Source organism: Mesocricetus auratus, unplaced genomic scaffold (genome assembly GCF_017639785.1).
Source record: "Mesocricetus auratus isolate SY011 unplaced genomic scaffold, BCM_Maur_2.0 Super-Scaffold_100006, whole genome shotgun sequence".
Classification (NCBI taxonomy): Eukaryota; Metazoa; Chordata; class Mammalia; order Rodentia; family Cricetidae; genus Mesocricetus; species Mesocricetus auratus.
The window spans coordinates 67,835,018-67,971,077 of NW_024429190.1; the positions used below are offsets into that span (position 1 = coordinate 67,835,018).

At 39.7% G+C, this 136,060-nt stretch overlaps 3 protein-coding genes and 1 long non-coding RNA gene across 7 annotated transcripts; 3 read left to right on the forward strand and 1 right to left on the reverse strand.

Annotated features, from left to right (window-relative positions):
• The first annotated feature begins 2,411 nt into the window (after positions 1-2,411).
• Positions 2,412-4,519, forward strand: LOC101834882 (C-X-C motif chemokine 2). Its single transcript, XM_040747388.1, has 4 exons — positions 2,412-2,654; positions 2,742-2,865; positions 2,981-3,064; positions 3,811-4,519. The coding sequence occupies exons 1-4, from the start codon at positions 2,573-2,575 to the stop codon at positions 3,824-3,826; spliced, it is 306 nt and encodes a 101-aa protein (XP_040603322.1). The 5' UTR covers positions 2,412-2,572; the 3' UTR covers positions 3,827-4,519.
• Positions 4,520-13,571: 9,052 nt separating this feature from the next.
• Positions 13,572-107,534, forward strand: Mthfd2l (methylenetetrahydrofolate dehydrogenase (NADP+ dependent) 2 like). Of its 4 annotated transcripts, none has more exons than XM_040747389.1 (8): positions 13,575-13,912; positions 33,075-33,259; positions 33,820-33,942; positions 38,748-38,900; positions 39,931-40,038; positions 57,895-57,987; positions 82,059-82,184; positions 106,263-107,534. In XM_040747389.1, the coding sequence occupies exons 1-8, from the start codon at positions 13,797-13,799 to the stop codon at positions 106,373-106,375; spliced, it is 1,017 nt and encodes a 338-aa protein (XP_040603323.1). In that variant the 5' UTR covers positions 13,575-13,796; the 3' UTR covers positions 106,376-107,534. The 4 variants fall into 4 exon arrangements, with proteins under 4 accessions (XP_040603325.1, XP_040603324.1, XP_040603323.1 ...); XM_040747392.1 differs by lacking the exon at positions 13,575-13,912 and adding an exon at positions 29,529-32,152; XM_040747391.1 differs by lacking the exon at positions 82,059-82,184 and having other exon boundaries at positions 13,572-13,912.
• On the reverse strand, positions 95,665-113,230 carry LOC121140875. The gene is made up of 3 exons (XR_005877821.1): positions 113,171-113,230; positions 97,577-97,644; positions 95,665-96,741 (listed from the first exon to the last, which is right to left on the reverse strand). It is a non-coding gene; the product is annotated as an uncharacterized LOC121140875 (long non-coding RNA).
• Epgn (epithelial mitogen) lies at positions 112,718-120,604 on the forward strand. The gene is made up of 5 exons (XM_040747393.1): positions 112,718-112,775; positions 113,200-113,292; positions 115,939-116,059; positions 117,166-117,318; positions 119,382-120,604. The coding sequence occupies exons 1-5, from the start codon at positions 112,733-112,735 to the stop codon at positions 119,434-119,436; spliced, it is 465 nt and encodes a 154-aa protein (XP_040603327.1). The 5' UTR covers positions 112,718-112,732; the 3' UTR covers positions 119,437-120,604.
• The last annotated feature ends 15,456 nt before the right edge of the window (positions 120,605-136,060 follow it).

Sequence of the window (136,060 nt, forward strand, 5' to 3'; positions counted from 1 at the left end):
TTTTAATACACAGCTACTGGTATATATTTAGCAATTACTTTCTGAAAATTTTTTGTGCTTTGACAACTACTGTAGGAGCCTTGTGCTTGATTCTCTCTGGGTGTTCATTTATGTAGTATATCAGATTGCAGCTGGAATCCTTACAGCAGATATTTTCTATTTTCTGACATCATCGCAAAGAGACAAATGGGCTGAACAGCATCCTGCTAATACTGAAGGCAAATATTTCAGTTATTAAAACCAGAAAAAGTGCTCAAATTAGGTTGACAGAGTCTGTGAGCTTTATCTAGGAAAATAAACACCAAATGAAATGCCTGGGACTAAAATGCTTTCTTAAAACTCCACATTCCACTGGCTTTAATTGTATTCACTCTTACCATGAGTAAGATGAAAAAAATTTAAAAAAAAACAGAGACTACACCAATCTATCAGTTTTTAGCATTAAGAGAGTTAGCTTTGAGCCATGAGATATAAACATTAAGAAACAAAAACCTCCTTAGTCTTATGAATCACTTATCTCAGGACACAAATAATTCTTTATAATGTTTTCTAATAATTGAGATGACCGTATTTACTTTCATTCACAGTTTGTAGTTTTAATTACTAAAACTAACTACGTTAGATAATAAGCTTATCCTAAATTCTTTCTTCTTGGGGAAGAGTCTCACTATGCAAACCTGGGTGGTCTGGGACTCACAGAAATCCAACTACCTCTGTCTCCCAGGTGCCGGGATTAAATTATTCCTGCCCTAAATTATTTCCTAAGAGGAAGATCAATAATGAAAAATTGTGTTTTCAAAAATTCTTTTTTTCTTTGTATATAAGGATTTTATTCCTAGGTGAGTCTTGTTTTAGTAATATGGAGGCTAAAGCAATTTTTGTTTTTACTTACAATTTTAGCATTTAATATACATTGCTGTTTCATACAAATGCTAGCATTCATTCATCTTAACATTTTGAGGTAGGTACCACCACCCGTGTGCGTTTTGGAGACATGAAACTACAGCATCAACAGCAGGTAGGGTTTCATGTCCCTGTAACTAGTGGCACAAGAGTTTCTCTGACAGCTCTGGTTATCCAGCTGTCTCTCCATGCTCTCTACACACCCCTCTGCAAGAGATCCACAAGGCTCTCAGAGAGCTGTTCCCGGACCCACACCCAAACCTTCTAAAACTCAGTGAGATAACCAGCTAGTGAATGACAAAGGCTAGAGCTGAGAGTTTACAACAGCTTACCACCACCTCCAGTGAAAGCAAGATAGGATTCTCTGGAGGAGAAATCAAATCACTGGAACAAGAAAGCCCTAAAATGTGGGGAAGAAACGGGGGCTGCCGAGATGGCTCCATGCTTAAAAGCACTGGCTGTTCTTCTGGAGGATCTGGGTTCAATTCCCAGCACCCACATGGCAGCTCACACCTGTTTGTACTGTAACTCCAGCACCAGGGCTTCTGACGCCCCCCGCACAGGCATATATACAGGCAAAACACCAATGAACATAAAATAAAAATAACTTTAAAAAGAAACTATAGGGGGAAAAAAAGGGATTTGTGTCCGTAAAGCAAGCAAGCAAACAACAAAAGAGAATGAGATTGTAATCTGACACTTAGATATTTCACAGGTGCAGTATTTTTGCTACATGAATGTGAGAAGGACTCTCCTCCCCTATGTGTCAGCACTGACTTTGGTGACTTCCCTGTCTACCTGGAAGCCCTCACAGCAGCAGTAGCTCTTCAATGCTGCTTCAAGAGACCACCAGGTCTTTATTTCCTGAATTCATGAAAATCTCTTACAACGGGATGTGGTGCTCACGGGTACACTCGAGCCTCGGAAGTTCCAGAATTTCACAGAGGAAGTTTCACAGAGATTACAACACTCCGTCCTAGGTTAAACATGATTTAAGCTTTTGACACATCTTTTTCCCCAACCCCTGTGGAAGGATATGACACAAAATGTGATTTATTCGTGCTTGTTACACATCAGGAACAAACTACTCTTTATGTACAGCCCGAGATGACTATATTTCGACAGTGTACTCAAGCAGATGTAAATAAATCTTCATTTATTCTAGAAGTACCGATAAGTATGCAACAAACAGAGAAACAACCTTCTACCTCCACCCCACACACCTTACTTAATTCCTCCAGTCCTAAGTTTCCCCAAACTATTGTGTCTCCACCGATGACATCACTCCTCTGAGAAGTCACTGGGTGACCACTGTCCTCTAGCCGGTGGTCACTCCAGCGCAAAGGTCACTTCCTTCCTCTTGAGGGTTTGAGGAAGGACATCCCAGGGTCCCCCAGTGAAGGGCAGGGCACTAGGATGAGGCAGGCAGCACGCGCTCGCGCGCGCGCGCGCGTGTCCCCAGCCAACTCAGCTCAGGGGCGGGGCACTGTCCTTCGTCCTGATGCGGAGACCCTGAGCTCCGGGAATTTCCCCAGCGCGGGGGCTCGGGCTTTTCCAGCCACCATGCATAAAAGAGGTGGACCGGGCCCCAGAACCCCAGATCGCACCTCAGTGCCTCCAGCCGGCTCCTGCACTCTAGACTCTAGCTACACTTCTTCTGATCAGCGCCATGGCTCCAGCCACCCGTTCACTCCTCCGTGCCTCTCTGCTGGTGCTGCTGCTGTTGCTGGCCACCAGCCACCAGGCTACAGGTGGGACCCGCGGCTGCCTTCCCCCGGAGGAGCCTCAGGTGGACGCTACCGCCCACAGCCCTGCTGACCCAGTGTCTTTTCCCACAGGGGCAGTTGTGGCCACTGAGCTGCGCTGTCAGTGCCTGAAGACTGTATCCAGGATTGATTTCAAGACCATCCAGAGCTTGAAGGTGACGCCCCCAGGACCCCACTGCACCCAGACAGAAGTCATGTGAGTGTCTTTCCGGGCACCTCTGTCACTGCCAGAGTCTCCCAGACCCTCCTGCTGCCCCATGCTCACCCGGTGGGACCTTGTACCTTATAAAGATCCCCCTTTCTCTCTGCAGTGCCATTCTCAAGGATGGTCAAGAAGTTTGTCTCGATCCTGAAGCCCCCTTGGTTCGGAGGATCATCCAAAAGATACTGAACAAGTGAGTCGTGAGTTGTGCTTACACTTAACTGGAGTCTTGGTCAGAGTACTGGTGTGTGAGTCCTGAACATTCTATCAAGGGAAAATCAGTGTTAACCACAGACAGAAACCGGATTATTACTTTCATAGTTGACTTTGCCTTGTGATCATCAATTCACTCGGATGGCAGAAAGATATGACTTGCTTCTTCCATCTACACACTCAAAAGCCCTACTCAAATGGAGAGTCGCTATGTGTGTCCCCAAGAACACAACAGAATTGACTAGCCTTAAGTCTATTAAGATACAGTACTTATCCCTGCCCTTCCCATGTCTTTGGGCTGTAAAGTGTAACTCCTGGTTTGGGTCCAGATGCACCCCTGAGGCTTCTTGAGGAAGAACAGAGGTTTAGCAGTGGAGCCACTTGAAATTCAAGTGCAGGCTCTCCCTCTTTTCCTGTCTGAATTAAACAGACAATAACGGGTGCTAGTCATGTTTATTCTACAGCTTAAGGGAAGCCGAATCTTTACCTTTTTATTCTTCATATCATTTGGACTGCTAAAACTAGTGCAATTGGAAGCCCCAACTTTACTATCATAATTTTAAAGCATCCAGAATGTTGATTGCTAGATAGTGCATCCATGCCGTAGGTAACAAGTCCCTGGTGGGAGGCTACAGAATAAAACAAGGTCCAGATGAAGGTGAAAGAAGAGAGCTCTGTAGTCAGTCTTTCCAATACCTACTAACAGCACGTATTTTCTCATTACAGAGGCAATGCTAACTAACCTGGAAAGAATTGGAGTGTGGGTTGTTGTACTTCAAGGAGAAGAATCAAAGAGAAAAGAAACAAACAGCACTCTGGAAGCCTGGATTGTTCCTGATATGTTTTTACTGTCTGAAAGTTTAACTATTTATTTATCTATTTATTTATTTATTTTCCAATTCTCAGATATTGTTATGCTTATTGTGATATTTAAAGAGATAAGTGTGTTTGGCAATTCACTGTAATATATTAAAAAGGTCATTTTAATATGCTAAATCAAGGTTATTTTAGTTATATAGTTGGAAGGTGATGAACTTTGAGATCAATTCATTCATTACTTTCTAAGGGCGTGAGCCAAGCACCAGCTGAATCATGCCTCTAGTATGATACAGACGGGGGACAAAGTGGCAGGGAGAGGAAGGGGAGGAGGGAGGCACAGACATATGCAGTCAGATCAAGTTTTGTAAGTACTGAGTAGAATAGAACGGCTGTTATTTATTTTTCAGTGTTTTCACACTACGTGGACAGCACTTGTTGTCTTTTTAATAACTGTAATGTTGTGAATATCCCTTGGACATTTTATGTCTTCTTTGTAAGGCACAGTGCCTTGGCCAGCAATTATTTGGTCATGCTTTCTTATGTCTTGAAGTAGGAACATTTATTTATTTGTGTACTTTTACAAATAAAAAGAAAATAAAATTTTAAATTAAAACAATTCCATGCTTAGGTTTGTTTTATACATCTCAATCTTCTGTTCCTCCATTGTACCCAAGGCTTCAGGAATGCATAACAAACCATTGCTCCTACTGGGACAGTTACTAGCTGAACCCTAACCCCAACCCTAACCCTAACCCTAACCCTAACCCTAGCCTTAACCCTAACCCTAACCCTAACCCTAACCCTAACCCTCTATGTGTGAGCTATCAGAACAATGGAATCCAGAATAAATCTCAGGAGCTATATTCTATTTTCATGTACTTAAACTGAATTACTAAAAATGAATTATGAGTTCCAATTCTGCTTTGTCCTGTTAAATGACTCAGTTATGCCATATTAACATACTTTGTCTGCATCAACAAAACAAGTGCTTTATATGAAAAATTAATACATTTATGATCATCATGCTACTTAATAGTCTCAAAAATCAAAGCATCTAATTTACCTAACAAGAAGAAATTCTACTGAGTTATCAAAAGAGATGAATTTAGTCTGGTACAAGTGTTCTGACCTGAGTCTGAATTTCCTGCCCACACATAAAAGTTGGACATAGTGTTGACTTCTGCCCTCCATATGCACTCACACACATGTGTGTACACAGCCCCACAAAACAAACATACATACTATATACACATACTTGCATACATTCACATAAAACACACACAGAACGCACATAGTACACACATACACACACACACACATACAGACACACACTTCATTATTACAGTATCTTTTAAATTGACTGCAAATATCATTGGAGCCTATAAAATTGCATAGTTCCTCCTCCAGACAAGGTCATGACTTTATTAAGAGTTTTATTGCATCTTATACTTCCTTTCTCTCCTGAACAAAACAAACTGGAAAAGCATCTACTTCCTTATTGGGTGATGTCTAGTATCTTTTTCCTTCCCTTTTCAATAAAGAAGTGCAAGACAATAAATCACTCTAGAGAATGTGGTGCCTTCATCCATCAGAACTGCCCACAGAGTTTGCAAATATTCTCTGTTGTCTGCCTTGACACAGTTCGTCCTTTTACTTGGTCTATTGAAATACTTATAAAAGACAAAGCCTAGCTGGAGAGAGTTCTTGTTCCCTTTGTTTTGAGAAATGGTCCCCTGGATACCCAGATTGGCCCCAACTCTTGATCCTACTATCTCAGCTTCCCAAAGGCTGGGCTTACAGGTTTGAGTTACCATACCCAGAAATGGTTTTTGGCTTTCAGTGTAACAGAAACTGCAAGATTCTAATGGAGGGCATTCAGATTAGTTCCCACTCACAAAAATCTATGTAAGTGTGAAAAACTTTAATTACTTAGAAAACCTGACGGCAAAGATCTGGACTTCTCTTACTAGGAGTGGTGGTGGTAATATTCCCACATGTCAATCTAGACTGTTTGGTAACTGCAATTATTATACTCAACTGAGGTCTCATGTCTAACTATCATATTTATAAAGTCTTGCTGAACTGAAGCCGTTTTGTTCTTGCTGTGTTTGAGACAGAGTCTCTCTATAGAGGACTGTCTGGCCCTCAGAGGTCTACCTGCCTCTGCCTGAAGCGGTTGTTTTATACTTACATAGGTTGTTATCATGATGATACTAAAAACCTCAGATATGCCCTACAGCATTCCATAGTTTTCCTTCACTAAATGTATACTGATTACCATATTAGGAAATAACTAGACTTCTGTGAATTCTCCATGGTGATTTCTCACAGTGATGAGCTATTAGATCAATACTGAGGCCTGTTACCTTGATTTTAAATATTCATTTGTATCAGGCAATATGGGTGTCATTAGCTTCACTAAGAGTTTTGCTACCCTTATCTCACAAAGTCCATACTTGTGAGAGTGAGTTGTAGTGTCAGTATACAGAAGCATCTTTTGTTTTTCTTTTTCTACCAAGTTTATTGAAAATGTCCTGTTGACAGTTGAAAGTTCTTACTGTAGCTGCAATGAAAGAAAAGACGAGGAAACACCAGGCTATAACAAGACTGCTGGTAGTGTTTTCTGAACAGGAATACTTGTAAACTTCACCTGGATAGGAATAGGGGAGTCTATAGAAAAATGGAGAAAAGTGTCTGATAGGGGAACATTAGCAAGGTGTGAGTTAGGATGCACAGATTTAGTCTGAAGGTGACTGACCGTCCCTAATGCATTAGTTATCTTATTATTTATATTCATAAAAACCTAACAAAAGCAACTTGGATTTTATTCTGCCTTTCAGTTCAAGGGGGCAATGTCATGGCAGCAGGAGCTTCAGGTAGCAGCTCATATATTATCCACAGCCAGGCGTCAGAGAGTGGTTAATAGTGCTAGTCCACTCACCTGCTCCTTTCCCCAACCCCTTTTGTTACTGTGTTCCCGCCCGGTTCCACAGCAGCCTCAGAGCCCTCCAATAACACAGGAGACACTATATTAATTATAATGCTGTTGTTCAATGTCTAGGCTTCTTATTGGCTAGCTCTGACTTAATTTCTAACCCATTTCTATCAATGTAAGTATTTCTGTGTGTTCTTATCTTATTGGAGAAACTGTTCAGGCCTCTTACTCCATTGCGGTCTATATCCTGTCTTCCTCTGGCTATATTTCTCAGAATCTTCCTCCTATCCTAGACACACTTATTGTGCCATCCTATTGGCCATAGTGTTTTATTCATCAACCAATAAGATAAGCATATACAAAAGATCATTCTCCATCACCTCCTCTTTTTTCCTAAATAAAAAGAAGGGTTTCCACTATAACATAGCAAAATTATATACATATATGTTTATGTATATATATATATTTATCAAGTAAGAACTATAGTTAACAATATTTAGTTCATTAACATTTAGCAAGATTTAAAGAAAATATTCCATCATCTATCCAATCTTTGTGAGTCTAAAGTCTTATATGTAACTTATCTTTAATACTAACTAAGGAAAACTATAACCATAACTATCTGTCTTCAACTCCATCAAAGACCATAGAAGAATAGTATATAAACTCTAGAAATGACAGAGAACTCCCTTCCTGGTCAGTCACCCGAAGTTCTTCTGTAATGTTTCATCTTTGGAGCATAGACCATAGTGTGTCTGGCAGACTCCTCAGTAAATAAGGAAACTTTAAACTGTCTGCCTGTATTGGCAGTTTGTCAGTCACTTTTCTCTGTGTCCTATAGGATGTCTGGCATACTCTTTTGTGAAGTAGGAACCCTGTAGCAATGTCCATCTAGTTTCAGCAGTCACTTTCCTGTGGTTCCTGCATGTCCATTTTATAAAACATGAAGTCAAACAGTCCAGACAAGAGCACTTTCTTGCCCAAATGACTAGTCTTGTCATATTGGAAGTGAACTCCATAATGAGTTTCTTGATGTCCATTTTCCCTTCTGACACAGTTGGTGTTGCCAGGAGCAGTTGTGTCTCACTGTCAAGAAAAATCCTAAACCATTTTAAATGGCATATTCAGTAGGTCTTTGAAAGGTTTGAAGAATGCCTGTCCAATTGAAATATATCTCTATATATCTAGAAAACATAACTAACCTAGCTAGCTATAAGTTTTGACTATTATAGGTAACTATCTATAATTTGTACTTAATTATACATTACATTTTAAAATGAGCTATACAAACATAATACCTAAACAAGAGGAGAAATATACATATCACAAAATTGAACGAATGAAAATCAATTCCAATGTGAAGTATTCATTTCTATACCATAACCCTCTTTTAGCTTTAGAAAGAGATTGGTTGTGATAATTAACCATTTATAACCAACCCCATTAAATGAAAACAAAAAATAAACTATATTTGGGAATTTGGGGGTAAAGACCATTCCCCATCACCCTTTAATATATTGTTCTTATGGAATGTTGCTGCCCACGCTGAGGGTGGGTTTCTCTGCTCCGTCAAGCCTTTCTGTAAAACACTCTCATAGATACAACAGGAAGCATGTTTCCATGGTAATTCTAATTTCCATTAAATTACATTTAATAAGCCCATGCATACAAAAAGCAATAAGGTTAGGTGGATAATTTTACAGATTATTTCTAAATCTGTCATGCATATGAACAGAGAATATGTGAAAGATACAGTATGTTTTGTCAGATTTTCTGTTTTGTTATTTTATTTATTTATATTTTCCTACTCATTTATTTCTGTGTTTGTTTCTGCGTGTGGGCATGGAGTGCATGCCGAGCTCAGAGGACAGCTTTCAGGAGTCAGTTTTCTCCTTCTATGTGCATCCCTGGGATCAAATTCAGGTCATCAGACTGGCTTTAAGTTCCTTTACCTGCTGAGCCATCTCAATACCCCATTTACAAACTCTGTAGTTGCATAATATTATGGATGAAATATAAAATACAGATTACAGGAAAATCTACTTTTACATTTATAACACTAAAGATTCCATAAAACATTTATGTTTATGAACGCATATTATTATATTCATGCACATACATAATATATATACTGTTCTCGAAATAATGACAACACACACAACCATACACATTCCCAGCACCAAGTTCCAGAACTTTACCAGGGTTCCCATTTCACTCTGTACCCTCCCAAGGCTCAGCCACCTCTCTCCCCTCTGTCACAATTCATTCACCTCAGCTCTCTCTTGAATTTAGTATTGTCTTATCATCTTATCATTGGATTTTCAAATGCTTCTCTAGTTTTATGTAAATTTAGACAAATGAGATGATAATTATGATAATGATTCCATCCAACACTCAAGGCTGACTCATTTTGCAGAACTTCACATCAACACTTACTTGATTCTCCAAGGGCTAGAAATTTGAGTTGCTTTTAATTTTCCTACTATAAATAGTGCAAAATTTGAAATCTCAGTACTAGTTTCCAGCTAGACATATTATAGATACCCAAGACTATACATAAATATAAAAATACAGAAATGGAATTACTGGCTATTAGGTGCTGATTATTAACTTATCTCCAAGTTTAGTAAGTCATAACAAAAAATATTTTCAAAATGGTTGCGATTTATTTGGCTAAAGGAATTCCATGAACGTTACTCGTCTGCCACCTGCTGGCCATTATCTGACTCAGCATTGTCAGACTGCTGGCCACGTGACTGCATAGTAGGAGTTAGTGGTCTCTGCTTAAGTTTTGCTTATTACAAATGGATTTTAGACATAGATATAGGGAGAACCAGCCTAAAATCCCATGGCCAGAGAGTCTGGGAAATAGAACCTTCATTCAGTGGCTGATGGAAGAAGAGGCAGACTTCCACGGCTAAGCACTGAGCTGAACTCAAGAAATCCAGTGACAGAGAGGGAGGACTGATGATCAAAGGCATTAAGACTGGGCTGGTTTAACCCCCAGAAACAGCTGACCTGACAAGGGGTAGCTCTTGAATCCCAGACTGATGCCTGGGAATCCAGATGGGACTGATCAAGACTCCCTGACTGGGGGTGTCAGTGAGGAGGCCTAGGTAATCTATTGAACCTTGGGCAGTAGATCAGTATTTATCCCAGGTATACAAATGGACTTTGGACTCCCATCCAACAATGAGAGATTCACTCTCAACCTGAACTCTTGGGGAAGATTCTAGGCCCTGCCCTGGATGAAATGACAGACTATGGACACCCCCATGGAGTGCCTTACCCTCCCTGGGGAAATGAGAGAATATTGGGGGGGTTGGTGGAAGGGCGCAGGAGGAGGGGAGGGAAACGGAGAGGGACCTGGAATTGACATGTGAAGAAACCTTGTTTCTAATTTAAATTTAAATTTAAAAATAAAAATATATATATATATATAAACAAATGCAGTTTGTAACAAGGATATGCCAATATGGTTTTACATCACTATGGAAACTTTGAGTACGACAATTTAGAATTAGATTATACCTAATTTATAGGGTAACTTGAAGAGAAATAGTTGGCAAATCTTTAACATAGCAAATCATCTTATAGTCTGCATATAGCCTGTGGGCATAGCAAGCACTACAGATAACAAGTACCAAGGATAACAACTGAGCATACAAGAAGTGTGGATAACAAGCAGGGTGAATAACTAGTACTTGGGATAAAAAGTTAAAAGTAATGCGGATGGCAAGAACTGTGGATAACAAGTACTGTCGTAACATGTAGTGGGTAACAAGTATTGGGGATAACAAGGAATCTAGACTACGATTGCAGAAAGCAAGAGCTGTGGATAACAAGTACTGTGGATAATAAGCAATGCAGATAACAAGTACTGTTATTAACATACACTAGGGATGGTAAGTGCTATGGATAACAAGAACTGAGGACCAACCAGTACTGTGGATAACAAGTAAGTTCATAACACGTACTGAGGATAACAAGAACTGTGGATAACAAGTACTGCGGATAATAAGTAATGTTCATAACACGTACTGAGGATAACAAGAACTGTGGATAACAAGTATTTGGGTTAAATAGTAATGCACATAACAAGAACTGTGGATAACAAGTACTTGGGTTAAAAAGTAATGCAGATAACAAGAACTGTGGATGTTGGACACAGCTTTTCACTGTTATACCTTGGTTTTGCTTCTATCTGATTGCAATTATGTCTTGCCTTTTCCTGTATAACTTAATATGCTTTTAAATTTATTTTACAGGAGCCCTTTGAATTAGAGAGACTTTCAATATATTAGGGTGGCTTTGAGTTTTTAAAGTGTTTGAACTTGTAAGGACTGTAGGAATTTTAAAAGTTGAAATGTTTTGTATTATCATGTTAACAAGACATTTTGGAGACAACAGGAAAGTCAGCATTGCACTGATCCAAACACACCACCAAGTAGACAACTATAGATCATGAACAGAACAGAAAGAATCTCAACAACACTCTTGCAAACAGAATTCAGTAGCTCACTCTAAAAAACAAGCAAAAACAAAAAATATGCATCATGATCAAGTTGGTGTCATCCTAGGGATACAAGGATGATTTGACATATTTAGATCAGTAGAATAATTCAGCCCATGAATAGAATGAAGGACAGAGGTCACAGGGGCATCTTCATAGAGGCAGAAGAGGCATGTGGCAAAATTCAACATCCCTTCCTGATGGAAGCGCTAAAGAAACTGGTTACAGAAAGATAATACCTCAATACAATGAAGGCTACTCACACAGACATGTGGCAAACAGCATTTTGAATGAGAAAAAACTGAACAAGACTCTCATCATCATTATTCTATATAACATCTCAATGTTTAGCTAGAGCAATAAGGCAAGAGGGATGAAACAAAAGGCATAAACACAGGGAAGGAAGATGTCAAGCTGTCCCGTGTGCAGATTATGTGTCCTGTACTTAGAAGACCAAGTCTCCACTAAGAGACTTATTCCTCACAATACTTTCAGCAAATCACTGGGACACAGAAATAAGTGGTCCTTTAAAAAAAAGCAACGACAAAAAAACTTTTTATAATTTTTATTTTAAAAAGAATTTCACTTGAGTTCTGTATTTACATCATTTCCATCCTCTTTAGTTATAATCACACACACATATGTATAAACACAGCCTGTGGAATCTATTTGGTGTTGCTTGTATGTGTATGTGCTTAGACCTGACTGCTTGGGCAGCAGCCTTTTAAAATGCACCAATAACAAACCTGTTGAAGGAGAAGCAGAACAATCCCACTTGCAGTGCCCTAAAGATAATAAAATGCTTAAGAATAAACATAATGGGAGAGGAGGAAGGTCTCTACAATGAACATATAAACCTCAAAAAAAAAACAAAGAAAAAGAAATTGAAGAAGAGAGAAGGCAGAAGGACACCCCCATGCTCATGTATCAAAAAAACTTACTAAAATGGCCATTTTATGCAGCTCCTGTCAAGATTCAAATGGTAGCCATTATATACTTAGTAGGAACAGTCTCAAACTACATGTGAAAGTGTAAACTGCTCTGAAGTGCTAAAACAACCCTGAACAAAAAAGCAGCAATGCCAGAGGTAGCACAACGCCCGATTTTAGATTTTACTGCATAGTCATTGTAACAAAATCAACATTGTACTCACACACACATAATATATATATATATATATACACACACACATACATATATATATTAGGACAGACGGTCCAGAAATAAGCCCACAAAGCGTCAGTCAGCTAATTCTTGACAAAATGTGCTAGAAATACATGGGAGAAAAAGACAACATCTATAACAAACAATGCTTGGGAAATTGGATATCCACGTGTTGAAGAATAAGCCTACATACTTAGCTCTTTGTGAAAAAAAATCAACTCAAAATGGATCAAAGACCTAATGTAGAAAAACAAAGTTGGGTAGAGATAGTCAAGTGTTTGCTGTGCCAACATGGGGACCTGAGTTCAGATTCCAGGACCCATTTAAAGCTGGGGATGGTGATGTGTTTAGTTCTTTGGATATTTTGGGTGCAAGGTTACAACAAATATTTTGCGAACAACCCACCCCACTCCACCTGCTTTCTCCTTGGCTTTTCGTTCTCTTAAGAGATTTCTTTTTTCCCACAGCAGCAATTTAAAAATTTTGTACAGGTTTTGATGTTATGATCATCGATGCCAAGATTTTCTTCTATGTTTTCTTCTGGGTGCTTCTTTGTGTCTATTGACTTTTACCAGCCGGATGATGTCCCGGTGTTTTTGACAGGATTTTTACAGAGCAAGCTCTCTGACATCTTGGACTTTAGATAACAAATCCCCAAAGTAGGCCGACAGCAGCTCTGAAAGACAATGTACTCACAGCTGCAGCTTGACCTTGGGTGAAATACTTTCTGTTAGCTCTGTGGCCAGTTTGACCTGGATTGGTCTTTTTCTGGCTTTAGTTTTTGCCTGCTCGCTACAAACTCACTTTGCTTCAAAGACACAACAAACTCTAGGAGTACAAAGGATCTTCTAGAAATGTCAAGGACACCGCAGTTGCAGAAACCCCAAGGTCATCTGCATTTCTTTTTCTCTCCTTGAGTGTCTTTCTCAAAGCATCCTAAGGCCACCCAAGGAGCAAAAAGTAAAGACCTGAAACAACTTTTCCTGCTCCAAGTCGCGTCCCAGGTAACCATGGAGACCATGGGCCTGATCTGGACCTCGGGGACAGGGGGGCTTGGAGCCTGCCGTGAATGGCTACAGCCTTCCCTGCGCTCCCCTGGCGACAGCACAGGGGTCTGAGCCTAGTCGCCTGCCACCCAGTGGCCACCAGCAGCGCCTCCGCGTCCTCCGGGCTCCTCCCTGCCCTGCACCCCGGAACCCTGCTGAGGGCCCCGGGCGTGCGTGTTACAGGCCGGGCGGGCAGAGCTGGAGGCGGCAGGACCCTCGGAGAGGGCGGCGAGGCATGGCGATGCGGGCCCGCGGCTTCTTGCTGCTCCGGGGCGGCCTGGGCCGAGGACTTGCGAGGGCTCCGGGGGTGGCCGAGCGCGCGTGGCGGGGCTTCGGGAGCAGCAGCGTGCGGTAGGAGCTGCGGGTAGGGGCCACGGGTGGGGAGGAGCGCGCGTGGGAACGGAGCGCCGGGGCCTGCGGAGGCCGGAGCTGGTTCGGCGTGGAGAGCCTAGGCGTGTGGGGCTGGGCCGGCACACCCCGGCCGGGACTCGTGTGTGGCCGGGCTTGCACCGGGGCCGGGACTCTTGCATGACCGGGGCTCCTGCTCCGGCCCCGGTACTGCGGGTCTTGCTGCAGCCAAGGGGCCACAATGTAAGGACCTCAGGGAAAGGGGTCTGGAGCTTGGGTAGCTCGCCTGGACCTTGGCTTTGTTCAGGTGTCTATTGTGCCAGCAAGTGTAGGCGTTGTGTAGACAGTTAACGAGCGTTTCAGTTTCTGTATTCCTTTGTCACCAGCTTGGCTGAAGTCCTTTCCCACACCTAAATGTCTTAATGGTTTCACGGAATTGCATGTTAAGGCTGGCCTCTCAGGCTTTCTCTGTCTGGGTCTTAACAGCCTTCCTCATGTTGTCAGTCCATTGCTTTCCTTGATTCCTTTGGGTCTGGTTGCTGGCAAGGACAATGGAAAGACGCGGTGGTACCCAGGAACAAGCCGCCCTGCCTCATCTTCTTCCCTTGTCTGTTGGAGAATCGAACCAATGGAACAACAGTTCATAGTGTCTTGCTCAGGGCCTGTGAGTTAAGAAAAACTCATTTGTAAACTTTCAGGGATTCTAGTGATATACTTTCACTATGTTGTCTGGAGACTTGCTTGTCCTTTTAGATTCACTTTGTGTCCCCAAGGTCCAGCCTAACACTTGGAGGGAAGTAAGCGATGATGGTGTTTTTGTTTTGTTTTGTTTTTTAAACTCCCATCATATATATTTGGGGCTTAGTTTTGACTAAAGTATTTCCTGTAGTTTTTTTTTTCCTTCGGAGATGGCTTACATTGACTAGGTCTAAACAAAGATATGTGAAAATGACAGCAGTTCGGAATTCTATTGTTGTACCCTGTAATAGGGTTGGATTTTGCTGTTAAGCTTGACAGTGCCAGCTTGCACTCTCCCTAGGAAGAAAGGATTCTGTTTGCATTACAAAATTGACGGGGTTATCTACTAAGGACATTCTATTTAAATTGCGGTCCTTGGAATTTTAAGTTTGTAGCGCTTCCCTATACTAAGGATAATCTTTTTGTAAGTGTACAAGGTGATTGATGTCCCCTCCTGAGCCCAATGGCTCTGTCTCCCCATTTGTTCCATGCCCAGTGCCTACTGAATGAGTCACAAACAACAGTCACAACCCCAGTATTTGGTTGCAACCACATACTTTGTACACAAAAACACACAGGCATCATCCATCGACTTATGAAGATTTTCCATCTTGTAACTTGGTGGGAGGCCTCGGGTTTGAACTCTGATATCACACACACACACACACACACACACACACACACACACACACACACACACACAGAAGACCTTTAATAGCCTTCTTATTAAAAGTAGCCAATATAGTGGATTTTGGAAGACCATTTTTAAAAATTTGATAACAGATGTTACGTTATCACTTCTTTTTTCATTGTTTGACATATATTACAATTAACATGAAAAGAAACCCTATTTATAATGGTTTTATTTTTAAGATAGCACTAATCAAGTGAGAATAACGTAGTATTTTTTGTCATTTCTCTTGGCACTGAATGCCATACCTGTGGGTGAGATTGGCTGTAAGGATGAGAGACACCAGGCTACTGGTGTCTCTCAGGTGGGGAGGAATTCCGACAGTGTGTTGATGCTCATTGGTGTCTCTTTTCTCTTCTAGGACCAGCAGAGAGAAGAGACTCCATCTTCCAGAGGTCGCCACTGTCTGCCTCCCCACTCAGTCATCTTCTTAGTGACACCTTCTTTGTCTGGTCCCTCATAGTGACTGTCACAAATTCACAGCCTTCCTATTGACATGAAATTTGAACCATAGTATATATTTTATTGAAAATTATCCTTGAGTTTGAAAACTCTCTAAATATATTAACTATTTTAAATTAACAAATTTATCACACTTTTGAGCCATTACAGCCTTAAATGAAAAACATTTTTTTATAATTCTTGTCTAAGTAGATGCATATAATAATGAAACATAACTAAATAGTCTTTACATGGAGGGCTGCTTTAGTAAGCCACATTTCAAGAAATGATACTTGGTAGAATTTGGAAGGTATATGCTCTCATAATATTTTTTACCATTTATCTTGCAACAATTTTCCTTTAAAATTCATCATGCATAAATGGAATTTTATTTCTGTTTATGCATGAAAAATTGGAGCTTAATAATTGAGGGAAATTAATGTCAATTTATACATCTTTCTATTTTTGAAGCTCCTTCAGTTGTAAAATGAACAACTTACATGGTCAAAAAGTTAGAAAAGCTTAAATTATTTCCTCTTTGTGTCACTGTGTGACTTGACAAATCAGAATGCCTAAGTTTGAGGCCAGTGCCTTTCACTGCCTCGCCCCTGGTGCGGGAATGTCACAAACCTTGCACATTACCTAGTACCAGGTTCAAAGCGGACTTGCAGATAACCCACAGCACAGGTAGTTCTCCACAGCTGGGTTCGTTCTTTCTCTGTGGCCCACTCCTTTCCAGTAGCTCAATCAGCTGTTTCTCAAGCCCTGGATTTAGTAAATTATCTTTTTGCTCTCCCTACAAATGCCTTGTTTAGCATCTATAAATTTTTGGACACAGCTTCTCATATGGCCTCACCTTTCTTTATGTTCACTGATGATTTTTTGGAGTTAATAAAATACATTAGTTTATTTTATTTAAATATGTTTGAATGGGTAGTCTGATGATTTAAAAAATTGGTTTTAGTAGTAACAATGCTCACGTCTTCAGAGTCTCCCTTCTAGTACCTTCCCAGGATTTCCTTTTCTTGCAGAGAGTTATTGTTTGGTAAATCCTCCTTGAAGCCTAAAAGACATAGACTCCAATTAGGATTATTATGAAAGCTGATTTTATATAGATCGATTTCAGTCAAGAAAGAGCTAGTCATAAAGGCTACCAATGAAGTTTCTCAAAATCATGCTATTCTTGGCAAACATGACCTGTGTTTCCCGTTGAATTTAGTTATCTGGCCACACTTTTGTTTTCTAAGCTATTATGTCATTTTACATTTGGAAGTTATAGATATGCATTTCACCATTTTGGGTCTCCTATTTAAACTTTTATCTTTTCAATTATGCCCCAGCTGTCCAAAGACAGTGTACTAATAATGTAAGAGCTTCACAATCCAGTTTTCCGATTAACACTGATAAATCATAGGCCTGTCTCTTTAAAACACTGGTCAATTTAAGAGGCCAAATCCTACAGCCTGAAGAAACCAGGCCACACCTCCTGCAACCCTGTGGGACCATTAAGAAGGCTTGCTGTACTGTGTTTTCTTAGCTCCCAATTTCTGGTCCAGACTGGTGCCTGGTTTCTCCATGCTCCTTATGGTGTAAGCTGCCCTAGATAAAACCACACGGTGTGGGACTTCCTGCCGCCCCTGAAAGGGTATGAGATTTGGATACTCTCTCCTTTTTTTTTTTTTGAGAGTTTTCTCTAAAGGCTGTTTGTATGATAGTCCTCCTCCCTATCATACTGTCCAGAAGGCTTGTCTCTCTTGATTTTTTTTTATCCCTTCTAGGTTGTGAAGGGAAGCCTCTTCTTCCCTTTAAGGCCCCATTTGTGTTGTCTCTGATGCACTAAAGTGTCTTGTCTGTGTGCTTGTGTGTGTGTATGCATATCATATATATATGCATTCATGTATGTATATGTCTTGTCTGCGTGCTTGTGTGTGTATGCATATCATATATATGCATTCATGTATTTATATGTGCTTTTTCTAACGTGATATTTGTTTGTGGCCTTGGAAATGCTATGCAGGTACAATAACCAGAGAACTACAACCTCTGCTTATGAAATATACCTATTTCTCTGAGACAGGTCTCACAATGTTGCCCTGTCTGACCTGAAACTGGCAGATATGTGCCTGTCTCTGCTTCTTGAATACCTTGTTCAGCCTAGACACAGGGGTATGGAGGTGGAGAGGTGTCTTGGTCCTGCCTCAATGAGGTGATGGGACAGACTTAGTAGACTTTCTAGGGGAGGCCTTCACCCTCTCTGAGGAGCAGATGGGAGATTGGGAGGCCACCAAGGAAGTGGGGAAGAGTGGGAGGAGAGGAGGGAGGGGGAACTGGGATTGGAATGTAAAAAATAAATTAATGAAAAAAGCAAAAAAAAAGAGTATTAAAATTAAAGTCATGAACCACTATGCCTGGTCAAAATATATGTTCTTAAGCTCTAAGTACAACCAGGTTTATACCTGTTTTCTCTGATTTCCTTAGTGGAGATATCTGAATGTAGGATCCCATAGATAGAATTGAGCGAATTGATAAACCTGGAAGGGAGGTCACTAACTCTGACCAATTCTGCATTTCTTTTCCTTGGCAACAAACGAAACTCATATTCTCATCAGTCAGTATGTGTGAGGTTACTAATACACAGAAACAGTTTAACATCACAATTGAGAAGATACCACCAAATCATCTATAATCATTACTTTGATATTCTGGTACTTACCCCTTATGCCATCTCAATAAGACTGGCTTCCCCTCATAAATGTATACATACATGATAGACCTGGCTTTATTTTTTATTGATTTGCAAACATGTGGTTTTTGGTACAGTTGCTTCAAGGTTTGAGTAAAGTACTTAAGGTTGGAAATGACATAGATCTGGGGAGTACCAGCCTACAATCCCATGGCCAGAGAGTCTGGGAAACAGAAACTTCATTCAGTGGCTGATGGAAGAAGAGGCAGACTCCCATGGCTAAGCACTGAGCTGAACTCAAGAAATACAGTGACAGAGAGGGAGGACTGATGACCAAAGGCCTTAAGACTGGGCTGGTTTAACCCCCAGAAACAGCTGACCTGACAAGGGTTAGCTCTTGAATCCCAGTCTGATGCCTGGGAATCCAGCATGGGACTGATCAAGACCCCCTGAATGTGGGTGTCAGTGAGGAGGCCTAGGTAATCTATTGAGCCTTGGGTAGTAGATCAGTATTTGTCCCAGGTATACAAATGGACTTTGGACTCCCATCCAACAATGAGAGATGCACTCTCACCCTGAACTCTTGGGGGAGGGTCCAGGCCCTGTTCTGGATGCAATGACAGACTATGGACACCCACATGGAGGGCTTCACCCTCCCTGGGGAAATGAGGGGATATTGGGGGGGGTTGGTGGGAGGCCACGGGAGGAGGGGAGGGAAACGGAGAGGGACCTGGAATTGACATATGAAGCAACCTTGTTTCTAATTTAAATTTAAAAATAAAAAATATATCTTTAAAAAAGTCTGTAAACTTAACTTTAATTCCTATTTATTTACTTTTAAAATATCCCACAAAATGACCAATGTTACTGCAGGATTAGCATGGTTAGATTTATGAGCTCATAGAAACATGGCTAACTATAGATGCCTCTCCTCATATTGCTTCAGGTTATGTGAATGTGTCTCCAATACTTAAGAGAACTAGGATGTAGAACCATGTTTGTAAAGTCATCTCTTAGTCTTACATGTGAAGTCAAGAGAGGACATTCTTATTATATACATGAGCCAATTCTGTGTCTCTGGAAGCAGTTAAGTAGTTTGCCTAACCTCACGATGGCTGCCAGTGTGAACCAAGCTTACACTCAAGTCTTCTGGTTTCAGTTGAGTAGTTTTTATTGCACAGTGATGCTATAACAAATACTCTGCCTTCTGCAGTGATTTATTGCTTACAAATCAAGTCTTATTTAGTGGCTAGCCCAGCAGCAGGGAAGAGAGGCTGTGGGGAGAGTGACTTCCCTGAGAACTGCTTAAGATATTTCTGCCATTTCAGGAAGAAGCATGCAAATAAGCAGTCACAATGACTACAAAAATTTTGACTGATTGACAAATTCCTGAGAATAAAAAAGATTTTTAAATGATGAAAACTGTACATTTAGGTTATAGTGATTGTCAACCTGTGGAACATGAACCCTTGGAGGTCATAGATCATATATCCTGCATATCAGATATTTATACTACAATTCATTTTTATGAATTTTATTTAAATTAGAAACAGTCTTATTTTACATATCAATTCCAATACCCTCTCCCTCCCATCCTCCCATGCTCCCCACCAATCCCTCCATCCCATCCCCCATTCACTTCCAAGGGAGGGTGAGGCCTTCCATAAGGGATCATCAAAATCTGTCAAGTCGTTTGGGGCAGGGCCTAGGTCCTCCCCTGTGTATCTAGGCTAAGAGAGTATCCCTCTGTGTGACAACTCATAACAGCAAAATTACAGCCATGAAGTAGAAATGCAATAATTTTGTGGTTGGAGGTCATCACAAAAAGAAGAACTGTGTTAAAGGGTTGCAGCATTAGGAAAGTTGGGAACCACTGATATAGAAAATGTGTTGTCTTAGAAACATTATAGAACCTATGAAATAGTATCTTCAGACTATTTTCAGTGATATTTTGAAAGTTTTTATCTTCATAAATTAAAACAATTTATATGTAAATTTTTAGAATATTTGCTTTTAGTGAGACTAAATAATTACTCTTAGTATTTATGACAAATTTGAATCACTTTCCTTTTTAAATTTTTTATTTAAATTGGAAACAGTCTTATTTGTTTTACACGTCAATCCCAGTTCCCTCACCCTCCCCTTCTCCCTGTTCCCCACTGATCCCTATATCCCACCCCCTTTCTGCTCCCCAGGGAGGGTGAGGCCTTCCATGGGGAATCTTCAAAGTCTGTCATATCATTTGGAGCAGGGCCTAGGCCCTCCCCCGTGTGTCTAGACTGAGAGAGTATCTTAATCATGCCTTTTTAAATACTATATTCTTACAAGTTTCAATTTGAACTCTTTTCTTTTGACAAAATGCAACAACTTTAATTTTAAAATTGTTTCCTCTAAGATGGTAAAGCACTGCTAAGCTTAGGATAAAGACTAAATGGAAGAGTCTCAATCTTCATTTCATATTGAAATATAAAGATTGTTGTTTCCATAAATTCACAGGTGACTTCTGCATTGGTCAGGGTTTCTATTGCTGTAAAGAGCATGGCAACTCGTATAAAGGAACACATTTAATTGGAGTGACTTGACTACAGTTTGGAGGTTTATTCCATTATCTTTGTGGCAGGAAGCAAGGCAGCACACAGGCTGACAAGGTGCTAGAGAAGGAGCTGAGAGTTCTTACATCTTGACTCACAGACACAGAAGTGGTCTGAAACACTGGGTGATGTCTTGAGCGTATATGAGACCTCAAAGCCCACCTCCACAGCGACACACTTCCTCCAACAAGGCCACACCTCCTATTAATGCTGCTTCCTTTAGGGGCCATTTCCTTTTAAACTACCACAATGTCTCCACAATACATGCAATAAAATCATCATCAAAGAGGAGGGGGAAGGAAGTAAAGGGAGGGTAAATTTTATTCAGATTATATTGTATGAGAAAGGAATCTATGTTTAGTGAAAGGAAAAAATAAAACCACATAAGTTATTCAATTTTAGAACAACTTAATCATTTTTAGATATAGTAAAATTGTTTTCTCAACTGTATTTTTGTATATTTCAAAGTATAAACCAAATGAAAACTTTGAGCTTACTCATTAAATATTTTTATCATGGATTGGAACATTCAAATTGGGATTACTGAAGTCTCCATTTATCCATAATTCTTCTTTGCATGACTTCAGTTTCCTGAAAATATTCAATGAAAAATTCCAGAAATAAACATGTTTTAAACAGCATGCCATGCTAAATAGTATGACATAATATTGCACCATCTTTCTTTATCCCATTATAGATGGGAACCATCCATTTGTTCAGAGGGCTCATGCTGTTTACACTACCTACATATTATTTGTTTAGAAGCTGCCTCAGTTATAAGTTGTGCTATAGTAGTACTTTTTCCACATACATAGAGAGTTGGGGGGTACTTATGGTTTCAGAATCCAGTGGGAGGATGTACTACTGAGTTACCATAAGCGAAGTAAAACTATAGGAGTTTATCCTTAACACTTTTTTATGCTAGAAGTCTGATAAGAAGTTACAGTGGCATTGTTCACTGGGTTTTGCTAGCAGTCCTGGGCATTCTTTAGGTAACATTTTCATACTCCAATCTTTCCCTCTGTTATCACTTGACTCTCTTCCTCCAGTGTTTCACGTGATATCCTGTGTGTCTATTCTTGAAAGGTCAACAGTTATTGGAATAAGGCTTATCTCTATTCTGAGAAGATATTACATCCTAGACACACACAAAGACATACACAAAAACATTATACTTCCAAATATTGTCACATTCACAGGGCTAGAATTGAGGAATGAACATATTTTTTTCATAAGGGACATAATTATGCATGATATAACTTCAAAATTACTTGCATCTTGAGTTATCATTTAATTAGTTTAGTTATTTGGTTTATCAGGGGTAAGTTTCTGTTTATAGGTTTTTCTTTTATTGCAATTTGCCTTAAAACTTCAAGGCTGAAGGTGCCTTCTCTTTTTGGTCTACTTGCTGATAATATTGACTAACAATTTCTATAATATTTTCAATAAAATGTAACAGTTGTAGATATGATAAACTGATTTTAAAATAATTTTTCAAATCCTTATCATTTCTGAAAATTTGAGGAATTAAAGAAGAGCAATTTTGATAAAATATTTTATATTAGGTGTAATTTTTTATTTTAATTAGAAACAAGCTTGCTTCACATGTCAATCCCATCTCCCTCACCCTCCCATCCTCCCCCATCCCCCACCAAAAATCAAGTGTTCCTAGGTGTGTGGGTTAATATCAGGGTGTTCAATTTGATTCCATTGGTCTACCTGTCTATTTTTGTGCCAATACCAAGCTGTTTTAAGGACTATAGCTCTATAATAGAGCTTGAAGTCAGGGATGGTGATGCCTTCAGAAGTTCCTTTGTTGTACAGGGTGGATTTGGCTATCCTGGGTCTTTTGTTTTTCCACATAAAGTTGAGAATTGTTCTTTCAAAGTCTGTGAAGAATTATGCTGGGATTTTGATGGGGATTGCATTGAATCTGTATACTGCTTTTGGCAACATTGCCATTTTTACTATGTTGATCCTACCAATCCAAGAGCATGGGAGATCTTTCCATGTTCTGGTATCTTCTTTTTTTCTTTCTTTAATGACTCAAAGTTCTTGTGATACAGGTCTTTCACTTGTTTGGTTAGCGTTACCCCAAGGTATGTTATGTTGTTTGGGGCTATTATAAAGGGTGTTGTTTCTCTGATTTCTTTCCTCTGTAGATAGTAGGGATACTGATTTTTTTGAGTTGATCTTGTATCCTGTCACTTTGTTGAAGGTGTTTATCAGTTGTAGCAGTTCCCTAGTAGAGTTTTTTGGGTCACTTATGTAAAATATCATATCATCTGCAAATAGTGAAAGTTTGACTTCTTTTCCAATTTGTATCCCCTTGATATCCTTTTGTTGTCTTATTGCTCTAGCTAGAACTTCAAGTACAATATTGAAGAGGTTTGGAGAGAGGGGACAGCCTTATCTTGTTCCTGATTTTAGAATGGGGTGTTGAAGTATCCCACTATAAGTGTGTGAGGTTTTATGTGTGATTTGAGTTTTAGTAATGTTTCTTTTATGAATGTGGATGTCTTTGTATTTGAGGCATAGATGTTCAGATTTGAGACTTCATTTTGGTGGATTTCTCCTGTGATGCATATGAAATGACCTCCTTTGTCTCTTTTGATTGATTTTAGTTTAAAGTTTAATTTATTAGATATTAGGATTGCTACCGCTGCTTGTTTCTTGGGTCCATTTGATTGGCAGATCTTCTCCCAACCCTTAAATTTGAAGTAACGTCTGTCTTTAAAGCTGAGGTGTGTTTCTTTTATGCAGCACAAGGATGGATTCTGTCTTCGAATCCATTCTGTTAGCCTGTGTGTTTGTATGGGCTTGTTAAGACCGTTAATATTGAGGGATATTAATGACCATTGATTGCTCATTGTTGTTTGTTTTGGAATTGTTGTTGGTGTTGGAATTGTGTGTGAATTTCCACCTCTTTTTCTTTTGACTGTTGGTAAAGTGGGATTATCTTTTGCCTATGTTTTTCTGGTTGTAGTTAACTTCCTTGAGATAGAGTTTTTCTTCTAGACCTTTCTGTAGGGCTGGGTTACTGGATATGTATTGTTTAAATCTGGTTTTGTCATGGAATATCACGTTTTTTCCATCTATAGTTATTGAAAGATTTTCTGGGTATAGTAGTCTGGGCTGGCATCCATGGTCTCTTAGTGTTGGTAAATTATCTATCCAGGACCTTCTGGTTTTCATAGTTTCCATGGAGAAGTCAGGTGTAGTTCTGATAGGTTTGCCTTTATATGTTACTTGGCCTTTTTCCTTTGCTGCTCTTAATATTCTGTCTTTATTCTGTATGCTTGTGGTCTTGATTATTATGTGGCAAGGGGACTTTTTTGTGGTTCACTCTATTTGGTGTTCTGTAAGCCTCCTGTACTTTCAATGGCATGTCTTTCTTAGGTGGGAAAGTTTTCTTCCATGATTTTGCTGAATATATTTTCTATTCCTTTGAGATGGGTTTCTTCACCTTTTTCTATACCTATTCTTCTTAGGTTTTGCCTTTTTATAGTGTCTCATATTTCCTGGATATTTTGTGTTAGGGATTTCTTGGATTTAAGATTTTCTATGGTCGATGAATCTATTTTTCCTAGTGTATTTTCAATGCCTGAGATTCTCTCTCCCATTTCTTGGTTATGCTTATATCTGTAGTACCTGATCATTTGCCCAGCTTTTCTATTTCCAGAATTACCTCAGACTGTGGGTTTTTTTTGTTGTTGTCTCCATTTCAGCTTTCAACCCTTGCACTGTTTGAATTGTTTCTTGCAATTTTTGCTTTGTGTTTTCCTTCATTTCTTGAATTTTTGATTTATTTTTTCTTCCATTTCTTTAAGAGATTTTCTCATATCCTCTTTGAGGGCCTCTATCATTTTCATGAAATTGTTTTTAAGGTCATTATCTTCTGCTTCATCTGTATTGTGATGTTCAGGTCTTGCTGGTGTACAGTCTCTAGACTCTGGTGATGTCATATTGGTTTTTCTTTTGCTGAGTGTGTTTTTATATTGTCTCCTTCCTGTCACTCCTTCCAGTGGGTGCAGAAGGAGTCTCTTCTTGTCCTGGTGGGTAAAGGACCAGGATTCCCTTTTGGTGGGTGTGAGCAAGTCCAATACTCTGGTGGCTCTCCTCTTCCCGTGGATGGAAACTGTCCTAGTACTGGGACCTTGGCAGTCTCAGTGTGAGCTGGACCCTGTCAGAAAGGGATCAGCAGCACTCAGTCCCCCTGCCTAACCTGGTTGTGCTCAGGGCACAGGAAGGTGGGCTGGAAACAGGCGTGAGCTTACCTCACCTGTCCTATGGTTGGAGAAAGGGGCCAGGATGCTGGCAGTTTCTTGGTAGGTTGGCTCCTGCTGGGATGGGAATGGCAGTGCACAGTCTCCAGGCCTCAACTGGTTGTGCACAGGGCACCAGACAGTGTGTTGGCTCCCACTAGGATGGGAACCACAGTGCTGGATATAAATTTTATCACTAGTTTTAAAATGTAATTATAACCATTATGTTTTTATGTACAATATCTGTTAATTGTTACAGATTTACACTTCAGTTGATGGATTATTATAGTTTATTTGCACATAGTTGTTTGCATGTAGTTTATTTATTTTTGTATTCAGTGTAGAATTTTGAGCACTTTCAGTCATGATAAGTTTCTTCAAAGTGCAAGTAGAAATTTATACAAAGGAATGAATCCTGTTTTGGTAGTAATAAAGACCCAAATCCATGGCTCTTAGCTGTGGCATTGAAGAGCTAAGTATAGATTTTCACAAAACAACATTTACAAGCAACTTATAGAATAACCACCTCCCACCAATTTGACAAGTCTTTAGCCAGTCTGAACTAGGAGTAGCTTGAGCATAGGAGACCTCAAAGCCTGCCCCACAGTGATGCACTTCCTCCAACAAGGTCACACCTACTTCAGCAAGGCTACTTCTCCTAATAGTTCTCCCTATGAGCTTATGAGGGCAAATTACATTCAAACTACTAGATTCTACTTCCTGCCCCCCATAAGCTTACAACAGTATAATAATGAAAAATGCATTTAGTCCAACTTCAAAGTCCCCATAATCTATAGCAGTCTCATCAATGATTAAAAGTCCAAATCTTTTCTGAGATTCATGCAATCTCTTGACTGTAATCCACTATAAAAACAAGATAAACAGATCACACACTTATATAATGGCCCAGGCTATATATTACCATTACAAAATGTAAGGAAGGGAGAATAGTGAGGAAATTCTGAACCAAAGTAAAACCAAAACCCAGCTGGGTGAACTCCAATCTCTGCATCTCCATTTCTGATGACAAAATGCTCTTCAGATCTCCAACTCCATTCAGCTTTGTTGACTGCAGCGCATTTCTTTCTCTTGGGCTGATCCCATTCCATATTAGCAACTTTCCTTAGCAGGTATTCAACAACTCTGGCATTTCCAACATCTTGGGCTCTTCTAAGCAATCCAGGCTTAAACTTCACAGCTTTACACAATGACCTCTCTGGGCCTCCATTCAGAACACCCCAGACATATGCCTCACTTAAGCAGATTTCCATAGTCATAGAGGGAGATTCCTTATCTACTTTCTTCTATCTTTGAACCATGTGGCTGAAGCTGTTAAGTTCTGCTTGCTAGGGCTGAAACATGCCCCCATTGTTCAATTATATCTTCACTAGTTTTCTGTTTTCAGTGGTGCCCTTCACTGCCTAAGCATGGCTGTCCTGGAACTTGATCTGTAGACCAGGCAGGCCTCAAATTCAGAGATCTGCCAGACTCTGCTTTACAAATGCTGGGATTAAAGACATGCAGTACCACTCCAGGGTCTTACCTTTTATTTAATTCCTTTTCACAAGTTGGAAACATAGCTGGGTGGACCTTGCCATGAGGTCACCACTCCCTTTATTCCATTTATTAATCTGTTTATCTCTTTGAACACATGGCTTAGCTCCATTCCATTTCCTGGTGTTCCTTTTCTCCTCACATTTTACATTTTGTATTTTTACTTTCTCAACTTGCTTCTTTTCATTATAAATATTCATAATAATAATAATAATAACCATAAAATAGAGTCGATACTAGACTCTTTTGCGATTTCCTCTTCCAGTGAAATTAATCTAAAATTCTTCACTTTAGTCTCAGTAAGACTTTTTGCACAAGGGTAAAATGCAGTCACATTCTTCACCAAAGTGTCACAAGAACAATCTCTAGGCAACATACTAAATTCTTTTCCTCTGAAACATCTTGAACCAGGCCCCCACAGATCATCAAATCATACTTGTCTCCACTGTCTTCCAAGCTCATACTAGTATGGACCATTAAACAGCACTTATTAATGCATTCAACTGCTTTTCTAATTCACAGTCCTAAGGCCCATATTTTTTCAAAAAAAAAAAAAGGCATGGTCAGGACTATCACATCAATACCCCACTTCTGGTACCAACATCTGTCTTAGGGTTACTATTTTAATGAAAAGACACAATGTCCATGGAAAAACATTTGATTGAGGTGGCCTACATTTTCAGAGGTTCAGTCCATTGTCATCATGGTGGAACATGTTAGCATACAGGCAGCCCTGGTGCTGGAGCAGGAGCTGAGAGTTAATATATCTTAACTTTCAGGCAACAGGAAGTGATCTGAACTAGGCATAGCTTGAGCATGGGAGACCTCAAAGCCTGCCCCCAACTGTAACACACTTCCTCCAACAAGACCACAGCTACTTCAACAAGTTCACATCTAATAGTACCATTCCTTATGAACTTATGGGGTCCAATTACATTCAAACTACCTTATACCTACCTTACAATTAAAGTTGGTATGTATAAAATGCTGGTAGTCACACTCTAGGTCAACCCCAGTTGATACAGTCTCCATGCTTATTCTGTATTTCATCCCTGTAACAGAATTCAAAATAGCTTAAGCTCAGCAAGCTACAGAAAAGCACACAAGAAACAAAACTAAGTAGAATCAGAACCTGAAAATAAAAACCAGAAACTTAGCAATGAGAAAACTTTAAAAATACTAATCATAAATTATGAAGTTTGTTAAATGTTACAAAAATAATTCCACAGAAATCTGCAATAGATGATCAAGCAGGAAAAGATGTGGTGAGCTCAAGGACAGGTTATCTGAATTTTCCCTTTGGAGACACAAAAGAAAAAATAAAGAAGAAAATTTATTTTTAACCTTATAAGACTTACAGAATACCTCCAAGTGAGCCAAGATGTAAAATATGGAAATCTGGAGACATAAAACTGAAGGGAACAGAAACCTAAAAGAAATGACAGAAAACTTCCTAAATATGGAAATAAATCCTCTAAGTCCAAAGCTCCACATGTAGGTAGGTATGAGGACAGACTTTCTGAAGTAAAAGAAGAATTTGAAAGCAAGAGAACAACAACTCCATCCAAAGGGTTTCTCCATGAAGCCACCAGTAAGATGTGTCAGAGAGGAAGGACCGAAGCTCTATGCACAACCAGAAAATAGCATGATAGTGGTAAATCCTTACTTATTTACTGTCAGTGCAAATGAATTAACCATTTAATAAAAAGGCATGGAGTGCCTGCATGTATAAAAAGCAAGCTTCATTTCATTCTCTCGTTAAGAGACTTACCTTGATTACAAGGATAACATATGGTCTGCAAGTGAGTAGGAAAAAACATTCCAGGCAGTAGAAACATGGTAGTACATAGACAAAATAGACTTTAAGTAAAAAAAAAACACAAAAATTATTAATGAGACTAAATGCTATTGTGTAATTGTGTTAATTTATCAAAAGATAAAACATATGTATTCAACAATGAATCAGAGATAGAGAACAATCCAATAATGGGGAGGGTGTTCAGTAGTGTTCTTTAAAAATGCATCATTCAAATAGAAAATGAAAGGAAACTGCTTTGGATAGTACTTAAACTAAATTAACCTAATAACATATAGAACATTTATAAAGCACAAAAACTTCACACAGGAGGCAAAAGTTATCGACATTGAAAATTAAAACACAGATGAAAGGGTCTGAAGTAAAGCAATGTGGAAAATCCCTCATGTTCATGGGCCAGTGAGTAATATTCAGATGGCCACACTATCCGCAATTATTTATAGAGTCAACACAGTCCCACTAAAATTCTAAATTTATTTCCACGATCTGAAAATTTAATATTAAAATACATACACTTTCTGCAATTGTCTAGAGCCAACGCAAATTCTGCCAAAATTCTAAAGGCAATTTTCCTGGAAGTAGAAATTTCTAAAATTTAAATAGGACCATAAAAACCTTCCTTGAATAGCCAAAAGCAGCCTTAATCTCAAGAACAAAGATAGGAGTATAAGATTACCTAATTTTGATATATAATACTGATCTTTAGTAATCAAATGTAGTAATGCAATGTAATAATGTAAGTAGATATTTAGATCAATTGATGGAATATAAAATATCAGTCATAAATAACCAATGCAGTCAGTAGATTGCATAGCTTTCTAGAATCTTTGAGATAGAACTAAAGACAATCTAAGGAGAAATCCATAGCTATGAATGCTTGAATTAAAACATTGAGATTACCTCAAATTAATAATCTAATGATGTACCTCAAGAACTTAGAAAAACAACAATCCAAACTCCAAGAGCAATAGATGCCAAGAAATAATAATAAAATGAAAACTGAATGGATGATATATGGAATCCACTGAGAAACCCACAGCCAATCCAACAAAAAGAAGGCAAGAAAGAAGATCCAAAGTAGTAAATCTGGAGATGAAAGAGATTACTATAGATTAAAATAATATCTCAATAATCATTAGGGTGTGTTTTCAAAATTTACATTCCAAACAACTACATAACAAAGAAAAAAATTGATGAATTCCTAGATGTATAACTTACCAAAATTAGATCAAGGAGAAGCAAACATATCAAGCAGAACCATAACAACCTCATTAGATTGAGCAGTAATAAAAAATCAACCAAAGTTCAGGATTCACTGCAGTATTCTATCAAACCTTTAAGGGAGAGCTAATACCAATGCTTTCTTGAACCGTTTAATAAAATAGGGAAAAAACACAGCCAGACTCATCCATGAAGCCAAATTTGCACAAAGACACAACAGCATGAAGAAAGAAATTGTAAATCAATTTTCTTGATGAGAAAAGTCACAAAATTTCTGAATAAAACAAGTAAAATGCATTCAAGAACAGATTAAGATGGCATTAAAAAAAGTTGGTTTCATTCCACAGAAGCAAGTTTGTTTCAATATATGCAAATTAACATATATATAAATAATATTATGTGTAGGACTATATTCATATCTTTAGGAAGGGAAACCACATTGTTACTTTAATTAATGCAGAAAAATTCTTTTATACATTTCAATTTCCCTCCATAATAAAACCTTCAATGAAATGGAGATAGAAGGAACCTATATTAACATAGTGAATGTTACAAAAAGAAACCATGTGTAACATACTGAAAATGGAAGAAACCTTTAGTCTTCAAAAATGTGAGATGAAACAAGAATGTCTACTCTCTCAACTATCACTCAGTATAGTGTTCAGAATTTTAGCTAGGGCAATAATATCAAGAGATAGAAGGAATATAAATAGGGAAGGAAGAAGTCAAATTATTCCTTTTTGCAAATATCATTTTATACTTAAAAGGTTCCCCCAGAAACTATTAGAACTCATAAATAATTCTATCAAACTAATAAAGAACAAAATCAATATTTAAAACAGTATCTTTTCTACATACTAGTAGTGAACTTGAAAAAACAGGAATCAGAAAAACCACATTCATAATAGCTTTTTAAAAATCCTCTAAACAAACTGAACCAAGGAAGTGTAAGAACTCCAAATGAAAAGTTGAAACATTGAGGAAAGAATTTGAAGACATTAAAAGATGGAAAACTCTCCCAGGCTCATGTGTTAGCAAAATTAATGCTGTACAAGCAATTATATTAATCAAAAGAGAAATGTCCTTCAATATCTCAATGACAGTGTTCATTGAACTATAAAACCACCGTAAATCCATATGGAAGCACAAGATCTTGAGAATAGCAAGAGCATTTTTTGTGCAAAAATTTTTTATGCTGGAGTCATCACAATGTTATCTCAAATTATATTACTGAGCCTTAGTAACAAAAAGCATGTAGCACAGGCAGAAAAACAGATACATAGATCAGTTGAGTAAAATAGAAGAACACAAAAACACACTAGTATGACCGTCTAATTTTTTGACAAACGTATCAAAAACAAACAAAAATAAAGGGTACTGGTAAAATTAGAATTCCCTGTGTGGATAAATGAAATGAGGTCCACATTTGTCATCCCACATGGAAAAGCAAGTAAAAAAATAATCAAAGACCTTAGTATGAGTTCAGAAACCTTGAAACTTCTAGAGGAAATCACACATGAAAATTTAAGAGGTCAAAATACAAGATTCCCAGGTCAGTTCCAGCTCAATTCCTCCAAGTCCTGTGTCCTAAGTCAATGATGTCTTCAAAAGTAGTGTCTTAGTTTTAAGTTCTAAGAGACAACGATGGGCAGAAATAGCTTGTATTGTGTTTGAAGTCTCTCAAACTCCCCTGATCAACAATTCCAATGAAGACTCCACATGCCTGGTACTAGGGTTTCTCTTAGATAGTGTATGGCCTTGGGGGACATTATCCCTCCAAGTAGTGTAACTTCATTTAAATTATTTATGTATGCATATACTCACACTTATATATTTTAAAGTAAACAGAAAATAATCAACCTTAATGTTTTTTGTACCCCTTCCTCTCTTTCCCTCTGTTTTGCCTTCCTTTCCACTCCCCAACTAAGAATCCTCCTGTTTTGCCTATGTTCCCCTTCAGAGCAACTCTACCCTACAGTGCCCCTCTTCCACTCACCACGATCCTTTTTTACTTTCCCTGTTTCTGTGGCAGGACACATCACCTAAATAAGGCTTGCACAATGCCAACAAGAGCTGATGTGCCAATGTGGATGGGGAAATCTCATGAGGCCCCCACTTTAGATGAAGTCAATTATTGATGGCTGCTAAGAGAAGGAGAATCAGTCTTCTCCATGGATGAGCCACATGATTGGTTACTCAGTCTCCAGTGGATAGCCCTAAATATGTAACACTAAATATACTCAGTAGGTTCTATTTAATTATGCTTACATTTAAATGTAATAATGATGATTAAAGAAGAGGTCATGAATTTGAGAGAGTAGGGGAGCATGGGAGGAGTTGGAGTGGGAGAGAGAGTGGGGTGGAAATGATGTAAATATAGTGTTTATGTATGGAAATTCTCAAAAAAAACTATGAAAACAGTACTTAAAAACCTGGAGTGTTCCAGAAAGGCCCCAAGAGTGATGATAATAATCCAAAGAGCCGCCAAGTGGAATTCTATGAGATTGAAAAGCTTCTACACAGCCAAGGAAGGAATAACCAGAGTGAAGAGACAGCTTACAGAGTGGGAAAAATGCAACCACACTTCAAATTGAGGACAAATACCTAGAATATATGAAATTATTATTGAATCACCCATAAAATAACATAAGGGAAGTGGAATGGGAGCCTTTGGAGTGTCTTATGAAGGCACTAACCTAATTTACAAAGGCTCTGTCCCTGTGGCCCGATCTGTAGAGGTCACAGGGTTCTTGTGCTCACAGATAGCACTAGGGAAACTGGAAATGTTAAACACAAGGGGCTGTTCCTTAGAAGGAAGAGGTGTATGACCTGCTTTCTTCCCAGAAGGCTGGAAATGGATGTGCTAATAGCCTGGTGACCTCGTCTTTGCCTACATGAATCACTATGTACTGTGTGTGCAGTGCCTATGGAGTGTAGAGGAGCAACTGTTTCTCTGGAAATGGAGTTACAGTCAGTTGTGAGACACCGTGTAGATGCTGGGAACTGAATCTCGTCCTTCCTCTGCAAGAGAAACAGATGCTCTTAACCACTGAGCCATCTTACTAACCTCCACAGTTGTTTTGAACATTCCTATATCATACATTTACTCAGTTGGATGTTCCTTATTGGCTTTTTAATATAATCCTTTGTGTTTGTTTCCCACAGACATGAAGCCATTATCATCTCAGGAACTGAAATGGCCAAACAAATTCAAAAAGAAATCCAGCAAGGTGTGGAATCATGGATTGCTCTCGGGAACAGGAGGCCCCACCTCAGTATCCTTTTAGTGGGAGATAACCCAGCAAGCCACACCTACGTCAGGAAGAAGATAAAAGCTGCTTCCGCTGTCGGTGGGTATGCGTGTGAGCTGTAATTGTTACCAAATGTTTCTGTTATCATATAAAGTTACACAATCATGATTGATAATTATCAAATAACACCATCCAAATAACATGTACTATTGTTATTTTTATGTATTATTCCATTACATAAGCTTATATGACTGTCTTACTGTTTTCAGGTCTCTTATAGGATTATTTCAGTGTGATTTCATATTGTATGGGCAAGGCAGTAGGACGCTTTGCTTTTAATGACCCTGGGTTTATTGTACTTGCTTTAACTGAATCAGACTTCTCTGTTTTCCAGCCTCACTTGGTCTCTTCAAATCTACTAAGAGGGGTTTTCACAAGTCAGTGCAAGCTGTCTCCTGGAGCAATAGCCAAACGATGCCTAGGAATCAGGAGAGAATCCCTGTAGTGACCGAGAAACCCCTCCTCCCGGTGATTAGAACACTGACCATCTAGAAGGGCTTTCCTTCCAGTTGGGCAGGATCAGAGGAGACCAGACACACACTGGAGAAGCCAGCTGCCACAGCAAATTGAAGTGACCTTCTTGCATGGCTTTCTTCCAGGTATCTGCAGTGAACTCATTCTAAAGCCAGAGACTGTTTCTCAGGAGGAGCTTTTGGATGTCACTGATCAACTGAACATGGACCCAAGAGTCAGTGGTATCCTAGTTCAGCTACCCCTTCCAGGTGTGTGACGTGAGTTTATGGCTTGGCCAGGAGAAAGGGCACATCATGGCACTGGAGACAGTCTGTAAAGCACATTCAGAAGTCGACCAGCTGTTTTCTTAGTGCTGTAGTAACAGCTCACAGTTTCTTAAAGATTTATACTTACAAGATGAAAAACTGTGACTGGAAAATTTAGGTGTGGCATGTTAATCTCACAGAAACACACCATAGAATGGTCATTCCAGGGGTTGAGGACTCGGGGGGTGTGTATGAGGTACTGGCCAAAGAATTTAAAACTTTGGTTAGATATGACAAAAAAAAACCCTTCTAGAGACCTATTGCACAACATCATGAGATAGTAACATATTGCCACAAAAGCAGATTTACACAATCTTACCACATAGAAGGAAATATATGATGTTGTCATTAGATTGAGGTAGCCGTTACATAAAATATGCACATGCCACATCATATTACATACTATAAATACATATAATCTTCATAATTAAAAATAATTTAGAGTCATTTTCCAAACCATTATATTTTTCTTTGTCAGAGTTTCTAAGCAATTATATTTATTTTGTCCTAACAAAGACAAATTTGTAGCTACATGTTGCCTTTGTGACCAATGTTTACTTGGTGACTTTTTTACTAGTGACCACTAGATGGCACTTGTTATCTATCTGTACCACAGACAAAATGCTTGAGTTCTCTGAGAATAAGAAACAGGTAAGGGGAACCCCAGCCAATGTAAGGGTGGTCCAAGGGACGGTATTTTTCTATATGTGAAGTCAATTATATGTACAGAAGATACAAGTAGTCAGCACCCACTGAACTAAGTCTTTGTTATATGAAAATTTTGTGCTTAATAATTCAGTTTGAATCCTCATGATAATGCTGCAGGGATGACAGCATCATGATGTGTATTTGGTGACAAGAACACAGAGACACATACCTTTCAAGTAACCAAATCTGGATTTAGGCAGACTGAAACCCAATGCTAATATTTTTTCATTATTTTTTATTACATTTTTTAAGAGAAGAGCTTGCTTCACATGTCAATCCCAGCTCCCTTTCCCTCCACTCCTCCAGCACCCCCTCACCATTTCCCCCAGCCTCCCACCCTATCCCCACTCCCTTCCATATAGGGGATATCCAGAGTCTGTCATTTCACTCAGGGCAGGGTCCAGGCACTCCCCCCGAGAGTCCAGTCTGAGAGAGCATCCCTCTTTGTGTTATGGACACATGATGTCCGTTTGTGATGCCAGGGATAAACACTGATGTACTGCCCAGGACCCCATAGGTTGCCCAGGCCTCCTCACTGACTCTCACACTCAGGGGTTCTTGATCAGTCCCATGCTGGCCTCCAGCTGTCAGTCTGGGGTCCAAGAGCTCCCCCTTGTTCAGGTCAGCTGTTTCTAGCCCATTCTTAGCCCATTTGCTCATCACTCCTCTCTCTCTGTCACTGGGTTCCAGGGATTCAGTTCAGTGTTTAGCTATGGGTGTCTGCCTCTGCTTCCATCAGTCACTGGATGGAGGTTCTAGGATGGCATATAAGGCAGTCGGCAAACTCATTATCAGGAATGGGCATTTAAAGTCGTCTCTCCACTATTGCTTAGCTTGCCAGTTGCTGTCATCCTTGTAGATCGCTGGAGGTCTACTACTGCCAGATCTCTCTTCAAAACTATAATGACTCCCTCTATTATAGCATTTCTCATCCTGTTCTCCCCCCTATTATTAACATAAACCAATGCCAATATTTTAACCATTGTTGATACATTTCCAGGAAATCAGTATAAATTAATGGGTAATGTATATATTTGAAGTGTATGCATTCATGTTATACCTTTTAATATTCAGGGAACATTAGAACAGGTTGGTTTTATAATGAAATTGTCTGGACTTGAGTCTTGGTCCTGACATTCACTAGTAGGTAATAATGGTCACCTCTTAGTCTCAGTGTTTCCATCTGGTGAGTGGTGAAGATGCTGCCTGCTTTAGAAGGGATTTCTAACGTTATATAAAATAATCAGCATAAAGGAGGACTTGACACATAATATTACTTTTTTTTTACTCTGAGGTTGTTTAGCACAGAAAAATAGAGAATGTTTGCTAATGGCTGAGGAACAAACACCCTGCAGTGTTTGTTTTGCTATTTAGAGCACATCCTCAGATAAGCATTCTTCTCTGTCATTCTTTTTCTGTTTGCCACTTTTTTTTCCAGTTTAAATTTAGATAAGAAACAAGGCTGCTTCACAAGTCAGTTCCAGGTCCCTCTCCCTTTCCCTCCCCTCCTCCCGTACCCTCCCGCCAACCTCCCCCCCCCTGTTTTCCCCTCATTCCCCCAGAGAGGGTGAGGCCCTCAATGAGGGTGTCCATAGTCTGTCATTTCATATAGGGCAGGGCATAGATCCTTCCCCAAGAGTTCAGGGTGAGAGTGCACCTCTCATTGTTTGATGGGAGTCCAAAGTCCGTGTGTATACTTGAGATGGGTACTGATCTGCTGCTCAAGGCTCAATAGATTACCTAGGCCTCCTCACTGACACCCGCATTCAGGGGGTCTTGATCAGTCCCATGCTGGATTCCCAGGCTGATGCCTTGGATTCAAGAGTTAACCTTTGTCTGGTCAGCTGTTTCTGGGGGTTAAACCAGCCCAGTCTTAATCCCTTTGATCATCAGTCCTCCCTCTCTGATACTGGCTTTCTTGAGTTCAGCTCAGTACTTAACCGAGGGAGTCTGCCTCTTGTTCGATCAGCCACTAAATGAAGTTTCTGTTTCCCAGACTCTCTGGCCATAGGATTGTAGGCTGGCACTCCCCAGATCTATGTCTAAAATCCATATATGAGAGAGTACATGCCATGTTTCTCTTTTTGTGACTGGGTTACCTCACTCAGGATGGTTTCTTCTAGTGTTAAATTCTGATTTATTTTGTGCGTAGAACTCAATCTGATATTATTTGTCACTGTTAAATCTTTTAGAATTAGGTTTTCAGAAAAGACACCAAAGGAATAGTAGGCATAGGAACCAAAAGGAAATTTAAGACAGGTTGAAACAGGAATAGCGATGGGTTAATAGATAGATTATTTGTGTCATGGTCATAACTTTTGCTTTTTGTGACAGTTTTGTATATACCTAAGTTATGATGAAACAAAGAATTCACTAAAATTTGGGTATTTGGGGGTTGATAGCGAGATTGTGTTGTGAAAGGGCTGGCTCCATTGGTTAAATTCTGTGCAAATGTGACAATCTAATTTGGGTCCCTGTCTCCTATGTAAAAAGCTGGGTGTGATGGTGCTTGCCTGTAACACTAGCACTGGGGAGCAGAGGGAGACCCATGAGCTTAGTCACTGGCTTAATTTCCCAAACCTGCAAACTCCTATGCTCTTATTCATTGAGAATCTAGTTCACAAGGTGAGAAAGTGACAGGGCAAAATACCTAAGTGACAGGGCTTCCACACATATGGACACATACACATGAATACAACACACACACACACAGACAAGCATGCATGCACATAGGCATACACACAATACATTAAAAATGAATATCAACAACAACAAATTATTGTTATAAGCTGTGAATTATGGTTAATTCAATTTAAGATTAATTTAAAAACAATAGAGAAGAACCTTTGTGCTGCAAATAATTTCAACATGATTTCTATGATACCATTCTCACAATCTTATAATCTTATTTATCTACTTTAAAATTTTGTAGGTAGCTTTTTAATGAAGTATAAGACAGGAAAAAAGGCAGACAACTGTCCTGTAAGCAGAATGTATTTTTCACTAGATGGCAGCATTGAGCAAGAACCTTTTACAACTATGTTAGCACTTTGTGGGGCTAGTCACTGAGATGATTTGTTTCTTCCAGGGATTTGTTTGTCTCTGTAGCCACTAATGTCTCTCTCCATTCATGCCTGGGTGGAAGCCAACCTAAGAGGGCGTTTTTCTTGTTCAAGTTCATAGACATATCTTCTTTGAGATGACTTCTCAAAACAAAATAAAACAAAACAAAAGCACACACACAAAAATAACAAAATGACTTCAAATTCAGGAATTTCAAACAAAGTCATTTTCTGCTTTTCTTTCCATCTTTTGCTTTTTCCGTTATCATCTGTTTTCTGAGTGTATTCATCTCAAAATGCAGTTTCATGGTGTATATTTTGTTTTAAAGAGTCTTTTTAAAATGCATATGACCAGCACTAAATGGACTCATCGGGTTGCATTTACATATTTACACTCACACGCACACTCACACTCCAGCTGTGTTTCTCCTTCAGTGCGCTGCAGGCAACTGTGACCCTATTTCCTGAACAATCCTCTCTCCTTTTCACGTGGACTTCTAGGAGTTTGCTTTTTCTTTATGTTGTTAGGGACTTAGCCAGAGACTTTAGCAGACTTCCTGTACCACTGGGTAACCTCCAGTGGCTTCCTCTTTTACCCCATTTAATCTACAGAGTTCAGTTTCTTAACAGAAGCCAATTAATAGAAACATCTTGTGGAGAAAAGTGAGCTCAAACCCCCTAACTCTGCAAGCATGTTGAGGCAAAGACCTCTGCCTACTTGTTGCTGTTTCCTCGGGATTGTAAAACTTCAGAAAATTCACTAGTCTAGTCACTGTAATCCCTTAGTAGCCTATGTTCTTGATGCAGCCAATCACAGCTATCACTCAAAAGAATTTTGGTTTATTATTTTGATGGCATAAAAAGAATGATAATTTTGTCTCTTGGAGCTATCTATTATTTATAGTTCCCCAATTTTCATCCGCCAGGCTTCCACATAAGCAAACATTTTAAAGGAGATCAACTGTATTTACTTTTCAGACCATGTGAATGAAAGAACAATATGCAATGGAATTGCCCCCGAAAAAGATGTAGATGGATTTCATATTATCAATATTGGAAGACTGTGCCTTGATCAGCATTCTCTGATACCCGCCACTGCCAGTGCTGTTTGGGAAATAATAAAAAGAGCAGGTTGGTAACGTGGGTCTGTGGGGAACTAGTACCAGCTGCAGGGGACCTTGCTTGGGTAGAGCTACCTCTGTCTACAAGCAACAAAGATGATGAGCATAAAACTGAAGTCTATAAAAATTCTATAAATTTATGAATGTCGCAGAACAAGGCAGAATAAAAGAAAATGAAATACACCAGGCAACTACAGTTATAGCTTATAGTGAGTGAACCTTTCAAATGTGGCCATCTTTTGATGAGAATCTTTCCCAAGTGTAGAATACTTTCCTACTAAGGTAATGTACCAATCATATAAGAACCATGTCTGTTGACTGAGGTTTTTAATGAAAGCACATAGGCTTCTACTGTGCTAGACGCATTCTGTTCTCACAGGTTGGCAGGTGCATTCATGGAGCTCTGTGGCTTTGCCTGTTGCTGATTTTCTTGTCCCCACCATGGTCACTTCTCTTTAGGAAACATCTTTTCCTTTATAATCTGCTGGTTTCTAACTGATAGACAAACTGTCTAAGAGAAAGCAGATTCTAGAGTCCCACACCTGCTGGTCTGTATGTACTTGGATGGACCTCAGTTCCGGTTTCTTCATTTTACCTGTGAAGAACTGATACCCCCGCAGTGCTGACCGTGAGTGTAACACTTCTTTCTGTGAAGTGTGTGAATATTCCACTTCATTATCCCAGTCTCACTAGAAGGCTGATTGCCATTTGTGCTTAATATTGTATGAACTTCTAGCGCAATTAGCAGTTCATGTATTTTAAGACTGCGCACTTCATGTGAAACTCAGCATTTAAAATGACTTTAATGGCAACTTGAGAATTTTTGTGGTTTTTAAATGAGGACATAATGAGAGAGGAAGTGACAAATCCAAGAAGTGTAAAAGGAAATATTTATAAATAATTCAGCAAGGGCATGCTACAGATAGGGTAGAAAATCCAAATTTAATTAAAAGTATTTAAAGAACATTTCAGTTGCCTTTTCATACGTTTAATTTGCTTCTTCTTGTTAGTCATGCTTTTAAACAAACTATTTTTTTAAGGAATTGAAACATTTGGGAAAAACGTGCTTGTCGCAGGAAGATCCAAGAACGTGGGCATGCCGATCGCCATGCTGCTGCACACGGATGGAGAGCATGAGCGCCCTGGAGGTGAGTGACCTGCAGGGCTCTGAGGTCAGAGGTTCCTTCTTATGCCAAGTAAAGACTCCTGACAGAGTGTGTCACGCTGCACACTTGTGGGTTCGTGCGGCTCATCTCACGATGTGAAAGCCCGGAAAGCACATAAAGGAATTGCTGATGTATTAGTTGCTTTCTGACTGCTGTGATGAAACACATGCCCGAAGCAACCTGTGGAAGAGCTTATTCGGGGCTTACAGTTTCAGAGGGCCAGGGTTCACGATGGTGGAATGGAGGTAGCAGGCGGCTGGAGCTAAGCGCTCTGTAACAGTAAGCAGGCGGTCGAAACAGGCCGAGGATGGCAGGAGGCTTTTGAAACCTCAAAGCCCAGTGGCACACATCTTCCAACAGGACCACACCCCCTAATCATTCCCAAACAGTTCCACCAACTGGAGACTAAGCCTCTCATGGCTGTTCTTTCTCAAACCAATGCTGCTGAAAATGTGGGACCCCTTCGGCCCATTTCTTTTGCTTTCTTTCTTCCTATTTCACTTATGGCTGTAAATACATTTTTTTAATCGAATAGCAATACAAACCTTAAGATAAAAACCGCTAGATAAAAGTTCACTACTTCAGAAAATTCTCAAAAATGTTAGAAGTTGAACATTGAGTTGTAAAATGGTTTAGCACACCACAAGCCATCTGGTTATTTCCCTAATAGGAGTGGACCCTGGGGCTTAGGACTCAAAGCTGATTGTCTGGGTTAGACAACTAAGTATTGCTCTGCAGTAAGAGTGACGACTCACTACGAAAGCCCAGTAAGTTGTGAAGGTGTCTGGGAAACGCACCACATTGTCCAGGTGCCTGCTGGCTCACCACCCTCCTAGGACCTCGGCGTTTTCAGCTGTCCCATAGTTGGGTGCTGAGCAGATCCACAATGAAGACTGGTGACCCGATAGGAGGGACATTTTACAAAGGACAAGGGGCACTGTTCACCGTGTCTGAGCCAATGCTGTGGCAGGGGACAAGATGTTACCCAGACCAAGTTCATGGTTTCAGTAGAAATGGCTGTTGGTCTGTGTGCGCCATGGATGTTCACTGGGACCTTCACTGATCATCTTTTCTAATTACTGCATTTTGCCTTATTTTCTATGCTGTAAGCACAGCATAGAGGGGGGCTACTTTTGTTAAATGCCAACACATGTACACACTCATACATAGATATACAGAGATTTCTACAAATTTATTACCAATCCTGTTGAAGCCCAGCTCCCTGAGTTCAGTTTTGCTTGTTTGCTTTTTAGCAGGTCCTTTTTAGGGTCTTCACTATGATAATATATATGAAGGGATTTTCAAAACACAAAGTCCTTCCATGCTCCTCACTGACCCCCCAACCCACCCCCTACCCACCCACTCCCCAAGGATAGTGAGGCCTTCCACAGGGCATCATCAATGGGAAGATGGGAGTTTGAGGGAATGGGGGGATTGAGATATAAAATAAGATTATTTCTAAAATAAAAAATAAAAAACAAAACAAAACACAAAGTCCTATGGACTTGCCTAAAGCAATGGCCAGACATGGTGGCACACACCTTTAGTCCCATCTCTCAAAGCAGAGGCAGGCAGACCCCCCTAAGTTCAAGGTCAGCTTGGTCTACGTAATGAGTTCTAGGCCAGACAGAGCTACTTAATGAGACACTGTCTCAAAAAAAAAAAAAGATGGGGATGGCTTTTGACTATTATTTTCTGTTCTAAGAGTCTAACTGTCATAAGAAACCAATGCGTGTGTATGGATCAGAGTGAGTCGGACTCAGTGGTGACTCCAGGCACTTGTGAGTGCACCCATCTTCCAAGGCATTAGTCCTGGCTTCACTCTTCCCTTCCAGATCCCTGCTTCACTCTTCCCTTCCAGATCCCTCTTTTGTTTAACCGTTCTCTCAGCTGCAGAATATTGGTTCCTCTGGCCTTCGTGTAGTAGTTTTATGTTAATGCAGGTAAAACAGCAGACATTTTACAAGAATTACTCTTTTTGTGGAAAATTTTGATCAAGAGCAAGTCTTTTATTTTCAACTGTCAGTTTTCTTGTCTCATTAGTGACCCACCAACTGTCATTATGGGCCCCATGTTTTGATGAGCACTGTCTAGCCAGTTTTCAGCAATTTTGGTTGAATTAATTACTGTTACCATTTTAGAGACAAAGCCGGTAAGGCTTTTGAGGGTTTCGAGGAAGTGAAAGCCCCAGGACTGGGAGGTGGGGGTTGAGCATCTGCCATGGTTAGGTGCATTGGTCAAGATACAGACTCATTGCCGATCCTGTGCGCTTCAACAGGCGACTGCCCCTTGTAGACTTTACTTTTCTAGTCTGTAGGAAATGCATAGCATTGGTATCTCTCTTACTTAGCTATTGTGAAAATTCAATGAAGTAGAGGTTTTTACAAAGCACTAGTTACAATGTGTTGGAGATGTTACTGCCTGGCACACAGTAGGTTAAATGAGTTACTACATGTTGCCATCACAGCTGTTGTTGTTTCAATTATTTTTAAGTTAATAATCTGTTACACACCACTTACATGTTTCCAGGAAAGTGCCCTGAGGTTAATAATGATTTTTCCTTGGCTTTAATTTGAAATTTAGTTCCTTTTCCTGTTGAGCTTTATTTTTGCTTTTAAATCATATTTACTTTTGTTTATGAAGGCTTACAAAGCCATGATTAGGTATTTGTTACCATAATACTCTAGCACTGCTTGACAACATGCTTTTTCTTGTAGACTTCAGTGTGTTACATGCTAATTTCGTGTCACATTTCAATTATGAGTTATTGATAAACTACCTTAGAAAATCTGTCCCCTTTTAATGCAGTTTTAGACTATATAATACTATGCTATAAATAATGCCTTACATATTTTAGCATATGTGGTTATTTATAGATACATACATATGTAGTAAAATATCAAAATAAATGCAAATTGATGGTGGTAATGATTTTTAAGGAAAGAATTATGAGGTTAAAACTGATTACTTAGAAAACATTTAAAATTTTCTTCAATAAAATTTCTCCCCCTTAGTGAATACTAAAATGGAATACATGTAGAATGGGTTATAATGTTGCTTACAAACTGGTTGATTAAATTTACCCTTATTATAGTGGCACCTTCCGTTATAATTACTGTGTCTAAAAGGTAACATATTGTACTAAAAATGATATTGAAGGTTTGCCACATGGGTGGTGTCTAATTACATACACATTTAGTACGATCATGGTGACATATATTATTAATATAATGAACTGTGGCAAGCAGCTTACTGAATATTTGGAGTCTGTGGGAAAGTTAATGTTTGGATGTCTTTGCCTGGCAGAGCAGTAATTACATGCATTGTTAACTAATGAAGATAATGAAGGTGGATTAACTGCAAATTCATATCTAAAGAACTTGCTCTAATGACACAATGTTGAGTATTTGGCTCACACTGTGTATTGTTTTGCTAGGAGACACTCAGAGCCTAATAATTCATTTTTTAATCTCAAAGACAAAAATAGTTTCACTAAAAGGCAAAGGCAGCCATACTGTCATTTAGTTTAATGTGTGTTCCCTGCTCACTTTAAGTTTTGATATCAAGAGCATGAAGCTCCATCATGATCTTGACCTCCCTTGCTCATATATTCTCTCCTTCCTCTCTTTGACTGGATACTGTGGTGCTTGGTTATGGATTTCTGTGTCTGGTTCCATCAATTACTGGATGAAGGCTCTATGATGATAGTTTGGGTAGTAGCCAGTCTGAATACAGGGGAAGACCATTTTAGGCATCCTCTCCACTATTGCTAGAAGTCTTATCTGGGGTCATCCTTGAGGATTCTTGGACTATCAGAGGGGCTCTGGCAGTAGGACCACGATATAAATCTGGTACATGAGCTGACTTGTTGGAGCCCATTCCCTATGGTAGGAAGCCATGCTCAGCCTTAATACATGGGACAGGGGCCTGGGCCTGGCCCAACCTATTGTGTCAGACTGTATTGACTCCTCAGGAGAGCCCTTACCAGTGAGGGGGAGTGAACTTGGGGTAGACTGGGAAGGAGTCGAGGTGGGGTGGGAGTGAGAACTGTTTGGAATATAAAATGAAATTTAAAAGAATGAATACAACACACACACACACACACACACACACACACACACACACACACACCAAAGAGCACACATTTTGGATATTTGTAAGAAAAATCTTTTAGTTTACTAGGGGCTTGACACATTCAAGATAGAGAATGTGAGTAAGTAAATCTCTAAGTGCAAAGACTAAACCATTGCCACCTCACCTCAAAGGCTGCACTCCCTAAACCCCAGCATTGCGCAGAAGCAGGGATGGGGCCACAGTCCCTGCAAGGGTTGTGGAGGAGGTCAGCCACCACAGAGGTCCTTACTGGAGAGACTGACTCTCTCCTCCTTGACAGTCTTGGTGGAAGCCAGTGATAAAGGGTACATAGCATGAGAGTATAGGAATTTATCAACATTCAGTGAAAAGCAAACATGCTGCTACTTAGGGCAGCCCAGGTTTGGGTAAAGTGACATCACCAGATAATAGTAAAAAGTTGCTTCTTGTGAAACAGCAATTCCTACAATGTTTAAGGACCATTGTGACTATTGAGATGCTATAGAGCATTCCCTTTTTTCCCAGATATAACTTTTTATTGATTCTTTGTTGATTTCACGTAGTGCATCTCAATCCCACTCATCTTCTTCTTCCTTCCCATCCACCCTCTACCCTTGCAGTTGCTCTGCTCCTAGGATAAAACAAAATAATAATTAAAAGAAAAGACATAAAAAGAAAAGAAAAATCTCGTTGTGGAAGCTGTAGTGTGACACAGTCACACCGCCCTTTAGACTATTCATTGCACTTGAGGTCTCTGGGTTTTGCTACATCATCAATACTGGGCCCTCACTGGGGCTCCTCTTGGATATCCTGTTGTTGTTCTGTGTCAGGGAGATCCTGTAACTTTGTGTCTGAAGGACCAGCCCCTTCTAGTGGAGAGCTGTCCCTGAAATCACTAGAGCCAGAGAACTGGCCCTGCCTCTCACCAGCTGCAGCACAGGGCAGAGTGGCCCCTACACCTTGACCAGGCAGCACAGTAGAGCTATCCTGGTGGTTTAGGTGTGGGCAAGCCAACCTTGAGGACACGGGGTCAGGAGGCTTGCCTCACCCCTTGCTACTTACTACATAGGGTGAGCTAGCCATGACAGTACAGGAGAACTCATCTTGGTGTTGAGAATAAAGGAGAGCTGACAGACTGACCTGCACAGCAACCACCTAGACCAAGAACCAGAGCTATGAATTGGCCATCCCATCATCCATACCATGTAGGGTACGTATGCTTTTGACTTGTAGCAACAGAAGAAACTTCAGATTCATCTTTGGAAGGTGTGTGTTCTCCAAGCACTGACCACATGGCATCCAACATTTACAGTCAGCCTGACCTGCTACTGTGTTTCTTCATTCTTTGAGGTCTCCTTTGTTTGTTTGTTTTTGAGTTTTCAAGACAGGGTTTTTGTGTAGCCCCGGCTGTCCAGGAGCTCACTCTGTAAACTAGACTAGCCTCGAACTCAGAGATCTTCCTGCCTCTGTCTCCAGATTGCTAGGATTAAGAAGCATGCACCACCACTGCCAGGCTTAAGTGGAAATCCACAGACATTTTTGTTAGCCCACTGTGTCAGTTAGGGAACACTTTGTAGTCCCTCACTGAAGGAATCCAGTACATGAACTCAAACAGGGCAGGAACCTGGAGACAGAACTGATGCAGAGGTCATGGAGGGGTACTGCTCACTGACTTGCTCATCATGGCTTGTTCAGTCTGCTTTCTTATAGAGTCCAGGATCATCAGCCCAGGGATGGTACCACCCCACAATGGGCTGGCCCCTCCCAAGAAAATATCCTACAGACTTGCCTACAGCTTGGTCTCATGGAGGTTCCCTCCTTTCAGATAACCCTAGCATGTGTCAAGTTAACATAAAATTAGCCCACATATTCAGTGTCTTCTCATTATGAGAATTTACTCCAGTTTTCAAAACACGTATTTTTGTCAGGCTGAGAACATTGTTTTCTACCTCCAGGAGGCAGTTACGAGTAGTAGATGCTTGAGACAGTGCAATGGGAGGTGAGTGTCATGTGTGATTAACCTCTGCCCTGTAGCAGGTGGGGCCAAGCTCCCTTAGGTTTCAAAGAGCCAAATAGAAACACCTAGGAATGTAGAAGTTATGCGAAACCACATATCATAGGACTGAAACTCTTAGTCCTGTTGGTCCTGAGTAGAGTAGGAAATGTATAGCCTCTGTTGAGGAACCATGGCCAAACTGGGGAGAGGGGATGACAGATATTTGTTTCTGCCAGTATCAAATTTTGTGAACTTCTGCATTATTCTGGCTTTATTAATTTAGAATTCTGAGTTTGGGTAGTTGATGTATTAGAAAAAATCAAATGATGTTTCTTGTCTCACTTTCTCAGTTGACTAATAGGAGTAGTGTTTTAGTGTCAGTGGCATCTAACTTCAGCTAGCTAGTGTCTAGAAAGCATTTAGTTGGGAAATAGGCATTCTTATTGGACAACAGGGATTAGTGTTCCCTGGGGAGTAACATTAAACCAATTTAAATTATAAACAGGACTGGCAAATTGGCTCAGGAGTAAGTCACTTGCTGCCAAGTCAACAACCTGAGTTTGATCCCTAGTGGAAGATGAGAGTCAACTTCTGAAAGTTGTCCTCTGACCGCCACATACATGCTGTGGGACATCCCAAGCCCTACCTGCCCTACCACACAAAGTAAATAAATGTAAATGTTAAAGGTAAAAAAAGAAAACAAAATTAAAAAATAATTCTATCCCCTTCATTTTCTCTTTTATTCATGCCCTGAGAATACCATGTATTACCTGTATGGTTGACACAAAGCCTCTTGTCTCTAATCTCTATGTACCTGTCCCAGTAGGCACTAAAGCACTTCACCCTACCTTCTCAGCCATGTCACCTGTCATCTCTCCACATATTATACTGGGATGTCACAGAACTGCATACCCATTCCCAAAGCACCTTCCCTCATGTTCCTGGAAGTTCTATGTCCTGGTCCCCTTGGCCCGAGATCCGTTGCTGGTCCCCAGAACCAATCCCCTTTCCTTTCCGTGCTTCCCAACCAAGCTTTGTATATCCTGTCATCCCTGTCCTTATTCTCTCTCTCCTTCCCCTTTCCCCCTCCTGCCTCATTCCAAGAAGTAAATATGAACTTCTTTTGGAGGCAAGGCACTTTGAGATAAAGTCTCCTTACATAGCCCTGACTCGTCTTGAATTCTATAGGTAACTTAAGCTGGCTTCAGTCCTTACAGCAATTGTCCTGGCTCAGCCTTTCAAGTCCTGGGATTACAGGCATGTGTCATATGCCCAGCCAAATACAAACTTCTTAATGACAATATTTTAGGCTTTTTTATTTGTAAAATTTAGCATAAGGATTCATAGATAAACCCATTGGACTAGTAAGTATGTTACATATTTTTATGTACCAACCATTAGGCCAACACTATACAAAACAAGGGAACAGAAAGGAATTTAAAATATGAATTTATTATTTATTGAAAGGAAACGTGTATGGAAGGAAGAAAGCAAGAGGGAGAGAAATAGCTAGTTGCTCCACTATAGACCATTTTTTCATATCTAAATTGATAAGCTTTTGTATAAAAGGACAATTTAGAACTCTGCTAGATCCACCTTGTGTTCAATATTGGAGGAATGAGCCTCAGTGATATCAGAGTTCAGTAGGGGGGAATCAGCCTCAACAATACCAGAGTTCAGCTAGGGGGGAATCAGCCTCAACAATATCAGAGTTCAGCTAGGGGGGAATCAGCCTCAACAATATCAGAGTTCAGTAGTGGGGAATCAGCCTCAACAATATCAGAGTTCAGTAGCGGGGGAATCAGCCTCAACAATATCAGAGTTCAGTAGGGTGGGAATCAGCCTCAACAATACCAGAGTTCAGTAGGGGGGAATCAGCCTCAACAATACCAGAGTTCAGTAGGGGGGGGGGATCAGCCTCAACAATATCAGAGGGAGGAGGAAACCTCAGGACACTGTATAAAAGAGGGGACGTTGATGCTGATGTCATTTGCTGAAAGAACCCACTGCTTCTACAATGAAACATCATGGTTCAGTCTCTCTTCTTACAGAGAGACTGAGTTCTTTGTTGGTAAATATGTAAAATACAACGATGAATAAACCAGACATGGTTCTGACCTCCTGAAACTACAAAGAAGTAGAAAAGATAAGCATTAAGCCACAAGAAATAAGTGATTCTATTTATAACCATGCAAAATGCATCAAAGGAGAAGTACAACTTTAGGGAAAACGTTTGGTGTAGGCCAGAATGAATAATTTCTAGATCCAATTATATATGAATGCTATACCTTTGGGAAGACCTACTCCAAATAAGTATTATAATGACGCTTTGAAAACCCAGTGAATATAGTGTATACATGTATCTGTGTTCCCCTCCCCTTTGGCTCTCTCTCTTTCTGTCTGTGTGTCTGGAGACCAGAGATCAACATCAGGAGTCTTCTCTTTGAGTTGTCTTTTGAGACATCATCTCTCAATGAAACTAGAGCTTACTGATTGGCTGGTCAGTGAGCTGCAGGGATCCTCCCATCTCTGCCCCCTCACACCCCAAGTCCTAGGATTACAGGTGTTTGTCATCATGCTTTGCTTTTTTGTGGGTGCTGGGGGTCCAAACTCAGGTCCTCATGCTTATGTGACAGACACTTTACTGTCTGAGTGATTATTTCTTTAGCCTAAGGTCTTATTTACCCACTGAGATGATATTTAAAGTAAAATTTCCATCTTCATTAACACATGACAGTATATTAGACATCATAGAAAGAGAAACAGTGAGGAAAAAGAAAAAGAAGTGCTGGAATTAAAACTGGAGCCAAAGATAAGATTTCTGCTAAAGATAAGGACATCATTAAATCTTCACGAATGTATTTCCACTGTCAAGCAAATTTCTTTTTATTTACCGGAGCTGAGTGTGTATTTTCTGAAGTTGCTTCACTGAATCTAAATATTTACAGCTGAGTCATTAGTTTCTTCTTTAAGACTTGTTAGCAGGAAAAAAGGAATAGTTACCCAAATAAGTAACTGTAAGATAAAAAATAAACACATGTTCTGGAAAAATATTTTTCTAATTCGAAGACACATAATTTCTCATAAGGAGTCTTATAAATGGATGGCTATAGAATGGATTCAGTAGTAAGTGTGACATGCCTTTCAAGTTAAGACAATGCTTATGTTTAATAGGACTGCTTATCTAACCATTTAAGTGCAGATTAAAGCTAACACTCATGCATGTAGCTTTTAATTCTTGTTAGACATTTCTGCTCACTCTGTTTTGAGGTCGTTCCCCTTTCAACTTCTCAACCAGTGTTCTCAAACCCATCTGGATTTGAGCATCAAGGTGCCTTAAAAATAGTTTTCCAATTCCAACCCTCAACAAAATGCAAATGAGAATCTAGGAGCTAGCACAAAACATCTGTATTTTTAGAAACCATAGAGGAATATTTATGGTTGAGCTTGAGAGTGACTTCTCAAAACACAAAATACATAACATCGTTATCCACACCCATCCCCTAGGTCAGTGGTTCTCAACCTTCTTGATAGCGTGACCCTTAAATATAGTTCCTCATGTTGTGGTGACCACCGCCACAACTATAAAACTATTTTCACTGATATTTTATTACTGTAATTTTGCTACTGTTATGAATCATAATGTAAATATCTGATACGCAACCTCTGTGAAAGTGTTGTTTGACCCTGTGTGTACTGGCTGGTTTTGTGTGTCAACTTGACACAATCTAATCATCAGAGAAGAAAGAGCCTCAGTAAAGGAAATGCCTCCATGAGGTCCAACAGTAAGGCATTTTCTCAGTTAGTGATCAATGGAGGAAGACCCAGCCTGGGGTGGGTGGTGCCATCCCTTATAGAGTCCTGTGCTCTATAAGAAAGCAGGCTGAGCAAGCCAGGGGAAGCAAGCCAATAGACAGCACCCCTCTGTGATCCTGCCTTTTTTGAGTTCCTGTTCTGACTTCCTCCAGTGATGAACAGCAATGTGGAAGTGTAAATCAAATAAACCCTTTCTTCCACAACGTGCTCTTTGGTCATGCTTTTTCATCACAGCAATAGAAACCTTATCTAAGACACAGTGACAGGGGCGGTGACCCACAGGCTAAGAACCACTGCCCTAGGAGATCCTTTGCAGCCCCATGGCTCAAAATACCAACTGCACTCTTGACTTTTGTATCCACTCAACAGTTTCACAGGTATGGCTCAGTTTTATTTGTGGACTCTTACTTCCAATTTTATTCCCATTGTCTTACCCATAGCTTGGATTCTAAGTGTCTTCCAATGATACAAGTGATAAAGTTTTCTTCCCAGGGCAGGGTTGGGCATACTGGAGAATAAATAGAGCTTTTAGAAGGCTGGACTTAGTGGGAAGCCTCGGGACTGTTAGTTGCATGTTCGAGAGGAGAGAACTGTGGTACTTTAGTCTCTATTTATTTATTTATTTATTTATTTATTTATTTTTGCTGCTGGCTGCAAGGTAAATGGATGGTTTTGTGCTATCACAGCTTCTGCTGTGATGTTCCACCACATGCCTGAGACAAGGAGACCATCTGATCATGAGCTGAAACTTCTAAATTGAGCCCAAACAATTTTTCTCAAGTGTATTTATAGTAATACAAAATGAATACACTATCTTGGTAAGTGGTACCATGAGTTCACCAGAAGTTCAATCTATCCTTGACTTCTTTCTCACCTATGGCATGTTTAATACACCAGCATGGTGTGTAAAATATTCTTATGATGCTACTGCCTCAACTAATACATTCTAGTAAGACAACTATTACTTCTCATTGGAAATAGTATAGTGTCTATGAATGGATTTCTCTGCATTTCACATAATCTCATCTTCTCCACACAAGGACAACTAAGATGCATAGTTGTTCAGAAAAGTGGGTACCAGGAATAGTACTAAGGTGTTTTCCATTAGGAGTCAGAAGTCTTAGCATCTTTTAATTCCTTTGGTTCATGTTTCTTTTGCTAACATCATGAGGGCTACCAAGTAGCCTGCCAAGAGTCTTGCTGTTGTTTGGTTATCACCAGGGTCAGTTGAGTCTAAATATGACTGTAGTATCTGCTATAACCATTTCTAGACAAAGTTACTTTACAGTATCAAGTTAACTTGATGTCCCTTAAGAAATAGTGATATGACTACAATAATTTTTTAATGAAGATTGAAATTCAGATTTTAGTTTACATCAAACTTCACAGATCGCTAGTGTGTGTGTATATTCATGTGTGTTGGATATCTTTCAATTTCTTGCCAAATCATCAATGCTGATAGAATGGAAAATTTGGACCCTGATTTTCTTTTTATTCTAGTTTAGTTTTTGGTAGGGATTTCAAAAATTCCCCTTTGGAACAAGAGAATACTGGGTGAGTTGCCTAGGTGTAAGGGAACCTTTCTAAATAGAAAACTGGACTAAGAAGTGACTGAATGCTTCATAATCAGTTCTTTTGGACAGATGTAAACAAAAATATTTCTTGAACTAGTAGTGAATAAAAAAAGAAAAAAGAAATGATAAAGGGAAACGTGAGATTTTATTTCAAGTACCTAGGAATAAGGTGGCAGCATTTGCTAAAAATGAGACAGACCACAGGCTGACCAGTTCCTGCTAGTTGTTTCTCCTTTTCAGAAAATTGTTGGATAGCTTCCCTTCAAAAGAAAAGTAGTTAATCAGGAGTTGTACTATATTTGAAATAGACATAGGGGAATGGTCATCCTGGTGGGACTTTCTGCTCAGGAACATGGTTGTCTATCTAGTCCCTCTGTCTAATTTTGTCTTTTGCTATTACTCTAGGGAATTTTATAGCATATTGATTTTACCTTTCCTGGTCATGGTAACTTTTGGGTAACTTTTGATATGCTATTACAATGAGGTCTTCTAACATGTTATTACACACACACACACACACACACACACACACACATTTATTTTTATCAATTCTTGCTTAGATAACTTAATGAATTCTCTCAGTGTTTTATTAGTAAACTGTTGCTATATTTATCAGATACATATGACATTTATGTTCATTAATCTTTGTACTACTGAATTTTTTTCTTTATATAACTTTTAATAAGTTACATCAGTGGTTGATTAATTTTTCTGATTTCTGTTTTATTGATATAGTAACTTATGTCTGTGTATTATACTTTAAGAATTGCTTTATATTTATTTTGTTGGATTTAATATAAACTGTTTTTATTACAAAGGTTAATAGAAAGCCTACATTGTTGTTTTGTATTTCCTATATGATCCAAGAATTCTTTGAAACAGGATTTTTAAAATTTCCATCAGGAGGGCCTTTTCATGTCTGATCTTGTCAGTAATAATGCCTTTACTAAGTTGTGATCAAGGATAATTATTTATAAATTATATAATTATCTACTTTGTTATTAGCAAAAAAATGCTACCCAAAATAATACCACTTAAAAGTGTTGTTTGGGTGTATAAAATACATTATTTATTTTTAGAGTTTAATATATTATAGTAATATAATGTGATTTGTGTTTTCTATATTTGATCTGTCATGACCTGAAAAGGGAGGATTAAATTCAGCGACTACAGTGTATTTCTATTTCTATCATTTGTGACTTCTGCTTTATGAATTACATCTCTCCTTTGCTTGCTACTTGTACATTTATGTTCACTTGAATTCATTTTATTCATTATATCAATTGTATTTGTAACTTGTACATTCATATTCATTTGAGCCACACCTTCTTTCATCTTCCTCTCCCTTCTCCTTTTTTTCTTCCACTTTAAAATAATTTTTGGGAGAGAGTTTTGGTATGTATCCCAGGCTATCCTTAAACTCTTTATGTAGCTTAGAATAATCTCAATTTTGTAATCCCCTTCTCTGTGACCCTAGTGCTGGAATTACAGGCCTAAAACATCACACTTAACTTACTCCTTTGCTTTATTTATTTTTTATTTTTATTTTTTTAATTTAAATTAGATACCAGCTTGCTTCACGTGTCAATCCCAGCTCCCTCTTCCTCTCATCCTCCCCCCACCCCTCTCCCAATCCCCACTCTGATCTCCAGGGAGGGTGATGCCCTCCTTGTGGGATCTCCAGAGTCTATCATTTCATACAGGGCAGGGCCTAGGCCCTCCCCGCAAGAGTCCAGGCTGAGAGAGCATCCCTCATTGTGGGACGGGCACCCAAAGTCCATTTGTATGCCGGGGATAAATACTATCCAAGGCTCCATAGATTACCTAGACCCCTGCACTGACATCCACATTTAGGGGGTCTGGATCAGTCCTGTGCTGTCCATACAGCCATCAGTCTGGGGTCCAAGAGCTCCCCCTTGTTCAGGTCAGCTTTTTCTGTGGGTTAAACCAGCCCAGTCTTGACCCCTTTGCTCATCAGTCCTCCCTTTCTGTCACTGGATTCCAGGAGTTCAGGTCAGTGTTTACCTGTGGGTGTCTGCCTCTGCTTCCATCAGTCACTGGATGGAGGTTCTGTTTCCCAGACTCTTTGGCAGTGGGATTGTATGCTGGCACTCCCCTGATCCATATCTAAAATCCATATATGAGTGAGTACATACCATGTTTCTCTTATAGCCCTGGATATCCTGAAACTCACTGTGTGAGAGGTTGGCCTCAAACTCAGAGATTCTCCTGCATCTGCCTCCCAAATTCTGGGTTTTAAAAGTATGTGCCACCACACCCAGAACACCTCTTTGCTTTCTAATGTGTAGTCTTTGTCCTGTTCATTATTGAATTGCTTCTTACGTTATCCTTTATGGGTGACTGAAAATTTTTTTTTATTTTTTTTCCGTAAATACACATGGTCAGAATTATCAGTGTACTTCCTATTCTGTTTGTGTTTGTTTTAATCTTTCTGTCTATATTTTTTGATATTTAAGATTTTTATTGTCTTAATAATTACAACATAGTAGATTTAATTCTCTATATTTGTGTAGTATCTGATAATGTTATCAAAGAATTGATAGAAAGTTCTCACTCAGAGCCGGGCATTGGTGGCGCACGCCTTTGATCCCAGCACTGGGGAGGCAGAGGCAGGCGGAGCTCTGTGAGTTCGAGATCAGCCTGGACTACCAAGCGAGTTCCAAAGCCACAGAGAAACCCTGTCTCGAAAAACCAAAAAAAAAAAAAAAAAAGAAAGTTCTCACTCAGAAAAAAACAATGGAATCCTGAGATTTGCAGGCAAATGGATGACACTAGAAGAAACCATCCTGAGCGAGGTAACCCAGTCACAAAAAGAGAAACATGGCATGTACTCTCTCATATATGGATTTTAGACATAGATCTGGGGAGTGCCAGCCTACATTCCCATGGCCAGAGAGTCTGGGAAACAGAACTTTCATTCAGTGGTTGATGGAAGCAGAGGCAAACTCCCACAGCTAAGCACTGAGCTAAACTCAAGAAAGCCAGTAACAGAGAGGGAGGACTGATGACCAAAGGGATTAAGACTGGGCTGGTTTAACCCCCAGAAACAGCTGACCTGACAAGGTTTAGCTCTTGAATCCCAGACTGATGCCTGAGAATCCAGCATGGGACTGATCAAGACCCCCTGAATGTGGGTGTCAGTGAAGAGGCCTAGGTAATCTATTGAGCCTTGGGCAGTAGATCAGTACTCATCCCGAGTATATACATGGACTTTGGACTCCCATCCAACAATGTGAGGTGCACTCTCACCCTGAACTCTTGGGGGGAGGGTCTAGGTCCTGCACTGGAGGAAATGACAGATTATGGACACCCCCATGGAGTGCCTCACCCTCCCTGGGGAAATGAGGGGATAATGGGGGGGGCTTGGGAGGAGAACACAGGAGGAGGGGACCTGGAACTGACTTGTGAAGCAACCTTGTTTCTAATCTAAATTTATAGTTAAAAATAAAAGGAAAAAAAAAGAAAGTTCTCACTCCATTTCTGATTTTAGTTTTTGTTTCTTAACTATTATTAATCAATAAAATTCATCTTTCAGAATATTTATATTTTAAAATATACGCCTGTGTTATTCACTAATTAGCTTTTTAAGATGACTTTTTGATTCCCATTATTATGTATGAGCAATCTGCAGACTTGGCCTTCCCTTCCCATTCTGCCTTTGTGTGTTGCATTCTCTCTACATAATCTAAGCAAATAACATTGTCATTTGTCAGCGCCTGAGTCAGACTTTTGCTGCTATAGCAGAATACTGCAGGCTGGTAATCTGTGAATACAGAGGTCATTTCTTTACCACTTTGAAGGGTGAGTGTCACAAGACAAGACAATGCTGCAGAGATCTTCTTTCACTCCCACAGCAGCGTTAATAACGAGGGCTCTCATGCATTGAATAAACACTGCTGGTCCCACCTCTTAATATTGCTGCCGTGGCAGTTGTATTTCAGTGTGACTTAGGAGAGGGTAATCAAGCCATTAGTGTTAGTCCGATCTTCACATGTTTCAAGCTCTTATTTCTGTAATAAAATATGTCACATCTCTCAATTGGCCCTTTTGGCATTTCTGCGAATGGGTTTGGTAAATCAAAGCACAGTCTTAGCAAGTTCTTTTCATTTATGAACAATATTCACTAAGATCATGAATTTTCAAAATCGTTTGCAATTCTCAATCTTAATTTGACTGGCTAGTTGGAAAATTCTTGCATCCCAATTTCTTTTAACTTTTTTTATTACTTTAATTTTAAATAGCTTGCTTCACATGTCAATCCCAGTTCCCTCTCCCTCACCTTCTCCTGCATCTCCCAACATCCCCTCCAGCCTCCCACCCTATCCCCACTTCCTTCCACATAAGGGATATCCAGAGTCTGTCACTTAGCTCAGGGGAAGGTCCAGGCGCTCCCCTAAGAATCCAGGCTGAGAGAGCATCCCTCTTTGTGTTATGGACACACGAAGTCCGTTTGTATGCCAGGGATAAACAATGATCTACTGCCCAGGGACCCATAGGTTCCCCAGTCCTCCTTATACTCAGGGGGTCTGGATCAGTCCCATGCTGGCCTCCCAGCTGTCAGTCTGGAGTCCAAGAGCTCCCCCTTGTTCAGATCAGCTGTCTTTGCTGGTTTCCTAGCCCATTCTTTGCCAATTTGCTCATCGCTCCTCTCTCTCTCTCTGTCACTGGGTTCCTTGGGTTCAGTTCAGTATTTAACTGTGGGTATTTGCCTCTGCTTCCATCAGTCACTGGATGAAGGTTCTAGGATGGCATATAGGGTAGACGTCAAGTTCATTATCAGGAATGGGCATTTAAGGAAGTCTCTCCACTATTGCTTAGCCTGCCAGTTGGTGTCATCCCTTTAGATCACTAGAGGTCTCACTGGTGCCAGATATCTCTCCTAACCAATGAGTCCCTCTATTATGGTATTTCTCATCCTGTTCTCCCCCTATCCTACCCCCCAGCCAACCTTCCTGTTCCCATGACCTGCTCTCTCTTCCTCTTCTCCCCTTCTCTTCTTCCCAGCTCCCACCCCCTCCCCACCTCTCGCTGTGTTCCCAATCTGTTCAGGAGATTTCTCTATTTGGGGTGTACTTGGGGGTGTTGAATATAAAAATCTGAATTTTTGCCTGCTTGTTTATTGTATTTTTTTCAAATCTAGAATCATTACTGAAATGTCTGTCAGTTTTGACCATTACAGGTCAAGTTGGGTGAATTCATGCCCCTTCCCCCTGGCTTTTATTATTTTAAGCTCCAATTAAAAAATATTATAATGTTTGTTCATAATGTTCAGTTTTCCACAACAAATTTTTGTTGCTTTTTGATACATCATTAAATTAGTTAAAACACAATTTACTCTCATTTTTGTCTAATTTTTTCTTATTTCTACCACTTTTGAAATATTTCCCTTAAAACTTTTTGTGTGGTAAAATGTACTGCATTTGGTTCAGAGTTGCACTGATTTGGATACATATACAGAGTCATCATGACTAGACTAGTCACCACTGGAGTCCTAACAGGTTCATCATCTCCCCAAATTACCCTAGACTTGTCCTTTGTGGGGCTGTTTATTCATGCTTCACCCAATCCTTATTTATTACTCATCATCACTGGACAGATTTTTGTAGACTGGTTGTTTGCTGGGGGTTAGGGTGGAGGTGGTGCCTAGCCTTCCACTCCCTTACAGTTCCCCAGTGCCTCCTATTGGGGCCCCTCCTCTGTGTCACTCCTCCCTGTCATACCTTGAGATGACACAGCTCCTTACCTTCCTTCTTACTCTCTAGCCCATTCATGTTTTCCTACAGAAGCTTCCCGCTCTACTCACTTTGATTTTCCTAAACACAGGCCCCACGCTGATTTGCTTTATCTTGTCAATTGAAATGTCCCTTTCCTTTTCTAAATTGATATACCCATGCTTGGAAACAATGGCAGCTGCTCTGCTCCATTAGGAACTGGTTCTTGACATCCCCTCTTGGCACAGTTTCTCACCTGTTCTTCTGCAATACATTGTCCATTTTCAAAACACTTATCTTGTTGCTTTCTGTACTTATTAATATGCCAGTGTACAAACCTAATACTAATGTGTTACCAACCCCCACACAATTTAAAAGGATGCCCATCCAAGGATAGGCAGCTCTTACCCTCATTTTAGCCTCATTTGGTTTTCCACGCATGAAGTTGAAAGGTAGATTTTTTTATTTTGGTTCACCTATAATTTCTTTTTTTTATTTTCAAAGTGATTTAATCATGTCAAAGCAACTTTCCCATTTATGGGTAGCAACAAAACCCACCTCATGTTTAGAACTTTTATACCATTTGGAAAGCACAGTCTCCACTAATGGAGACTCTTCTGCATTGCAGGTGATGCAACAGTGACAATAGCGCACAGATACACGCCCAGAGAACAACTGAAGGTCCACACTCAGCTGGCAGATATTATCATAGTGGCTGCAGGTAAGTCTGCAGTGACTGTTATTTAGTGCAATTCATGGTAGAGTCATTCCTGCCTTAACTTCTGATGCACTGAAAGAACATATGGGACACACACAGGTAAATGTATGACTAACTTCTGTGGACTGAACTTTGTCTCCGTGTAGTCATCATACTGGTCTATGTTAGCATCTGTCACACACCGTATGGGAAACACAGACGACCTTTGCAATGATGGAGGAAGCACAAGAACAAATGTGCACTTTTCCAGTTGCTTGGGCAAGCATAATGGAGCAACATTTATAGAAACAGATCAGTGCTGGTCAGTAATGTCTTGTGGTTTAGGGATAAAAGAAACTGAATTTAACCTTGAAAATTGTGTTGGTGTAAACAGAATGTCTAAGTGAGAAAGAGACAGACCACCGTCCTGCAACCCTGGCCACACCCATGCTAGAGGCATAGGCTTTGGAGTCTTGACTTTAAAGGAAAAGGTAATGGACTAGACCATGTCCCAGTGTGGGCATCTGGTTTGAAAATGAGAGCATTTGCACAAAAGTTGGTCTGTGAAATTCTGTGCAACAAACTAAGGGTGTCTGGTTTTGTAAGAAAGAAGATATATAAAGAAGATAAAAATATACTTTGTGAATAAAAAGGGAAAAGAAGAGTTAAACCCAATTTTACTATAAACAGAGCTCCTAAAAGCCACCCGTTCTTGAGCTGGTCAGCTCCCTGTCACTGTAGTTATTAGGAAGAAATATTTTAGATGAGTGTTCCAGAGAAATATTTGATGATTTTTAGAATAACTCTTGTGATATTTTGAGTGGCATAAGTATTTCATACTCCATTTTACTTAACTTTGTTAAAATAGTTTAACAAACCAAGTATCACACTGTAAAAGCACAAGTAAGCAGAAGTATTTTAAACATATTCTCCATAGAATGTATTACATTCCTTCTGTACATCACACCTTTTAAGACCATTGTAGAGAATGTCCAGGCACTGAGTACATTGTTATGAGTTGTTCTCCCTGAGCATCAGTATCCCTTTAGTTGAGATTAGATTATTTTATATTTTAATAAAAAAGAAAAGCATGAGGAATATAGTCAATATGTATATGTTTACTATAATATGTTTACATTTATTAATTTTAATCAATAGGGTAAATAAGGTAACCTGAATGGTATTTTATATCCTAGAAAAGGCTAGAGTAGAGAGTTCATATGTGTGATTAATTTACTTAGAAACATTGAGAGTCCACTGACTGCATGTCTCTGATTTTATCAGACATGAATACTTTCAGATAGTGAGGGGGAGGGTTGGTTTGGTCACCTAATAATTAATGCACTCGTGTTGTGCAATAAGAGATGTTTCAAATTATAAGGATATAATATTTAATAAAATGATGAAGCCTGCCCATTGTAGAGCTTACTTATATTTTGGGGGGGGGACATCAAAAAGTCCAAACAATCTAAAACAATGTCAGATAAAGATAAGAGTTACAGAAAGAATATGAATGGGATACCACTTTAGATATTGATCACTGAAGATAATTTTCAAGAAATGACCATTCAGTAGAATCTCACTCCTGGTCACTCATGTGCCCACCGGGTCCACCCTACCTTGTCCTGCTTTGTTCCAGGGAGGTTGAGGGATGTCGACAGCCTGACCTGTATGTTTTGGCTAGTGGCTTCTGTCAAGGTTCGGCACTGCAGGAAATCTGAAGGGAAGGGAAAGAAAGCTCAGGCAGGCTATTTATTCTCTCTTGCACCTCCCTTCTGCTGCTCTCCCCTGTGTCTACGGCTCTTGTTGGTAATCCTCACAGCTTGTGCTCTCACTGGGCTGTAGTAGTGTCCCATCCTCCTCCTGCCCCTTCAGGAACGGGAATGCCCGTGCTTTCTCCAGTCTCTAGCAACCCAGGCTCTGATCAGCACCAAACACAGCTCCGTAAGTGTTCCTTTATCACACGATGGTCTGAGGTGGATTTCACAAACTGTGTAAAGTGGAAGAAATATTTAAGGGATCATCTGAGAGAGGAACATTCCTAATAGCAAGAAAAGAAATAGAAAGTCCTTACCAAGAGATGTATGTGGTATGTCTCAAAATGGAGATACTGGGGTACATTACGTACATAATGTATATTAATAGATTATGAAGGATAGTGTAAGAAATGGTGTGGGGAAGGTAGCTAAGGTAACCTTATATGAGATCTTAAAGCTGTGGACTTTGGTATGAGCCAAGGATGGAGAAGAGGGCTCTGAAACCTCCACAACTAAGACTCAGAATGTGGTGAGCAGAGATTTTGAGTGGTCACCTTTCCCACTTAACTTTAGGCAGGATCAAATTTATATTTGAAAGTGTTATTTTTAATGTTAATGACTTGTAAATAGTGAACCGTGTTCCTAAAAGTTTCCATATATTGATTATAATATTGAATGGGTATTTTCCTCTAGTGGAGAAACATTTCTCAACATGTATTTGTAGTCATATTTTGTCTTGTCATCATGACAAGTAGCAACCCTCCTGTGACATGCACTGACAGTCTCTTGTGAATAAAATCTTATGTCGTCACAAGTCATGATGTCCAACACTGTCATCATCCCGGAGTTTCCCCAATGGGTTCCTTTTCAAAGTCCTAGATCAGAATCGGGCTTAAGGTGTTACAAAATGTGGAAGGCAAATAAAGAGGGGTATAAAAGGAAAGAAGTGAGCTTATCCAAGGTTAACAAATCGGGTCAGGGCATAGAAAGGCGCCTGGGTAAGGTCTTGGTTAGTTTCTTCATAAAGCTGTTTCCCTGGGAGGATCCTCTTACCACCAGAGGGCGCCAGTCCTATTTTTCATGATCATAGCAGTTTGGCCATAGGCCACCATGGCCTGAAGACGTTTTGAAGGAAGAGAGTGGGAATGAATCATATTGCTTGTCTTATATTCTGCCTGCTATGCCTCTCACTAGTTGCGAAGACATACCGAGTGCTGGAGTACAGCCCAACATGCGCCCCTGCAGTCATCCAGAAGAAATAAATATTTAGTTGTAGGAATTTTCCAGGAAGAACATTGAGACTTTATAAGAGTTTCCACTTTAGTTATTAATAGGCATCAGGAGAATTTAAGGACAAAGATATTGGTAATTACAGTAATGACAGAAAACAAGAATTTGCACTAAAAAGAGGTCAATGTAAGTACACAATAGTAATGAATTATTACTGAAATAACCACGCCATGCATCCTGTGTGGGAAATCAGCAAATACAATTAGCATTGGATATTAAATAGGTAGAGAGTGATCTAATGGCAGAGGTAGCTAGAACAGGGAGGGCTGGGTCGGTGTCACAACTAGAATATCAGCATATATGGAAGCAGTCCCATCTGGAAGTCATCAGGAACAGGGGGAGGAGTGTGTGATGTGTCAGAAAGATTGATAATATTCTAGAGATGACAGTCAAGAACTTGGTGACGAAATCTGAAAATGGGCTTGCAGAAGAAGAAAAAAAGAAGTCACCGTGTGACGATCCCAATGCATGAGTAATGTTAGCTTATGTTCAAACTGACCTAGTCCATCCAGTCTCCCACAGTATTCATGTTACCGGTCTAACTATATGGCTCTTAACTCTGTATATGTATAAACATATATCCCCAGAATTGAGGTTTGGGATAAGTCAGAATCTTAAATCGGAAAAATCAGAGGCTATTAAACTACGCATTAAGGAGGAGTCACCATTCTGAGCTCATGGAGGAACTCAGTTTCGAGGGCACTGAGAACTTACTTGTAGTTGTCTGACATCTTCATTCTAGTATGGCAGGAATAGGCCTGGTTATTATTATTTCTTCTTCTCTTTCTACTTCTCTTTTACAGCTTGATAGCTATGTGCTTAGAATAGATTTTGGGACTGGACTGGGAAGACAGTTTGGTCAGTAAAATATTTGCTAAGATCTGAATTCACTACACAAAACCAATGTGAAAAAGTCCAGGCGTAATAGAAGTGCTTGTAATTCCATTGCTGGGGAGAAGGAGACAGCCAGGTCCCTGGGTGTTCACTGTCCTTCCAGCCTAGACTGTGTGCTGAATTTTAGGACAAAAAAAAACCCTGTGTCAAAACAGAAAAGTTGGATGGTACTGGAGGAATGACACAAGTTAATATGTTCTCTCTACTCAGGTACATAAAGGTGTATCCTCGGCCCACAACATCAGATGCATAGCAACTGCCAAATGAAAGTGTGATGTGTTGATTTTGAGATTATATCTGAAAAAAGGAGTTCTTCAAAGTGATTTAAATTTATAGGATATGCCTTAAGATCGTAATTCTTAAAGTGTGAAATCTTTATTCTAGTTATTGGGTGACACTATTTTGAGGAACTGCTAATATTTCTAGGTTGCCATTGTATAACAGTTAATAAAGTTCTGGGAATGAAATAAGTTGTTTATGAAGAATCACTGATTGTTTAGAGGGTGTGAAAGGGGAGGGGGAGCTGGAGAAGGGAAAGAAGGGGAACTGAGCTTGGTATGTAAAATTTTTTAAAAATTTAATTAAAAAGTCACTCGTGCTAAACATGGTGAATATGAGTGGTGAAAGGGCTAATTTGAGTACAAATGTTAAGATTAAGGAAATTTTAATTTGAAGACAAAATAGACTATTATAGATTTCTAAAGTATCCTGTTGAATGGAAAGGAGTAGTTGAGGGTAAGACAAAATTATTTTTGTCACCTCAAAAAAGGACAGTTACCTAGAATAAGGCATACATTATAAAAAGACAATAGCAGTCCTTGGATTCTCTTCTATGCCGAGTTCCAAGGAGACTACAGGGTATGCTAAGTATGTGAAAGTCCTTGGAATTATCGTTATTCAGACAGGACAGCAATTTTTGTGGAATTTCCCATAGTCCCTCCTCCACCCATCTGAGTAACTCAGACTGTCTTCAGTGCTGAGTCACAGGAGTGTTCCAGTGTCACAGCACTGAAAATGGCACCTTGTCCTCTAGCCATCCCCTCCAGCAGGGTGATGAACTTCCATAGCACTGACTTTAGCGTATCTATTGCAATGCTTTTAATGGCAGACACCATAGTATAAAATAGGACAGACGGGCCCATCAATGCACTGATTGTAATTTGCATACTCTGGGGTCATGCAAGATGACCAATTCCTTTCAGCACTTGTCCCATCAAATTAACTCTTAGGTATATCCCTTTCAACCATCATCCTAGAATCTCAAAAGATTCTTCTCTCTGGCTTACTTCTCACTCCTTGAAGGAGGTTAGTAATTTTCAAAATGCCTGAACACTGAAATTCCATGGGCTGAGACATGGATACAGTCAGCTCACACACCCTGAGAGTATAGAGTTCACATACAGACCACAGAGGTTTTGAACAACGTGACAATGCCACACTAAACAATTGTTCATCCCATGCCATGTTTCTCATTATCCAGGTTCCACCCTTTAGCTAGACTCTGCTTCTCCATTAGAATTCCTTCCCTCCTTTATCTCATATCTGTCTGTTATCTTTAATGATATATAGGGATGTGCATAGGCCCTGGGAAGGAGGTTAAGCTTTAAATCCTAACTCTTCTATTTATTGATTGCCAACCTTAACATGTCATCCTACCTCTCTGGAACCCACCGTCTTTTCGTATTCAACCAACAGTTTTTGTGGCTCCGCTCCTATGAACATTTATTGTTGTGTGACATTCTGACCAGAATGAGTTAGAATCTCAATGTAAGTTTCCATCTTTATTTTAGTGATGGACAAAGAGGTTGAACAAATGTTATGTATTTATTGCTTATTGATTCTTCTTGAGAACTTTTGTTCAGTTCATTTGCCCTTTTATTGATTGGCCCATTTTCTCTTTCAGTGCTTGATTGTTGAAGTCTATGTGTATTTTAAGTATTAATCCCCTATCACATGAGTAACTATCAAAGATTCACCCCATTGTTCCTTTCTCTGTACAGAAGCTCTTGAATTTAATGTGATGCCATTTGTTATTTCTTGCTGGCATTTCTGGGCGATTGGAGTCCTATTCACAAAGTTGCTGCCAGTGCCTTATACTTTGAAGTGGGTTTTTGTTATGTTGTTTTGTTTGTTTGTTTGTTTTGATATTTAAAACTTTCCATTACTACAATGCAATCTCTGGTAAATTTTGAGTTCATTTTGGATAGGGTGAAAGATAGGAATCTAGTTTTATTCCTCAGGCTGGAGAGACCTCCATGAGCACAGGTTGTCATCTGGTGATCCCAAAAGGAGAGAGATAGTCCCCTAAGAGATGGCAGTGCTGGCAAGCAGCTGGGGTGGAAGAGTGCCTCATTCCTCTGCTTTTGTATATCCAGTTTCCCAGTGCCATGTATAGGAGAAGTCCTCCCTCTCCAACACACACACACTCACACACTCTCATACACAGACACACGCAGAGACATACACAGGCACACAGACACACAGACACAGACACACACACACACACTCCACCAGGGTATATTTTTGAAATATTTGTTGATGATGGGATGAATACAGCTGCATGGGCCATTTCTGGGTACCTTGTAATATGATGTTGGTCTCTGTCTGGCTTTGTGCCATCTATGTTTATTGCTATGACTCCATGGTGTCATTTAAAATTAGTTATTGTGCTACTTCTAGCACTGTTCTTCGTACTGAGGTTTGCTGTAGCCCAGGGAATTTTGTGACAGTGTATGGCTTTAGGATTTTATTTTGTATTTTTGTGATTAAGTTCAAAAGAATCTTACTGAGGATTGCACTATGGATGGCATTCTGTAATGGTCATTTTTGTAGTATTGATCTTGCAGATCATGAGCATGGGAGGTCTTTCCATCTTCCAGTATAGTTTTTTTTCCTTCAGCAGTTTATAATTTTCATTGCAGAAGTCTCCCCCTGTTTGATTGTGTCTAATCTTTTATTTTAGGCTATAATACATGAAATACTTTCCTTGATACCTTTCTCAATATGTTCATTAATGGTATATCGAAAACTGACTTTTTTTTCAGAGGCAGAATTCCTTTAATGACAAAAAAGGAAGGGCAGCAGTCTGTCCATGGAAGTAGAGACTGTGAGCCCTGCACAGCAGACTTGGGGATTTCATATGGCAGAAAGGGGGACTTTGGGGATGGAAAATTCCAAGGGCAGATCTTCTCCCTGCAGTCGCACAGTGGTAGATGCCAGCAGGGGCTGGTGTGTTATCCTCTTATCAGAAGCTCCCTGGATCCTAACAACCCACAGACACTATCCTCGGTTTCCAGGCCACTTGAGGCTTTTAGGCCATTGACCCTTTATTTCCAGAACCTTAGGACAGATAAAAGGTAGGAAATGACATATTTGCTCACTGGTTGCTTACTGTTGAAGGGGAAATGGAGTGGGGAGCTAGTCTCTGTCCTCAGAATCTAAGGAGATATAGGACATGTTGACTTCATATATCAGGAGAGTTTTAACTTGCTTGTTAAATTGCAGTGGATCCTGCAATCATGGAGAAACGTTTGAAAACAGTTTATTAGACAGGGTCTAAAGTGTGTGAGATGAGACCCTGTAGGGGAACTGGCCAGGGTAGCCATTGTCTAATGTGGACCCAGTGGTCCCAGTGGTGGCCATGATTTTATTCAGGAGGAACTTTTATAAAACATTAGAAGAAAGGATAAAAATGTAAGCATAATGATAAAGAGGAATGAGGTTTCCAGGGGGGAAGGGAGTAGTTGGGAGGGAGCCCTAAGCTCATCCTTAAGAGAAGACTTTGCATTGGATTTTTATCTGCTCCCTACATCTGTTTGTCACATCTCAACCAGTTTGGTTTGTTAGTGTGGAAGCAGCATTGTTCCTGAGGGAGGGCAGAAATCCCATCCTCGGCTGTAGCCAGGAGATCTACGCATCACAGCAGCCCAAGAATCAAATTAGTCCTGAAGGATGTAAAGCTGATCTGAAATCTCTTAAGACTTTCTGAGAGCCTGTGAGACAGAGAGATGAACTGATGGAAAGAGGTCCTCCCTTCAGCTGTGTTAGTTCCGAGTCTCAGAAAACTTGACTACAGTGGAAAGAAGAAGGATGACTTGGGTGGCCCATTAGTTCCCTTTCAGAGGTCACCTGAACTGCTGTTGGGGTTTGGGGCTACACATCACTCTAACTGCGTTACAGCTGACAAAAGGAACAAAGTAGAAAGGGCTGTAATTGAGTGACTCAGAAGAGGGCCAATCAAGGGATCACAATAAGACAAGAGACGGCCAAGATCCACAACATAAAACAGCCACTGAGCAAAAATATATATTCTCTGAACATGTTATAAGAAGGAGGTAACATCTGTATGGTAGTTTGAATGTAATTGGGCCCCTATAATCTCATAGGGAGTGACACTCTTATGGGGTGTGACATTGTTGAAGTGGGTGTGGCCTTGTTGAAGGAAATATGCCACTGTGGGGGAGGACTTTGAGGTTTCCTATGCTCAGGATACCACTCAATGTCTCAGTCACCTTTCTGTTGCCTGCAAGATGAGGGACTCTCAGCTACTCCTCCCCTCCACATCTGCCTGCACACCACCATGATCCCTGTCATGATGATAGTGGACTGATCCTCTGAAACTGTAAGCGAGCCGCCCCAATTAAAGGTTTTCTTTATAAGAGTTGTCATGGTTATGGTGTCCTTTAACTAAGACAATCTGTAAAAAGTGAGACTGAGTGGGGATTGGGGGGGATGAGGGGGTTGGTGGGGGGTGTGGGAGGAGGGGAGGGAGAGGGAACAGGAGCTGTGAAGCAACCTTGTTTCTAATTTAAATTTAAAAATAAAAAAGACAAAAAAGTAACACTCTTAGTTCCATTATAATTCCCACTGAGCTCATAGTTAGACAACAGGATAGCTTTGTTCTTATTAGAGTAAGAGAACATGCAAGAAATCCACCCAAAGAATCCTTGGCAGCCTTTATCATCGGCATCAATAAGACTGGTGGTTTCCCTGATATCATCGTCCTTTAAAAGATGTAAGGGCATTGGTTTGATGGAAGAGCTTCAGACACTTTTTATTAGCCAATATAAGTTGGGTTGGCCATAAGGTCTCCTCTATTACAGGCTTGTTAGGTATATTAAAAGATAGAGTTTATAAGGAAAATTTTTGTTTTTTGTTTTTACTTTATTCATTTATTTTACATCCTGACTTCAGGTTCCCCTCCCTTCTTCCTGCCTACGCTCTGCACCCTGCGAATCCACTCCTCTTCTGTTTCATGAAGAAAGTTTTAAACACCATGGTTAACATGAGTTCTGTGTAGTAAGGAGAAATGTAATCACATGGCTGTCTGGACCATTTCCCAGAGGCCCTGTAGACTGATTATGTAACTATAATCTTCTATTTGTTACAATGGACTTCCACACAAGGAACAAGAGCCTGGAACCTTTGTAAGAGACATCAGTGAAAGTCTGCATATAATTCACAATTTAAAGTATAAATAAATTCCTACTTGTTTTTTATTGGATTGTCTAGCAATATCCCAAGGACACTAGTTGGATGTTCTAGATAATTTGCTAAGCCTGTGGGTTTGATAGCACAGTATCTGGCAGCCTCTTTTAATCAGGGAACATGGGTGGTGAAGGTATGGAAGGACACATTATAGCTGTGGAAGTACTCTTGAGGGAGTGTTCCATAGTTCCTAAATACAGCTTTTAGATTTGACCTCAGAATTTAAGATGATAGGCCTGTTTTGCTCAGCAGTGGGAGAAACAGACAAAGCAGTGCTGAAGAAATCTAGTCTTGTCCTGTATATGGAATATATGATATAGGTATAGCCATAGATATAGATGGCTATGGTTATAGATGGATATCGATATGGCTATTGATATATCAGGAAGAGAGCCATTCATGAGAAGTAGTTGTCCAAATAGCATTTCATATGGTGGAGTATAATGTCTGGGGAATATTTAAAGAACATTCTGATCATTTTAATCTTAGTTATACGTTCCTTCTTGATGTTTAAGACTATATAAGTAGCCAAAATTAAGTTATGATCTTGTCCAATGGGATCTATTCCTGGAGAGTTATTAGGCTTGTCTCCTGGATACTTTGTTTCACCCATTTTTCACCTATGTGAGGACAAGTCAAAGGCCATTCTTGGACTGACTCTGGCCTCTGCTGGAAGTACTAAGGAAATATTTCTGTATGTTGACTCTCCCCTTTGTAGACTGGTTTGTGGTGATACATTATTTATGATTTATTCAAGCTTCAAACTGAAGATCAGAAAACAAAACAGCCAGGCATTAACTCTCACTCTACTTCAGACTGAAAGGTGATCCTGGCTCCACCAAACCTCAGACTGCTTTTTCTCCTCAACGTGGCTGGAGAATCCTGACACGTCAATGTCTTCTTATCCTCAATGTGGCTGGAGAATGAATCCCTCCTGTATTCAGTGTGGCTGGAGAATGAATGCCAGATACTGACTACTGAAGACCCTGCTCCTATCTCTTATACCCCTCTAGTGCTGGGATTAAAGGTTTGTGATCCCAGGTACTGAGATCATCTTTGTGTGAGCTGTTTCTCTTTGGAAATGGATCAATCTTGTGTAGATCTGGGTGGCCTTGGACTCAAAGAGATCCATCTACCTCTTAATCCTGAGTCCTAGGATTAAAGGTGTTTACCACTACCTCCTAGTTTCTGGCTGCTAGGATTAAAGGCAGGAGCTCTGTTACTCCACACTCTTGTGCATGGTGACCTTGAGCTAGCAGAGATCTGTCTACCTCTACCTCCCAAGTGATAGGAATAAAGGTGTGTACCACCACCACCTGGCTTCTATAACTTGTAGAAGACTTTGCTTTCTGAATCCTCAGGCATGCTTTAATAAATCATGAATAATATATCACCACAAAGGATGAAAATACTTTCCCTTTTTAGTCCCTCAGATTACATTAGAATAGCATCTAAGAATGGGCACTAAATACCAGAATATCAGTTACACCAGCCTGGTATTTTAAGCTGCTGTATAATATTTTAATATGAAGATATTCTAAATAAATTTTAACTAATATCTATTTTAGCCAGTTTTGTCATTGTTGATTTTCGATACTATAAACTAACATCAAATATTATCCCTAAGTTTAGTTCCTTATTTTCCTTAAATAACTTACTCAGAACTTCATAACTTATGCAAGCTTTCTAGTTTTCTTTCCCATTCTGGAAACATCCATCCATCTTAACCTTTATGAATAAATCCTTCTTAACTAAAACAATTTCCATGTTTTCATCTTTATAACATTTTTTAAATTTCTTAATAGCATTAACAAAATGAATTTACTACTTGTTATTAGAAGTTTCTCCCTGGGGTGGGAGGGTAAGGAGGACTAAGCACCATCTATGTCTTCTTCATAAGGTCCCAAAGGAAAGTTTATTTTCATCCAAGTTCACCCTGGGTAACTAGTGAGTTTGTTGGAGTTAGTTACTGAGAACGTGTAAAGGAACACTGCTAGGGGTATGGGTGGCTCAGAAGTAGTCACACTGAAAAGTTTTTATTCAGCTTGTATAAGGACATTTTATAGTCACATAGGTAGCCATAAGGATCTAGTTTCCTTCTACTACACATGGATAACAATTTTCCCAGCTAGTACCATTTTAAAAGTGATTGTCTCTTTTCTAATATGGTTCTGGCCCCTTTGGAAAAAAATCAGATGGTGGAAGCAGTCTGAGTCAAATTTTGGACCATCTCTATTCTATCAGTCCATGTTTTCTGTACAATACACTAATAAAGAGATGGAAGGGATATAATTGGGGAGAAGGGGTAAATATGAGTACAACATTGCATGGAATTATAAAAGAATGATTCAGAATGTTGTAGTTAAAAACAAAATTGGAAAGGAAAGGAGACTGGAATTATAAAGGAACATTTTGGGATGCGATGTGTATCTGGGACCTCAGCAGCCAGGAGTGTGTCTTGTCCATCACTATGCTTCTTGAACCTGTTGAAGAACCTTGCTCTCAGCAATAGACAACTTCCTGATGAGTTCAAGTGCTCTTCATCAGAAGCCAGGGGCTTACCTTAACTAGAAGACGAGGGAGATCAGTGTAGGGGGAGAGAGTCTATTTTGACCCCAGCCAGCCTTGGAGTCTTCTTATTCCTTGTTTGGGGCTGTTCCACCTCATGAAGAGTGAGTATGGCTTGCATCAGCGTCACTGACTTGGGGCTTGCACCTGCAGAGTTCAAGGTGAGGGAAGGAGCGGAAACAACTGAGTAAATGATGACTGTCTTCAGTGGAAGAATTAGAAAACACTGCCACTTTACTTTCTAGTGTGGGTAGGAATGTGAGCCCTTCTGCGGATGAGATCATTGTTCCTGTAGGCTAACGGTATGTGGCCTTGCTGGTGTTTCTTAGAGACATGTGCTGACTGGCAGAGAGCAAACAGTTTCACTGGGTTTGTAGTCAGTTATTCTCAGCTGTGGCTTTGCAGGAGCACTCATGGACATAGTTAAATCCAGAAAAGCAATAAGTCGGTAATGGAAGTGTTACACACTGTGCTTGTATCACAGTTTGCTTACAGGCACTGTTCCAAGTGGGCTGGAGAGTCTGGCTCTGTACCTGGATACCTGCTTTAGTTCAGGTTTTAGTTCAAAAGGAGAGCTATGGACAGGAGGGGGTCGTGTTAGCATCTACTGTACCTCTTCAAGTAACTTTGTGTGAAGTCCTTTTCAAAACCACACAAACAAAACCTGCTTATGTAGCGAGAAAAGGAACTGGGGCTCTGTTCACATTTCGAATGAGTGCATTTGTTTTTTTATTTCTGGTTAGGTTAATTAATAGTTGCTTATTTTATGTGAACCTTTATTACAAAGCCTGAGAAGTACAGAGAACCATGAATGTGCGCTTCATACCTGTGGATGGGACAGAATCAAGTACATTACACATAGTTCTTCTGTGAGTCTGCAGGCAGAGTGCAGGTGATTTACTGTTGGTTTATACTTGACACACACATAGTTCTGTCTTTTATAGTATATATTTATGTGAAGTCCAAAAATAGCAAATCATCTAAGATTTGATTCTTTATAAAAATGAATAATTATACCTATCTCACTTAAAACTTTGCATCTTGTAAATGGCAAAATTAGGTTTAGTAAATACTTACTTTTGAACAAACTTCTTTATGATTTATTGTCAAAAAATTATAGACAACAGAAGCAAATGTATACAATTCTTCGCCACAAAACCTGTGAGGCAGTTTTTAAAATGAGAAAGTAACCTACAGAAAGGTTGCAAATCATATGTCTTAGAAAGTGTCAGTGTCCAAACTATATAAACAACTAACAGCAAGACATGAAACAACTAGACCCAGGGAAAGGCAGCCTGATTTACAACTGGGCAATGGAACTGAACAGACCTTTACTCCAAAGAAGAAAAAAAATTGTCATCAACAACATAAACCCGGGAAACTCAACATCACTAATTATCTGGAGAATACAAATTAAATATACACTAAGCTATCACACCAAGTCCATTAGGATGGCTGCTATGGACACGGTGATCATACTTGCTAGTACAACAAAAGCATCCTTATTCCATTTGAATGAAAACAGACACAGGCACTGTGGAAAATGCTATAGCATTTCCTCAAAAAGGAAAAAACGTAACCTAGCAATCTAGCTCGTAAGTGTGTATCCAAAGGAACAGAAATCAGTATCTTGAAGTATTATCCGTATTCACTTGTTCATTTGAACATCAGTAACAATAGTCAAGGCATGTAATTAAAGTGTTCACTGGTAGGCCAATAGATGAATAAAATATGACATTAAGTAGAGTATTATTCATTCATAAAGAGAAAGAATATTGAGATTCCCTCAGTGGCTCAGCTGGTAAAGTTCTTACTGTGTAAGCATGATGACATGAGTTTGGCTCTCCAGCACACACACAAAAAATAGGTGAAGTGGCACAAATACATAGCCCTAGAACTGGAAGAAATTCTCTAGTCCCCTGTCAAGCCAGACGTGCCAGCTTGAGAGATTCAGGTCCACTGAGACCCTGACTCAAAGAGTGATGTGGAAATGACTGAGGAGGGCACCCCACATTGCCTCAGCCTCCATATGAAAGTGTGCACACGTGCACATGTGCGCACACACATGCAGACGTATCTCCCATACACACTTAGAAAGACCAATTGTCCGTGGCATATAAACCTAAAAGACAGAGATGGACATTAGAATGATGATTTCCAGAGCTGGGAGGAGGGAGGATGGGTGGTACTTATGGGTGTTGTAAAGTTTCAGTTACATATGATGAATAAGTCCCCTGAGACATGTTTATCCATAGTTAACAATACTTGGCTGTGTAGCTAAAAATCTTGCTATGAAGGTAGGAATTATGTGAAGTGTTCTTATCCCCTTTAAATAACCAATTTGAAATTAAATTTAAAAGATGGAAGAACTTTGTAAATGATGGATATTTTATAGCATTGATTCTGATGATGGCTTCATAAATGTATTCTTACCTCTAATCTCATTAAATTGTTTACACTTAATAGAGTTTTTATGTGTCAGTCATACCTCAGTACAGTAGCATAAAATTTTTAATTTAAATTTAACCCACTACATTATAGGATTAAAAAAATCACGGCTAAATGGTATTTATTCCATAAATCCAAGATCAATCTAATATTGTAAAATCAGTTTAGGTAACTTTCTATGTTAGCAACTAAAACCAAAATTCAAATTTTACAAATATTCCCAGAAAACTAGGAGTATGAAGAGACTTGTCTACATGCTGAGAAATATTTGTAAAAATCTTACAGGTAATATTGTGCTCATTGATAAAAAAGCCAAATGCTTCTTGTTAGGTAACTCTATTCCTCGGGGGAGATATGAAAAAACCATCTAAGTACACCAGACAGAGAACTGGCAACAGGCTTAAATAGGGATAACACTAATATCCAACTTTGTAGTCCAGTGAGTTTTATTGAGGACCTAGAGGAGTATGGGTAAGGGGATACTTACTGAAACAGGAACAACTCAGACAACTGTATCACCCAAAGCCCATCCAGCAGGAATGATGACTTACAAAGCTGTAACCTGGAGCACAGGACATAATTTGAAAGCAGCTCAACAGGTTAGAGAGTACCTCTTTCCAGGCAGCTCAACAGGTTAGAGAGTATCTCTTCCAGGCAGCTCAACAGGTTATAGAGTATCTCTTCCAGGCAGCTCAACAGGTTAGAGAGTATCTCTTCCAGGCAGCTCAACAGGTTAGAGAGTATCTCTTCCAGGCAGCTCACCTTGTCTGATAGTCCTTGTAGCTTATATACACCTGTGGCCAGAGGGACCTAGTGATTCTGCTCAGTTTCAGGGACTTCTGAAGATTCTGAGTTGTTTACTTCTTGAGCTTGATATGCTTCCCTACAGGGTAGAATATTTTACCTCCCTTTGGAACATCCTATATCTTATATAAGATGAAATATTTTATATCTGAGGAAATTGCTACACAAAATTTAAAGATCAAGAACAAGACAAAGATATCTCCACTAGCAGCCTTGGTCTAACATTGAGCTATTATTCTATCTAATACAAACAAGTAAAGAAAAGCATATATCCACGCTGGCAAGGAAAAAGTAAGGCTGACTTTTTTTTTTTAGACAACACGGCCATGAACGCCAACAATAAAGTGAAATTGGCACTAAAATCAAATCAATTTCATAATTTAATCTATAAAGCTTACAGAATATATAATCATCATAATAGCATAACCATGAATAACTATGTACTCAAACCACCAACACAAGATCCATATTATTCTAAGTAATTTGTATCTAGTATGCATGTGGCTCTCTTATTTTATCCACAAGCCTTAAAACACTGTAGTGTTTGATGTATATTTTGTGTTTCTGAGTTCACAATGCAGAAAAAATGAGAAAAGGGGGCTTGGAAGATTAGAAAAATATCCAAAAGTCTGCTAAGAGCATAAGAATGGGCGTTACCTTTGAGAGATGCTTTCTCTACACAATTCTTACAGTTTAAAAGGTAGAAGAGAACATATTATGGGTTTTTATCATTTTGAGGTATAAACACAAATTTGAGCTTACGTATCAGTGATATAGGGCTTCCTATTTTATTTCTGTGCTTTCTGAATATATCTCTGTTAGTGTGTACCCCTCTATAATATTTATCTATATTACTGAATTTTCAGACACAGTAAATAGATTTATTAGATGCTATAAATGAGAAGTCATAGTATATAGTGATTTAAAAGAGTAATAGCATACTTTTCCCATTACTGCCTGTGGAGATGTTACGTATCAACTAGGAAAGCTAATTTACTGTGCATATGTAATTCATTTTAACTTATGGAGTATGTGTCAAAATGTTCTCAAGTATTTTAGTTATAGCCAATAATAAGAAATCTATATTGTATTGGTGCTATTGTTGTGGAACTAACCATGTAAAACCTCAGTATATTATTATTATAACCCATGAGTCTGTGGTTTGGCAGATTCCATTCTAGGTTGGCCTCAGTTTGTCTCAGATTGATTCATTCATATATTCAAAAGTTGATGGATTGCTTTTGAGTTTGAGTCAGCCCTAGCCTCTGCTATAGTCAAGGCTTCTTTGAAGCACTGTATTTACTCTACATGTGTCCCATTCTGATCATGAACCTAGTGTACACACAAATGTGGACAGAAGCATGGGAGAGCAGATGGGAAATGCAGGATCGCTAAGGGTAGGCATTGCAATTTCTGCTCCATTCTACTCCACATTGACTCCTACACCCAGGCCCAAATTCAGAGTGAACATTTTTTCCTTTTGAGTGGGAGGTACTGCCATGTCCCTTGGCAGGAATATGAGTGTGCTGGAGGGAAGAAGGTGGGACAGGAATCATTAGGCCTCTAATGTACATGCAACACGTTTCTTGTCTTAATCCATATATAAGACAATTTTAACCAAAGGATACACACCTCTATTGTATGTATTGTTTTTTAGTATATGCCAAGTTATGTTATACTGTTATTATTCTTTTAAAATACTGATGGTTCCCAGATAGATTGTTTTATGAATTATTCCATTTTGGCTGCCATAATAAGATATTGGATGGTAGATACTTTATGGAAAAAATATATGTTTAGTTCTTAGGTTTGGAGACTGAAGGCCTTAGTTCAGTGTTGACACTGATGAAGACATCACTGTAGATGATATAAAATTATAGAATCATTTGGAAAAAATCACTTGAAGGGACAAAAAAATGGGAGATTAAATGGTCCCAAATAAGCTACATTAATACAACCAAAAACAGTACTTCAGGGACATAACTACTTTCTTAAAGGTTGCCACACTAAAGAACAAACTTCTAGCCCATGAACCCTTGGGGGATACCCTCAAACCATAGCCTAACCCTCTTATAAAATGTATTGCATTATTTTGTAAGTAGTAGAAACCAGTGTTTAACCTACTGAAAGTCTTGTTTTCCCCAAGATTGAACCTAAATATCAAGATGTAGTGGAGACATTTAGTGTTCATGAATGTGTTTAATAAACACACATCCAATGAGACAGGCGTCATCTCTCTTGTTCATTGACTAGCTCACTATACATGTGTCTGTTGGCATGTTCCTTGTTTCTATTGTTATGGCGCCTTCGTCTTCAGATGCTATAAGTTTCCTGCTATTCCTACAGCACCCTGAGGTATGCCAGAACTCTCTGCAAGTGTCTTAGGCAGATGTCTGAGCTGGTTTTCTAGCTTCTAAATTATTAGAAATCGTGCCGCTTTCTCAGCCTCAACAGAGCTGGAAAAGGTGCCTTGGCGTTTATATTTCCTAAATGAAGTGCTGCAGCTTTGCTATCCCAGGCTCACCCACCTTTCACTGAGAACCCTGAGGTTTAAGATGCCACTTCTTCTCTTACTCTGCGCTGTTCCTATTTGCTCTTTCTGTTCTCTGGTTTCAACTGAGTCTTTCAGTCCATGGCTTTTGAAATTCTGAGTCTAGGGAATAAGTTCTTTGTTCTCTTTTTTTGTTTGTTTGTTTATATTGCTTGCATCAGCCATAGAGCATGGAACGTGTAGCTGCTGGTTAGATGATTAAAGGAGGAAGAACACGGAAGTGTCTAAGGCTGCATGTGAAGGAGGTGACCGGAAATACAAAACTAGTTTGTTCCTAAATATACACTTTGTTCTAATGTAGTAACTAGAATATCTGGTCTTTGGCAGTTATGTCTCTAAAGTTAAGAGATGTGACTACTTCCACACAGGGCTGGATGCACCAGGCACGGGGTCCTTTGGGATGGTTGTTGTCCTATCCTAGTCCCATCTTCTTCTTTCAGTTCGGACAGTTCACTTTCGCTTCCCTAATTGTTTTATAGTCTTAACCCAGTAAGCATTTTCCTTTCAAAGAAAATTTTAAGGGCCGGAGTGATGGCTTAGTGGTTAATAGCACTGGCTGCTCTTGCCGTGGACCAGCAGCTGCACATAGTGGCTCACAGCCATCTGTAACTTTAGTTTCGGGGCTCTGATACCCTCTCCTGGCCTCCTCTGGCAGTGTGCACATGTGGCACATCGATATATATTCAGGCAGAACACCAATACTAAAAAAGTAAGAATAAATACATCTCAAAAACGGAGAAAAAAATCCAGCGGCTGGGAATTATCTCAGAAAAGTGTTTGCCTTAGACCATGTGGTTCGGGCTCTATCTCAGAATCATATAGTCCTACACTGGGAAGGTGGAGATGGCCAGATTCTACTGGGCCAATTCCAAGCCAGGGAGAAACCATGTCTCAAACAAACAAATGCTAGACAGTGCCAGAGGAATGACACCTGAAATTTTCCTCTGTCCCCTATGCGTATGACACAAACACAGATGCACAGAATAAAGCATTTGAAATATTTGAAACCCATCCCACTTGACTTCTGTGTCCTACATTATTGAATGGTATTTGACAATATAGGCCTTTAGATAATTAACTCACCAGCCTCCAAATACACAAATACAGTGATATCCTTTTGAAAAAAGTAAGATATGCTTATAGGAAGAGAAGAGAAGCTTTTATACCACTAACTTTTCAAGAAGATCATTCGAGGCATTGTTACCCTATGAATTTCTAAACCCCACCAAAATTCTGTATTTCAAGCTGATGCCCTCAAGTACAGATCAAGGCCCTTAGCTCTGTCATGAACCTGTCACTATCCTGGTGTCCCCAGATGTTCTCCTTATTGTGAACATGATTATCATGACATGCCGTAGCCATACACATACGAGACAGGAACCAAAGAACAACAGAATGAACAGGATGTGCTGTGGGACTGTCTTCTCACTCTTCATTTGGCAACATCCCTTGAGACTTCCTAGAAATAATAGAAAAATTCATGGGGGAAATATGCTTACTCTTAAGGGAGTTATAGTCAACTAGTGTGCTGTGGTTTCTGTATGAATGACTATACATGACTTGTGTGTTGAACACTAAGTACTAAGCTGGTGGCACTAGTCTGGGAGGGTCTGGAAACTTTAGGAAGTGGCGCTGAGCTGGAGGAAGTAGGTCCCTCCTGGTAATTTGTCACTGGTCTCTTCCTTTCCCTTTCTGTGCCTTATGCCCACCCTGGTATCAGCTATGTTCTCTCTTGGCTTCCTCTATGATGAGTATCAAAGCATTCCTTAATTTTACATTTTCCTCTCAGGTCTTGTAGTCCCAGCTACATACGCATAACAAAGACAGCTAGGCTGCATATATCCCTAATGTGACTGCCTGCAGAGCAAATAAAGCTTTCAAACATTTCCTGATCCAGAAGGAGACATGCATTCATACACATTCCATTGCACTTACTCCTAGTATTTAAGTAGGAGGCTACCTTCCAGCTGATGGAGTGATCCACCTGAATAAGCATCTCCACCGTGCTAGTTTTATATCTGAACTAGAGTTCTGGTCTTGTTCCCAGCCTCACATCTGACTCAACATTGTGAAACTAAGAAATCATTTAGCTTCTCAGTACCTTAAAGTCTAGCTTCTGTGAATGAGGATAATGGGCAAACCTCTCTTGCTTCATGACTTGATGTGAAGTTTAATTAGGTAATTTTTACAGAGCTCTTTGAACTCTAATTAAAGTCATGTGTAAACACAGGGCTTCCTTTTATCAGGAGGCCTGTACCGAGCTGTTTCATGAAGACTTGAAGATGGCTATGATAGGAGGAGCTAAAGGAAAGAGACTTTATTTTGTGTCCATGCATGTGTGTGAACACAGTTCTGAACCAGTCACGTGGTGTATGAAAACACCTAGTTAGGACTGCATTTAATGAGATGTAATTTCACACTCACACCAGTGGTAAAGACTCTGCTTTATACTGAGGAGAATTCACACTTAACCACTAGTGAAGGCTCTTTGCTTTATACTAAGGAGCATTCACACCTACACCAGTGCTAAAGCACTAAGCAACACTTAGCTCCAGGAGTATGGAGTGATACCTGCAGCTTTAAGTATTGACATCCTATTTTGTTCAGTACATTTTACTTAGTCAATAGTGGAGAAGTGCTTAATTTTTCTTGTAAAGAATCATAGAATGACCGTGTAGTTGTGGTTGAGTGATTAAGGTGATGGACTAGAATCATAGGATGGTAAATTACCACAACTCTTTAATGTGAATGTTTGTGGGTACAGTGCCCCCAAATTCTGCAATATTAGTAAGAACTCTCTGGCATCCCCTTTTGATCCTCAGTTGAACTCATCTGGACGCAAAGTGTTGATTTTTAAATCATTGTCAAATTAGCTGTGATTTTATCATGAATAATTTGCACCCATAGGCTTTAAGGAGACAGCAGGCATCATTTAACTTGACAAAGATAAACTCCAAAATCCTAACCGTCTTTCATTATCCCTTCCTCCAAAATTTTCTACCACCTATACCAGTAGTGCCACAACGAAGTTATTAGCACAAGGGCCTTTGGGAGATATTTAAGATCTAAGTCATGACACAAATTTTATTTATGATTTCTTTCTTTTCTTAAATAGAATGATTGAGTGAGAAATATACAAAGGATCAGAAATGAGTTAGTTGGTAAAAGCAAATTTTTTTCTTGAAAAATTGGAAAGGCAAAGCGAATATAGAAGCTGAAGACTTGGAAGGCATTGTGGGCAGGGAGGTTCCAACGTGATGTAGATGATCAGCATTCATGCAGCCCTTCAGGGTACAGATTTCCTTGGGGACAGCTGACAAATAAAAGGAGTCTGTGTGTTTTCACAACTCGCATAAGTTGGAGGAGACAGAATACTCAAAATAAATAAAGCAGATTTATTGCTCACATAAAGGCAGCGAGAATAGACAGAAGCATCTGGTCCTTGGCAAGCCAGTCTTTCAGACCCAGGAAAGTTCCTGCCCATAGTCCATGTTGCATACTGAGGAGTGATTCCGAAGTGAAGCGCACCCTAGGTTTGTTTACTGTGGTGACATTTGGATCTTTGCATATAAGCTCTACAGACACTGTTCTAAGAGGGATGAAGATAAAGTCTGACTGTTTAGATGCTGCCTCTTTATCTGAGGATGTCCTGCCCATAGGACTTTGTGAGAATTATAGATGGGAAGGTATAGAGCTGAGTTTGTCTAATCCCACTTGAGGGTACTTCTACAAGAAACTCTTCCAATTTCATTCTTTCCCTTCTGAACATTTCTGTTGAAGAATGAAAAGAGTATACATTTTTCATTGTAGCATATTTTACTATTCTTAAAATGTTTGAGTTCAGGTCTACCACCTTCATATGTATGCCCTCCTTTCATTCCTTGGAACCTTAGAGAGTAATTCTACCACTTATTCAATTTAGCATATTGAAGACTTGTTTACCGCTTTGGAGCCAGTGGGACCTGGTAGAATGGAGCTGGAAAGGGAGGCCAACTAAAGTCTCCTACAGCAGCTGACTTTACTCAGAGAATCAGGCAGTTTATATTTTGATGGTTAAGAAGAGTCACATGAGTAAAAAGTACAGTCACAAGGGCAAATCTCAGTGGCCTCCGTGGATGTTGTTATAGGCACAGTTATCATCAGGGTGGGGATGTACTATTTAACTAGTTACAGCTCTTTCAGTAGGCACTTTCATTCAACCCTCATTTATTCTAGTAGTCATCAAAGGCCCTGTGGAAAATTTCAGCAAGTTTGATGCTTCAAAATGTATCCGTGGCTTTCAGAATACAAGTAACCATGCCTACATGGCTTATTAATACAAAATTTTGGAAACAGTGCAGGAATAATAGTAATTCACTTGATGAGTTATTTGATCTAATTTTTAAGTTTCAATTAATTGATGAAATGGGAAAGGATCACAGTTTAGATTTATATATTATTTTTATATATTGAAATTCTAAAAAGAAACATAGTGAAACACTTGTTATCTTTTGATGTTAGGAAAATTCTTATTTTTATTTTGTTCTTAAACTTTTAAATATTATTCAAAATTTCTACAGTGGGCATAAAAAAGAAACAAATAACATTTTTTCCATTTTGTAATTTTTCTTGAAATTAAAATGCAGTTCAAATTTCCTTGTACTTTAAAATTTGTGGTTTCTGTCTATTGCCAGTCTGATATAGTCTGAGATATCATAGTACTTAAATGTAGACTTTAATAATGGCTTAAGAGTATAATAGCCGAATTTTAATAACTATTCCACAAATGCTGTCATTTGAGGAAGTCTGCTGCAGTTGTAACCAGTGTATGTCTCTTTTTCCTAAACAAAGAAGAAATAGGATTTCATGGCTGTCTTTAGAGGCTGAGGGAAGTCTGGTCAGTGGCTACGTTAGACTGACTAAGGCTGAAGTCTTTATCATAGCTTGGGATGTAAGGAAGACACAGCTCAGAGCTGGTGACTCTACAGTTAGAGAACAAACATCTGTGGTAGCTACATCTGTTTTAGCACTGACCTTTTTATAGGCTTGAAGATCTCACCTACACCAAGAACTGTATGTCACAAGGTGACATTTTAGCCATTTGGAATGCTCACATGAACAGCTGAGATGCTAGAAGGCCTCTAATCACAGAGTAGATAGGCTTTAAAAACCAATGTCATATTAAATTTATTATATTAAGGAGCTGCCTGCAAGGGACACGTGAATGTGAATAAATCACCTATCAGTCATGACACCATCAAGAGCACTGCTGCAGAGGGAAGAAAGTCACCTAGAAGGGGGTCTTGAATCTGAATGGGTTCCATTACTTGTTCACTAAGAGAATGTGAAAGCACTAAGGAGCTTGTCTCGGGATCTCCGCCTCCAATGACTGGCAGCATCTCCTTTCTACTTCTCAATGTTTGGCAGTCAGCTGCCAAAGATCACACGCTACAGACAGAGATCATACACAGTGCTCCAGTGGTCCTAGCCCACCCTCAGTATCAACTGCAGCCATGAGTGAGCCACACTAGTCATGCCTTCAGATGACTTCAGTCAGAATATACCTGACCATGGTTAAAAACCATCCAAGTCTGCTGTATCTAGCTGGACTCAGTCAGCACACACATGAGACATAATAATAAAGTGTATGCTAAAGCAATGTTCAGGCCTCAATCAGTAGACACTCAAAAACAAAAAACTGCAGCGTTATTGAGTGTTAGTCAGTACTGCCATACTTGAAACAAAATTTAAAAGTAGTTCTACATCACAGAGAATGGCATATTATTTCTATAGGTCTCTCTTTTCAACCAGAATGGAGTAACAGTGAGGACAGTTACTATAGCTTACATTTTTCAGATCCTATGTAGTCATGTGAATAAAAGGAAACAGAAAAAGGTGACATGTCTGTGGAGCTGGTGGGATGCCATCGTGGTACTACTTACCACAGTGTGGAGAGTACAGACTATGATTATCACAGCTTTCCTTCCCCTTCTATTGCCTTCTTCCCAATTTCCAAGTTGCTTCCACTCTACTCTGAATCAGCGGGAGCCTGGCTTGTCTCTGTGCCTCCGTGTTAGATGAAAGGATGCTACTCAAACAGGTGCTCACATGGACAGGCCAGGTAAACAATCTGTGAGAGGAGAGGACAGCTCCAGGTTGGCTGCTCCTCAAAAGCCTGATGCACTTCCTTCATCGTCAAGAATCAGATTGAAGCTAGCCTCTTACTTGCAAAGGGTATAGTTACATACTCTTAAAATACAGGACAAAGTCTAAGTACAGGACAAAATCCAAGTGTCTCACAACTCTTCTGTTCGCAGGTATTCCCAGGTTGATTACAGCTGATATGGTTAGAGAAGGTGCAGCAGTAATTGATGTGGGCATCAACTATGTTCAAGATCCTATGACAGGAAAGACAAAACTAGTTGGAGATGTGGACTTTGAAGGTAAGAACCCAATCCTCTTGTTAAGTGAAGGGGAACAGAGATTCCAGCCTTCATGCTTTCAGAAAGAAACGTTCCTTACGATGTGGACAGTACTAATACTCATCACTGGCCCCTCAGTAGGACAACATTCTTATAACCCCTCCCTTTTCCCACCCCCATTCTCTTCCTTTTCATGATCTTCCCTTTCTATCTGTATCATTCATTTTTTCCTGTGTATCTATTCTCTGAGGTTGAACCTAGGGCTTTGAACATACACCTCACCAAAAAAAAACTGTATCCTAGATTCTGCTTTTTAACAAGAGAGAGAGAGAGAGATAGAGACAGAGAGACAGAGAGAGAGACAGAGAGAGACAGAGAGAGAGAGAGAGAGAGAGAGAGAGAGAGAGAGAGAGAGAGAGAGAGAGAAGTCCACTAGGTTTCCCAGTCTGTCCCTGAATTTGAATTCCTTCTCCTTCTGCCTCCCAGGTAGCTGAGATTACTGGCCTGTGCTGCCATACTTGGCAATATTCAGGATGAAATAAATTTCTTACTATATAGTTATTTTTTAGATTGTATAAGTTTTCTTTTTTGTTTTTTCTTTTTTGTTTAAATTTTTACACGTTACTCTCAGTTCCCTCTCACTCCCCTCCTCCCCCGACCCCCATTCCTCCCAACCTTCCACCCCACTCCATTCCCTCTCCACTCCACAGGGAGGGTAAGAGCTTCCATGAGGGATTTTCAAAGTCTGTCATATCATCCCAGGCAGGGCCTAGGTTCTCCCCCATGTGTCCAGACTGAGAGAACATCCCTTCATGTGGAATGGGCTCCCAGAGTCTATTTATATGCCAGGAATAAATACTGCTCTATTCTCCAAGGTCCCACGGATTGCCGATGCCTCTTCTTTGACATCCAGGTTCAGGGTGGGGGTGGGGGTGTCTGAATCAGTCCCATACTGGCCTCTCAGTCATCAATCTGGAGTCCATGCATTCCCCCTTGTTTAGGTCAGCTGCCTCTGTGGGTTTTGCCAGCCTGATCTTGATTCCTTTGCTCATCACTCCTCGTTGCAACTGGGTTCCAGTAGTTTGCTTTGGTTTGTAACTGTGGGTGTCTGCCTCTGCTTCTGTCAGCTACTGGATGAGGGTTCAAGGATGGCATATAAGGTAGTCATCAATCTTGTTATCAGGGGAGGGCATTTAAGGTAGCCTTGATGCCAGTTGGTGTCATTTTTGTAGATCTGTGAAGATCTCACTAGTGCCAGATCTCTCCTCCAACTTACAATGGCTCCTTCTATTATGGTATCTCTCATCCTTCTCTCCTCTATTCTTGCCCTAGATCAACCTTCCTGCTCCCCCATGTCCTTCTCTCCCCTCTTCTCCTCCCCCTCTCTTTCTCCCATCTCCATCCCCCCCCCCTGCTCGCAATCCAATTAGGAGGTCTCATCCCATAACCCTGATCTAGGTTACCATGCATATCTCTCTTAGAGTCCTCCCTGCTTCCCAGACTCTCTGGCGGTGAGATTGTAGGCTGGCAATGCCCTGCTCCATGTCTAAAACACATATATGAGTGAGTGCATACCGTGTTTGTCTTTTTGTGACTGGGTTACCTCACTCAGGATGGTTTCTTCTAGTGCCATCCATTTGCCTGCTAATTTCAAGATTCCATTGTTTTCTTCTGCTGAGTAATAGTCCATTGTGTAGATGTACCATATTTTCTCTATCCACTGTTTAGTTGAGGGGCATCTAGGTTGCTTTCAGGTTCTGGCTGTTACAAATAATGCTGCTATGAACATAGTTGAGCAGATGTCCTTATTGTATGAGGGTACATCTTTTGGATATATGCCTAAGACTGGAATTGCTGGATCTTGAGGAATCTCCATACGGATCTCCAAAGTGGCTGTACAAGTTGGCATTCCCACCAATTTTAGACCCCTGTATTCTTTTGTTCTTAAAATAATTTGTATTATGTGAATTTATTTGGAGATGGGAGGCACTTGTGTGCTACCACATTCATGTGGATGCCAGAGGACAACTTGTGGGACTTGGTTTTCTTCTAGCATGTGGATCCCCGGGATCAGTGTCAGGTCACCAGTCTCCGTGACAAGCAACTTTCCTCATTTAGCCTTCTTGTCAGCTTTCTGTGGTTTTTATGATTGTCATTTTACACTATACATAGACATTTCTGCTTTATATTGAGTCATTCACTTTTTAAATTGCTTTTGAGAATCTCATTTAAGTAGTTTTTACACACTTTCCCCCCTTCTCTCCCCCTCTAACTCTCCCTATGTTATCCTACTCCCTTTCAAGTGTCTGATCTCTTCTACTGTAATTATTATTGTTATACATGTATACACGTGCATATATGTATAAATACAACCTATGGAGCCCATTTAGCAGTGCTCTTTATGCATAAATGTTTATGACTGACCACTTGGGATTGGATAATCTGTCAGGGAGATGGTTCCCATGGAAGGCTGATTCTCCCATTCTGCGCAGCCATTTATTGCCTGTAGCTCTTCATCTAGGGGTGTGACTTTATGAAATCTCCTCTATCCAAGTTGATGTGTTGACTGGTATCATTATATAGATCCTGTTTAGGCAAATATGTTATTGATATATCATGATTACAAAACATTTTCTAACAGTAGGGATCCCAGTACTCTATCCCTTAATGTCTTTCCACCCTTTTTCCAAGATGTTCTATGATCCTGAGGTATAGGTTTTGTATTGTAGGTGTACCATTTAGGCTGAAACCCCAGGGTTACATATTCTCTGCATTTTGAGCACTTGTGCTACAGGGGTAGTACCCTCTGTCAGCTGCAAAAAGAAGTTTCTTTGATGAGGGGTGAGAATTACACTTTTCTGTGGGTATGAAGATAAGTGTTTGGAATACAATTAAACATTATATTGATTTATGGAAGTAGCAGTAGTAGGATTGCTTCTATGGTTTGTGACCTCTTTCAGCCACATATCGGTGGTTAGATTTGTAGCACCAGACATGAGCTTCATCCTAGTGAGGACCCGAAGTCCACACAGCTGTTGGTTATCCCCAAGATATGAGTAACACTATGGTACTATTGAGGTTAAATGATCAGTCAACAGATAATTGTTGTGGGGCCTAGGCTTTAAAGGCAGGAATATTAATTGTTTCTCCTTTGATATCTTGCATACCACCTTTGGATACAATAAGAGTTAGTCTTCAGAAAGGAGGCTTCCGTGTCTGTTGCAAGGCTGATTCCTCTAAGTTCTGTATCTGAGGTGTGTGGTGTCTTAACCAATAGAGTCCTACCTTCCAGTTCTAGGAGGCAGCCAAGGGCAATGGTGACAGCCCATGTGTTTTTAGAGTGTCTTGGACTTCACTGACCAAAAATTGAAAAGGAGTCTTCCCATGATTGGCAGTGGAACTTTGTTAGATAGTCTGTCTTTTATTTAAACTATAAACTCTATTTAAACTATACATATAAAAGCACACACATGTATTATATATGAATTTTATGTAATCTTACAAAATAATGTTTCCCTATGACCCCTTTCAAATATCCTTAATGTTATTTATCTCCTCCTCTCCTCTCCCCAGCTTGAGTACCCCTCCCTTTTCTCTTTTCTTCTTCATAGTGCTTGTGTTCTATTTCACTCTTACAATGAGAGTCATCCCAGAGTATGTTTTCTAACTTAACTCAATCTTAGATATTGATAGTTATCTGGATGATTGAAATTGAAATTTTTAATTTTTTAGAGAGATGAAGAAGGGGAGCTCGGCTAAATTGCCTGATCAGGGAAGGATTTGACATGTCCAGCATGTAGTACTAACAAAACAATTCCAAATCCATGACTTCTCTCTACAGAAGACAGCTGAGCCCCTAGACACATACTTTTCCAGCTACCTGATCCCAAACAGTTTCACTTCCAATTCTTTGTCAGGGTCTTGCCTACTTTGATGTTTTCAAATTAGTGGTAGTCTTAGGCGCATGAACACCCTAAAGTAAGTAGAGACACTATCATATTTGAAATATTTGCAGAATGATTCTGATCATTCTAGGCTCAGCAGGTAAAGGAAGTTGTTACCAAGCCTTTTGACATAAGTCAGTACATAGGATCCACATAGTAGAGGGAGAGAGAACTGACTCCCACAGTTATGTCCTTTGGCTTCCTCGCGTGTGCATGCACACACATGTATATGTGCATACACACAAACAAATGTAACAAAACATTGAAAATGGGCTGGGCGGTGGTGGCACACACCTTTAATCCCAGCACTTGGGAGGTAGAGGCAGGCGGTTCTGAGCAACACAGTGGGACTCCTTGAAACACTTGATAGTTACAGATGTATCATTACAAACTACAGGAATAAGCAATGTGATTTTAAATTGTGGGTTTTATTTTATTTTTATGCGTATGGGTGTTTTGTCTACATATATGTCTATGTTGTGTATCATATGCATGCCTAGTGCCCAAGAAGGCCAGAAGAGGGAGTCAGATTCCCTGGAGTAGAGTTACAGACAGTTGTGAGTTATCTGGTGAGTGCTGGAAATTGAATGTGGGTCCCCTGAAAGAATAACCAGGCTCTTAATCACTGAGCCAGATGTCTAGCCCCTAAAATTTATATTTTAGACTTTTTACTGGAAACTTGTTCATCAGTTGATCATTTGTTCAGTTTAACATGATGTTTAACAAAATTTAAATGCAAGTGTCCCAGGGCATGGGCCCCAAATATGTAAAATTCTGGGGTGAAACAGGGACTAGACCCTGATTAAGCAGTTTAAGCCTCCTGGTTATGGAAAGAAAAGCATGTGTGCAATGTGTCCCAGGGGCAGAACAAGCACAGATGTACCTTGCGAAAGAGTCCACTACCGTCCTCACTGTCTCTGATTGCTAGGGACCCCAGAAAGGGTTCAATTCTAGTCTAGCCGCACCTATTCTCCACAAAAACACGTCTGCATGTCTAGTTACATGCAGAGATGCGCATACATGTGCTGGGTGTACATGCTGAAACATTCATGAAAGGACATCTAAAACACCAGCAGTCCGGGAACTGACCCTCGGTGTCAATAGATGGGGCCAGACGAAAACAAGTTTCTGTACAGCAAAGAAAACAGTCAACAGGGTTACAGACAGGCCGCAGAATGGGAGAGAAACATTTGGGCTACACTTCAGACAAAGAGCTAATATCCAGAATTTACAAAGTATTGCAGAAATGAATTGTCAAATGAAGAAAACTGCCCGTTAACAAATAGGCAAGTGAACTACATGGGAAAAGTGAACTAAATAAGAAAAGAAATATAAACGGCCAAAAGCTGTTTTTAAAAGTTCAGTGTCCTTAACCATCAAAGAAATACATATTAAAACTGCTCTGAACTTATCTCACCCGAGTCAGAATGACCATCATCAACAAATCTGACAATGAATGTTAGAGAAGGTCTGGAGAGAAATGCTTATCACTGTTATGGGATGTGTAGATTAATGCAGCCATTGCGGGATTCAGTTTAGAGATTTCTCAAAAAAATTAAAACCACAACTACCATGTGACCCTGATGTTTCTGTCCTGGGCAGAGTGGAACCGGAAAGCTACACACCCTGTCGCGGAGGTCTTGGCACTCCCATGTTTGTTGATGCTTTATTTGCTTTAGCAAAGGATTCTATCAACCTAGTTGTTCATCAGCTAACAAATGGATAATCAAATGTCGACATATATAATAACAGACTATTCCTCAATTCTAAAGAAAAATAAGTTAAAATTTGTAGGAAAATGGATAAACTGAGAATGAATAATATTAAATTATGAAATCTCAGAAAAAAATACATTCTCTTATATGCAGAGTATAGCCAATAGTATCTGTGTTCATGTATATAAACACATGTATATGTGAGTAGAACATAACATGAAGAAAAGAGAACAAGAGAGGCTGAGTGAAGGTGAAGGCTATACAGTTAATTGTTCTCCTAGATCTAATTCTACTCTGGATATTTTTGTTTTGCATGGAGGATAAGTTCATAAAATATATTTGATATTGAAAGCATAAGCTTTAATGTGGAGCTCCACAGCTTCATTCCAAATGCCTACTCTAATTGTGTAGAAATTTGGCAAGTTGTATAGACTTTAGGTCTGGTTAATTATGGCATACAATGTTTTTATTTATGTACAAGGTTTTATAGTGAATATATATTCACAAAACTATTATTACAGTACAGTGTGCACTTATTTTTACTATTACTGTCTTCCCCTGCCTATTTGTAGACTAAACTTTGTCACAAGTAAATATATAGAAGTCAGAAGCCTCCTAGCTATGTAGTTCAGTGCTATCCACAATTCCAAACACCCACTAGAGGTCTGAGAATGAGTCCCCACAGGCAGCAGGAACTACTGTCGGTGTTCCCTTTCAGTTTTAAAGTTCAATGTCTGAGACATTCCACAGCATACTGCTGAATGACCATGTAAATAAAAGCACAGAAACTTTTGGGAGGAGGTTCTAAGATCCGAATATTCTGACACTATCATAAAATAGATGCCTGAGGTTTTTCATAATTTTCCCTGCCACCCCTCTGGTTCACCAAGAGTGAGCTAGACTCAGTGAAGAAGGCCTTTTTGGTGAGGCGGTGACTCAGTCACCCAAAGGAATAGGTTTTGACATGTTGCTCTTCAGGTTGTTCATCAGGAATTAACCAGAGGTGAGGGATGCCCTGCCTCCCCCACCCCACCCCTGTTAAGAAGGTAGGGCTTTACTCTGGGTCACCCCATAATCTCACAGGTTTGGCTACAAATTGCCATAGGGAAAGGCCAGTTGCTTCTGCCAAGATGAACACAGTGAATGTGGGTAGATTGAGATGGAGAAGAAAGTTTCCTCACAGAGAAGACTGGCTTGTTAATGCAGGAAGTTGGGCCATGAATGGAAAGTAGATTGCACTGATGGGAAAGGTTCTTCAATGTAAATGAGCACAGGGGTTGTCAGGGAAAGAGTGGCACTGTCCCAGAGGAAGCAATGCTGTTTGACAACTGCAAATAAAATGTCGCACCAGTAGAACGCCCAGGGATATTTCATAATATTATTACCAAAGGGACAAAGTGACAAATGTCGGAAGTCAGTGGACACTGCAAGAAGAAGGAGAATTTGCTGGATGCTCTCTCCAAGTAGGAGGTGGCGCACTAGAAGGCAAGTACCAGACCATTCTCCATAGAGTTCTGCAAAGGAATAAAACTCCAATCTGTTTTCAATGGAATTTCATAAATGTTACCTTTACTATTATTCTCAGTTCTCCATATACTTATAAATTTCAGGAAGGTACTTTTCTGTACTTTGACAAAATAATTAGAAAGGTTACTAGACAAATACAATTCTCTGTGCTGGTTATTCAGAATGTTTCAGCAGTCGCGCCATGCCTCTCCTGCAGAAGCTCTGCTGTTGTGGTTGTCCAGACACACAGGAAAATGTCGTGAAGTTTGAGGCTGTGTGGTTTCGATTCTAGCCCTTATCACTTCTCAGCTTGCTTGGATCCAGTGTCTCTCTCACGCTTCCACTGCAGTACTGTCCATGGAGACTGCCCGGTGCTGGAGGCGTTGTTTGCTTAGAACCTCTGTGGAGATCCCATCGGGCCCCAATAGGCCTTTCCTGAAATGCCAATGCTTTCTTGAGTGCTCTTAAGAATAACCAGAGCTACTCAGGTGTGGTAGCACACACCTTTGATCCCAGCACTTGGTAGCCAGGGGCAGGTGGATCTCTGTGAGTTCAAGCCCAGCCTGGTCTACAGAGCAAGTTCCAGGACAGCTAGGCCTATTACTCAGAGAAACTCTGTCTCAAAAACAAGCAAACAAAAACAAAAAGGTAAAAATAAAACTAGCAACGCATTGAACTAATATTTCCCTTTGAATATCTTCGAATACAAGTATGTTCATGAAGGCCTCTAGCCTCGGAACAGTATTTATCATCCTCCTTCAGCTATCTGAGCATACTTCATTAGTCAGACCTTAGGCAGTGTTTAAATTATTTTTAAGATACATTTTTATTATTTTTAATTCTACATGTGTGCCTGTGCGGGGTATGTACACATAAGCATAGATGCCTAAGAAGGCAAGAGATGTTGGATCCCCTGGAGCTGGAAATAACAAGTGGTTGTGAACCACCCAATATGGGTACTGGGAACTGAGCCAGGGTCTTCTGCAAGAACAGTACATGAAATTAACGGCTGAACCATTTCTCTAGCTCCCCAAAGCAGAATTTAAAAGCATCTATGTGACGAAACTGTTTTTAATGTCTAGGAACTTTTTTCATTAGCAGTAATCATGTAACGAATAATACATTTATTTGAGAAGTCTGGATCGGCTTTGTAGATTACCGCTTTATGATGGTCAACTGCTTTCTGGAACTTTAAGGTTCACGTCACACATTTATGACAAAGCAGTCTGTATTCCAAAGGTACATATGAGATTACAAAGTATGGGCAGCAAGTAGCACCTTCTGAGTTACAAGCTGGAATGCAGCCTCCAGTCCTAGACGCTCATAATCACACTGCTTTTATGGCTGCAATTCACCAAATGGATTTGGTCAGCTGAACATGTAATTAATGACTTCTCATGCTGCTAATTGAGTTATCCCCGCTCCTGTTGGTTGCCTCTCAGGCCTCGTCTACACCTCATGCCCAACACACAGATGTTCCCACAAACATTCGAAGCATTAAGGACTGTTTCAGTTTTATGATGCATTATTCCACAGGGGTTGGGATGGAATGGAAACAACTGGAATGTTTGCTCCATACTGCCTGCCCCTCTCTCCTCCTTCTCTACCAATCCCAACCTTGCCTTCCCAAAGGATTACACCAAATAATGCAGGGAGAACCAATGCAGGGAAGGACTGGCAAGGAGGAGGGGAGAGCTGGAGCAGAGATGGTAGTTTTCTCATCAACAAAATAGGTGGGTCCAGTGTCTGAAATGGGGTTTTCCTCACATGCTGTCTCAAGGTTACAGGACAGTAAGAAGTGACAGTGCTAGCTATAAAAACTGGCTGTGAAATAAACTTATGTGTGCAGAGGAAAGAGGTCATGTCTTATTGAAAAGAAAGTCTACCCCTCAAATACCACTAGTGTTTTAAAATTTTTAGTCGTAATTTCTCTTTGAAACGTTTGCTCATGTATGTAGTATATCTTAGCCATATCCACACATTGCTCCTTCCAGACGTCTTATGTCTGCTGATACTATAGTTTGGGGAATATGACTTACACATGTAAACTGGGACCAGTATTTTCCATATTAAGGCTCAAGTGCACAGATATATTCAAGGAATACATCATGGTTTGCTTCTCCCTCTCTTCTTAAACAATTTTGAGGCTTCCTTTATTTCTTATAAGCACTATCCTTGAATATGGGATAAACTATTATAGCAAAGAGACGTTGCACTACATTACCTCAAGTCACAGCCCTCCCTATCTGCAGTTTGTAGTTAAGCCAGAAGCCAAGGACGCCAGGCAGTTCTTCACTCAGGGTGTTCTTTTTGTCCATCTTGATATCTGCAGCACTTCATTAGAGCTGCTAAAGCAGACCACACCGGATACATTGTCTTATACAGAAGTGATGGATTCCACACACATCTGGGAGCCTAACATCCAAGTGGAGATTTCATGAGGGTTCCTACTGTATCCTTTTCTCTTTGCATGTAGACGCTCATCTTTTTTCTCTTTTATCCTTTTTTAAATTTACATTAGAAACAAGCTTGCTTCACATGTCAATCTCAGCTCCCTCTCTCTCCCCTCCTCCCCCGCCCCCCCAGCAACCTCCCAAACTTCCACCCTATCCCACCTCCCTTCCCTAGGAAGGGTGAGACCCTCCCTGGGAGATCTCCAAAGGCTGTCATATCATCCGGGGCAGGGTCTAGGCCCTCCCCCCCATGTGTCCAAGCTGAGAGAGCATTTCTCCATGTAGACTGGGCTTTGCAAATCCATTCGTACACTGGGGATAAGTACTGATCTACTACCCTAGGCCCCATAGATTGCTGAGGCCGCCTCACTGACACCCACATTCAGGGTGTCTGGATCAGTCCTATGTTGGCCCTCTCAGCCATCAGTCTGGGGTCCATGAGCTCCCCTTGTTCAGGTCAGCTATCTTTGTGGGTTTCACCAGCCCAGTCTTGACCCCTTTGCTCATCACTTCTCCCTCTCTGCAACTGGTTTCTAGGAGTTCAGTTCACTGTTTAGCTGTGAGTGTCTGCCTCTGCTTCCATCAGTCACTGGATGAAGGCTCTAGGATGGAGTATATGGTAGTCATCAATCTCATTATCGGGGAAGGGCATTTAAGGTAGCCTCTCCACTATTGCTTAGATTGCCAGTTGGTGTCATCCTTGCAGATCTCTGGAAATCAAATCTATAATGGCTCCCTCTATTATGTTATCTCTCATCCTGCTCTCCTCTACTCATCTTTTCTTTATTAGCTTCACAATGCCTTCCTTCTGGAAATGTCCATGTACTAATTTCTTCCCCTTTTGATGACATTAGTCCTATTATATTAGACCTTACTATTAATGATCTCATACAGCACATGTCCTCTTCAAAGACCTTATCTCTGGATACAGCCACACTCTCAGGTGCTGGAATGTTAGCACCTGAGCATACAGATCAGGGAGAACACAGTTTTGTGTATCACACCTCTGCATACATGTTGTCTTTGCCTCCTCATTCATGTGCTCTTTCATGGTAAGGTGAAGGAGAGTGTGCAGCAAAGCCCCCTCACTCTTGAGAACTCTAAACTGGAACTTGCCCTTGTCATTTCTACTATAGTCTTGTGCACCTGGACATAGACACATGTGAGAGTAGAAAGAATGTGGAATCCATAATTTTTATGTGTGGTCCTAGCTGAGTCTATAGAAATCCACCTTATTTATATCAAAGAATGTGAATATCCAATTGGGAACCTTCAGTTTAGATTCATTCAGTTTTCAAATATTTATTGAACATTTGCTGTGAATTCATCCCATGAGATACAATTGTGGTTCAAATTGACAAGATTTTTTCCAGGGTAAGAAGCAAACAAATACATCTTTATAGTATATTAAATAGTGATTCATATTACAAAATAAGTCATCCTGGAGAGGTGGCTTAGCAGTTAAGAGCACTGGCTACTCTTCCAGACAACCTAGATTCATTCTCAGCATCCATATGGCAGCTCGCAACATCTAAAGTCCTGCTTTAGGGAATCCACCCTCTGAGAGTACTTGTACACATGGAGTACTGGCCTCTGAGGGTACTGTACATATGGTGTACTGGCCTCTGAAGGTACTGCACTCATGGTGTATCCAAACTCATGAAAAGAAACTGTCTACAGAGACTGATTGATAGGTTAGTATTTCAGTGCTGTGGAGAGACTGGAATGTTGTGGGTCCAGAGGTTAATTACCTATCTTAGGCTACTTCTAACCCTCTGGAAAAGCCATTCCTTACCCACCTCACTGTCAGAACTAACATCTGGTGATGGATAGTTAAGAAAAATCTCTTAGGACCTATTAACTTAGCTCACTAGCTTCCACCAACCTAAAAAGCTCAGATAGCATCTTGGGCCTATAGAAACATTTCCCCATCTCTCTTTAACTGCCTCTCTGCCCACTGATATATTTAAAGCTCACCTCAATTTGTGACTTTCTTTTTCTGTGAAACTATGAACATGGAACTTGGGATTATCAAAATCTGTATTTCCAGGTCATGGCCACTCACAATGGCTCCGGAATTGTTCCCTTTGGGATGCGAGCTTTGGCTTATTCATTTACAACATGAAATAAAAACAAAACTTTAAAACCAAACAAGTATCTAGAAATGGATGGGTAGAGTTGTTTTGAAGGTGTAGTCAGGACAAGCTCACTGCTAACCTGCAAAATGGGGGAAAGCACCACATGGACATAGGGGAGGATCTTCCAGGCAACTATAGTTGTCATTGTGAAGACCTTCAGGTCATGTTTGGCGGTTTTGTTTTCCTTTTGTAATCTTTGAAACAGAGTCTTTATGTGTTCAAGCTGCCTTTGAACATGTTATGTTCCCAGTGCTGGCCTTGAACTCATGAGTCTTCTGTCTCACCTTCACTAGTGCTGGTGTGTGTGCCAGCAGGTCCTGCTCTGTCTAATAGTTTTGATGAGCTACAAGGAAGCCACTGCAACAGGACACAGTAAATAAAGGGAGTGATGTTATGGAAAACTCAAAGGAGATGGCACTGGGGGTGGTATATCACAGGTCTTACAGATTAGAAAGGAATCTGGGTTTTATTCTTTTTGACTTGTTTTCAACAGGATTGCTGGCTGGACTGTGGAAAGTATGGGTGTCAAGAGGGATACTTGTTTATAGGCTATTGTAATTATCCAAGCAAGAAATGATGGGGTGTGGACAAGGGTACTAATGGTTTTAAGTATTATGAGGTGGTTAGATGATAGATATAATTTAAAAGGAGAGTTGGAATACTTGGTCAAATGATTAAGAAACATGTATGATTTCAAGGATCTTGGGATGAACATGAGTGTAGATCCCAGCTCTATAACCCCCTGGAAACAGTTTTTACCAGACCAGGCCATTTGATCCATGATGCATAGCTGGTGTGGAGTGTGAGCAAGGGAAGGGGGGGAGGCTGGCTCAGGATGTGCAGTTCTGTGGGGAGTGGGTAAGTGAAGAAGGGGGCTTTATCGAAATGGAAGCAACAGTAGAGGCAGCAAAGAGGAAAAAAATAGAGGATTAATACTCAATAGTATTCCCACCACAGTTTATTGAAGAATGGAAGTATGATGTGAAAACTTGTAAATCTTCCCCAGATGCTGGAGTCTACAATTGAAGTTTTCAAAAGAATATCAACTGAACAGGAAATGGTTCCTACACAGGGATGATAAATCTTATAACTAGAACTCAATCTGGTAAAATTTGTCTCTCAAAATTTAAAGCTAAGAGAACTCAGGGCAGTGAAGCCACTTTCTGTCCCTCTAAGAAACTACTGGAGGTGGGACCAAAACCTTCAACTGTTTTCTCTCCTTTTAGAATGGTCTACACTTGAAACCTCAGCGTTTTTGCTCCATATTTTTTTCTTTTGTTAAATTTGCATAAATACCTGCACTCTGGAGTTGGGCCGGCTTGGTTTTGAGTCCTGACTCTTTGTTTAAAACAATTATGACCTTAGGTAAATTGCTTCACCCCTCTGAGACTTGATTTTATCATTGAAAAACTGAGATAATAATACCTATCTTAGAAAGTTTTCACAAAGATTAAATGGAATAATCACCTTACAGGAGCTAATTAGTGCATGTGAATTGCTGACACACTACTGACATCAAGCAGTGAACATGTGTACATTATCCACTGTCGCCGACTGGTGTTTGTGGGGCTGCAGTCTTCTGGACCAGTCAAGCAGCCCCAGGTCCATTCCTGGAGTGTGGGAGTATGGATGAGGGAATGGCTAGCTATAGATGTTAAAGGAAAGACAGAGACAGAGGATAGTGTCAGGAGGGCAGTTCCAGTGCATACTGAATGCTCCTCTGTTTATTCATACATCATCTTACGTAACCAACCAAAGAGGGCAGAAGACTTCTATTCTCATGTATAAAGGGCAAATAGCAATTACTTCCCTTAATTCTAAAGACATTCTGCATCTGCATGTACTACTTGGCCATCAGGCTCTTCATAGCTGCACTTATCACCTAGCCTTTATGTTAAGTGTAAACTCACCTGGGCCCACCTCTATTATTATTTAGATAGGAGCCATTCACCACCGAGGCCAGGGCATCCTATAGCCATTAAGCTAATATCTCAAGGACAATAGGAGTGATTTTGAGCTCTCTGAACTTGTGGCAAGTTGGAATGGACTTCCACATACAGGTCCTGTCAATTCCCCCTCTCATTCTCACTGCACTAATCATCTAGAAGTGTGTAACTGTGTGCTTTAGTTTCTACCTCATTCTTCACTCATTTTCTGTCCTCCAGTGGTTTTTTTGGTCTTGTCTGTTTTTATCCAACTGTCAAAGAAATCAACCTGAATAGCATTCATGACTATTTCTGTATTCTTCAGGCTCCTTTAGCATACTTAGCTGCCAATTTCTTTGGTCCTAAGTAAACTATTCCTTTCTCATGTGAGTTTCTTGTCATATATTCTGTATTTCTGACCCACACTAAGTTTAACCTTCCTGCTCTTAAACCTCAAATAATGCAATCTTGGGCCTCTGATGCCTGGAACTGGAAAGGGGGTCTAGGGGTAGACAGACTCAAGACTCTAGGTTCACTTCAAGAACCATTTTTATTTTTCCCATTGCTGTTTATATATTGTTAAATAGCCACTAGGTTTAGCATTTCAGGCAGAGCTTCACAAACGGTATCTCTGACCCCTTATCTGAGTTCTTCTGTACTTTTTTGACCTTGTGGCCTTGTTTTGCCCTGGAGACATTTCTCTTAGGCTTGATCCCATACATGGAGTTTTTGCAGTCTCATTACCACATCTGAGTCAAGAGTTGTGTTTGAGTAAGAAACTGCAGACCATGTGGGCCCCAGAACCTCTCCCCTTCTCATTTTGTAACACCATGGTGACATAGCCACCTCTTTCTTGAGCTCTCAGTCATCTCTGGATTCTTTGAATGCAGATTCAGCCTATTAGAAGTAATGAAAGAATAATAGCAAAAAATATTAAATTTATCAGGATTTTAGTAGCCTGATTGTGTAAAATATTAAAGGGATTGAAACACTATAATGTACTTCAAAATTCATCTGCAAACTGTTGATTAGAGATTATTGACAAATGAATTATAATTAGAATATTCTAATGAATATATTTCTTGATGTAACTGTTCAAGATCAATAATACAATTGTGTTGAGGCCATATTCCACGTACTTAACCAATTTCCTTGAATATTTGTGTTATCACTATAAGGTAAAGCAGAGATACAAATATAAGTTAATTATAATGGCAGCCAATATTTAATATCTTGCTTTTGTTGCCTAAGCTATCATTAAGGGCACCCAGCCTTTCTAGAAAAAAATCTGTGTCTATTTTTTCTTGGGTTCTTTCCATCCTTGAAACATTTTTAGCTAGTTCATTGGTAAATTGAGCTGTTTGTATTCCCTACTGGAGAGCCAACATTCCTACCATAGTAGCAGTTATGATTCCAATAAGCATTAAGATGCCAGCAATTACCAACCCTATAAAACCTCTAGCTTTTATTACCATCAGAAATTTCCTCAAAATGGCATTTATGTTTTTCTAAAGACCATTTTTCTTTTAGTTTCATAGGAATGCATATGAAGGAGAGTTAGTTTACTATCCTGAAAGTATTATTAATACATTGAATAATTTGGCAAGGAATGCACAAAAATAGTACAATGTGTCAGCGCATTAAAAAGAAGTTTGATCAATGGGGTAAACAGTAGAAGTGGCATTCAGTTTACATGTGGTTGGAATTCAGGACACTGTCCCTCTTTGGTTACCAGGTTGTTGCCTTCTGGTGCCAGTTAACAGCACAGCTTTACCAATCCTATTGGGATCTAGAAAAGGCCTGTTGGAGAAAGCAAAAATGTGGAGCCAGTTAGAAGGAGAACAGGACCCAGACATAGATTGGGTCTATGAGAGCATTTATATAAAATCATCAATTTGAATAAAACTTTTTCTTTCTGTGTTTTTTTTAAACATGTGTTGGGGTAAGAATAAAAATTTTAATTGTCTAAAATATGTGTATGAATTGCTTTGCCAAGTTGCTACTGAGCAGTTAACCCCTTATCCCCCCTTTGATATTTATATGGAAGAAACCTGAGTGTGTTTTAAGATCAGGGACTTTTGTTTGTTTATTTACTTAAAGCCCTGTGACAGAGCCGGTGAGCTTGTTAGAAAGCTCTATTGGTTTATTTATTAATCAAGTGAGAGCTGATAAGTAATTGATTCTTAGCTTTGAAATTTTTATGTTTAAGATGTGGATAGACTAGGCAGGCAGCCTCCACATCTTGACAGAGCCATGCTTGCTGCCATAGCAACAGGTGGCAGGATTTTTAAACCATTTAATGAACATACAGCTCCAAGACAAGGAGGTCACGCAGGAATTATCTATGCTTGGTGTGTCTAAAGACTAGTCCATTCACTAAATACTTCAGCATGTAGGGTTTGAATTTGTGCCATGCTACTCACATTACGAGTATGGGGCATATAGCCATGCAAACAATAAATAAGTCTCAGAAATTTATACTTTTTGGGTATGCCAAAACTCATTTCAAATAGAGTCTTTTGGTGCCTCTTCATCCCAAGAATGCCTTCTACCACATGGGGAGGTGAGAGTGTTTCCAGTTTCTAAGGAAGTAGACTATTCTACTTCCTATTTCCAACTCAGTGTTGGTGTCATTCACTTAAGTTGATAGTATGATTGGTCAGTCTGGCTTAAAATATCACCATTTAAGAGGAAATGATTATAAGATCTACTCATAGTCTAGCTTTATTTTGAGGGAAGACCTGATACTTTAACCCAAAGATGATCTGTCTTGGTAAGTTGAAAAATTGGTAGAGGTTACGAAAGTAGTTCTCTAGGAAAGACAGTGTTCACGGTGCCCACATGGGTCACCTCTAAGAACAGGTAGAACCACGGAGCTCATCATGAGATCTCTGTCATCAGTGTGCCGGCTGCCTCCACTGATGCTCACAGTGAACACAAAGTAGTCATGATGAAGTTTGGGTCTTGGAAATGAAGTGTATTTCTAAACACATTCTAGTTAGTAGGGTGTCTTTCACATGGAATTGTCATATTTGTATAGGAAATAGTTAACATCAAAGTATAAAAACACATCCAAAAGAACAATGGGAATGTCTGATGTCTTTGTAAACTTTTCTTATACTAGGATGAGATTGTTTGTTTAATTGTTTCTCAGCATCCTAAGATACGATTACCTTTAAGTGTGATTATGGTACGCTACTGAGATCAAGGACCTGCCAAGAGATGCAGAAGACTCTCCAACGTGTGCTAAATAGTTCCCCAGTTCACTATTGATGGCAGTCCTCAGTGCCAGAAGGAAAAGGGAATTAGAGGAGGGGAGAGAAAGATGGCACAAAAAATTATGTCGCAAAGTATCACAAGGATACTGTGAAAGGAAAATGTTATTAGTCAATTCCCAAGATGTCAATAGAAATATCATAGCAGTATTTAAACTCTTGCCAATAAGAGTAAAAATGCAATGACTGCAGACAGCATCTTTGCCTGTGAAGAGACTTCACTGGTGATGAACAAGTTCATAGACAGTAACTTTTGATTCTTCCAGGCAACTGGGTTGCTACATGGCTCCATTCAATGTTTTCTAAGTGGTATGATTGGCATTGTTTTGGGCATTCACTTCTATGAAATGGCTAGCCAGATATATAAAGATTTGATTTAATATAAAAAGGAAAGGAAAGAGAAAGGGAAGGGAGGGAAAGAGAGGGGAAAATTGGTGAGTAGATGTCTCACAAATATACATTGAACAGAAAATCGGTGAATCAAGTCCATGTACTTCCATCTCACTAACCTAATGAAGCCAGCCCAGTCTGTATAGAAACACAGGCCAGAGTTTCATACTCTTCTGCTCCATTAGACCAAGAATCCTCTGTGCTGTTCCTTCCCTCAGGATAACCTGACAATGAATGTGCTCATAAAGTATATGTAGAAAACTTGTGAGAACCTTAAGAATCAGTCAAATGGGCAAGCAAGATGACTCATCAGGTAAATGTGCTTGCTGCCATAAGCTTGTAACCTCTTAAGTTAGATCCCTAGAACCCACATGGGAAAAGGAGAAGAGAATCCTACAAGTTTTCCTTTGGCTTACATACTCACAGAATGCAATCACAAGTGTACACACACACACACACACACACACACACACACACACACACACACACAAAGTCAATCAACCAATCAATCAATCAATTGATCAATACAATGTAATTTAAAAAAAAGAATCACCAACCGAGATTAGCTTAATACTTTACCTTGGTTATGCCTGATCCTGTTGCCATACAAAAATTCAGTGGTCAGCCATGTGCTTAAAGAGCCCTTTGCTCTCTGGCTCAGCATGCACTTAACGTTGTTTTATAACACCCGTATGAGAAAGTAGAGTGTTTTTTGTTACCTCCTGAGTCATACTATTTCTTCAGCCCTATGCCATTCAGGTTTTTCTGGTTGTTACTCCTACCATTCGTTTTCCTGAAGCTTGTCTCCCCTCCATTATAGTGGATATGTTTGAGAGGCTATGCCTAAGTAGTTTGTATTTAGAAGCATGGGAAACTTCACCAACCATTTAATTTAGACAATTATATATGTACACTGGGAAGCCAAAATTCACATGAGAGAAGCAAGACAGTGTGTGTGTGTGTGTGTGTGTGTGTGTGGGTGGGTGGGTGTGGGTGTGGGGGTGGGGGGTGTGTGTTGCTGCTTTTTTAATTTTTTTAATTTGTTTTATATTTTATTTTCCAGTTTAAATTTAGATAAGAAACGAGGTTGCTTCACAAGTCAGTTCCAGGTCCCTCTCCCATTCCCTCCCCTCCTCCCGTGCCCTCTCCCCAACCCCCCCCCCGTTATCCCCTCATTCCCCCAGGGAGGGTGAGGCCCTCCATGGGGGTGTCCATAGTCTGTCATTTCATATAGGGCAGGGCCTAGAACCTTCCCCAAGAGTTCAAGGTGAGAGTGCACCTCACATTGTTCTATGGGAGTCCAAAATCCGTGTGTATACTTGGGATGGGTACTGTTGGGATGGGTACTGATCTGCTGCCCAAGGCTCAATAGATTACCTAGGCCTCCTCACTGACACCCAGATTCAGGGGGTCTTGATCAGTCCCATGCTGGATTCCCAGGCTGATGCCTGGGATTCAAGAGTTAACCTTTGTCTGGTCAGCTGTTTCTGGGGGGTTAAACCAGCCCAGTCTTAATCCCTTTGATCATCAGTCCTCCCTCTCTGTTACTGGCTTTCTTTCAGCTCAGTACTTAACCAAGGGAGTCTGCCTCTTCTTCGATCAGCCACTAAATGAAGTTTCTGTTTCCCAGACTCTCTGGCCATAGGATTGTAGGCTGGTACTCCCCAGATCTATGTCTAAAATCCATATGTGTTGCTGCTTTTAAAATTAAACTACTTATAAAAGCTTGCTGTTGCACTGTTAGAAACCTAGCATCAGCCATAGGATACTTTTGTAAGATGACAAACTAGAAAGAAAAACAACACAAGAGAAACTTAAGGCAATACTTTCTGTTGCTCCACCCAAACACAGGTTTTTTTAAGAGTAGAAATATATTCTTTCTTTCCAGGACATAATTTTAATAAAATATTAGCAGAGTCAATTCTGTTCAGACACATCAGTTCTTACTGAAGGACCATGGAGGAATACACAATAACACTGAAGTAAAAATTCACTACCTGCCAGGGACCTAGAAAATGTTCCAGATGACATCTTTTCAATTTCGATTCTTAAGTGCCAGTCCTGGGAACTGGAACCATAAAGTTCCCAGAGGACATAATGACACAGGAAAACCAAGCCAGAGACACCCTCTCGTGAAGCATGGCCACTGCTGCCAGGAGGTTAATGATCACATCCTTCTTCTTTTGTTCTAACTAAGTTGTTAAAGAGCATCTGAACATTCCTTATGTCGCTAGTCGTGTCCTTTATGAGTAATCATTCCACACCCTGTGACCACATGTCACCTTTGCATTTTTTTCAGGCACATGCATAGACTGAACACCTAGTATCTTTCATCAACCCTGTCATCACCTCCTTTTAAACATGAAATAACCGTTGCTCCATACCTATTATTCTTACTCTGATACTAAAAAACAGTTCTCTTCAAGTAAGAATAATGGAAATGATTATAAAGCCCAGACTGTCTTCATTCTTCCCTTCAGAAATACTTTAGCAACTGATTTTAGGTTATATTATAAAATCAGTGCTCTACAAACCACGTACCTCTTCCATATCCTTTCGTCTAGATTCCTTTTACCTACAGATGAGCCATACCAATTTTCCTGTGACATTTCCCAATTTCAAGCTGTTTTCCACCCAAGAGAAGTTTTGTTGTTGCTGTTGTTTCCCGTTTTGATTGAAAACATGGTTTCCCTACCAAGAGCATTGCCTGATCTCTATATTTCTTACCTGGAAAAGTCTGGCCTACCTGTGTCACATCTATATCAGTCTTAGGAATGTCCTCCAAACACATTCACAATGCCATAAGCACTTCACCTCAGCACACACCACAGCCATCACTCAATTATTGCTTGAGTCATTGCATTTTTTACATATGCATCTCTATAATAAGACTGTGAATTCCATGGATTAGTAACTGTGTCTTACACAAGGGAAAATTTCTGTGACTCTATCTGGGCCAGTTTGTACCATGTGTAGGAAAAGTAATAATCAGATATGGGACTAGGACCAGAGGACAATAGATCTTGGTCGCCTTGATGAATACTTTTGACTTTATCCTAATACTAGTCACAGTCCCACAAATGTCAATGTGTGAGGTGATAGGATATGTTTTAAAGAATAAAATCTGACCATAGATGCTGTGGCTGTAATGGTAGACAGAACACCAACCATCGCTATTGTGGACTATAAAGAGTGGTAACGTGTTTCCTGTGAAACACACATCCACTTTGCATAGTGTTTTTTGACACTATTCTTATCCCACACTTCAGAGTCTAAGTCTGATGGTGAGAAATCGTTTGGCCTAGGAGACATTACCAACTGTGATGCTGTAGAGGTTACAAACTGCCTGCCAATTGGGTTCACCTAGCAACCTGAAGCTGCCGTATGCTATAAGTCTCCAAATCTCTAACTCAATCAAGCTTTACATTTCCACCACCTTGTTTATACGGGGAACGCTTCTCTTTCTCCAGTACAGTTGTTTCATACTTCAGACCATGATATCCAGTTGTTTACACTAGAATCTGGAGGTTGGGGAAAGAGCAGCACCTTGAACACTATTCTGTAAATTTCATGGAGCAATGAGTAAACGGTTATCTTTGGGAACTAACCAGCTCTAGTGACATTTCTGCTAGACTGAGGAGGAAGAACAAATGTTCAGCAGATGGGACATGTTAGAGAGAGTAGGCAGTATAAATCATGTTCATAAGTTCAAGGAAATCTCTAGTAGTTACTCTCAAGTCTCTGAAGTTTTGTAGAGAAGTCATTCAAATAAAATTTTGTTATAATTATTTCTTTTCCTAAAATAATTCTCATTTTCAAAAATTTCCCTTTATTGTAAGCCTCATCTCCAGGGCACATTGCACACAGATATTAGAACTTAACAGGTATTTTATTTGCCCTAATTGTCAGTTTCAGTAACTCTCAAACTTATGATTTTTATGGAATTGAATTTAGCTCTAGATTTTTCAGTATGTTCTTTAGTGAATCATGAAACTATTTTTTTTTTTTGGTTTTTACGAGACAGGGTTTCTCTGTATTGTTTTCGAGGCTGTCGGTCCAGCCTAGCCTAGAACTCACAGCGATCCGCCTGCCTCTGCCTCCCGAGTGCTGGGATTAAAGGCATGTGCCACCACCGCCCGGCACATCATGATTGGTCTAATACCTAATTCTCATTCAAAAGAGACTTGATATTTCTCTTAAACACATGCACAGATATTACCCTACTTCTAGAGCGCCATAGTGAGTCAATCTGGGAATGGAGTTATTGCCATGTAATAACTATGTTTCTCTGCAGTGAAGCATAGAGAAGACCCTAACACACACACACACACACACATACACACACGCACACACACACACACACACACACACACACACACACACACACACACACTGAAAGCATCTTATTTACAAGCAGGTGCAAAGCCTGCATGCTCTTAGGGAAATAGTAAACAAGAAGTTGTTCTGGTGATTCAGTGCTCATTAACTTACTTTTTTCTAGACATGATCAGAGAAGATGCATTTCACAGTATCAAGCATGACCTGAACTCAGAACTTCTCTCATGACTGTTGTCACCTCAAAGCATCTGTGGTACTCCACAAACATATAGCCTTGAGATGGTTATGCAAAATTGTCATTAGAAAATATTTATTTATTTATTTATTACATACGATTTAAGAAACAAGGTGTTATTTTATTGTCCAGATTGGCTTTAAACTTCTGGGTGGAGGTTACTCTCCCATCTCAGCCTCCTGAATCTAGGGACTGTTGGTGCTCCCTCCCTCCCCATATGAACACTTTTCCATTACCCACTGACATCATGATGTACCCAGTGCCTTCTGCCGTGATTCCTCACCTAAAAATGTGTTCTTGTTCCTTATGTGAATAGACTATAAACTACATTAATGCCATTCAACACATATAGACTTATTTCTTCTCAGGCACAGCCCCTCAGGAAAATGAAACAAAAAAATGACAGAGAAGCCTAATAGGTGTTTTAAAATCAAACCCATTATTGCTCCCCTCTCATTACTGTGTACAAACCTTGCCTCCATGTGTATCTACTTTGTTTCAAATACAAAAAAAATTGAAAATAGTACTTGGATGCTCAACTGTGTCTATAGCAATGTTTAATCTTCTGCCCACTGAGTAATGTCTGATTTGCTGATGTTAATAAAGGCTTTTTAACATCCTGGGAAGTCCTAACCCAAGACAATTGAAGATTCCAGTGAAGAATGACAGGCCAGGTAGGTTGCTCATGTGCAGTTGCTACTAGCAACCTGTGCAAAAAGAGCAGCTTCTGGGCTAAGATGTCTGGCAGGTGTTTCATGCAACAACCCATTCCTGCTCCTACCCCTCCACACAGCTTACTTTTTGAGCATGAGTTCTGAATATGTGGGGGAAAAGCAAACTTTCAAGAGGAAGATGGTGAGACCCAAGCAGACCAGAAGTTTATTGGATCTGACATCCAAGGAAGAGAATGACGAATACTGCTTGCTTATCCGCTATGATTTGAAGTGTAACATGTAACTTATACTGGGAGTGCTGAGTAAATAAGTAGGAAAACCAATATGTTGCAGTTGCTTCCACTACCTACCTACCTCCTTCCCTTCCTTCCCTTCCTCCCTCCCTCACTCTCTCCCTCCCTCCCTCCCTCCCTCCCTTCCTTCCTTTCTTATATCAGAACATCCTACTATTTATTGCTGTCCCTGTAGCCACTTGGGAGTTTACCATGATAATACAGCTATACTGAGAAGGGGTGGAATAGAGTTTTTCAAACCTAGTTGTGCCTGTCGAAGAGGAGAGGGATGAGTCCCTGTATCCCCACTTCCTGTTGTGACCAATTTAATATCTTTTTGAATTAGTTACGTGGAATTGTTAGATCACAGATCATATAGCTGTCTCCTCCCCAAATCAGGTCACATCCTCCTGTAGGCTGGCAGGCTCACTCTCTCAAGGCTAGTTATAGAGAACTGCTATGGCTAACCTAACTCTGCATCTCTCTCTCTCTCTCTCTCTCTCTCTCTCTCTCTCTCTCTCTCTCTCTCTCTCTCTCTCTCTCTCTCTCTCTCTCTCTCTCTCTCTCTCTCTCTCTCTCTCTCTCTCTCTCTCTCTCTCTCTCTCTCTCTCTCTCTCTCTCTCTCTCTCTCTCTCTCTCTCTCTCTCTCTCTCTCTCTCTCTCTCTCTCTCTCTCTCTCTCTCTCTCTCTCTCTCTCTCTCTCTCTCTCTCTCCTCTCTCCTGTGAGCAAGCCCAGAAGCCCCTGATGCCCAGACTTGGGATGGCCGTAAAATATGCAAATATGCTTAAGGCCTTCCTGCCCTGGCACATCTAATCAGGTTAATGTGTCCCACTTCAGGACCTCATCATGATTGCCTGTAGGCCTGTGATACTGTTAGCCAGGTTTCCTGGCTATAAGCCTACTGCTTTCTACAAATTATAACAAGAATGACACATTGATCATAGCTTATTGCTTTTGTTCATATAAAGCAGAAGCATAGAGATTGAGCATGCCTTTCTGTATCCACTGTATATATCATAGAATGATGTGTGTGTGTGTGTGTGTGCACGCGCGCGCACATACGCATGCGCGTGTGTGCCTGTCTGTCTATCTTCATTGTAGCCTAATTCATCTTATAAATGATTGGGAGTTTGTAAAATTGTGTGTATAATGGGGAAAATGGACTATATACTTTGTGCTTAAAAATGATATTCTTAGGTACATTTAAAATGAAGAAATGTTCTGTCTCCTCAGCTGTTAAGAAGAAAGCCAGCTTCATCACTCCAGTCCCAGGAGGTGTGGGACCCATGACGGTGGCCATGCTTCTGAAGAACACACTTCTGGCTGCCAAGAGCATCATTTACTAGATCACACAGCAGAGTGCACACGACAAAGAGTACTGCTTATTTATTTAACAACCACCAAATGCTTTCTATTTTACTACAAAGCTATTTATTTCTACATTGTATTTATTTTTTCATGAGTGGAATCATTGTGGAATTGATTATTTACACAACCTTATGGATTTCTTGCTATAGATTTTGAGTCTTAAGAAATACAACAAAGCAATTACAATGACAATTTGGATAGCAATTCTTACTTTATGGATATTTGTCCATAATGTTAAAACAAATGAAGAATTCATATTTAATAAATATATTTTTGACATAACCTAAATATCACTAACAGTAGGTTTTCAAAAACTTTTGTCAGCCAAATGGGTGCCATATAAACTATAGTTTGTCATAACCTTGATTTTTAAATATAGTTCATATCCTAGGTTATCTGTTGAAAAAGAGATCATGTATTAAGGGGAAGATAGGATGTTGAAAATGAAGTTTTAATCTCAGATATCTCCCAGCATCCCACAAGGCAATCCTATTGACATTTTATTTAAGAAACAAAAACTATTCAAGCAAAAGCTGCCATGCTACTTGGAAAACTAAAAAAAAAATTACTTGGTGTAATAGAAGGGCATGCCTATTTAGTTCCCACATTATATGTGTTAGGTTTCCTTATCATTCATTTTACTTCACTAATAAAAATAGAAAAATCTCAAAACAAATGAATGTAAAAAGTCAAACTAAAGTGACTTCCCCACAAATATCAACCAAATGCAATTGTGAGTCTGTCATTAAGTATATATCATGGGGTATATTTATTCACAGGAACAGAACACTCGTAGATTTATCATGCTTTCATTTTGTTAAAATTGAACTCTGAGATATAACAAAAGCTAGGTTTTGTGCACACATTTCTTTTCTTTTCCAGGATAGCATTTGATGCTAATTCAGACACCATGCTTCTGAATAATCCAAATTGGGAAATCTCTGTGACTGTTAATAAAAGGCTATTTAATGACTGGATTTATATAATTGGTACCGAGGTTTCATGTCCCTATCCCAGTATGTTTATGTATTAGTAATGGCTCTTGTTCAGTGCATGTCTTCATGACTGTGACTCTTGATCCTTTGTGTGAAAATGGACCAGCTGTTCATAACTGTTCAATAAAAGCAATTTAAAGAAGAATTATTGCAATATTCTTTTATTAAGATAGCTTGAATATTTGGGTGTATATGCTGTGCTGTGTGTGTGTGTGTGTGTGTGTGTGTGTGTGTGTGTGTGTGTGTGTTGGGGGGATTGAGCTACAGAGAGATCAGGCTTGGAAGCAAGCACCTCTACCCCTGAGACATCTTGCTGTCCCTGTTAACTGTTCATTTACTACCTTCTGGGAAAAATGTTAAGTTTCTCAAACATGAAAGAAAAGACAGTTAGAATGTGTTCTACAGTGAGTCCAGACCACGTGGTCAAGTATCCCTAACAGAACTGTAAGTTCAGTTTGTGAGCAAACATTTTAGAAAGGACATGGTTTAAATAAATTTTAATGGAGCCTGAGTTCTAGAGCAAAATTCCCAGAGATGCATGAATGTTAAAAATACAGGGACTATGGCTATGGGTGTTCCCCTGCCCAGTGAGATGAAAAGGATTGTTTCTGTATATTGTTTATTTAAGGGTCAGTCTTCCCAGAGACTAAGCAAAAAGAAAAATTCTGATGCTTGTTTAAATTGAAGAGAAAGATGTCCATCAAAAGAGATGCAGTGGATGCCACAGTGTCAAGGAGAAAGATTGACTTTATCTCTGCTAAACCTGAGCTTGGTTGGCTGAGATAGGTTTTGTCAACAAGAGGGCTCAGATGAGTGTAACCAAGTGTGTAGTGAAGGTAGGAGTCTTTTCTCACACATACGAGACAAAATTGGCTGAATGGTGTGATTCCATTCGGGGATATTTGGAGTCTGTAAACCGAGGAGAAGTGTGAAGATACATTATCTTTCCCTATACTATCTGCAAAGAAACAAAGAATTCATGTAAGTAGTATTGTAACACGATGTAACATTAAACAGAATTTAAAAAATTCAGTCAGATGAAATGAAAAGAGAAAGGTGGAGAGTGGTGGAAGTCAGAGGAAACCATGAGAAGCCAGAATGTAGTGATTACAGTCAGAGTCAGAGGACATAATCACCGATTCGCATAAGGAAGTTACAAAAGGAGTTGACTTGGGAGAAGAGATAATAAGTTCAATTAAGACATGTTGAGTGTGAGGCAATAACATAGCACATAAGTGACAGTCATGAAGTAATCCTGGAAGGGTTTGGATATTCATGGTGAAAATACAGGATTCAATGCACATACTGGCAATTAAATTCTTAGACTTGGAGGCCACGATCCACCTTGTATCCTTTTACCCCATTCAGTGGTTGTAGATGTTCATTGATTGAGCAGCTACCGTGTGCTAAACCCCCGCCTTCAATTTCTTCTTATTCTTTTTGTCTTTTTCTTAACTGTCTTTGTGGTAGGTGAGGAAAATGATCCTCTTGATTATTTAGTGTTCAGTCAAGGGCAGAGATCACATCACTACCTATAAAAATCCTACTTACTGAGATTCATTCCAAATAAAATTTTGCCATGAAAATTTGAGTTCCACTTCTCAACTGCCACAGATCTTTGTGCTGGTAACCATGGAAGCTGTCACTTCCTACCAGGTTACATGTGTATGTCCCCTGGCTGACTTTAGTTATTGAAGGCCAGAAATCATGCACTGCCTACACACTTAATTTCACAAACAGCATTCTGCACAGTGACATGCCATGATTTCCATAGACATCTAGTAGTTTATGAGTGAACTGAGAAATGCCAACAAACTCAGAAAGAATTACAGGATAAGTATAGAGGGACAAACAATACTCATAAATATTACCTGGTGAGTACTAGCTCTAAGTGCTCATTTAGTAAAAACCAACAAAACAAAAAGACCTAACAGCGTCAAAGAAGAAAGAGATGGAGGGATAAACTTTTAGAGGAGAGGGAAGAATGCTCTAAAAAGAAGTATGGCATGAGGAAAATGTGACAGTGAATCTCCCCTTCCCTCTCTTAGCTTTAATTGGCTTTAGTGTGTATTAGCAGTAAATGAAGATGCCAGTGAGTCCATCTTGCAATAGGCATCTCTCTATCCTCTAAAGTTGGAAAAAACGACTTTGTGGTGAGAGGATGAAAGTGACTTTAATATGGAGAGTGGTATCAGAGCCATCAGTACAGACCCCAGAGGAAAAGCAGCAGCTGGGCTGACTTAGAGCTGTTGCCTAGTGTAAAATGGAAGCCAAGGTGGCAGAGGGGTATCTCAGTGTGGCCTAGTCTACAGTGGGAACTCTTTGGGGAGTTGGTCACCAAGCTCTATTCTCTGAAGTGTCGTGGAATATTCCTTTACACTGTGTGAAGATGTGTCACTGTCATTGGTTTAATAAAGATCTGAATGACCAATAGCTAGGCAGGAGGTGTAGGCATGACTTCTGGACAGAGACGGTTCTGGGGAGAGGAAAGGCAGAGTTGCTAGCCAGAGGTTGAGGAACTAGGGTGGGCAGGAGAAGGTGAAGGTAACTGAGCCATGAAAAGGAACATAGATTTAAAAATCCGACTTAACTTATGTTATAAGAGCCAGTGGGACAAGCCTAAGATAGGGCCAAGCTTTCAAAGTTAATAAATTTCTGTGTATATATTTATTTTATTTATTGAGCTGGGGGCCCAAAGAAAACCTGACTTTACAAATATGAGTGACAACTTTGCTTACTTTAGTATTTAGTTTCTTATAATAAAAGGAAATTTATTTAAAATTTGACTATTGGGGTTAAGGGACTTCTTCTGTGATCAGTACAGTCACTTTTGCCAGAGGACACAGCTGGAAGGGTATAAGGGCTTCTGAGGAGGGATTTGACAATGACTTGAGTATTTTTCTCTTCACTCCTCTCCTTCCTCCTTATCTCTTCCAATATCTACTCTCTTCTTTTTCTTGTGTATTAGGGACTGAATCCCACTCCTTACTTGTGTAATTACACCCTCAATCTCTCAGCTACACTCTCAGCCCTAATCAAGTCTTTTGAACCTCCATTCATCTTTGTTATCTTAAGTTTTTTTTAAAGTCTAGTTTGCCGTAATAAGCACCATGACAAAAGGCAACCTAGGGAGAAAATGTTTTATTTGTTTACATGTCATAAGTCATAGTCCTTCAATGAGGGAAATCGGGAAAGAAACTTGAGGCAGGAGCCTTGAGTCACAAACTAAATCAGAAACCATGGAAGAACACTAGTTACTGGCTTGCTCCCAATGGCTTACTCTGCTTGCTATTCTATACAGCTCTGGACCATCCATAATAAGCAGAACTCTCCCATGTCCATCATTAATAATCATCCACAGACATGTCCACAGGGCAGCTTGATGCAGGCAATTCTCAGTTGAGATTCTCTCTTTCCAGATGTGTCAAAGGTTGAGTCATTGACAAAAATCCAACCAGCAGCAATATGTATCTCACTGAACCTGGAATGTATGGATTCAAGTAGACTGACTTGCAGCAAGCCCTGAGAACCTTCCCACTTCTTCCTCTCCAGCACTGACGTTCCAGGTGTGTTCCATCACCCCTGATGTTACATGGGTGCTGGGGATCCAAACCTCAGGTCCTCACAGTTTCATGGCAAGCACTTTTCCAACTGAGCCATCTCCCCAGTCCCTCCAGGTAAATGTTATTACAAAGACAATCATCATGCATCTATAGCTCAGTCTTAAGAACAAAGATATTTGGGCCAGGTGTATTTGGCACTGGTGCTGTGATGAAGTTCTGGGTTTGATGAACTCTCTCTCTTTGTCTCTCATACACACACACACACACACACACACACACAGAGGGGGGATAATCACATTCTTTTCAGAAACTTTGAAAGACTTGTGACAATATTTTAATCCTTAATAAATTATGTTTTAAATTCTCCACAAGTGGCTAAAGAAGATATAATTCAACTATTATTTTTCTTGTGAAAAAATGATGCCCAGAAGTTGACATACTAAATAATTCTTTAAGATCCTAAAACCAGAGCTCCAGTGTGTAGACATATTTAAAGTAAGCCAAGTGGTACATATTCTTTTAGCTTTAAAGTGATGACTCTTGTGGTAAATGATTGCCCAAGCTGTAATGAGTACAACAAGCTCGTGCTTGCGTGGTTTCTAAAGCCAAATTCTTATTTGAATATAGAAAGTCATCCTTTCTGATAAATATAATTTGCTTGGTGGACATGATTCACATGATAACCAACCTTGAACAAGTTTTTAAGGTTCAGAAAACATAAGCAAATGAAATTCCAAGTAGAAAGGCACACCACTTCAGCAAACCATTTCATAAATATTCAATGTAATTTGGGAAAGGTGAAAATTTGCAAGTAGCCCCTACAGTTTAAACAAAAAGGCACAGGCAAAATTACATATTTGGGTTTTTATAATATCATTTTAATCACTGATGGGTCAACAGTGAGACAACCTTGAGTGCTGTATGAAATTCAACCTAGATATTCATTAGATATACCCAGATTAGAGGCTACCTCAATGAAGGGTCTATGATTACTATTGCCACCATATATAGTTCAATATTATTAATGCATTGATTCTGGGCAGACTATCATGGGGCCAGACTTAAATACTGCTGTTCCTAGAACTTAGCAGTCCATCCCATTTCTTCATAAAGCATTAAATGCCAGGATGACATAAAAGTTATAGTATTAGAAGTAATTTTACTTAACAAAACTTATCATGAATACAGCTAAGTAAGAAAACAAAAATGGAATACTACACATACTTTTATACAAATTTGATTCTTCTTTATAGCCATATTAACAAAATATTTTTATTTTTAAAATACCCACTCACTATTTTTTTCAGCAGCTATAATGAAAGGGGATAGAAGTGACTGTCAAATCCGGTACTTTCACTGATCATAACAGGTTATCCACTCCAGTGGTTTGCAGATATCTTGGCTGTGGTCCTTCTTAACCTATTAAGAAGCCATGGTTCGGTTCAGTTCATAGGAGCGGGCACTTTTCTGCATTTGCGTTCGTTTTTGTTGTTTTTAAGAACTTTTGTGCCCGCGATTATGCCCACAGGTGACAGGAAACGAGTGTTTCAAGAGGAAATTTGATCACATCTCTAGATAACACAGGTATCCTAAACAAGTGTGCGAGTGCCTGCAGGCTTCAGACTGCTGCCAGGAGCACATAGTTTTTGGATTGGTAAGAACTGCCAAATGACGCTTCATGAAATATAAATGGAGGAAAGACTCAGAGAGCGCAATTAAAAACCTTCCACCCTTCAGTCTCTGAGGACCAGGGAAAGAAGTTCAGCGGCTACAGGATATGGCTTTGGGGGTTGCAATGGCAGTCTGCCTCCTGTTCAAAGGTAGGCTACTTCCTTTCTGATTTGTTAACTCTGTACGAGATCAGAGCAAGGAATGTGTGGATTAATCGGGTCTTTATGGAATAGATGCTCTTTCTTCTCCCTGACATGATGGCTTTAAGGAATTGAAGTGCACTTGATAGCAGCTACTGTGCTGCTGCAAGCTGTGTGTGGTAATTGACTTAGCATGCAAATACAGAACTTACTCCTAAGAATGGGTGTATTTCAGTGTTCCGTAACCGTAATATTGTCGATGAGACAGCTAAAAAGTAGTCTGGAATTGCCCTTGTCAGGTTCTGGATCCCATCAAACATAACGAGTTAAAACCAAACAGAAAATGGGAATCCCCAGACTAAGACCGGCATTGGAGCTCTTGTTTATGCACAAAGGAGACTCACCTGTGAAAGATGCTTTTCCCCCACCATAGCAATGGCGGCCGGGCTGACAGAAGAAGATGACGTGCGTGTGATGCCTTCAAGCACGAAGCAGCAGCGCAACTGGACAGTTAACGACACAGAAGGTACTTCCTTGCCATTCTAATTCAAATGCCATCTTTGAAACCGTTGACAGAAAGTTGAATTGTGATAGAGACAACACTGGAAAAATTTGTAACCGTGTTTTATAAGATAATCAGCTATTTCGGAAAGATGATGTTAAGATGAAGTGACAGGTAGATGTGCCAGCAAAGGGTTGCTTTGTTGTTTTGTTAAAGGAGGAAGGGAAGCAAGGGTGAGAAAACCTGCCTGTCTTCAGCTGCTTTGCTGAATGTGAGACATGCCATAGGCTCTGCTTGGATTCTGCTCGACTCCTAGTGACCCGAGGTAACCAGTGTAATTGCATATGACCTTGACATTCTTGAGGAGGGTGATCTCTGACAGTGAGCTTAGCAACCACAGAAATTATAGCTACAAGAAGCAGTGCTTTTCCTGACCTTTGGAAAGGTCTTTTCTTATTGCTTATTGTCCTTTTAGCATATGCTGCATGTTCTAACCTCTTCCACCCAGTTTTTTGTTGCTGATGGTGGTCATATACTTTCTTTCTATCTGACTGTGCATACCATAGAGGCTTCTGGATGTGCTGAGCCCGGCATTGAGGAACAGCTTCTAAACCTATTTGAACTACAGATGAACTTGGAAAACTCCTTGCCTATCAAGACCTGTGTCTGAATGGCTTTGACTCCCTCACAGATCTCATCATGTCCCCTGATGTAAAGGCTATGTTTGTGATCAGGACATAGGAAAATCCTTATCTTGATTTCAGGGTCTAGTCAATAAAAAAGATGAAGCCAAATAGTTCATTTTTTAAATATTAAAGATAGTAATATCTAATTGATTCCCTTTTCCCCAGTAATTTTAAACACTGAAGTTGTCCTTTTGATTTTTGAACATCAATTTGTAAAACGGAATGTGCAGAAAATTTAAAGGCATGGTTTCATGTTAGTGGCAGATGGCATAGATGTGGTTCCAGCCCCCCCCATCCCACCCTTTTCCTCTCTCTCATAATGCTGAAAGAGCTGCAAATGAAATATTAGATAACAACGGAAACAAGGAAGGAATGGAGAAGCTATGATATATTTTTCCTTTCCATTCTTCCTGGAAAATATTTGTATTTTTTTTTCTTATTTTGTTGCAATGCTGGCATGGACTCCAGGGCCTTGTGCATGCTAAGCAAGCATTCTACAACCATGATGTAGTCCCTCATTTTACTTTCCATATATAATGTAGTCCCTCGTTTTGCTTTCCATATATAATGTAGTCCCTCGTTTTACTTTCTATATATGATGTAGTCCTTCATTTTACTTTCAACTTAAAAATATGAATCATATCTTTTCAATGTTTTTAATAAAGTTATAACTAATATTCTTCTCCACGAAGGAAGAATGAGTCTCTCTGGAGTGCCCTTACTTTGGAAATTATGTTTTTCAAATTCTCAGTGTCTCCAAATCAGTTCCTAAAGGGATAAATTACGTTTAAGACACCACAGTCGGCAAATTGAATGTCAATTTTAAATTCTTGTGTGTGTTTTCAAAGCAAAGTGATATGGTGTCCTTTTGGTACTCTGGTGTATAGACGTTTAGTATTTTTCACATGAAAATGGATGTTTTAGGTCTGTTTTTCCCCTGAAGACACATAAGTAGGATCCTCTCAGTCTCTAGAAATGTACATATGGTATAGCATGAGAGATAGCTAATAGTAAGGAGGTGTACTCTCTCACTCAATACACGCCACTAATTCTGCTTAAGAAAGGCTTGAAATTGGCAAGGATTCAATTGTGTAGCTGTTCCTAAGATTCTTTACCACTGCATAGGCACCAAGGACGGCACCAACCAGTATATGTTACACCTGGCATTCCAGAATCAGTGGCATCATGAAACACGGATTTTTCAGAGCAGACTTTCCTAATGTGGGTGTCTCACAAGGAGGTTTCAGATCACTAGACTGTGCACTGTGGTCATTTTTGCAGTAAAAAAAAAGAAATAAAATCTGTCTCAGATCCCACCTCTGTGGCTCTGCAAATACTTCACAACACCTCTTAACATAGAACTGTCACATAGTATGTAGTGGTGTTGCCATTGGCTGTGTCTACCTGAGCCCCACATTGGTATTGGTTTCTTATATCAGTCATAACAGTCCCTTGCTGGTCAGTCAGTGAGAACGTCCCCTGTCTAATTAATACCTCCTGGCAGTTTGTGGGAGAGTGAAAGTGGATTCTCATCCTTTCTTCTGGAGAGGGAATAAATATCTACTATAGAGCAAAGTTACATCTAGGGCTCCCTAGGTGCTGCCTTACCCATGTGGGGGAAATGCAAAGTGATATGAGGCCTTCTTTCCAATTAGCATTGGGTGCATGCCTGAGAAACACTGTTCAAAACTGGCCTGCTAAACTGGAACCAATGCTGCCACCTTTCGACCAACTCACCTCTGTGCTTTGTTATTAGCTTCCAAAGAATGGGCCAATCATCAGTCCACCTCCACCCTGCAATTAATTGACTGCGTGTGTAGAGACATGAATCCAACCTTTTGGACAGAGCCCCCCCACAAAAATATTTCAAATGACAAAGACCCTAAAATATTCTAAAAATAAAAGGTCTCTTTACACATGCATTGAACGTGTATTGTGAAAGTAGGGCCCACTTAAATGCTAATACTGCATCTCCTTTTTCTAGTTGACTACATGGAAGGACCTGTAGCTTTGAAGTTCTCCCACCCTTGTCTGGAAGACCACAATAATTACTGCATTAATGGAGTGTGTGCATTCCACCGTGAGCTGAAGAAAGCCATTTGCAGGTAACTGTGAGGAACTCAGCAAGTCTTAAAGACAGAAGAAAATGGTGGACATAGCACAGCTCCAACCATTCTGTTTTGTCCAGTAAAGATAGTGTTTGGTAGCCAATTGGTATGCACTTCCCTCTCAGCATTCCTGATAGAATTTTGGGGAGCAATTGTGTATACTGTCTTATCATAAGCAAATGGGGGAAAATTTGACTTCTTCCTTTCTAAATTGTATCCCCTTGGTGTCCTTTGGTTGTGTTATTCCTTAGTTACCTACAGCTTTTTGGGCAGAGCGAGACGTCCTGAGTCCTCCCTAGTCCACATTAGCTTGTCTACTGATGCTGTCATTGTTCTGGTGAGACCTCATGGGTGTTGCTTCTGCCATTTCTGGGAGACATGTTCTCACAGCAAACTCCCTTTTCTTCTTAGGAACAGGGAAGTACTCAGAGAAAGGAGCGAGATGGGGATCTCATTTTATTATAATCTTGAAAAATAATAAAAAGAATAAGATGATAAATTGTCAAGAAAATGGGGAAATATTGGAAATATTGCTTGATCTGAATGTATTTGAATATGAAGAAGTCTTTTTTTTCTAACCTTCTTATCCATATTACTCAATACTGTAGTTCCCACACTATAGCATGTGTGGAACCTGAGCTTGTTAGGAATGCTGACTTTAATATTCTGTAAGTATCGTGTCAGTGTCTGCATTTCTAGCAACATGGGAAGATGACTCTGGACTTTTATAGGTTGGCAGGATGAGACAGAGTCTCACAAAGAGAAAATATACTCAGGAAGATGAAGGCCGGAGCTGCCGTGATCTTATTTTTGGCCCCCGATTTGCTCACTTTCTTGACAAGCACTCTACCTTTCCTTCCTAGCAATGAGGGGTGTGCGAGGCCTCACTGAAAGGACTGTAACACACAGGCTGGTTCATTCATGGACTGTAACGCACAGGCTGGTTCATTAATGGACTGTAACACACAGGCTGGTTCATTAATGGACTGGCCCCCACGTGCCTCTGTCAATCTCTCTCCTCTCTCATTCTTTGAAGTGCAGCACCGGTTTGTACTTCTGTCATTGTAGGCTTTAAGGTCGTATATTCTTTTCTCCCTTTAAAGGTGCTTTACTGGCTATACGGGAGAAAGGTGTGAACATTTGACCTTAACTTCATATGCCATGGATTCTTATGAAAAATACATTGCAATCGGAATTGGAGTTGGATTGTTAATTAGTGCTTTTCTTGCTGTCTTATATTGCTACGTAAGAAAAAGGTATGGAAATGACCTAAGCATTAAATAGGTTGTGTGTGTTCACTTGAAAAATGTTTATTGACTCCATACATGTGTGTCTGAGAAGACCCTCTGTCACATTTTTGGTGCCTTTTCATGAACCCAGACAGGTGGTAAAAATTACCTTCAGATGCAATAGAATAGTGCAAATTTACAGTTTCCTTTTTTCTTGTTTATGTTTGCCTAAGTCAAAGTTCTAAGTGGGAAGGCTAGCAGCCCTCTAGAAGACAGAGATTAAATTATCTTACTGATGATTATATATTTAATGTCTAATGATGCATACATATTGTTGCGTGAAAAGAAATTTAAAAGCTGGGCAATGGTGGTGTACAGGTTTAATCCCAGCACTTGGGAGGCAGAAGCAGGTGAATCACTGTGAGTGTGAGGCCAGCCTGAGATACAGAGAGAGTTCCAGGAAAGCCAGGGTTACATAAAGGAATCCTCTCAAAAAAACAAAAAAAGTTAAGAAATGCTCATTAGATAAATGTAAATATCTGAATGGGCCACTTTCACCATAGCCATCAAGGGGAATATTCTACTGCTCAAAGTCCTATATCAACTTTATCTACAAAAGTTTCTTAGTTACATATGTACCATATTATTTCAAGTTTTCCCCACTCTGGTTATTGTTCTTTAAATCCACACAACTGAGAAAAACTCTAAAATTAATGAGAGATACATTAAGAACAAAAATATTTCCTCTGTGATACTTTCACTATTCCCACTTTAAGAAATGACTAATATTCCATGATCAAAACTAGAAGGGAGGAGGAAGAGGAAAAAAAGGAGGAGGAGAAGTATGAAGAGGAGGAGAAAGACTAAAAAGAGGAGGAATAAAAAGGAGGATTGAAGATCCGTATGCATTCATAAGCTTGGCATGGAAAGTCAGTCTCTCCAGTAGAAGTATCTGAAATAGAGGTGATGGCTGTGGGTGGTACCTAAGACAAAACCTATAGTGAGGTAAGGAAAGCAGACAGCACAGCCTGAAGTTGCCAAGCAAAGATGAGGCTTTGGCTCCAGTGGCGTCTGGGCCTGATTCTATAGGAACAGAGAGAATGTGAACAGCATCATAGACCTATCCCAAAGAAGAGTGGCTCTTGGATGGATATATATGTATATATATCATTTTACATGCCAACCACAGTTCCTCCTCCCTTCACTCTCCCCACCTCCCCTCACCCACCACCATCAACGACTCAGAAAGGGTAAGGCTTCCCCCTGGAGGGTCAACAAAGCCTGGCAAATTCAGTTGAGGCAGGACCAAGTCCCCTACCCCCACATCAAGGCTGAGCAAAGCATCACATCACATGAAATGGGCTTTAAAAAGCCACCTCATACACCAGGAATGGATCCTGTCCCCACTGCCAGGGGTGCCACAAACAGACCAGCCTACAAAACTGTCAATCACATGCAGAGGTCCTGCTTTGGTCCCTTATAGGCTCGCCAACTGTCAGTCTAGAGTCTGTGAGCTCCTACGAGTTCTGGTCAACTGTCTCCGTGGGTTTCCCCATCATGATCTTGACCCTAACTAAGACCTCTAACAATAGTGGAGAGGGTGCCTAAACTGGTCTTCTCCTGTAATCATATTGGGGACTACCCTAACTGTCATCATAGAACCTTCATCCAGTAACTAATGGAAGCAGATGCAGAGATCCACATCCAAGCAACAGGCTGAGCTACAGGAGTCCAGCTGAAGAGAGAGAGGGATTATATGAGCAAGGGGGCTCTTGGCTTTAATATTCTGTATCAAGCAATCATAGGGTCATGATGCTCACAGTGGGGTAGTGATCAGGGTCTCACATTCTGTTAGCAACTTGTTGGCAAGGTACTCTGTTGGCCATGGGTAATCCTCTAGAGCAGGATGCTATTTTTCATGGGTTACTTCCTGCTACTGTCAGTACAGTAGTGATGCATCGGTCAGTAGACAAATGCCGTCTAGGTAGAGTACTGAGAGCAACTGCTTCAGCATCACATTTGTATGTATAATCCATAATGATAAACACAGACAAGCACTACTATGGAAACCAATGTTCTCTCTGTTTTAGGTGTGCAAATCTGAAATCACCTTACATCATCTGCTCTGCGGGGAGACCACTGTGAGACCTCATAAGGCATATTCAAGTCATTTGACTAAAACCATGGAGACTCCAATGAAGCTCCTCAGATGACTCAGAATGTGACAAGGTAACTTGAAAATAATGGTGGTTTGGGTGACAATGCAGTAAAAGGATAAAGCTGAACATTGATTCTTAGATCTTGCCATCTTTGGGGCCAAAGAATCTGTGTGAACAAGCTGCACAGAAGCCGAGTTTACAACTCTACTTTGACTTTTATTGTGTGGTCATTGTCACCTCAGAAGGACTTGTTCCGTGTTTCTGATCATCTCAAATGTGAGTTTTCACTTGAATTGTTTACCCCACATCAAGTCAAAGTAATGCCATGCCTGGGTTCTTCATGTCTTCAACATTTTGGGTCACATATTTAAATGGACCAGAACCTAAACCTTTGGTCCTCATGCTTTTTCAAGGAATTTGTTATCAGCTTTTAAATAAGGCCAATGAATGGTTCTTTGAGTGAACAGAAGATGTATTCAGACTGGACCACTGAAAGAAAATGGAGTAACCAAGGCAAGCATAAATCATACCCAGCTTGTGACAACTGAAAGTCACTTGGACAGCAAGTTCTGAGTAGGCAAAACTGCCATTTCTGTAGGGATTATAAAACCTTGTGTTGGGCTAATCTGTCCCCTGATGCTTTTACTTGTCATGTCATCCTTCCATAAGAAGGCTCACCTGGTGATCATCACTTGAACTGAAGTCCTAGAATTCGTCTAACAACTAAAAGCCTCCAACTAGTCCAAAAATGGAAACTGAAAACTATATAGAGGACAACAGTATGTGGAATGTTATCATTTTTTGATTGATTGATTGATAATGTATTTACACATAGGTAAAAATGGAACAATGGTAGACATACTTATTTGGGAATCAATATCTTTTGAATTGTGTTTCTGCCACATGATCCAGTCTTGGGCAAATTGTGTACTTTCTTTGAACTTTGGTTGCATTTTCGACAATATCCTTATAACTCTAAAACTGAACTATAGGAGAAGAAAAAAATCCCTCCTATATCTGTATTGCAAGTGAGATTATCCTCAACACTTCCATTATCAACCCCATCTCTAACCCCAAAGTACCCCCTGAATATTATCCTTAGTATATATTTTAATGTTCAATTTATAAAAAAAATAATTTATTTTTAGGGTAAATACAAAATAAATTTACAGAGTAATAACAGCTGCTTTTTTTCCTTTCTGGATTTAATCCAAAACTATGGGCTTATTTCTTTTTCTCATAAGCAGAACAATTTGATCGTGAGATTAATTAGCAACCAGTCTTCAGCCCAGTGCATGTACTGATGTAGCCTTCGGTCCACACTTTAGGTACACTATGTTGGGCTTTCCTTGAGAGAAGTTATTTCCTTGGCTTTGTCTTTCCTCCAGAGAGAATGTAATGCAGCTGTGTTGCGGATCAGCACTTTCAGCATGTGGGAAGTTGCATCATGTCAAGGGGTGGGGAGTGATGGTTCCACCCAGTGACTCCAGCAACCACACCTAAAAAGCTTACCTCTTCCTGAGCATTTCAAAAAGATGTAGAAAATGCCAACGGGGTCCAGGAAGAAACACTGGGGGCCCACATTCAATTGACCAAGAACTACCTCTTGAGGAAAAGAAAGAGGATTTCTCTGCTACCTCTGGAGAAGAGACACCATAAATGGTCACACACGTCTACAGTCTGAAAGTCCTTACTGACTTCACACGTGGTAACCTGAAATTAGAATTTGTTATGACTTTCAGATAGCCAAATCAAAATGTTAACTGAAACAGTAATATAAATCCAATATTCTTCACTTACCACACACTATTTATTAGCAATATAAAACACACCCAGCAAAACAACCCAGAAACTCAGAGCACAGTATATGAAAGCTTTCTGTTTATGGGCTAGTGTATAAAATGATCTTGTGATCTTGCAGCTACTGGGGTTCCTTTTGCAGCAAACAATCTCTGTTATGCCTACAGAGCCAGAGCAACATCTGCGCACATGAGAAAAGCTGAAACATATATGCAAGAAGATACTGAGAAGAACAAATCAATAAAGCCTTTGCCTCAGAACTGCATTTTCAACTACGTAGGTGGATTATACAATGCTATGTTTCTGGTGTCTGTGACAAAACCAAACAGTCCAAGAAGTCTGACTTCTTTTATTCTCCTGTTTCACCTTGCTGTGTACACCTTTCAGTTCTTTGAGACTACATTCTTAGGTCATCTACATTTACGAGTACATTATTATGTAGTACTGTAGACTCTGAGAAGGGTGAGGCAAGCCTGTAATGTCAACCATACCAAGCTAATAACTTTACAAAAAAAAAGGATTTACAATAGCTTGTCACTGTAACCCAAGTTAGCTTTTTATTTTAATCATGTTTTCATAGGATGAAATTATAAATTAATCCATCTTTTAGAGTTTCCTATGACCATGCACATCTAATCCTTTAATTTTGTTGTGTCCATTTTGGTGATGTCAGTAAGACTTCCCTTCATTATATTTAATTGAAAAAATGTCTTAAGAAAATAAAAGACAAACACCAGGAATTTAAGCTGTTGATGTGAAATACAAAGACAATTCATGTATTCAGAAGACTCGGGAGCATTTAACTTCTCTTTGTTACAAAACGTTACATACTCTCTGCCTGTGACATAAATATTGATAGCTTGCAACCCACACTCATGGGAAGGGTTACCAGAATCTCTATTGCAAAATACCACTCTTTCTGAATTACATCATTGGCTGATGACATCAGGCATGAGCACCTGCCAAGACGATGTGGAAGTGTTGAAACTGGATTTGTCAGAGTCTGGCACTGTGAATCTTGGTGAGTCCACATTTCCATCCAAACCTTTGGTTCAGGTCTATCCAGTACCACATCTAAGAGCATACCTTTCAAGTCCTGCGTGATAATTCTGTTAATTATTCAAATTAATCGATGATCCTGGAAGACTCTGAGCAACTGGTGACCTAAGAATGCCAACCTTGAGAAGACCCATGTTTTAAAAATTGTGTGCTGTCCTTTGATTTCATGTCTTTGTATAACCTAAATGGGAAAGATTGTGGGCAACATGTGCTGTTTCCAGACAATGTCTTGTCAGGGATAGGAATGCCATTACATGATAAGGAGACTAGCCTTGCTCTGTCAAGTCTTATCTAAACACCTCATGGCCTTTTTCTCATTTTTATGGCTCAGATACAGGCACAAAATGCATACAGCACAAGTATAGAGACTGAAATTCAGTTAAAACCAAAGACAAGTGGCTGCATCCAACAGTATTTTTGATTCTCTAGATGTTAATGAGAAGTCAGGCTTAGCCATGGATGACTGTAATCCCAGCATTTAGAAGGCAGAGGGAGGCTCTTAAGTCTTCAAGGCTAGCTTGGGCTACTTATCTAGACTGTCTCAAGAGATCAAAACCTTAGTCCCCCACCCCTAAAACATTGAGCCATAGGTGTTTCTGGAAAACACCTTTAAAATTGCACAACAGTATTAAATAAATATAAAGTTCTTTAACAAATCAAGGGGCACATGAATGTCCTGGTGCTGCCATTTATGAGCACTTACAAGATCACAGAAGCATTGTTTTAACTTATCTGATAGACCCATGGTTAATTGTGTAGACTTGTTGGAGGACACAGAGCTTTCAGCTCTTTTGTCTATGCCATAGCCTGCATGATGTTTCCCAACAGTGTATGGAAACTTTGCACTGTGGGTAAACTTCTTGGTGAACCTAGAGAGGTGGCCAAGCGATCTGCAAATGTCAGCCCTTTTCTTTATATATATATATATATATATATATATATATATATATATATATAAAAGTCTTTGTCACAGATCAACCATAGAAATTCCCTACTGTAATCTTCAGATTAAGATATGCATACCATCTTCAGGGTGGGGCCAAAAAAAAAGTGAAGAGACTGCTGACTGACAGGAAGAGTCCACAGACTACAGAAACTGAAGACTGTAATTAAAGCCTGCCTTTTCCGTCAAGGGACAGAGAGGTCACTTGAGAATATTTTAAATCATCTATGGACAAGTGTTGTCTGGCACTGTTAACTTCAATGGCCATATCCGACTGGGGTTGGTGACAGGCAACAAGTGAGGCATCAAGCTGTCAGTACAATTTAGTAGAAACCCTGTTCCTCTCCATTACCCTTACTCCAAATTGCCTCTTAGAGGAAGATAGTAGACTTTGATGGAGCAAGTTAAGACAAAAATTAGAAATATGAAACATCTGTGTAATGACTGTCACTCTAGTTCCCTGGGTTCCAATGCAGTCCTGGGCCTGTTTAACTTCACGGGGTCCATTGGATATGATGTCCTGCTAAATGGAGAATTAGACTATAAAGATGACTTCCCTGTTCCCTCCTGGCTATAAGAAAAATGAAGAAAAGGTGAAAGCTATCTGGGAGATCCCACCAACAGATATCAGGCATTATTTTCTTTAGCTTCCATATGCTTGTTTTAAAGCAAGCCCACATTTAGAAGCCAAGGTATTTCCTGTGAAGAGAATGCACCAAACACCAATTGTGTCTTCTTTCAAGACTGTGGATAGAAGTGTGTCCTCAGCGTCAAACATCTTCTGGTGCCCAGGCTGCCAATTCAAGGTTCTCAGGAACCTTTAAGCATGGCAACTTGGTTGTTTGGATTGCTGTGTCTTTCCTCATCCAAATTCCCTGAGTCTAGTCCTAAAAGCCCTGTAGGGGGCACTGTTGCACTGCAAACCTCACAGATCAGAGGCACCCTCAGATCAAAGACTTGCCCAGGAATGCACTTGGTAGGGGAACCCACACTCACCTGGGAGCTGGCAGGGTGGCATCTGATGACTCAGACACAGCCCTGCCCACGCCCTCAGCTGCTTTCTGCTACAGTAGTTGTTGGATGTGTCTTCTTAGCACACCAGCCTGCTAAGGTTACCTCCCAGTTCAAAACTGAGCACCAACTTCTCATATTTCCATACTTAGTGAGCACCCCTCATCCAGCAGTGTGAAGCTTCTCCTCTCCCCTTCCTTTGATTCTGATGCATTTCACAAGTCCTACTAGTGTGTTAGTGTCTTTGGTAGTCCCTCCATATGCTGCAAACAGAGATCAAGAGGGCAACCAAGCATTATAGTTATAATCTTGACTAATTTCCAATAGTTGTAGTAGCAACAATAAGCATCATTCATTAAGACATGGCACAGTGCTAAATAATTTATCTACAATATCTTCCAGTCCTCCAAGACAGCAATAAGAACAGTTTTATTGAACACGGGGGCAAACTGATTAACAGGAAAAGTGTTTTCAGCTTAATAGACTGAGGTTTAGCTCCATCCCCTACAGGTGCCTTACCATGATCTTGGTTTTTTGTTGTGATTTTAGCTGTTTAGTTTTACTTCTTTAATCTCAAGGTTTGCCACTTGTAAGATGGGTGTCATCTGTTCATAGAATAAGTCTCCAGTGATCACTGGGCACTTCCTTATGGCTGTCTTTTGTCAGAGTAGGAACTAAAATTTAGAACAATTAAGCAACATGTTTAGTTCTAACTTGTGGGACTTGGGAGTGATCACAAGTCTATCTACTTGCAAAGTAAGAGGGTGCTAGGATTTCAGAAGCGACTGTATTCAGCAAAGCATGACCTTGGCTAACCTTGATCAAGGCTGTTTAGAGCAGAATCTACAATATCAGTCTGAATTCCAAATGTTTTTCAGTTTTGTGATTGAGAATAAGCATTTCATCCCTTTTAGTCATAACTGGTCCTGTTATAAAGTGGGCAGACTATACAGATAGAATCATTTTAGGATAAAATTAAACTAGATAGCTGATGTATGTAGAATAGCAGGAACATTGCCCATTTAATACATATGTAAAACTCTCGCTATAGTAAGTTTATGATGTGTGACATATCTGTTTCTAAAAATGATCACACCATAAGTGAAGCAAAAATATTTGCAGATTTGCTGGAAAATTGAGATTACAATTTTCAAAAATGTTATCAGCAACATATAAAACAAACAAGAATAATGAAAAGTAATAAGGATGATCATACAATCGTCTACATTCCAGACGACTGAGATATACTTAGATGACACTATAGGAAACATCTTGAAATGACTGACAGTTTGCTTGTGAAAGCAGGGGTTGGCAGGGTTATATATTGAGAGTTATTGTCAAATGATGAGGCATGATAATTGAGTTGAATGGGATATTATAATGGCAGATAATGTGTATTCTTATGTGTGCATGTGTGTATGTCTTTTGCTTATTTACACACCAGCTTTTCACAGCAATTTCATGGATCTGTGTTTGTCTCAGATGAAATCCTACATAAGCAAATACAAAAGTCCAGTAATGCACAAATTGTTCCTTTATGTCGAATAAACATGTTTTGAAACAGGTCTTAAAACAGAACTGTGACTTGAAATCGTCACAGCCTTTGTCTCTCAACTTAAATGACTTAGTTGCAGTTATTAAGCATTTGAAGTGTTTTGCCTGACATGTAAGATCTTAGGAATGTGGGGAGATTGTCATAACTCTCTTTATCTACCCAAATTTGGGGTAAGAGTGGCAAGGACACAATTCCAAGGCCTCATATTACTATGGATATCAAATATCAAATTCTTGTTGTCATATTGGTTGCTCATTCCTTTATCAAGCCATAAATAAATAGAAGACCTCACAAGCAGAATTTTCGTAAGTAAACTTACAAACACAATATGGTTTCCATCCTGACATTGCTGACTTCCTGAGTCAATGTGAAGAGTTCCAAGCCTCCTTGCTTTCTTCATGACACATTCAGTTCTTTCCTTATGCTCCAAGCAAACTGTTATGCTTAATCAAGTGTTCAGTGGTAGATAAATAAATATTACTTCCTTCAACAAATTTGGCAGGAAATTAGTCGAGCTGGGCTAGAGGAGCAGTTTGGTAATAAAGCTTGTATTTGGCATATATGAGACCCTGGGTTCATCTCCAAGTGCAAACAAGAGGAAGTTGGTTCAATCTGCACTTGTTTTAGCAGTAAAAAACTTGGTTAAGAGTTCACTAAACATAAAATAGAAAGAAGGAACTTCTAGGCAGAGGAAGTTTGTAGGAAACAAGAGAGGTAGTGTACACTAGCTGCCTCTCTTTGAGCCTAAAATCCCACAAGCCCCAGAATGGGGAATTCTCAAGGTGTGCTGAACAAATGGTTCTCCTGAAGAGTTGTGCTGAGTCACATTTTCTTGAAGGACTGGGTGGCCTCCTCTAAGTAAGCAATCATACGATCCATCAGATGCTTCTTAGACAAGATCATACTTATCCACTCTTCAATGCCTTGTGTTTGCAGGGCTGAGAAAAATCTACACAACTCTAGAAAAACAATAGTCATTCAGTTTTGCTCATCAGTGGCCATGGCCCTTCAGAAGTTCACTTAGATTTTACCTTGGCACACTGTTTTCTTTTACTTCTGCTATGCCTGGTTTAGGTGTGTTTTTTGCAGATCTTAGTTTAGGTGACAATCAGAACGTCCATCACCCTTAATACCAGTTATTGCCTCTATAGGAGAGGCATAGAGGCATGTAGTTTTACTAACTAGATCAGTGAAAATCAGCCCTGAATTTGGTGTCTGTGTGTGTGTGTGAGAGAGAGAGAGAGACAGACAGAGAGAGAGAGAGAGAGAGAGAGAGAGAGAGAGAGAGAGATTCTTTCTCAAGGCAATTTTACCTCTCCCTCAGATTGTATTCTTAAATTAGCAGAATGAAATCTTAGATTTGTTAAACGCCATCAATGTGACCTCAGTAGCCTGCTTGAGATTGAATTAGTTGCAGAGAAGACAAAATACATGATAGAATGCCATAAAAGAGCAAAGGTTTATTTGGACCTGTATTTTTGGAGAAGCCTGGGGTCTGTCTTGGAGAAGAAGGTATGACTGAAGGAGTGATTCTGCCTATGGCAGTGTTCATGGTGGCCCAGCATGAGGTTGTGACTCTTGTCAGGGTGGTAGACAGAAAGCAGAGCAAACAGGTCAGGATAAGAAGCAGCACAAGACAAAGGTCCATCCTACTTCTGCCACCTCGACCCCACCAGGCAACAGCTTCAGAGCCTTCAAGTTAGCCCCACAAGCTGAGGACAGAGTGTTTGAACTACATGTGGGCAGATTTCCAATTCACACCAAAAGTCCCCTAATTGAGTCAAACATGAAAGTCCTAGCTGTGCCCTTGGACTGTAGATACATCAGCTGTGGCTCAGATACTTACCTCTTTCTGGACTTTAGAATTCACTCAATGGCTAATATGGGAAGTATAGAAATTTTCGTTGAGGTTTTGTAAGACATGCATAGGTTCACCTCGTCACGCTCAATTTCATTGTTTTGACATTTTGCTTTTGTTGGTTTATTTGTTTAATGAAATCTCAAGGCAGTTAGCAATCTCTGACACCAAAACAAATGGGGTCAGGAAAATACAGTAAATGCAATGATATTAAAGATTTTAGAGTGATAATCAAGGAATATGACATTTAGTTTTGTTCTGCTTGAGGACCTGGATGAACTCTATATTCAGTACACCACAGGCAAAGTACTGAAGTATGCTTTCTAGATGTTTCCATTAGTACTTACAGATGGGTTTTCAAGAAAGAACTATCTCTTGTAACCTTGTAAATTGATGGTGACTTTTTATTTTTAGAACATACACTATTAGCTACTAATATGCATCTAGGACTTTCTTTCTCATTCATTGCTTCACTGGGGGGGTACAAGAGTATATATTCATATTGGCAACTGCTTATAACTCACTTTTTTGATGGGAAGGTCCACGGCACAGCCGCTTTGATCTGTATGTATATTTCAAACTGCTACTTCAAAGATTTGGCTTCAGTAGTCTCTCAACGCATCCAGTGAAGTGGTAAAAATATTCAAATGTATCAAGATAGCTATAGTTATCTTAAATTCAGGTAGATTCATAATAAATTGGAAATAGAATTTTAAAAGCTGTTCTACACATACACAGATATAGAGAAGCATAAATATTTATCAATTCTCAAACATAAAATTGATTATTTTTCTTTATGATTAGTACTAATAAAGTAGTTACATTACAAGAAAGAAATTTTCTTTTTTTTACTTCTTTTGGTAAGAATTTAAAAACTGAAAATGAACACATTGTTTACATTTTAACAACACAAAAGGTTAAAAATTGGTGTATTCAACAAATACATACTTTAAGATTGAATGGTCAAATCACCTGTGTAAATGCTTTTATTATTAGTAACCTGATTACATACAGTTTGGAAAATTTATTGATGGAATTTTAGTATTCCAATTACTTGAATTATAGTCTTGTATATCTAATCCATGAAAAAATGTGAGCAATTTCTGTCAGATATATTATAGTTACTTGAAAATAAAAAATCCTTTATTGACCATGAAAGTCTTTAAATTAATTTATATTCTAGTTTTTCCCAGAAAAAAAAGCTAGCCATATTTCTTGCTATTTTCCTAATCAGAATCTGTTGATCCTGTTTAAGAATTTTACTATCCAGGATAACATGCTTTGATTTTTCTTGTATTTGCTATTGTGGAAGGGAAGGAAGTGTTCGCCATTAAGGTAAGTTGTGTCTGTGTAAATGAGCATGAGGTAATCCAGGGTAAGATGGACTTCTGTGATGTGCTGGTGGCTCTGCTCCTATGTAACTGCTGTATGGATGATTCCCTAAATCTATCAGGTATAGGAGTCATGTGCAGGGAATTTTCAATAAAATGCAGATTCCTGGACTTCAATATGGACTAAGAAACTTAGAACGCTAGTAGGCAGTACTTAGGAATCTGCATTTTCAATAATATCTACCCACCAAGTTGTTCTTAGGAACATGCTGTTGAAGATATTAGATAACATACATGAAGGGAAAGGAAATGTAATTCTCTTTACAAAGAGAATATTGCTTTACCCTGTCATTTTTTTTTGCTTTTAAAATATGGAAGAAAATCTGAAATATTCAGCACCTTAGCTTTTCTAAGAAATTGCTTCTAAAACATCTTATTCAAAGTCCATAGACAGAACACTTATGCAAAATTCAGCCACACTGAAATTTTGGCTTCAGTCTTTTACAAATACATCTATTCTAGCTTGTTGAAAAGCAGGGTGATCCTAACAGGAAGCACAAAGCTTATTGCAAATAAACTACGTGTCATCGCTTTTCCCGTGTGTCATCAGTGTGACGTTGCTTCATGTTAGTGTTAATGAATGTGGCAACCACACAGCAAAAAAGAATGAGACAAGAGTCCTTCCTAGAATATATGAGAAACACAAAGTCCTTTGGAAGTCCCAGACAATGCCAAATTCTGGTTTGCGGACGTGAGTAAAGGTCTATAGTTTCTTTTTGAGACATTCACTTTAGTAAATTGTCTTTATTATCTGTGGTATAATCCAAGCAACATCTTTTCAGAAGCATAAACAGCAATTTAGATATCTGATCAATTGAAAATTTGGAAGTACAAAATGAAAGAGCTTAAACTTGAACAGTACCACTTTAGTGAGAATATCTATTTGTCATGAACACAGTTTTGTCATAATAAAATAAACATCATGGATTACCATGTTTCCTACTTATCACAGAGGCAGGGGCTGTAAACTTACACAGAACAGTCTCTATGCTTTGTATCAACTACAGGTGTGACTGCCCTACTGTGTTTGCATCTTACCTAAAAGATCTTTTCACCATCCCTGACTTCAAGCTCTACTATAGAGCTACAGTAATGAAAACAGCTTGGTACTGGCATAAAAACAAACAGGTGGACCAATGGAATTGAGTCAAAGACCCCAATATCAACCCACACACCTATGAACACCTAATTTTTGACAAAGAAGCTAAATGTATAAAATGGAAAAAAGAAAATATACTCAATAAATGGTGCTGGTATAACTGGCTGTCAACATGTAGAAGAAAGCAAATAGATCCATATCTATTGCCATGCACAAAACTCAAGCTCAAATGTATCAAAGACCTCAATATAAATCCATGCACACTGAACCTCATAGAAGAGAAAGTGTGAAATACATTTGAACACATAGGCATAGGAGACCACTTCCTAAGTGGAACACAGTAGCACAGACTCTGAGAGCAACAGTTAATAAATGGGACCTCCTGAAACTGAGAAGTTTCTGTAAAGCAAAGAACATAGTTAATAAGACAAAAATATTCTTTACAGAATGGGAAAAGATCTCCACCAACCCCATATCTGACAGAGGGCTGATCTCAAAAAATATACACAGAACTCAAAAAACTAGAAATCAAACTACCAAATAATCCAATTAAAAATGGGGTACAGATCTAAATAGAGAATTCTTAACAGAACAATCTCAAATGGCAGATAAAACACTTAAGGAAATGTTCAACATCCTTAGTCATCAGGGAAATGCAATTCAAAACCACTCTGAGATTCCATCTTACACCGATCAGAATGGCTAAGATAGAAAATACCAGTGACAGCTTATGCTGGAGAGGCTATCTTTTTTCCATTGCTGGTGGGAGAACAAACTTGTAAAGCTGCTGTGGGAATCAGTATGACGATTTCTCAGAAAATTGGGTATCAACCTACCTCAAGACCCTGCAATACCATAATTGGTCATATAACCAAAGGAGGCACATTCACACGAGGAAACTTTCTCAGCTATGTTCATAGCAACATTATTTGTAATATCCAGATCTTGGAAACATCCTAGATGCCCCTCAACTGAAGAATGGATAAAGAAAATGTGGTACACAATGGAGTATACTACTCATTGATAAGAAATAATGACCTCCTAAAATTCACAGGCAAATGGACAGAACTAGATAAAGCCTAAGTGAGGTAACCCAAAACCAGAAAGACAAATATAGTATGTACTCATCATAAGTGGATACCAGACATAGAGCAGAAGATACCCAGCCTACAATCCATAACCCCAGAGAAGCTCGAACTCTCTTCCAGAAACAGATGGAAAGCCACAACTAACCAATGGGCTAAGCACCTGGAGTACAATCGAAGTGAGGGAGGAGCAAAGATATGAACAAAGGAGTCAAGGTCAAAGAATCAGATGACCCAAGCTAGTGAAAGATCACTGACTCCAGTCTGACAAATGGGGAACCTTCATAAGACCAAATTAGACTTCCTTAATATAGGTGACCATGGTATGACTGGGACAGTATATGAGGCCATCAGCAGTGGGTTCGAGATTGAGCACTAATGCACAAACTGACTTAGTGGAGAGTCACCTTCCTCAACCTAGACACAGGGGTGTGGGGATGGAGAGGTGCTTTGGTCCTGCCTCAATTAGATGATGGGACAGACTTAGTAGACTTCCTAGGGGAGACCTTATCTCTCCATGGAGCAGATGGGAGGGGGGAGTGGGGGGAGCAGGAGAGGAGGGAGGAGAAACTGGGATTGGAATGTAAAAAATAAATTAATAAAAACATAAAAATAAACAAAAGACTGTGTAACAGATACACAGGCTCCTCTAAGGACTCCACACAGCAGGGCCATCTCTCCTAGCTGGGTATCTCAAGTCCCAAAGCAGGCCCTGCTTCTGGGGTCTTCCTCTTGCCTTGTAGTCAGCTGCTCTTTGTGTTACTTGTTTTGTGCAGTCAGATTTTTCGGTAGTCTCTCTGTGTATCCAAAACTCATCTTCTTATGATAAAGATTCAATTTGAGCCCACCCTTAAAAGCCTCATTTAAACTTAATCTCTTTAAAGCAGTGGTTCTCAACCTTCCTAATGCTGCCACCCTTTAATACAGTTTCTTATATTGTGATGATCCCAACCACAAAATTAGTTTCATTGCTACTTCATAACTGTAATTTTGCTGTTGTTATGAATTGTCATGTATATATCTGTGGTTTCTGATGGTCTTAGGCAACCCCTATGAAAGGGCCTTTTGACCCCCAAAGGGATCTCTACCCATAGGTTTAGAATTGCTTCTTTAAAAGCTTTGGGTCCGAATATAGGAAATTCAGAGGCACTGGATTTACTTCAACAGTTGAAAGTTGGGGGAACACAACAGAACTTAACAGTGGAATTACTATTCGTTGTGCTTCAAATAATATTGTTATTATGTTGGGATTGTAAATCATCCTTCCTTAAACACGGAATCATCATAGTTAGCTTAACTAGTGAAATGTAAAAGAAAGAAAAATAATATAAAATTAGCTGAATAGTTAAAATAGCAACCCCCCCCCCCCGCACCTACAGGAAATGCATTCCAAGAATCTCTGGACTTGTCTAACTCCACAGGATGTGCTAAAATCTAAATTTTCTGTTTTCCATGTATGTGAGGACCTATGGAAAATTTAAGTAACAAATGGGAAGCTGTAAGGATTTAACAATAATAACTGATAATAAAATAGAATAACTATAGTTAAGTTTGTTGGCTTGGATTTAAGGCTCAAGGTTAGCCTGAGGTCTGAACTACACAGTGGAATCTTTTCTCAAAGAACAAAAACAAAGGCACAGATACACATACTATCAAAGAAGTTATACGGAATGGGTTTTCTCTCAAACTCTTTTCTACTGCCCTTGCCTCTTCTTCTTGGGATGCTATGAAATACTATGGCGTCTCTGTGATGAGCTGAAGTGAGATGCATGCTGGAAATATTTTGGTTCAGGGTTCAACCATTATATAAAGGTTACTTAAATATAACACTAACAACTTAGTGTCTCAGTGATTAACAGGGGTAAAGTATATTGCATGGATACATGGGAAAAGGGGTGACTCACCTTGTGGGAAGTGTGGAATGGAATGGTGAATCCATTCTGCTTCTCAGGATGACATAATTTTTTCTAATTTTTTAAAACATTTGTTTGTTTGTTTATTTATTTAATGTATACTGGTGTTTTGCTTGTATATACTCTGTGTGAGGGTGTCTGATACCCTGGAACTCGAGTTACAGGCAGTTGTGAGCTGCTATGTGGGTGCTGGGAATTGAACCCAGGTCCTCTAAAAGAGCAACAGTGCTCTTAACTGCTGAGCCATCTCTCCAGCCCCAGGATGACATAAATTTTAAAACATATGAATTCTAGCAATTTCATTTGATAATTTGGGGCCATGGCACTGCTCATTGGTGACTGAAATTATAAAATACAACACATATATGGAATGATTACTGAACAAATAGCTGCTTTGTTAGTAAAATGTATTATATGCATCAATAAAGTCATTTGGTCAATAAGTTTAAGAGGACAACTATAATTTTGTATTCATTTCAGATATGCTGTATGTGCCTGCACTTTTACAGACAACTACAGAATTTATACATCATTTAACCTTTCAGGTTGTCTGAACCGTGACATCTGTGTGTACGTCGTCTCTACTTGGTACGTTAACCTTGTTTGATAACTTAGCTATGCCCTTGAACAAAATCGGACTTCAAGTATGCAGCTGCCCGCAAATGTTGTAATGTTTACACTTTCTAAAAATTTCCCTGAAACAAACTCTGGCTTATGAAGTTTATCTTATAGTGTTTATAGTACACAACTGACGTCAATCCAGACAGTCAAATGAAGGCAGTTGTCATGCTTACAAATAAACACTGAACACATTAAATCATTATTCTTCTCGCTCATGTTTGGGTAAGCAGCATAATATAAATAATTGAAAGCAAAATTTATTCCTATATTGAACCTAGTGGTATTTCACAATGTTATGTATCCCCCCCCAGGTATTCTGCATTACTTTGCCACACAAAGACAGAAGTATAGACATGTAAAAGCACTTCACTTCTTTATATAACTCTCTTTTGAGAAGATCCTGCCCATTGTCAGTTTTAAAAAGTTGATGTCTATAATCAAATGTACTACCAGTAATCTAACAACTGAGCATGTGGAAACATCATTTAAATCGTCATAACATTGCAGCACATCCTGCAAGTAAGGACATTTCTATCTCATATATTGCATTTATTTTGTCATAGTGTGAGAGGCTCTCATGCTTAGTCACAGCTGTTTAGCTCTGATTTTCGACATGAACAAAGATCATTCAGGGGGGGACGTGTCACACATGAATTTGCAATCATGGGGATAATTGATGTATCATTTCTCAGATGCCTTTTTCACATTATGAATTTCTTCAGTATTTGGCCTTCATGAGGTTCTTGGTCCTCAGCAGGCTCCTATGGTATGCGTTCTGCTATCACTATGCAGACTAAACTACAATTCAAGCTTTGTAAACTCTAAGGCAAACATGAGAGCTTAGACTCAAGAATGGAGTTCTAAGGACTGGAGAGATGGCTCAGCAGGTTAGAGCATTGCCTTGATTCCCAAATCCCACACACTGGCTCACAACCATGCGGTAATACCCAGATATACATGAATGCAGTCAAGACACCTATGCACATGAAATAATAATACATAAAACATTTTAAAAGAATAGAGTTCAATAAGAAAACCACCATTGGTATAGTCAGGACTCTAAGAAAGTGTGGTCTTAACACAAAACTATACTTAAAACACATGGATTACAGTCTCTCTCTCTCTCTCTCTCTCTCTCTCTCTCTCTCTCTCTCTCTCTCACACACACACACACACACACACACACACACAATTTAATTTTTATCCACATTCTTGGTTTATGACTTCCTTCTTAAATATATCCACAGGAAGTAGAAATTTGAGGATCAAAGTGTCTCAGAGAAATTCTAATCTTGTGTCACCTCTCTTTCTTGGAGCTGACCATAAAGAAATCCCCTAACCCATTCTCAGTGAGACCCTCTTTGTTTGAAGAGAGTCCATGCCAGAACCTGCTGCACAGAAAGGCCCTACAGAATGCTGACACTGAGAGCCCTTGCTAGGGTTTTGCACCAAGTCTGCTAATGGTAGTATGCAATAAAATCCCCATTAAAAGACAGACAAAAGGCACTGGGCATAGGGAACTGTTGGGTAGATGAACACAAGGCAAGACCCAGTTGCCAAACTGTGGCGTTTGATACTATCTCTTGGTAGTGTCAGAACTTAGTTGTTTTATAGGTCCCTAGCTAGTGTCTGCTACAGAATTAATTGCTGGGTGGTTGGTAAGGAGAAACCCCCAAACCCATTGGGACTACATAAACCATCTGTATTAGTTGTGGTGTGGCAACAAAGAAAATCACTTTAGCAGAAAATGGTCCCATTTCCCCATCATAGCAGTCTGTCCATTTTTCTACCTAAAATCTTTAAGAATGAGAAGATACCTATCCAGTGTGACCAACACCTGAACTCCCCAATTGCTGAGAACCCCCTCAAAGCCTCCTGACTGTGTGTCCCATCTCAACTGTCAGAATCTGCTCACCACCACCCATAGCTGAAGGTGTCCTTCTCAGAACACCCCATTCCTGTGTCTGTTCACAATTGCCTGATCTGTAATAGTTTCCAGTAAACATGACAATGTGATGCTGCTCCCACTTCAGTACAAAGCTGCCACTAAATTAGACCATGTTCACTCTTGAAGTCCAAGTGGTATTTTTATTAGTGTAACTGCTAACATATATCAAGTGTTTCCACGTTCCTATTTCAAATAGGAATACTTTGGCATTGGAGTGGGTCTCTGGGCATTTACTAAAGTTGTCTTATATCTTCCAGAAAATTCTGCAAGGATATGAGAAGTGTCAAATGATTATTGTTCAAATACCACCAATTTTTTTTTGGTATT

Excerpts from the sequence above, each read along its gene's own strand:
- Epgn (XM_040747393.1), top strand. The coding sequence starts at position 112,733 with ATGGCTTTGGGGGTTGCAATGGCAGTCTGCCTCCTGTTCAAAG. Across the intron at positions 116,060-117,165 it reads CTGAAGAAAGCCATTTGCAG|GTGCTTTACTGGCTATACGG; the intron begins GTAACTGTGAGG and ends CTCCCTTTAAAG. Across the intron at positions 117,319-119,381 it reads TATTGCTACGTAAGAAAAAG|GTGTGCAAATCTGAAATCAC; the intron begins GTATGGAAATGA and ends TCTCTGTTTTAG.
- Mthfd2l (XM_040747389.1), top strand. The coding sequence starts at position 13,797 with ATGGCGATGCGGGCCCGCGGCTTCTTGCTGCTCCGGGGCGGCCTGGGC. Across the intron at positions 13,913-33,074 it reads TTCGGGAGCAGCAGCGTGCG|ACATGAAGCCATTATCATCT; the intron begins GTAGGAGCTGCG and ends TGTTTCCCACAG. Across the intron at positions 33,943-38,747 it reads AGTTCAGCTACCCCTTCCAG|ACCATGTGAATGAAAGAACA; the intron begins GTGTGTGACGTG and ends TTTACTTTTCAG.
- LOC101834882 (XM_040747388.1), top strand. The coding sequence starts at position 2,573 with ATGGCTCCAGCCACCCGTTCACTCCTCCGTGCCTCTCTGCTGGTGCTG. Across the intron at positions 2,655-2,741 it reads CACCAGCCACCAGGCTACAG|GGGCAGTTGTGGCCACTGAG; the intron begins GTGGGACCCGCG and ends CTTTTCCCACAG. Across the intron at positions 2,866-2,980 it reads TGCACCCAGACAGAAGTCAT|TGCCATTCTCAAGGATGGTC; the intron begins GTGAGTGTCTTT and ends TTCTCTCTGCAG.